At 40.9% G+C, this 144,179-nt stretch overlaps 1 protein-coding gene across 9 annotated transcripts; it reads right to left on the reverse strand.

Moving 5' to 3' along the window:
- Window positions 1-1,796: 1,796 nt before the first annotated feature.
- On the reverse strand, window positions 1,797-110,213 carry BCAS1 (brain enriched myelin associated protein 1). Of its 9 annotated transcripts, XM_037811243.1 has the most exons (12): window positions 110,105-110,213; window positions 107,547-107,625; window positions 78,975-79,537; window positions 49,389-49,544; window positions 48,385-48,429; window positions 45,872-46,006; window positions 39,238-39,450; window positions 30,887-30,928; window positions 23,650-23,823; window positions 16,367-16,432; window positions 12,569-12,832; window positions 1,797-2,782 (listed from the first exon to the last, which is right to left on the reverse strand). In XM_037811243.1, exons 1-12 carry the CDS (start codon window positions 110,174-110,176, stop codon window positions 2,708-2,710), a joined length of 1,884 nt encoding a protein of 627 aa, XP_037667171.1. In that variant the 5' UTR covers window positions 110,177-110,213; the 3' UTR covers window positions 1,797-2,707. The 9 variants fall into 9 exon arrangements, with proteins under 9 accessions (XP_037667171.1, XP_037667174.1, XP_037667172.1 ...); XM_037811246.1 differs by lacking the exon at window positions 45,872-46,006 and having other exon boundaries at window positions 110,105-110,181; XM_037811244.1 differs by lacking the exon at window positions 30,887-30,928 and having other exon boundaries at window positions 110,105-110,181.
- Window positions 110,214-144,179: the final 33,966 nt, after the last annotated feature.

Below are 144,179 nucleotides of genomic sequence, written 5' to 3' on the forward strand. Positions count from 1 at the left end.
GAATCGAGTAATTTTTTGAGTTCCCTCTGGCATAAATGTTCTTGCCTTAAAAAAAAAAAATAAGCAAGCAATTTCACTAAAGGATTGTTCTCTTCTTTTTGGCACAGAAGGTTGGGAAACTGTTACAGAAACTGTTGGCATTCTTTGAGGAAAGGATCTCAGCAAAGAACCTCTCCCCCCCGACCCCCACCCCTGCAGGGTTGTGGGGGAGGGGCTCTATCTGCCTTAGTGGCTGGGACAGAACTACTCATTCATTCGGTCTATTTCTCTCCCTTCCTGCTGTGAGGGCATTTCTTATCAGGGCAAAAAGCCCCAGTGATCAGCAAGATGAAACTTGCCAGTGATGCTGTCACTTTTCTCCATTTACCAGGAGCTCACCAGAGGTGGCATCAGGCAACAGCCCTGGTGTTTGGAGGCAAAAGAAAGTCAGCTGCTCGGGTTTTCTTGAATTGTCCCATGGTCTTATGATGGCGATGGTGGAGGAGAAGTCACCCCCACTGAGGGCTTCTCCAAAGGGTTTTGTCCCAATTTGTGTCAAGTTAAGCACTCTGACATGAAGTGGCATGAGACAGTTCTCTGCTGGGCTGGGTCAGGGGGTCTGAAGACGCCCACCCAGCAGCGAGGAAAAGCTCTCTGGTCTTTCTTTGAACCCTGGAATTCTGCCAGTCCAAGGTGGGAGCTAGCAGGCCTCAGCAGCAGATGAACCCCAAATCTAGGTTTCTGAGATTTTTTTTTTTCCTGAACATATTTTCCAAATGCTTTTTTACAAAACCACAGTTTTATTTGCCTAAGGTGCAGCCTTGTCCCTATATTCTATGTCCAGGGGAATATATATTCAATGTTTATTTCAGATCAATGTGGATGGATTGCATAGGTGACAGGTTTTTATGAGCCTGTGAATATGCGGGGATCTGTGTTTAGTGACATATATATATATTTGTATACACATATGAATATGAGTATGTATTCTGGTTTGTACGTAATGTCTATTTATAAGTATCTAGTGTGCATATGTGAGTATAAATTTATACACCTGAATGTACGTGTGTAGTGGACATGGCCGTTGTACTCACTTCCTGGCTGCTGTGAGTGTGGGCTGCTCAGGGATCCCAGCTGTTCTGTGCTTCTCAGCTCAAAGAAGCAGCTGGCCCAGGAGGCTGTGCCCCACCCATCACCCAGGGTTGATGGGACTGACCAACAAGGGGTACCAAAGGCTGGCCCTCTGGCCTTAAGGTGAGCCAACTCAGTGGTGCAATTCACACTCCAGAGCCTCTGTGGGGTCAGCTCGAGGCTGACTGCAGCTCAGGGCCTCCTCCTGCCTTGTCCCTCTTCCCCCACTCTGCTCCTGGGAGCCACCCTCAGTATTTACATCACATCCACCTGAATCTCTAACTCAGGGTCTGCTTTAGGGACCCCCGCTTAAGACATAGGTGTAGGTGTGAGCATCTACTGTGCTCTGGTGTGTATGCAAATATTCATGTAGACACGTTTGTACATGTGTGTGCCTATATACAAGGAGATCTAGGAGGATTTGGGAGAGAAGATAACATGGAGGAAGGGCACTCATTTTAGACTGTGGCAGATAACGGTATCTCAGACATAAGAGTAGAAGAGACCTGCTTTAAAAGTGGAAAATTAAAGATACCTTAGAACTAAAGTTATATATTTTTTATTAAGTTGAAAAAGATACAGTATACATGACTACCAGTCAATCATATGCTACTTTGAATTACATTATAAGAGACTCATTGTCCTATTTACTCCTTTGTACAAGTATTAAAAAGCAAACTCAGGTATTTGAATACTCTGTAAATTTTTATTAACAGGGGTTATGGGGAGGGTTTTATAAGAGCACAGCCTGAACAATTAAGAAATTACAGACAGACTTGAGATAAGTGTCAGACAGAACAGATGAAGCGAGCCCCTCTGCCATCTGAGCAACATCAGCAAGGTAAGATGGCGGAGACCTAATCTTTGTTAGTGATACAGGATGCAGGATACAAACGGAGACCTTGGCGCCCCCTGGTGTTGCTACGTGAACGCACAACTCCGTTTATTTATTGTTTGGAAGTTGTAATCCTCGCCCTTGTCACTAAGCCTCGAAAAAGCAATTGTTTTCCTAAATCATTTCAAGCCCTCTCCAGTCCATCTTTTCCCTCTCATCAATAACTTTCAAGGACCCTAGCTGAAGAACAACTCGTATTCGTTCCTTTTTCACACCCCACACATTCCATTCCAGGAAATTGGCAACTTCCCCACCCTGTGCTCCCTCTTTGAACGGCGGACTAAACAAATGGATTTTAGTCTCCCTTCCTCAGGCTTAGAGGAGGAGCTCATATTTACTACCAAGTTTAATTCCTTCTACAGGCATCTTCATGCTGCAATTTACTTGTCACTGCCAGTTTTTATAACTTAGTGAGAACACTTTCATCTATCCCCCTTCCTTCCCTGCTTGGCAATCATCAACTCTTCTGAGCTAACTAGTTAACCTGCTAAACCATCTTTACTGTTAATCTACCAGGAAAGACTGAACCAGAGACTTAATACACCTCAATATACAACAGCACAGGCTTAATGTGTAAGCAGAATTTCATTTGATGGCCACAGGAAGAAAAAGATATATACACGGAGTGGGTTTGGGGGGAGGAGATGGAGCAGAGAGAAGACATCTTGATGGCAGGAGAACTTGGTGGGAACTGTGATTTGTTTACTTGGATTTGCCAACTGGTCCGATGGATATGGGGTCTGTTTGCACTTGAGCGTCCAACATCCGCTTTGGTCCCTGGAGAAAAATACAAAGAAGTTGCATTCTATTGAAGAGCTGTAATATCATCAGCAACAATTGCCATTTATTAAGCACTTATTCTGTGCCAGGTGCTGTGCAATCAATCTACCTTACTCATAGGCTGGGGACAAGAGAACAGTCTCTGAGCAGATGCCTGCGTTCAGTTTCTATTACTTTCCAGCTTTGTGAAATCTTGGAATTAACCCTTTGTGCTCCAGTGTCTTCATTTTTAAAATACAGGTGATAACACTTATCTCAGAGGGTCATTTCCAAGGTTGAGTTCATACTCATTTAGATCAGCACCTGGGGTATAGTAACCACTTCCACCTCCCCCAGTTATAGCTCACTTTAGCCCCAGCCTCCCCAATCACTTTCTAATAACCACATCAACTGGTTTTATTTTCTTACATGATATATCACTATCTGAAATGGTCTTCTGATCTATTTTATTTAACATCTGTCTCTTCTACTAGAATTTAAGCTCTATGGTTTCTGTCTGCTGTGGATTCTGTCTCCTGCATTCTAGATGCCTAGTAAGTGCCTGGCACATAGTAGGTTCTCCTCATATATTTACTGAATGTGCTTGAATGAACTCTATGAGTTAGGTACTATTATTATTACTGCTGCTGTTGTTATTATTTTACCTTTTTGTGAAATGTAGTTACACATGCTAGAATTCACCCATTTCGTGTGCAGTTGATGAGTTTTGACTAAAACAAATTGTTATGTAATCACCACAACAATCAAGATAGAGCAATTCAATTGCCCCTAAAATCCCCTTGTGGCCCTTTGTAGCCTCCCAACCCCAGACCCTGGCAAGCACTGATCTGATCTCTATCCCTACAGTCGTGTCTGTTCCAGGATGTCACATCACTGGAACCAAAGAGGATATCGCCTTGGATTCTAGCTCCTTTCACGTGGCATAATGGCTTTGAGATTCATCCCGGTCGGTGCATGTATCAGAGGTACTATTACTATTAGCCCCTTTTACGGTTGGGGTAATTGTGGCCCATTTAGCAGGCACAATTTGCAGGAGCTCATGCGGCTAACATGTGGCTGAGCATGGGTTCCAGGCATGGTCAGTCTGATTCCTGAGTCAGGGCTTACGACCACTGGCTTTATTTTGATCTCACAACCAAGACCATAGATCTTCTAGGGACCATCTCCTTCTCTTGGTTCATTTTTTCCCCTCTTCCCTTTGTTAGTCTACATTTCTACCTTCCTCTTCCCCTTTCTCCTCGGAAGGTTTGGTTTTGCAACAGGTGCTGGGACAGTACCATCTACCTCACTGTAGCCTCCAAGGTGTCAGTACCCATGGCACCTGCACCTCAACCCCATGGATGAGACCCCACAAACCCAAGGAGTGTGCTGGGGGACCCAGGGCTGCTAGCAGCTCTCCTGGTGGCATCTTTCTCTAGGGCTTCCCTGCAGGCCTCCACTGGGGTGGCTGTGCAGGGTAAAGCCACTGGACTGCCCGCAGCAGGGGTTTCACAACCTGGGGTCCAAGCACAAACCCCCAGAAATTGTTTGCAAAAGTTTGTGTGTTTGCTTCTGTGCTAGGATTTTCATCTGATTCTCAAAGGGTTGAGAACTGCTGGATTCTAGAGTGGGAGGTTTCAAACTTTTTGGTTTCTGGGGCAAGTTTCATGGGCCCCTCATTTCACTCATCTGACAAGGAGTTAAGAGTGAAGCAGAGGGGCAGTATAGCATAGTATACAGTAGTATAGTATGTACATTTAGTGTAGTATAGTAGAATACATGTAATACGGTGTGCCGGTTTGAATGTATTATGTCCCCCAGAGAAAGCCATATTCTTTGATGCAATCGTATGGGGCAGACATATTAGTAGGGATTAAGTTGGAACGTTTGGATTAGGTTGTTTGCATGGAAATGCGCCCCACCCAACTGTAGGTGATAACTCTGATGAGATAATTTCCATGGAGGCGTGGCCCCACCCATTCAGGGTGGGCCTTGATCAGTGGAGCCATATAAATGAGCTGACAGACAGAAGGAACTCAGTGCAGCTGAGAGTGACATTTTGAAGAGGAGCTACAGCCAAGAGGGACACTTTGAAGAAAGCACAGGAGCTGCAGATGAGAGACAGTTTGAAGATGGCCATTGAAAGCAGACTCTTGTTCTGGAGAAGCTCAGAAAGGACAAACAACCCAAGTGCAACTAAGAGTGACATTTTTGAGGAACTGCATCCTAGAGAGGAACATCCTGGGAGAAAGCCATTTTGAAACCAGAACTTGGAGCAGACGCCAGCCATGTGCCTTCCCAGCTAACAGAGGTTTTCCGGACACCATTGGCCATCCTCCAGTGAAGGTACCCGATTGCTGATGTGTTACCTTGGACGCTTTATGGCCTTAAGACTGTAACTGTGTAACCAAGTAAACCCCCTTTTATAAAAGCCAATCCATCTCTGGTGTTTTGCATTCCAGCAGCATTAGCAAACTAGAACATATGGTATACTACAGAACAGCATAGTATAGGGTAGTATAGTATATAGTATTGTGAAGGATGTATAGTATAGTATAGTATACAGTCATATCATATAGTGTAGTGTAAGTATTATAATGTAGCACAAAGCATAGATAGTTAGTATAATATAATTAGTGTTATATAGGGCATGGTAATATCGTATAGGATAGCATTATATAGTATAGTATTATTGAATGGTATATATAATGTAGTATAGTATAGTAAATATAGTGTAGTGGTGTGTAATATACTATAGTTTGTGTACTATATAGTAAAGTGTAGTATAATAAAGTATATATAGTATACCATGGAGTAGCATAGTATATAGTATAATGTAATTTAATCTAGTAAAGTACATATAGTATAGTATATATAGATAGTATAATATAGGATATATAGTATAGTATAGCATAGTCTAATATAGTGTAATCTTATTGTACAGTATATATAGTATACAGTATACATATATATAATGTAGTATAGTATGGTAAATAAAGCATAGTATAGGACAGTATAGAATAGTATAGTATAGCATAGTACTGTATAATTTATATTGTACAGTATATATAGTATACAGTATATATATAGATCATGTAGGTAAGTAAAGTGTAGTATAGGATAGTATTCAATAGTATAGTATCCTACACCATAGTATATAGTATATGGTATACATCTATATATCATGTAGTATAGTATGGTAAGCAAAGTGTAGGATAGGATAGTATAGAATAGCATAGTATAGGACAGCATAGTATTGTGTAATTTATATTGTACAGTATATATAGTATGCAGTATATATATCATGTAGTTAAGTAGGGTATAGTATAGGATAATATAGAATAGTACAGTATAGTATATACTACAATATAGTTTATACTATTTAGTGTAGTTTCCCACTGGAGCCAGGCAGCTGGGGTTTGAATCCAGGTTTGCCACTTCTTCTCCATGTGACTTTGGGCAAGTTGCTTAACCCTTTATGCCTTAATTTTACCACTGATAAAATGGGGATCACAGGGTGCTTGTAAAGATTTAAGTATATTTTAAGAGCTTAGAACAATATTTGGCACATAGTAAGTGCTTTATAAGAGTTATTATTTTCAGTGATGGTGGTTGGATTCATGAATTCATTCATTTGTTCATTCAACAACATATATCGAGTACCTACGATATGTAATCCACTGTGTTAGTCTTTGGGAATATGATGATGACCAAAACCCAAAGATTACTGAAAGCCTGGGATCGGGGATCAGCCATAGGTGGGTTTGAGGACCAGCTCTGCCCCATCCACGTTTCATGATATGTGATCACTTGGTCACCCCCATGAGGTTGTTGCCTCATCTGTGTGCTCCCATAGCTGAGGTTGCACCCAGTCCCCACAAAGCCCTACGCGGTTGATCCCCTGCTCATTCTCATGCTGCCCAGGAGGAAACTGAAGCCCACGAGCTTAGAGCTTATGTCACTTCAGTCACGTTTTCCGCTGGTAGGTGGTGGAGCCAGGATTCCATCCCAGCTTTGCCTGAACCCTGAGCTAGTCTCCTAAGTGCTCAGTAATTACAACCATTCTGTTTGCATCACATCATGATTACCTGAAGCTGTGATTAGACCTCAAACTCTTCAAGTCCTGGGTAGTGTCTTATGAACCTCTGCACCTTTACAACCTAGGGTAGGGGCTGATTAAATAATCACTGCGATAATAGCTCTTCTTCCCTGACAAATTAAAATGTGCTAGGCTTTGTCCTAAGGACATTGTACATTATCTCATTTCATCTTCATGCTAACCCTGTGATGTCAGGACTATTTGCCCCATTGACCTGAAAATCAGAAAAGTGAGTTGTCCAAGTTACACAGCCACTAAGTGTTGGAGTTGGGTTTGAATCCCTGAACAACTTCTTCTAGGCTTCTAGGGCTGGACTTGGGCTGGCCACAGGTAAAATGTATCCTTCCTGCCCCTACTCGGCCCTGCATGCCTTCATGCTCTCTTCCGTTCACACAGGCCCTCCTGTCCCTGCCAGCTCTCCTGTAACAAAGCCGATTCTCCCAAGATCCCTTTCCTTTAGGTTCCATGGCCTTGACTCCTGGTTGGCCAAGCACATCAAATACGGGTTGCTAAATGGCCACCACTGAGCTCAATATGGCTTTTAGGTGGACTTTATACAACAAGCAGACTTTTAACTTTAATTTTTAAATTAAATGCTGACAAAATTATTTCACATAAAAATCTGCACTTCTGTTCTTTTCACTTAAAAAGTGGGAAGATCTTGCCAGGTTGGGTCCACAATCCTGCAAGGCAACAAACGGCTGGTGCTAGGAGGCGGCACCCCCTTTAGATGGGGTGCTTGTTTTGCATGTTGCCACAGTCTGCACCCAGCCCACTTCACTCCTTGCTATTCTTCTCTGGCCCCGGAGGCTTGAACTTTGGAGATTACTCTCATAAATGCAACCCTTGTCATGCCTTGTATAGCAGGACTGCATTTCACAGTTTACAACATCAAACGAAATTTACTCTCTCACCAGTGAAGATGATGGAGATTATTAACCCAATTTTACAGCTGCAGAAATGGAGGCCCCAAGATGCTCTAACCCAGGATTAACTCGTGTAGGGACGCCCTCCTGTGGCCACCCTGACTTGGGGCCGGGACCTCAGCAAACCTGCTCCCCCAGACACCATTGTGTTCCTCGTTCACTCCTCCTGGACATGGTCCCAACTCCTTACAGTGGTGGAGCTGATGGTCCCAAGCCTGGGTTCAGCCCAGGCCCGGGGGAGAGAGTGTAAAGATGAGAGGAAGGGAACTCTGGGGGTTCAGGCCAGGTAAAGAACTGGTCTGTCTTCTCCTTTCAAAATCTCTATTTGTTCATCTGTAAAACTGCATATTGCACTTGCCCAGAAACCCACAACAGAATCCTGGAGCTTCCAAAGGGCGTTTCAGGGACCAGGAATGTGGAAAGGTGAGGGGCTATCAAGTAGGTGGTGCTTGGTGGGTGGGGGCCCCCGACTTCCCCTTCAGTCAGAGTAGCTTCACTTTGATCAGATGGTATATAGAACATCCCGGCAGCAGTGGGGGGGGGGGCAGGGTTTGGAAGAGAGAAAGCACTGAGTGGAGAGGATGCCACACAGAGGGCAAAGGTCATGCAAGGCTTGACTGGCCAGGGGCTGAGGTGGCGAGGGTGGAGACCGCCTGCCAGCATCCGCCTCCCGGAAAGGGGGGTCTGGCAACCTGGGGGCATATGTCCAGCTTGAAAGTCTTCACGGCTTGATCTTTAGAAAGTTCTAGAAATGATCCCTCTCTCCTTCCTCCCCCAGTTTTGTCAGCCTCCTGACAATGGGAAGGAGGCAGGATTTGGGGTCAAGGCAACCCAGACCAAGTCCTGCTTCTGTTTCTCATAAGAGGTGTGACATTCAGCAGGGGGCACCGCTTCTCAAGGCCGGGTTTCGAGGCTCCTTCCCACTGCAGGCCTTTGCACCTGCCGCCCCTCCACCTGTAACACACAGCCTTGCTCCTTCCTGCCTTGACTCAAACACCTTCTCCTCTGAGATACTTTATGGATCCACCAAATCTAAGGAGCACACATTCTCTCCCTTTTCCCATGATGTTACCTGCTTTATTTCCTTCAGGGACTTCACACACCTCTTTTTAAAAAAGTATCTACTTTTTAATTTCATGCTTCCCACTAGTACACGATCCCCTGAAGTGAGGGGCCTGGTCTCATGTGTTCATTGGATAGATCCTCAGCATGTAGCTCAGGGGCCAGCAGGCATCTTCTATAAAGGGCTGAATAGTAAATATTTTAGGTTTTGTGGGCCACAGGGTCCCTGTCTCTACTACAGTGAAATTAGCCTTAGGTAATATGTAAATGAATGGACATGGCTATGTCCCAACAAAACTTCATTTACAAAAACAGGCATGGGCTGCATTTGACCCTCAGGTTGTAGTTTGTTGACCCCTGGTCTAACTCAGTGCCAGGCATCTACAAGGCATTCTGCAAATATTCGTTCAATGAATGAATAAATGATCAAGAATCATCTGAACTTTTCCACACCATCATTCTTTTCTAGCCTTCTCACCTATTGCAGAGACTGGCTTCTATTAAAATAATTGAAAATCACAATGTAAATCATCTCCTGGGTATTATTCATTTTAAACAAATGATCATCTAAGAATAAATCATAGATTGGGGGAAAAACACACACACAAAAAAACAAAACTAAAAGAAATCTAAATATTTTCCCAAACCCTTTTTCTGGTCCTTTAGCAACTTGCCACTCAAAGTATGGCCCATATATTGATAGCTTCAGGCTCACCTGGGAGCTCTTTAGAAATGCAGAATCCAGGCCTCAGACCTGCTGTGTCAGAACAAGGTTCCCAGGTGATTCGTGTGCACAGAAAATTTTGAGAAAGACTGTTCCACCAAATGCTCAGCTGGGAGGGTGAAGGTATTTCCCTTAATGCTGAAGGAAACACTTTGATAAGTGACAGCCGTGGCAGGAACAAACTGCCCTGGGCTTATAAAGGCATCTGGACACCTCCACATTGATGAAACGGTTACAAGAGCTGCATGATTAGTTTGAGATTTATGCCACCCAGAAAGAGGAAAGATACCAAGGAGTAAAAACATCTTGTGAGATAGAAGAGAAAATCATGTTTAGCTGGGCACATCATAGTATTTGTGGAAGAACGATGGAAGATGGGAGGAGGGAGGTATGGAGGATGGGTTTTGCCTCTATCCTGTTGGGGGATCTGTGGTGAATTCAGATCTGAAGTAGCCTAGCTGCCATTTACCTTCCAGAATGGTTAGTTAGCATTTGAAAGATTCTAATCAGAAGTCTGTACTCCAATAGTAATTACCATACTCTTTATTTTTATCTCTGCTCAACCCCAGAGGGTTTCTTAACTAGCTCAATGGATTAGAAATTATTTTTCATTGGTGAAATTAGTGATAAGATATGTGGGTTTCCTAGAATTACTGAACAGGCTCTTTTGCCTTTACAAGAAGGGTCCAGGAATTGGGCAATAGTAGCCTGAATTCTCCAGAATGACTCAGGACAGGCCTGCCTGCACTCAGTCTTTGAGTCTGAGTAAAAGTTTAGCTGATTCCTGTCTCTAGCACATGGTCACTGTCTTGAGTACATCTGCAAGGCAGGTGCCTTCTGGAGAACCTAAAGAGACCATGAGCTGGGACCTGCTTTGGTGTCACTAGACTACAAGCTCCATGAGAGCATGAAGTTCTGTGTATTTTATTTTGTGACGTATCCTGTGGTGGTTTTAAAATATGTCTACAAATTCTTTGATCCTCCTCCCTTTGAAGAGTAGAGCCTAACTTCACTCTCCTTGAGTGTGGGCACTTTGAGTGACTCTATTGAATAAACGGTGGTGGAAGTAGTAGTGTCAGGCCTCTGAGACGAAGTCTTGTGATTTCCTCCTGGCTCTCTTGGATCACTCACTCGGGGGGAAGCTGGCAGCCATGTTGTAAGGACAATCAAGCAGACCTACAGAGAAACTCAGGGAGCAAGAACTGTGGCCTCCTGCCAATGGCCATGGCGGTGCACCATTTTTAGAAGTGGACCCTTTGGCCACAGTTCAGCCTTCAGATGATGGCAGCCCCTGCTGACATCCTGGCTGTAACCTCACTAAAGACCCTGAGACAGAGCCACCCAGCTTCCTGACCCACAGAGACTGTGAGACAAGAAATGTTCCTTTAAGGCACTAAGTTTGGGGGGTAACTTATTATGTGGCAATAGGTTAACTAATACACGTCCCAAATGCCTGTAACAGTGCCTGGTTCACAGCAAGTGCCCAGTAAATATTTATTGAATGAATGTTTGCTTGTTTGCTAATTAAATTTTTAATGTGTGGCAAATTTTGGTCTGGGATTTATTTTCATCATGCCATCCCACTGGAGCAAGGTCGTGGGGTAGACCAGTGCTTCTCAAACTTTAAGGTGCACAAAGATCACCTGGGATATTATAAGGCAGATTTTTACTTAGTAGGTATGCTGTGGGCTTGACAGCCTGCATTTCTAATAAGCAACCCAGAGATGTGTTCTGGGGACCACACTTGGGGTTGGGGAAGTGTAGCACTCACCTATTTCTATCTGTTGGAGATTACCAATATCTACTCAAAAGGACAGAATCATTATGAATGTTCAAATAGGTTTATATAAGTTTATTTTGCTTAACCACCCCACTTCTACTGCATCATGTAAGTTAACCCCAACTCACTGGCCCCACTGCTGGTGTCAATGTTATTTCCTGGCCTTGCCATCTTAGCTCAACCCACATTCCCATGGGTCCTGGTATAAATTTCACTAATTTCTCCTCTTATTTTATGCTCGATCACCTGGCTTATAAGTTGAGTAATGACCCTTCAGACTCTGTGTCTCATTTGCCAAGATTTACATTGTTCAAAATGTAATTAAATATTGACTAGTGTCATAATGAACACCATCCATCCATCCCTCCCTCCCTCCATCCATCCATTCAACAAATATTTACAGAGTACCTACTACTAAGTTTCAACCACCATGACAGACATTGTCACTACCCTCCCAAAGCTAATGGTCCAGGGGGATAGACATAGAAGAAACAAATAAGATGCAAATAAAGAGTGCAAAAGGTTAATGAATTGTTTAATGCTTGGCCTCCATTTACTCACTCGGCCGTGAACTCCTGGAGGGCAGGAGTTATGTTTTAGTCATCTCTATATGAGATACCTTGGAAAAATCTCTCTTGTTTAAAACTTTTCAAGGCTCCCTTTGGCTTCAAGGGAGTATCCATGTTCCTTACCACCAACTGTTCCCTGCCAATCTCTCCCCAATCCTTGTAATCTATATTCCAACTAGACTGAACTCTCCACCACACCTTAGCACCTGCTCTTCCCACTTCCTGGAACATGCTCTGCCTTTGGCCCTCCTGTTGCTTCTTCCACAGACTAATCTGAGGTCTCACCTTAGATGTAGCCTCCTCTGAGAAGCCTTCTCTGATGCTCCTTTCACATCGAAGGCCAGGCCAGGCCAGGCCCTCACCTCCGTGTCCCTTTGCAAACCTTCCTTCCTCCCTGCTAGCTCTTACTACACTCAGCACCCTCGGCCCCCATCAGTTTTGCACCTGACTGTGGGCTCCAGAAGTGCAACAACCATGTCTACTCTGTTCTCTGTGCCTAGCCTAGCACAGCACGGGCACACAGTAGTTGCTCGATAAAATTTAACAAATGCCCAGCCAGCCCCCATCCAATCTGTCCCTGGTACGGTGAGAACCACACCCCTTACCTAAGAGTCCAGGAAAAAAGAAGTAAAAAATCCACCTACCAGGCCTTTTAAGAAGCCCCCGAGGGACTGCCGCCGCTTCTCGGGTTTCTTTTGGGACTTGTCCCCATTCTGCAGTGAGTTCATCTCCACCACGGACTGCTCTGAGCTCTGGGCCTGTTCTTTAGCTTCTTGCTTACTGCTTTTCTGCTTGCTCGTCTCAGCTGCCGACTTCTTGTCCTTTGAGGAGCCATCTTTGCCCTTCGGGCCTGCCCCTGCTGGTTCGGGCTCTGGTGGTGTGACAGCTTTCTCTGTTGAATCCGATGTCTATGGCAATTTCAAACAAAGAACATTTTTATTGGCTGTAAGAGAGTTCTCAATAGAAGGTGGATAAATATGTTAACACCGAGATGTTCAAATGTTAGGTGAGTTCTTGGTGAAATGAAAAAAATAAGAAAAATTAATTAAGTTCATGGTTTCCCAGCAAGAATTCTTTTCACCTTCTTCTGGCACTGGAACCTGGATTTCCCTTGGGAGACCACTCTTCTCCCTTCACTACTTCACGTGGTTCAGGTAACTAATTCCACTCCTGGACAAGGGCATGTGACTAGCCCTGGCCAATCGGAGCATGGCACTCCTGGCTGCTGTGATTGGCTTAGGGTGGGCAAACATAGATAAAAACTGAGCTCGTCTCAGAACTCTGCGAAAACAATCAAGAGCAAAACCTGCTCCATTTGGTGAATTTGAAGCTGTGAAAAGATGTAAGCCTGGAGCTTCCAGAACCACTGCCACTTCCAGGGAAAATCTGCCCCAAAGGGAAGCCACTGCAGAGGAAAGCGGAGCTGAGAGATGGAGAGAGGGGGAGAACAAGATCATTGTGTGTGCCCCTGGATCAAACTGTTCCTGAAGCCCTTTTGTGCTTAAGACTTACAAAACCTTAATGAGGGTCTCTCCCACTTGCTACCAGAGGTGACCCCTTTCCCAGAGATGCCTATTCTTTGCTTCGTGAGTATATCTACTTTAGTTTTTGGTAGATGTGAAACTGTCCTCTCACATCATAAAATGATGGAAAAAGAAGATAATTGTTTTATTTTTAGTTTTGAACATGCCTAGTTACATTCCAGAATGAAATGTTTGTGACCCTACTTGGTTCCTACAATTTGGAAGGATGAGGCTGTAAAAATCCCACATTCTGGAAAATGTTGGGTAAAAAATTACAGATAAAAAAAAAGTCAGAAAATTTTTTTTTCTCATCATTTACCTAAACTTGAGGCTTATGGAGGCTAGGGAGATGACGTAAAAATGTAAAGGAGGATAAGGGCAAGAAAAATCACAAGGAGTTCTTTATTTCCCCAGTTATCAAAGCAACATAAGGCCAAAGGAACATTGCTCAGGTTATCAGAAATGGTACACAGAAATGTAAACAATGTTGCCTTTGAGGTGGGGGAGATGTGCTTGGATGGTGCCTTTGCAGCAGGGGACTGAGGCGAGCTGAATGCCACGTGCCCTGTCCAAAGGGGCACCAGCTACTCAGACCCGGGCAGGAATGTAGATCTTTGGCATTTTCAACAGAAACTTGAGATTGAATTTTATTTTAAAGGCAAAATATCTCAAGTTTAAAATGCTGACTGCAAAAGCTTTAGAGCCCTGTTCAGGCCAAATAACCGCAATGAAAGTGCACGTGTGGGCCACATCTGACCCGCCCGGCCTCTTTATGAAGCTTCGGATTCATAACGTTTGTATGTCCCCAGCTCAAAGAGTTCTAAGCCAAAGCTGCAGTTTTGATTGAGGAGGCAGCAAGCAGAGAACTGTCATTTTGCACCAGTGAATCCCACATGTCCCTTAGAAAGAAGAAGACAAATGGACTAGACTCCCAAGTCCCAGAGGCCTCTGCAGGCTGCAACCCTAGAGAGGGCAGAAGTCCTTGGGAAAATGAGCGTCAGATGCCCAGCATGCCCTGAGAAGCTTTTGACAATGGTACGTCCTGTTTTCCTGTCAAAGCCCAGCTGCCAAAGTTGTAGCAAAAGCTAAGATACAGACACCCAAGCACAGCCGGCGGCCCAGGGCAGAGCCTCATCTTCGAAGGACACAGAAATTCCCCCTCAGTGCTCTCTGGAAAAGTCAGAACCCAGCGATCCCTGCCCACGCGAACCGTTTACTGCTTTTGCTGTGTGGGAGATTTTAAGATGGAGTGAGAGCGGCTAAGAGCTCAGGGTCAGGAGTCAGAGGGACATGGTTTGAGTCTTGCTCTGGGACCTGGAAGTTGGAGGATGAGGCCACCTGAGCACACCATTTGATTCAGACCCTGGAAGCCAACCTAGGCCTTGGGCTTCTTTCCATGGAAACGTCAATGGAGACCTTTATAACTCTAAGAGCAAGTCTGAAAGGAGCATAAAATGTCCACTCCCATGCCCCCAAATCAAGCTAACCAATTGTCATCTCCCAATGGATCTTCTCAAGACTGGATTCAAGGCCCTGGAAAATAGAATTTTCAAATAGATTCTCAAATTACACCTGGATGAGTGTAAAAAGAATGAGGTTTTCAGCTCATTCAGATTTAAACGAATTTCATTCAGATTTTAGAATCACCAAAATTATTGGCAAAATGTGTAATTGTACTTACTTTTTGTGTTTGAATAAAGTAGGATTATCATAGTTCCAAAGTAGTAATCTTTAGGATTTGGGGTTCCAAAGTGGTCTGGAGAATGGGTTTGGGGCCAGGTATAAAGAGTTTTTTTCAAAGTAAAAAAAAGGAAAGAAAATTTTTTTGAGTATAGTAGAAAGCAATATATTCCCTGTTGAAATATGTAGGACAAACCAATTATTGAAGAAATGAAAGTGCTATAATTTATTTACAGTTTTTGATGGCCACTTTTGAGTGTGTAATACGAGTAACATTACAGGATGTTCACTTCCCATCAGAAGCATAATCATAGTAATAATAACAAAGTAATAGCAACTAGCATCTATTGAGTCCTCTACCAGGCATGTTCGAAGTGCTTTACATGTATGGATTCATTTAATTGTGACAAACCTTTGAGGCAGTACTTTTACAGTCTCCATTATATCGATGATTTGGTAATTTGCTTAAAGTCACACAGCCAAACAATGGTTGCGCTAGGATTCAAACCCAAGCAGTCTGAGCCCAAAAGTCATGCTCTTGACCACTTCACTATATTGCCACAAGGAGAAGAAGAATATTTGATGGACATTTTCATGGAGGTATATTTTTAAATTAAAAAAAAAAGATGTGTGTTATAAACTAGGGTGTTGAGCATGAATCCATTTTAAAAAGTGAACACATATAGTTATGTAAATGTAAGAGCTATGTTTCTTTGGAATAGAGAAAATAATGGAAATGAACCACACGGGGTGCCTTTCCCTCATCTATTCAAGAAATAGCTCCTACTATGTACCAGGCACCATGAAATGTGAGAGAAAAATACAAACCTCTTTGCTCCACAGACCCTCCAGTAAAAGGTGGGAAGGTGTAGGGGAGACAATCAAATGAAGCATTACAAACTGTGCTAAGTGCGACGAGTTAAAAACAGGATACAGTGATGACATGGAAAGTCTCTTTGAGGGTGCCATTTACACCAAGACTTGGAAGTTGGGAAGGAATTTTCCATGTGGAGAAGAGAGATGTATGAAAGCCTGGTGATAGGACCCAGCTGAGGTACTCTAGCTTGTTCATGGTTGTATCGACAGAGCCCAACACAGTGCTGGTACACAGTAGGTGCTTAATCTAAATTAACTAAACAAGTTGATTGTGGCTGAGAAGTGCATTGAAATCCAGGCTGGAAAGAAGAGAGAATTACATCGGCTTAACCCACCACCAAACCGAATTCACAGGTCACTTACTTGGTAGCTTGAGTCTTTCCCATTTATTTCTTCTGGGTGGGTGATCCCTCCATCCCCTTTCACTGACTAAAATAACAAACAGACAATGGCCTTTCAGCCAGCACAGCACAGCAACATGGAGAACACAAGGGATGTTCTGAAAGGATGACTTCATCATTCTTTATTGAGATTCGGGATCAAGATGAGTGAAGACCAACCAGGAAACATTCTATCATGAGAAGTATGAATTCCCATGCAACCTGTAACCAGAATCTGATTAAATCCAGGTCTTGACCTCCAAGAAAGTCTTAAACTCTGGGATTAGGTAATTCCAGGATGAATAAGTGATGATGAGAATATTATTATTGGAATCAGGAGGTGGTTGAGCATATACAGAATGAATGAATAATTGAATAAAAAAATAAACTATTAGTGGCCTTCTATGGATAATATTAGGTGAGTGTTCATTGTTCTGTTTTGTGCTTGTTGTAGTTTAAGCTGAGACTTCCTTCTGTTTTCCATTCTTTAGCTACCCCTACGCCAGTCACAGAAGTGACAAGTCTGGATGGGTTGAATTCGCAGCTGTGGTTCCATAAACCCCATGCTCTATGACAGTGGTTCTCAAAGTATGGGCTCCTGACTAGCAACATCAGCATCACCTGGGAACTTGTCAGAAATGCAACACTTCAGCATCCATCCAAGATCTACCGAATCAGATCTGGGGGTGAGGTCCAGCCATCCGTGTATCAACAAATCCTCCCGGAGATTTTAAAGCATGGTAGAGTTTGAGAACCATTGCTCTAAGCTAACTGACCATGGAAAAATTCAGACTAATACTGGGGTCTGTAGTTTGTGTGTTTTAGTAATGCCCTATTCTTGATGGTTGATAAAATACCCAAGACATCTGGTAATGCATTGCTCAGTTGTCAACAATGTTGACTCATGTCTAATCCTTACAGACATGCACACACACTTGGTCATTGCTTAATGTCTTCTCCCTGCTATGGAGGGAGTGTAGGGAGTTGGGGGTTAAGCAACATGGGGCTCAGAGAAAGATTCCAAACTCCACTGTTCTTATCTTGGCTGTTCTCTTAGAGGATGATGAGAATCCACCACACATGCACTAAGAACACTTAAAAGCATTAAAGCCAATCAAAAACTTTTGACTGATTAGTATTATGTGCCTCTGTAATCTGAGATACAGTATTCATTTTAGTAGAGATAAAAAAGATTCTTTGCAAAGGCTAACTTTAGTCGGATTTCCTGTGTCCTTTCCTACCCTCAAAGTAACTTTTATGGTGCTTGGCCTAGGGTAGAGCCTTAACATGGACCTCTTGATTGGATACGAATGGAAGGAGGCTTTCTTCAGCCTGAAGCCCTGGTTTTCCACATTCTTTTCTTAAGGAACATCATTGCGGGATCTGCCAAAGTTTCTAACCCAGAGGCAAGTAAGGATTAGTCTGTCCCCCACATAAAATTTAGATCCATTTACATGAAAAGTGTTTTGTTTTGCTTTGTTTTCCTTCCTCTGGGTCTTCGGCATTGTCCTACAAGGACCAGAATTGTTTGAGAAGGTTTTGAAAAAATAAATTTACCTTCTCGCTTGTTACTTGCCGCCGCACAGGCAGACTTACCTTGTGATTTCATTCAGGCTGTGTTGAAAGAGCCCTTCATTCTCAAACACACTGCAAGGTGCCCTTCAGAACACGGCTTCATTAGCTAGTCTTTGAGGAATGTTGATAGGGAGGAAAGAAGGAAGGAATGGAGGGAGGCAAGAGGAGAGGAGGGTGGAAGGAAAGAAGGAAGGAAGAAAATGGCTTTGTATACAAAACTCAAACGGACATCAGGGGTCACACATGACCCTGTTGCCACCTTCTGGAAAGTAAAGAACTCTTTACGCCCTTCGAGAGAGGGATTTTAACTTTGCTTTAGTTGTTTCTATTCAGTATCCGTTAGGCACACGGCCAGTTTAAGGTTTAAATTGCATTCTTCCCGCTCCCTTTCTTTGATAACCCTTGGAGGAGAATTTGGACTGAATCAGAAAGCCTCTTGGCTGGCATTATGGAAGACTCCCAGGCTGTCAGGGAGACCACTGAAAAGCAGATCAACTTCTTAAAAACGAAAAACAGAAAAAAAAAAAAAAAAAAAAAAGGAAACAGTATCTCAAGCTTTTCTATGATTTTTCTCTGTTCTTCATTTTGAGGCATTTAAAGCTGTATTTATGCAAAGATGACCATCTGCTTAGCTTAGACTAAGGATCTTATTAGTCCATCTGAGGTTGCTTCAATAATAGCAATTATTAATAAGTAATGGATGAGTGTGTGGGCATGTCTGCGGAGATTAGACATGAGTCAGCATTATAGATGAAAAACATTACCAGATTCCCTCCTCCTTCCCTCCCTCCCTCCCTTCCTTCTGTTTAATTGCCTTCCCTCTTTCCCTCTTTGCAGAGTCCTCTTTCAGAGACAAATCAGGATGATTCACATTGGGCTTTGTCTTCAAAGGATCATAACCACAGAAGTTTATTTTTTCCAGCTGTTAATAATAGCAGTTACAGTTTAAAGAGACTAAATTTTTTTCAGAGACCATTTAATACTATTTTTTTTTTTGGAGACTATTAAGTAATTTCAGAGATTTTCCAGGGTGATACTGAGCAACTTTCTTTATGGAGTTTATTTTTATTCATGAGAGTCAGAGGTGAAACATCTTGGTGCAGCCAGCGTGCAGTTTTGAGATGGAATCCAGTTGTTTTATCCAAGACTTGCATATTAATGAAGCCATTTTAAATTTATTTCATTGTGTCATGCATTCCTACAGCCTGATACTCTGAGGAAAGTTTGAACCACCTCTAAGATATATCACTTAGATATTTAAAATTCTAGAAGAAATGTTTGGTGGTTGGTTCACATTTCTTTGAAAGGAAAGTAAATGCAGTTCGATGCGCATCTTTTTATTCAACCAAATTTGAGATGTTAAAGAATTAGGATGAAATTTTAGTATGGTCGAGTGTATCCGCAACATTATTTACTGGATCAGTTTCATTACAACAAATCCAAGGAACCAGATCTACTGTAAATTTCCAGGATAAACAAAGGCTATGAGTAGAAGTTTTGTTTTACCAAGATGCCCTCTTGAAACGGAATTGGACTATTGAGACAAAATTAATGCAGTTAAGGTAAATCTTATTTTAGTGACAACTATATTCAGAAAGCATTCTCTACATTACGAAAGCCATGCATTAATTTCCCTCTCTTTTGCCTTGTGATTTTAGAGAAGTGCAACAGCTCAACACATAAAAATGATGTTTCCACTGAAAACATGGCAGAAGGAAGCACAAAAATGGAGCATATGGTTGTTCCACCTTCATTACTTGTATTCTCCGAGAAATCCAGCTGCCAGAAGCACAAAAAGCAGCAATAATGCATGAGTAAAAGGGTGGAATTTAGTATCAACAAAAGGACAACAAAACAAAAACCTGTGTTTGAATTCTGCCACGGCCATTTACCAGCCCTGGGCTTGGGCACATCACATAAACACTGAGTCTTCGTTTCCTGTCTACGGAGTGGGGCCATAAGGGTTTTTATGGTAATTAGTGAGAGCATGCCTACAACGTGCCTGCGACGCCATCAGCATGCGTTTACTAAATGTTTTGGGAGCTATCATTGTTATTTTTCTTAATAACTGCAGAATGCCAGATGACTGCAGAATCCCCTAGAAGAACAGAAGGCAGGCAAGTCATCAATGAGACAGGACTTGCCCTAATAAATACTTCTTCTAGAAGCCCTTTTTTAAAAAGAGCAAATCAGTATCAATATTATAAGACTGAGGGAAGCTTTTGAGATCAAGAACTTTGACTAGAAGACGACTGTTACTTTGTTTCATAATTACCATTACAAACCACCCTCTTTTTTCCTCTACACAGTACATTACCACAGTTGACTGAGTGTAAATCTATTGCTATGTATTTCTCTCTAGATTGAATGCAATCAACAAAATACTCTGAAGTCGTGCTATCTCCTCAACTGGGATTTTGGTTTGCCCAATATTAAAGCTCACAGTCTTTCTTTAAGCTGGAGAGAGTTATTCCAACAAAGAGTTTCTTACTTAAGTTTCTTCCTAATGGGCCAAAGAAGAAGTAAGACACGTGAGGACAATTAAATGAGTACTGTGTGCGAAAACAGTTTGGAGGAGGAAAGCACTTTTCAAGTGCAAGGTGCTATTAATATTGATGAATTCTATATCTACATCTATGTATTTCTCTCTCCCACCTTTCTGGTTTGATCTGCCTACCTGCCTATGGGTACATGCATACTGTCATCTACCCACTCACTTTTTAAAAATATACTAGGACTTCAAAAATCCAATTTCCTGGCATGGAGTCGAATTAATACATATAAGAATCTTTTTCTATTTAGGGCACGACAGATGTCTTAGACATTCCTTGCAATTATCTTGACACCCTGTAGGAGCACATGGGTTTTCTGTGAAGTGGTACATCTATATGTGTCAAATGCAACACTAGGACTAGCATGACTCTGCCTTTTTCCCCCTGAAAATATAGATATTTTTAAAAATGATATTCTTTTGATTTTTATTTTTGTGAGACGTTAATTTTTGGAAAGAAAAGGAATCTCTTTAGAAATGAACTGAGTGATGCATTTAAGTAGAAAACCACTGTACTTTGCCATTGGATAGTAAAACAAACAAAATCTACGGAGGGCAAATGCTGGAGGGTAGAAAAATCAATGATCTGGTGAATGGACAAATTGACTACCAAATGGAAGTGATGCATTTGCAATCTAGTTTTCCCTTCTATTAAACCAATTATTTAAAAAAAATATTTTGCTAAAGGTATTGAAAATCAGTTTGAAACATTCACTTATTTGGCTCACAAAGGGCAGTAGGGATGGGCCAGATGCTGTCTCCGTCTTTGAGCCCTTAGATGGTAGTGGAGAATGTGCATAAATCCCGAGTTTAAATAAGTTTGGAAGCCTTTTAAATGCTACCAAAAAAGTGTTTCCTGAAAATAATTGCTGGAGTTGACTTCTAGGAGGCTCTCCTATGGGGAATCTATCCTATGTACATTGTGTGTACAAAGATGTTCACGGCAGATTAGTGAAGCGATTGAGATAACACGTGTAAGACAGTGAGACCTCACTGAAAATTAGCCATAGGGTTGAAAGTAAACATCTGCTTTCCTCATTAGGCTTTATTCTCCATGAGGACAGAGACCACACCTGTGCGTGCTAACCATTATATTCCTATATTGAAGATCGTGGGTGCTTGATAATAAATATCTATTGAATAAGTGAATAAATGAATTGTAATAGGTTGGAAACAAACCAATGTTCATCAATAGAGCAATGCTAATCAAAGTATGATATATCCAGATGACGTGATCCAAAGAAGCTGTTATATAAAGAATGAGGTGGCTTTGTATCAAGGGTTGCAAACTCAAGTATCCATGGGGCCAGTTACATAAATAAGTGAGCTGGGCTGGGTGTGACAATAGGAATTTGCTGGAATGAAAGACAAGGATAATTAGGATATCTGGAATCCTTAGGGGGAAACTCTAAATATCATGGATGCTTTGGAGCAGTGTTTAAACATTAAAAGGCAAGAATACTGTTCAAGCTCCCAGGCATAACCCAAACTTTTCATGGGCAACAGGTAATAAGAATCAAGGAAATCATAAGACTTGACAATATGAATCCACCGAAGATTGTGTGGGAAAAACATGTCCACTTTGCCCTCTTACGCCTATCCTAAGGAGCATCAGTTCCAACTTCCACAGCTATAGTTTCCCCAACCAATGTGTAACAAAACTGGGGGAGGGGTGTGTGATGAATTTAAGTAAATAGGATCTTATTTGAATTTAAGGATTTGTTATGGATGGACTCAGTGGGTGGTGTAGAGCTTTTTCATGCTTTATTTGAAGTCCTTCTATTTTCTTTTTAAATGAAGAAAGCTTGTTTGGTTTACTTGAAAGAGAACAGCATTGTGTTTGCTGAGTTTTTCTGTATCTGTCAACTCCAACCAGAAACAGAGAAGCTGGATCACCCTAATATTATGACAAGCTATTTGGGGATCCTGTTTGTAAATTAGATGAGTTTCCAGAAACAGGTCAAATGTTCTTTTCTTCCCTGACATCATGGGGGAAAAATTAGTTTTAAAATACCAAACCTTTGATTCCCGTTTTCGGCCCCAAATTACAGAACAAATGATTAGCCATCTAGACAGAGGTCCAGCCGGACAAACTGCCCACTGTTTCCTAGACACTTCTTATGCCGTGACAATCTAACAATAAAAGAAAATTATCCCTGCCAACATAATTAACAGAGTTATTTCCAATACGCCTCAGCTTCCACGGGCAAGGGGTGGGTTGGGTTGGTTTGAATTTTGTGGACAAGAATAAATTCCTTAACAGGGTGAGCCTGTGAAATTAGAGTTGCTTTCTCAAAGGATTAAACCCCAAAATACCCTCGGAAAAAAAGGCTCACTATAATGAAATTCTTGTTTTTCATTAAAAGAGAATTAAACCAATGACCTTTTACATGAGTTTTTGTTTTTTGTTTTCCCTCTGATTTGTATTTTGTCGTATTACATTATTTAAGTTCCTGGCTGTTTGGTTATTAAATGTACTTGACTCTTCATAGGTTCTGGAAGACGTCTGCCCACATTCTTTCCCTTCTATTCAAATGAAAAGCAAGGCGATTTTACCAACTAAGTTATACATATGCACTAGAAGAAAATTCTTTTGTCATTTTCCTATTTGAATTATCTATAATTCAGCTTTGCCCGAATCTGTGTCACTTACATCTCACCTTCAAACTTCTGCCACATCAACATATAAATTGGACTATTTATTACCTAATCCTTTAAAGTTACCTTATTTTTATGCAAATAAATGTATTTTCGAAGGAAACTTCTTATCATTACCACAACATGAAAAGCAATATCATTTGCCATAAACAGAGGAAACTTTAAAATTAAATATAATTAAAAGTAAACACTATTAACTTCTAGGTGGTTGCTGCTGTTTGCCAAAACTCAGGACCCAAGGCTGGCTCTTTTTTTGTTAAAAAGGGAAATTAGCAAGGGTTAAAGAATATTAGCTCAAACTGAGACTTACTCTGTGATCAATCAAATTAGAAGGAGGAAAGGGAAGTTTCTCATTACACTATTCGTATTCCATATACACCACCTACAATTATGTCTCATACTACTTGTGACTCGGGTCCTTTATTCTGGGAAGCCCTGATCCAGGTGTTTCAGTTTTGCTGTTCTGGAAGCAAGTGGCTTACCATTTGTCTGAAAAAAGCCATCAGGGAGGGTCTCGATGGTTTGCTTCCTTCTCTTTTGAGTTTTTCTTCTTTGGGTTCAGGTATAGCATCTCCTTCTTCGTTGAGATCCACTGTTTGTAAGGCCGGTTCTATGTCCTCGGACTTTGTATTTTCTACTGGTGATTCACACACCACCTGGATTTATTTTGCCAGGTAATAAGAGAGTGAAGAGGAAAAAAAAAAAAACAAAACAAAACCTCCCAATCACATGTTTTATAAAGTGGGGTCCTGGATGCCCCTTGGTCTACTTAGAAACTATGGGTTTGAATCTATGACCATCTCCACACAGGCACATTCACAGGAAGTAATTGCTTACTTCAGGTATGGTCTCCGACAGCCAACTTCGGAACAACTGCTAATTTGGAAGAGACCAAACTCCTTCCTCATGAAGGTATCAGGCTTAGATAGGGGGACACAGAATTTTGGGGGAACTGCCCTTCAGAACCTGCCCAATACTTTTTACATTCTAGTAGGGCCACCTCTTTGGGCTGCCACAAAGGTGAATTGCATCTGACCTGGTAGAAATCAGACAGTAACCTGGATGCCTCCCATTCCAGATTCTAGCTCCCCTGCAACTGGATGAATTATCCCCTTTGCAAAATGGATGGCATAAAAGCCACTCAATTTAATAGTTTCCCACCCCAACCCAGACCAGTCATTTGCCATTGTTCCTTGACTGAAATTCATGTTTTAAGAAGAAAAATGAGCTTGCCAAGAAAACCATGGCTAAATTGTTTATCACCTCCATCTGCTACCTAGTGAGCTCAATGCCCCAGAAGTGTCTGTGGGGAAAGGGTAGCCAGCAATGGGGGTTTAGACGGAAGGTCTGAATTAGCCTCAGTCTGATTCCAAGTTTGGTGTCTTTGCAATGCCTCCTTCCATTTGTCCTGTGCCCCAGTCACACCTGGGACAGTTTCCGCATTTGCATTGGCCCCTGAGGCAGACAGAGTTAATTGGCCTGATGAGAGATTTACATTTTTTGTTGTTGTTGTTTTCTCAGATAGAGTTTGGCAAAGTACTGCGGTGGGCCAAATCCAGTCCCCAGGCTAAGCATGGTTTTTACATTTTTAAAGGGTTGTAAGAAAGAAGGAGGGAGAAGGGGGAGCCGGAGGAGGAGAATATGTGAATGCGTAGCCTGCAGAGCCTAAAATATTTACTATCTGGCCTTTTCCAGAAAAAGTTTGCTGACCCTTGCCTCAGAGGAAAGCGCTATGCAGACAAAAGGACCTTCACATTTCTTTGCCGGCGCCAGACCTCAGCTTCCTCAAAGCCTTGCTCTTCCTGTCCGGGAGAGGGAAAGGGACTTAGTGATTTCCAAAATCTTACATGCTTATGGAAAAGTCACCTTCTTTGATACAGAATATACCATTAGTTTGCAAATGACACAAATGATCTGATTTGGAGAGAACCCTTTGTCCCTGCATTGTCAGCTGAAGCAGGGAGTTGCCCATCAACCCAACTGCATGTAGGAACCCCCAAAATAGGGCAAATAAGTCACAGCAATCGCTCCCCACCTTACTGTTCTTTAAGATACTCACGTGGTTTTTAGTATTTTCCCTTTGTAGACTAAGACCTAATTTGGGGAGTCATAAACTCAAAGGTCATTAGGAGGCAAGGCAGATAATAAGAGCTTGGGTTGGCCAGATAATATGACGAAAAGGAGTGGTGGGGACTATGAGGGACAGAAGTTCAATTGCCCCATCTAACGACATTAAAAGAATCACATCACTGGGCTGGCCAAACAAAACATGTTTGTGAGTAGGCTTCTGCTGCTGGGCTGCCAGGTTTTGACCCTGACCTATCTCTAGGAAACTAGGCTGGAATAAAATAAGAGACTGGGATTGGGCATCAAATGTGGAGACAGATTTCCAAATCTATATCTGATTCAATTCAATCACATTTCTGCAAAATAAGCTTCAGCCATAAAAACCCCAGCGTTAAGTCTGGGGTAAGTTATGAACATGAGTTCCAGAGCCAGCCTGCCTGGTGTAAATCTTGACTCCATCCCTTACAGGTACTCTAATCCAAGATTAGTTCTCAACATCTCCGTGCCTTTGTTTTCTCAATGGGGATAGTACACACCTCAGAAGGTTGTTCTGAGGATTAGATGAGGCAATACACGCGAAGTTCTTAGAATAGTGCCTGGCACATAATAGGCACTCGGTTAATATTAATGGTTGTTATTCATGTTATTATTAGAGCAACTTACTCCATGAGAGCATGAATTATATGGAATCACCCACCATGCAAAGGTCCACTATTTAGACATGATTTTATTAATCACTACTTCTTACTATGCCTGGTACTGTGCAAGGTACTTTTTATAAATTACCTCAATAAGTAGTTATAAATACAGCTCAGTAGAAAACATTATTCTCATTCTACAGAAGAATCTGAGTTGTTGGACAACTTGGCCAAAGTCACACCACAGGTAAGTAGCCATTTCATTGAGGATGGAGTTGTCTGTCAGTAATTGAATATCTGACAGTGACATAACAAATAAAAACATGGAACAAAAAGTTTGAAAGTAGATAGTTCTGGGATTGTTTTGGTGGTCCACAATGCCTTCGAAAACCTTGTCCTTTCCTAACCTTCGGCTCTGCCATCCTTGGTATGCTGGATTTTCATTCTTTACTTTGTTACTTCATAGTCATAAAATAGCTGCCACAGTTCCAGGCAACATATCTTCAACCCAATCATCCAAGAGAAAGGTGGTAGCAAAAGATTTGCTTCAAATGAACTGTATTTTGACCCCCAAACTCAGGGGGCTTCTGTTTACATTTCATTGGCCAGAACTAGGTCACATTCTCATCTTAATCACTGACTAATTGTTGAAGAGAATGGTATTACTGGTTTAGACCAATCATAAGCACATATTTTTGGGCTGTGGTAGTGAACAACCTTGCTTGAGATCTGGGGAAGACGGATGGAGGCACAGCAATGGCTGTTACGTAGGTGATCAACACAGATCTCACTGACCCTGGATTCAGAGCTCTCCTGTCTTTAAAGCAGCAGGTTCTTTTTGTGTGTGCAAGGGTCTGGAGAGAAACTTACACAATAAAATGATCAAGATGTATGACAATAACTTTGTAAATGACATCATTTGAAGCTGATGACTTCCTTCCTGGGCCTTTCCACATGTCAAGAGGTGTCAAGTCATAAAGGGCCTTTAGTCCCTTTTCCAAAGTACAATTAGTAGGCCAAAAAATGGGACTTGGAGAGACTCACATTAGCTTTGAAGTCAGGCCAAGAAGTTGGCTTTCAGCAACCAAGGAAAATCTATTGGCATCCAGTGTGGAAACCAGACTGATTTGGATTATGCAGTGATCTGATGTGCACACACAGACATAAGAATTTGATTTGCATTTCAATCACTTTCTGATTTCCTTCCAGGCCAGAGCTCTGGAAAAAATCATTACTTGCTAAGAATATATTTTTGCATTCACACATTTTAATTTTGAGTGTGATGGACATGATAAAAATCAGATTTGTGCCGTATTTTAGAATTAAATCCCCATTGCTTGTTTTCAACAGGGTATATGTATACATTGCATGATGACGGCTGGTACATTTAACAAAGACAATACAAACTTCAGTAAAGGATTTCAATTCTTGCCTCAAATTTTATATTATACTTACTTTTGGAATTTGGTTTATATAGTTTATACTAAAGTTGTGAGTTTTGGAAACTTATTCATAGTAACATAGATGACTTCCTTTTAAACTGCACCCACAACATAATGATATTGATATTAAAAGTTTTTATTTTAGCATCTCTTTTAGATTCTTTGATTGGATTTATAGCATGTTATTTGGTTACAAATAATTTGTAGAGTTTTTTTTTTTCTTCCCCATAGCTATTCTTACAGCACCCCAGTTTTGCTTTGGGGCTCAATCCTCCCAAAAGTGCAATTTGGATAGAGCCCATTGAACAGGTCTAAGCCAATCAATATAATTTAACTCCTTGGCCACATTGGTTCAGGGATGGGAGTACATGGCAGAATGTATCATTTCCCCAATTACTCACTCCATCTTCCTGCAAAAGAATTCTTCTTCCCTGCTCATTGCTGAGTGACTTTCTTTGGCAACTAGAGTGTGAGCAGATGGGGCACAAACCATGACTGAACAAAGCCTTAGGAGCCACTGCATGGTCCCATGGCTCTATTTTCTCTCTGACACAGGAACCTTGTGTCCTTGTGGAAGGGGCTGCTTCTTCAGCCTAGATCTTAGCAGGAAGAGGCCATTGGAGCAGCATCACCTACAGCTGCCATGCAGAATGAGTGAGAGAAAAAAAAGAAATCACTGCTGCCGAAAGCCACTGAGATTTGGGGCTTAGGTGTTACTGCAACATAAGCTGGCGAAAGCTGATTTCTGGAGTATGTGAACCCATTAATTCCATGAAAGAGAGCAAATTCCAGGACATGAAGGGTTGCTACTGGAAGTTCTCCTTTACCCTGAACTACTGTGTGATGTTGGAAAGCTGAAAATGGAGCCAGGCCAGGGAGGCAGAGCCAAGGAAGAGCCCTGAACCAAGATTTCTTTGAAACCAATTCTACTTTTTCATGAGGGGAGCAGATATGTTCCTTTTTTTTTTAGTCCAGGTTGAGCTGGGCTTCTTTCACTTGGAAGTGAGAGGTTATGACTAAGAAACACAAACAACAGAAGTACCTGTCTTCTTGATCTTAGAGGTCCTTGGGAAGAGAAGACTACTTTCTATTAGTTAGAACATTAACACAATTAACCAGGGACCCAAATATTTTCAGATTACAACAGAGGGATTCAATGATTTCTGGGTCATGGCTTTTATTTCTGATAGGAGAGGAGCCTGTCTTAGGAGTGGGGCTTGCACTGGTTGATAGGTGTGTTTTTAAAAGTTTCAGCTAGAGAAATTTTTAAAAATAATCATATTTTAGCCAGAAGAACTCTTTAGTTAAAGGATTCTTATAATATGGCTATTTGACCTAATCATCTTATTTTGAAGGTGTAGAGTACTACACATTGTTTTGACTAATGTTATATCTCTTATTTGGGAGGAGGAAATTAAACCCATTTTACATACGTCTCATTCCTTATAGGCGTGAGTCAGCTATGCAATGTATAATTTCACAAGGAAATATAATCACTGATTAAAAGGAAGTACTCACTCATAATATTAACTCTCCTACTCACTAACAATTACTGCAGGGGTCAGCAAACATTTTCTGCAAAGGGTTCTGCTTGCTGTTTGGTCTCTATAGCAGTTACTCAAGTCCACTGATCGTGAAAGCAGTCATAGCCAACACATAAAGGAATGAGTGTGGCTGTGTTCCAGCAAAACTTTATTATGGGCACTGAAATTTGAATTTTATATGATTTTCATGTGTCATGAAATAGTCTCTATTTTCTTTTTAACCATTCAAAATGTGAAAAACCAATCTTAGTTAACAAGCCATTCAAGAACAGGCAGTGAGCCAGATTGGCCCATGAGTTCACCGATCCCTGAGTTACTCTCCATGTCCCACGCATGGAATTAAGCACATTGCATGCATGACCTCATTTAATTCTCATGGCTACCCTAAAGGGTAGGTAATATTAACACCATTTAACAGATAATTAAACTGAGGCTCAAAGTTGGCACAGCCTGAAGATGATGGGGTCAAGACGACAACACCTTAGCCTCATTCCATCCAACTGCAAAGCTGTTAGAAGATGAAATGTTACAGCTTAAAAATAGAAACATCATTTGTAGGAATTGAAAGCAGTTATTATAATGCTTCCTTAAAAATACTTTGCTTTCTCCCATATCTCTGTCAACTTTTGTGTTATCTTTGGTGTCAGTAATTTAACTTTTAATTCATGTTTATATTTATGCTTTAAATTTCACACTGGAAAATGAATATTTTTTTTTGCCTGGTCGAGTTTGGTGCTGTATTTAGCATTTGAGTCGCAGGAGACATGGGGTTCCTTAGATGGGAAGGAAGCTCCTCTTTAAAAAACTCAGAACCTTAAGTCTAACTGATGCTCTGGATTTAACTGGCAGCTTTTTAAGTAAAAGTTCATGGGCAGAAGACTCATGGAGTTCATTCTTGCAGGTTGCTGAAATAACTAGAGACTCTGACTCTCTAGAAACTAGCCAGTAAATTCATGAGAACTTTCTGGAATAATGAGAAACCTGTGCTTTGCAGAGTTACTAAGTTTGGCTAAAAAAAAAAAAAAAAAGTAAGAAAAGAAGGGAGGGAGGAAGGAAGGAAGGAAAGAAGGAAGAAGGAAAAAGAAAGGGAAAAACAGCAACAATAACAACAACAACAAAAGATTTCAAAGGTCTTTCTCTTTACAAGAATCATAACAAGATGCAGCCATTCTAATTTTCATTCCACATCACTGATAACATTTCTGCAACATGTTTGGAATTCCAACATCTGTTCAGTTCCAGTAACTAAATAAAACTGAAAACACCAGCCCAATGCCTGGCAAGTAAATAAGAGACAAATAAAAAGAGCCAAAACATGTTTTGCTTTAGCAAAATGATAATGAACAGTTTCTATCTTTAAGGAGCTGTGAATTCACTCGGCTCCATTTATAAATTTTTCCAAAGACTGCACTTCTTTCAGGGCAGAGAGCTGCTGTTTTGGGTTTGAAACTCATGAGGCCAATTTACTAATTTCCCTGGAACGGTTTTTGGAAGGCTGTATTTTTGTGGGATTTCATGTGGAGCCAGCTCCCTTAGACACTAACCCATTTTTGAAAATTTTGACAACTGCTCTGGATTAAAGGCCCAAAAGATAGTGAGGCTCAACTTCAAACTTGAGTCAACTACCCATGCTGGGTACCACCCAAAGTTAGTAGAGAATCTGGGTTGCCATGGAAATAAAGGTGAAAGAAGACTTCAGGTATAATGAAGCAGAGAGTGCAGCCCCCTTGCCCTTCAGGATGTGCAAAGCTGTTCTTATGTTTGGCAGACTCTTTCAACCCCTAACTGATAATAAATCAGAAAAATCAGTGCTCTGATTTTGCATTTATTTTGCAAATAACCCCATGGGATTTGCAAATATTCATCCAATGTTATTCCCCAGTGATCCCTTATCGTGTGAAAGGATGAAAGAGTCCACAACAGATGAATAACACTTGGATCATGCAGAACACAGGATCCCACAGCAGAAAACACCAGTGGCCAGAAACTCTGAAAATGAGAGTGGAATGATTCTATCGTTTAACTTACATTCTCCTCTGCACCTGTGGGGACTGAATCCTCTTTAATTGACTAAAAGGAAGATAAAAACAAAAAAGTCAGGATATTAACCAAAAAAAAAAAAGTGAAAGGTTAGTTGGTCTAGCATGCCCCCTGTTGCAATTCATTGACTTTTTTTTATATATACCTTTTTCCAAAAAAGGCTTGAGGAAGGCATTAAAACTAGACAGTATAAATTAAATTATGTATTTCAAATGCAAGAAGGGGAAAATAAACACACAAATGCAATGAAGCCAGGAGAAGGGTTCCAAGGCAAAACATAAGCCACAAAATCTTGGCTGTGGGTCGGCCACATGCTTGCCTTTAAATTTTCTAGCAGCCACTGAAATGAGCCAAATACGACTGATCACTCAGTACACAGTAACTGTTAGGTAAAATGAGCTGTTCAGGAAAAATCCGGTAATAAGGCCAGAGAAATTCATTCCATGGTCCTCATGGAGCAAGCAGGACTCTGTAATGTAATAAACAGAGCCCTTGGCCTTATTCTGACCACAGAGCACAGTGGCCAGCACAGGGCTGCTCCTTACATCATCCCTGACGATGGGCCAAAGTTAAATTTGGTTAAAACACCTCTATGGAAGGCCAGAGAGTGGGGAACCAGCACATTCGACTTAAAATCCAGTTACTCTCAGGTCTATTTCTGGCATTTCCAGGCCTGCCCCAAAGAGGAGGTGAATTAACCCAGTTCTATTGAAGGTCAATGCCATGATCAGTACATCAGTTAGCCAAGCCAATTTTGGAGGTCATCTTTGCATCTTTTCTTCAGTGGTTCTTGAACTTTTTTTGGGGGGTAGGTGGGTGAGTGGGAATCTTACAGTTCACTTTGAGACTATCTGACAGATCTAGACTCTCCTCCCTCCAGAATGAACATAAAGTATTTTGCCAATAATTTTAGGGTGTTCTCAGACCCACTAAATCAATTCTTTCGTATTCCAGGTTAAGAATCTTTCTCATGTCCATTTTATTATCAAGTCCTGCCTTTTTTTTTTTCTTTTTCCTTTACAATATCCAGTGGGAACCGAGGAAGAACTGACATTTATAAGTATATCTTCTGTACTAGGCACTTTGTATACATTATCCCATTTAAAGTACCCCAAATGGTAAATATCATGATCATCTATTTACACAAAAAGAAATAGAAAAACAGATAGGTTAAGTTGGTTGTTCCAGGTGATACAGCTAGAAAGCAGTGAAAATGGTTCCAAGAACCAAGTTTTCCCCTCTGCCATGACTGCCAGCATCAGAAACACGCTTTGGGTGGTTGTCCACTAGGCGAGGCCTTCATCTATTGTCCTCCTTCCCCTATTGAAGCTTCCCTGGGTACACAAATATTGCTGAAGAGGATTGTGGATATCCAGGAAGCTTCTGATTGCCAGGAAATTCTAGTGTATGCAGAAGGAATCTGCAAGTAATATATTTTTCTTGGAGCCACATGCCTTCTCCCTGAGACGAGTTGGATGTTATTTAATACTAGGAACAGGTAGAGAATCCAACGATATTTTAAAAGCCAGACCTCCTCAAACCCGAAACTCAAAAGTTTTAGGAGTCAATACACCGTCTTTATTAGACTGAAAAGACCCTCCCACTATGTATAAATATAATTTTTAGGTTTTCAGATCCTCTTTCTTGTCCCATCTGGAGGTAATAAGACCAGGTGTGTCTTTGGTTTCCTGTGTCTGGAAAATTCTTGGCGACTGATAGCTCATTATATTTCAGAGGAAACTAGAAGTTTGGTATAGGAGATAGTAAGGAACAGAAAGAGCTGCTTCTTGACCCTGAATTCCTTGGTCTTCACTATAGTTTTAGCCTTCCAGATCTTTCTGATGTTTTCAGAAATTGGCATTATGAATATATTCTGTTCCAAATGAATTGCTGTTTCATATTTTCCAAAATCTCACTACCCAGCAAAACATTTATTTTCAGAATTAGTCCACTTGCATTTCTCAGATCCCAGTAATTCACATACCATCTTCATGATTCTTGCCCTCTCATGAACTTACTTGATATTTTTATTTAAATTGACTATCTTTTTACTTAAATAAATATATTTTCAAAGAAAAAAATTTATCATTACAGTGAATGTAAAACCAACAACCCTTGCAGCAAATAATATTTATGCATTAAACAAACTGCAATAAATAAAACAAAACACTGTTGTTAAATTCTAATTATTTTTAAGTCTTTGTTAAAAAGGGAGATCAGCACATGTTAGAACAGTGATAAATACCTATTAATACCAAGGCGAGACTTTTTAATATAACTTGAAGGTGGAGTTGAATGGAAAAGGAGAGAACTCTGCATTATGGGGCTCATTAAATGCTGTCTAGTGCTGCATTCAAGAACACCCAAAATCATTTTGTCCTTTTTTGTAGAATTAAACTCTGGCCTGTGGGTATAGCCTTCATGTCAGCAGTAGCTAGAATATCCAGTTAGTACAAGGATCCACAAAACGGTGGGAGGCTAGGATCTTGTTCCCCTTTAGTGTTTGGCACATGTAAGAGAAAACCTGTTCAGAATACAAGTCTCGAATATCATCGGCTTTAGAACTAGGTTCAAATTGACCAGCGTAGCTATGAACCCGGGCAAGTTAATCACACCTATCTGAGCCTCAGTTCATTTGGCATTTTAGTTTCCCAGCGCTAAACAAATACTATATTATGGGTTGGCTTAAACAACGGGAATTTATTGGCTCACAGTTTTTGAGACTAGAAGTACAAAATCGAGGTGTTAGCAAGGCGATGCTTTCTCCCCAAAGACTGTGTGTTCTGGGGCTGGCAGCTGGAAATCCTGGTCCTTGGCTTTTTTGTCACGTGGCAATGCACACGGCGGCGTCCTCCCCTTTCTCTTCTGGGTCCTGTTAACTTCCAGCTTCTGACCGTTTCCTGTGGCGTCTATTCTGGGTCCAATTTCCTTTTCTTACAAGACTGCAGCCATATAGGATTAAGGTCCCCTTCATTCAGAGGGGGACACCTTAACTAATAACATTTTTAGAGGTCCTATTTACAAATGAATTCATACCCACAGGATCAGGGGTTAGGACCCAAATATGTGTTTTGTGGAGGACACAATTCAATTCCCAATACTTACACAAAGACTGACTATAAGACCATCTACTAACCCTAGGGTTGCTTTAGGGAATAACTAAAATAAAGCATGTGTAGGGAAAGTCTTGGCTAACAGAGCTGAGGTTCACTCAGGTCTGGTGGCTGGTGTTCCTCATGATATAGACGGGGGGGGGGGGGGACTCTTACCTGGGAGTTGAAGATAAGGTGAAAGAGGAACAATTTGAACCATGTCTATAATTAGAGTCTGGGCATCTGTAGGTTTTTCTAGAAGTCAGAGTGTATGGGGTGGAGCAGAAATAAATATTTCAAGAAATGCACACCAGAGAGAGATTTCACCAATGGAAATAAGGACCCCAGGGGAACCAGTTACCCCCATGGTTAGTGTGGAATAGTGATTCCAGGTGGGGTGTGGTGGCGGGCAGAGTAACTCAGCCAGCTCAGCCACCCTCGAATGGGTGTGCTCATTAGGGAAAAAGAGCTGTGTGGGTGCCAGAGGATGAATGTCCTTAAATGATGTCACTCTGGGGTCCAAGAGGCTCTGCAGTGGAATTCTCCTCCCTGATCTGACCATAACAAAAAAAAGGGAAATTTCTCCCTCTGCTTTCTTTACTTTGCAAGTAGGCTTGTGAGGACTGAAAGAGGTGATGGGCAGCATGGATTGGCATGGGTCTTCTCCCTGATGGCCATGGTGGTTGTGGTGTGGCTCAGGGGCAATCGTGCAGGAAAGACATATGGCAGCCTGGACTTATTCATGATTACCTTTCTCGGATTCTTAAAACTATTTGGGTGGAGTGATTTGGGGCATGGATTTATTTATGTCCATCAGTCTATGAAAATTGCTGGCATTAATTATATATAAAACACTTAGCACTGTGCCAATATATAGTATGTGTTAATTAATAGTAACAATTTTAATGAGTGCTGGGAAGAATTAATGAATGCTGGGAATATGCTAAGCCTATTACACCTATTTAAGACTTTTTGACTAATTCCATGTTGCTTTTGAAATTTCTTTAAATCTATTCAGTCAAATAAATGTTTGCTCCTGAACCCCTTACAAACAGACATTTTTAACACCACTTTCATGTTACATTAGGTTCAAGGGTGGAATGGGGACAGTTAAAATCCTGATGACATGCTCCCTGGAGTACTGTGGCATGTTGACCTTTCTAAAACAAAGATTCTGGAACATACTAATTTTAGTCCATTGTGCCAGTATTTTGAGATCTTCATCATTTATCTTTTTGATTGCATTAATGAACCCACCCAGCTTATAAACTTGATAAGTGTGCTTCTTATGTTATTGTCCAAGTTACTGGTAAAAACTTTCAGTAATTCCAGATTCCAGAGGACACCTTCTTGCAATGTGGCTTCATAGCTTTAATAAATGTTTTGTTGGCTTGCATCTCTCCATCTTGCCAACATGCATTAGATACAATTCTACAGAACTACAAACAGTAATAACAAAAAATAAAATGATCATTACAATAGTAATAATAATGATAACAACCCACATTATTGGGCTATGTGTCAAGCAGTGGGTTAAATGCTTTACATTAGTATTCCAAGTCAGAAAATTCAAAATGGAAGCAGATCTCCCCTAATTTCTAAGCCTCTGCTCCAACATCTACTAACTTTTTGCTCTTACTCTAAATTCATATCTTCCTTTGAGGTTTGAGGTGTGTCTCTACTCTCTTTGAAAGCTTACTGATCACAGCATCCCCACTGAGCCTGTTTTTAGAATCAAGCCCGGATCACATGTTTAGTCTACATTTGTACCCAGCATGGGTTTCATGCTCAATACAGAACGACAAATGAAGGCCTCAGGCAACTTCTTCCTCTTCTCTTTGCATTTTCTACATACAGAAAGCCTATAAGCTGAGCAACCAAGGGCACCAGAATCCAGTTCATTAATTTCCGCTGCCAACAAAGTGTGTGTGGTGGAAAAGCCTTGACGACAAGGAAAGATTACTTGGTTCTTCTACACTGAGGATGAGGTAGAGAAGGAGTTTGCAGAGAAAAGAACTAAAGCAGATAAACTTCTCAGTATGAACTTGAATAAAAAGAAGTCCTTTCCTTTTACAGCACATTCAGTTTCTGAAAGATTTCTTTAAAAACTTCACATGGTAGCACTCAAGCCAACAGAAATCCTATTGCAAGGGGGCCTTCCATCAGGATCATTTTGATCATGTGACAGCTATTCTGGATCAACCACGGTGGCTCTGAGATCTTCCCTAACAAGTCAAGATCTTCCAGTCTATCTTTCAAGTCACAGCCAATCTTTGTGATTCTAATTGTTATGCAAGACCTGCCCTGCACAAGATTTTCAAGATAATCTATTCCAACCCTTTCATTCAACAGTTGAGGAAAGAGAAACCCAAACAAGGTAACTTTGTAAGGTCACAGAGCAAGTAGCAGCCCAATTAACTCAGAACAACAAAGGGCATTTTAGTACAGGAATTTGGATTTTAAACTTTTTGGCAAGTGGAACATAATTGGAAATTAATTTCCTCAAAGGTTATTGTTATTTTTGTTTTTATTTTATTATAATAACTATTTTAACAAATAAGAGTACAAATCAAAATAACTTATACTTTCATATCCACAGCCTGTCATGTGAAAAATCCATTTCTGATGTTCCTAATGACAGACTTTTAAATTCCAAAATCAGTTTGTTTAAAAGCTTCTCAGTTAAAACAAACAGAAGAAAGAGAGCTTAGGGTCAGTTATCAGTGAAAATGCCAGAATTACTGATATTTTTATTCCCTCTTTTATTCCTAAAATTTAGTGTGTTTTTTTTTAATTTAGTGATTTTATAACCAAAGCTTATTTCATTTTAAAGAAAACAAGGTCCTTGTTTTGTTTTCTACTAGAATACAAGCTCCCCTATGAGAATGTAAGCTACGTGAGGGCAGGGATTTGTTAACTTTATTATAATTTTTACAATCTACTTAAGAAATAAAGCTGTATAATGACAGGAAAACAGTTAATACTGAAAATAAATGAAAAAAATGGAATTCTGACATTAAAGAGATGAATATCAAGTGGTCATGAGTTATATTTCCAACTGTAATAGACTGAACTTCAAAGAGGAGTCAATGTCTCACTTACATATATCCCAAAGGAAAGAGGAAACACTTAAGGCAATAGCTTAGCAATTTTCCGAAACTTGAAAGGAAAGATAAACATGATTTAGTTTAAAGATGACATGGTTAGTACCTCAACCTTCTGAGCAAAGAGGAAATAAATGACATAGGTAGCAGCTATCATTCACAGGCCATTTTTGTGCCAGAACCTGTGTTAGGGGTTTAACCAACATTATCTACTTTAATCCTCACTTCATTTCTACGATGTAAGTCTATTATTCTTCCCATTTTACTGATGAGGAAAGTGAGGCTCAAGGAGGTAGAGATGGGACTCAATGTCAGGCCTTCTAACATTACATCAGTATTCCTCAAGCTTCAGTCATTTACCCACTGCCTAAATGACTTTTGCATAGTCTATGTGCAATCTGTCATAAGTAGCTTTCACAGAATCATGCTGCTTAGATCTAACTGTGAGGGAAGGGGTTGGCCGACAGCCCCCAGCCATCACGTCTTCGGTATCCACTGGGACATTAATGCCAAGGCTGTGCTCACCTGGGCTGCTTACAGCTAATAGCTGAGCACAGTGGGAGTACTGGACCATTTCTGCCCAATGTGGGGCAGCCTGAATGGGGACTCTTTACTCCAGGATGCCTCATTGGCTTGGCCAAAGCCTTTTCAATGCCACCCTCAAACTGAGGCTTTTCCCACTCCCTCCTCCCTTCCTTCTCTCCCTTCACAGGTGTCAGACCAGCACTGTGGTCTGAAGGCTGTCCCTCCATACTCCCACCTCACCCCCACCCCAGCCCTATATCCTTCACAGCCATTTCCCCTCAATCAATCTCTTGTACTTCATTCTGTCTTGGTGGCTGCTTCTTAGAGGACCCAAATTGATCATTATTTATGTAATATCAGGACCACCATTTACTTAATACTTTCCTTTCAACCAGATTGCCTTTTAAGGTAAATTAAAACAGTCTCACCTTGAGTAAAAGACATGCAAAACTCGAGTTTAATGTGTTAGCTATATTTTTCGAATATACTTTGAATATATATAATTATTTAAATAAAAATGTTCAAATGTAGGTCACCTCAGGCATACAATTCACTTGGAAATTGTTCCTGACATTATATTGCTGATAAAAGATTTTAAGAAATAAATAATTGCTGATTGATGAGGAAGGAAGATTAGAACAGAATGCTAATTGACATCATTCAAAGCTTTCATTAAATGTTAGAGTTTGTGTTCTGGGCAGAACCTAGAAGGAAGATTTCTGTACAATAGGAAACAAATAGGAAAGAGGCACTAAAATCCAGCTGGATTCTGGACTAGAAAATAAAATTAAAACCACGGTGGAATCTTTATTTATCTCCTGCTGTGAACTGCATGCCAAATGGCAAGGATTTTTTTTTGACATTACTATTAGATCTTCCTGGGCTAAGAATGCACCCCTCCACCCTGACTTCTTGTTCCTCTTTTGGCCAAATTTAAAACAGGCCAGAGTTCTGAACATGTGTGGCAGCTGTGGGTGACATCAATGATGATTAAGCAAGAGCTCTCAGAATTACTCACCCCCCACCCCATTGCCTTTCATGGCACATATCTCAGGCACTTTGAATCTAGAAGAAAAAAATATCCAGTGGTTTGAATTTTTCGGTCCCAGAGCACACTGCGTACTTGCCCTAGTGATGCACTGGAGAACACCCTTGTTTTCCAAAAGGAATGTAAGAACTAGGGGCTTATAATGATGAATTACATCTGCCTGGGGAAAAGAGAAGATAAAGAGCCTAGAAGTGGTTTATCTCACCAGGGTGAGGACACAGAAGAAAGCAGGAGGCAGCCAGAGTAAGAAACCATTTTAGAAAGAAAATGAAATCATGAAATACTACAACTCTGAGTCATGAGCTAGAGTAATTTTAAGAATGAAAAATTCTACTTGTTCATTTCTTTTCCTTTCTCATGAAACACATGTTTTTTGTTTTTTTAAACATGATAGGCACTTCATTCTTCCCAGGGGTAAATTAGAAGTCTTTTACATAATGGCAAGTTGAGTCATTTTCGGGGGAAAAAAAGAAACTCCTTACATTGTTGACTGCATCGATGGAGCAAACAGAAATAATTTAAGCATTCCCAGCCCAAGAGTACTCTCCAAATCTCAAAAATAAGGCTTACCTTTTTCCAAAACAGTTTGCCCAGAGGCAGAGAGGTGGGTCCTGTTTTCTCCTTGGCACCCTCCTTTGGTGTTTCTGTGGGTGCTCCAGACTGCGTTTGACCTGGAGGGTGGCAGCCTTTTGGATTCTTGGCTGCCCCTTGGGTCTCTTGGGGGATAAAGTTGGCTTTGTCTGACTTGGGGTCAGCTGAAGTGGCAGGTGACTTTTCAGCACCCTATAGAGTTAAAAAAATTTTTTTTTAAATGAAAGGAAAACATTTAAACTGATCTTAAGAATTATAAGCACGGGCTGGGGTTATGTGTGATGTTAATTTTCTTTTTGTAATTTTCTGCATTTTCCAAACATTCTACTGTCAGCATGGATTTGTGTTAAGACCTTGGGAAAAGTCAACATAATTTCATTTTGGAAAAAATAAATATATTTTGTTCACATAAGTAATTCATTAGGAATCAGGGAGATGGCCAGAGGCACCCTGCTAAGTGAATGTGGAGCTCTTATCTAGCTGTTGGTCTCTAAATGGTTTTGATCATGTTCTCATCAGTAAAACACATTTTTAACATGCACCCCAATACATGCATGTTTATGTATATATATAATAAACATGTACCACCGTACTACTCCAAATCAGAAGTTAAAGGAGGCTTAAAATAAATTTAATTTAAAATATAAATCCTGAGATTTTCTTCCCATATTCCTCTACGGAGATCGCCGACCTAAGCTATAAAGTAAATATAAGGCAGCTAGATGGGTACTCAGTGGAGAGGTCTTGAGTTGGAAAAGCATCCACAAATCCCATTTGTTCATCTTTTAGACCCAGACACCACACCCTACAATTAATAATTCCTCAAATGTTATTCATTTGGTCCTGGTTCCCTCTGTCTCTCTCTCTTCATGTCCAGGCTGAGATCCAATTCTAGGACATCTGACTTCTTCAGTGACTGGGCTGTTAATTCCTATACTCTGCCACCTCCTGGGTCAGGGTGCGAAGAAAGAGTTGGGAAAATAATAGTTAAAATTTATCTCAACATGAATGAATATTGCATTCAAAATGGTAACACTACTTTCATCTGACTTGATCTCATTATCTTAAGTGTCTGTCATTTTACAATTTTTGCTCCAGGGACCTGTGACTCAATCCCTTTTAATTTCCAGGGATATCAGACCTTTGACTACATTTTCTTAATAAAAGAAAAAAAAATCTGGCAGTAAAAATGGGGAGTGGACCAATTTGAGACATTTCATTGTATTTTTGATGCTGGAAAGTCTGAGAGACAATCTGGTCCAAAGCCCACATTCTCACTGAGGGGGAACCCAACACCCCTGATCTGTCCGAATAAGGGGACTGGCCTGGTCTCCAATATGGACTTCTGGCTCCTCTCCAGCATTCTTTCCACCCCAGCACATTGCCTCTCGAAAGAGGTTTTGCAAATACATGAATTTTCATATTTGAGGCAAAAAACAATATCTTCCAAACTGCATTTTTTGATAGTAAGAGGGAGTCATTTATTGAGCAGAGTTTGTATGAAGAAGGGCCAAAGTATAGAAATGACTTTTGTGATAGTTTGATATAGTTGACACTGAAGGAAAAATACAAGTTCATTTAAAAGTGGACAAAACTGCATGATGCCAGAATTTAAAATAACCTCTTCATCAAAGTGGCCTAGATTATAAGGTTCTGCATTAGGTATATTCCAAATACTCTTGGCATTTGGTGCTGTTTTAGCTCCAAATAGTAATTAACTTAAAGGGAACTGGTTAAAGGAGAAGTGCCTCCCATCTAGTTGCTGGCTTTCTTTTTCAGAGAACATTTATTTATATATTTATTTACCAAAAGAAATGCATTGAGTTCCTTCTATGAGCTGCCACATGTACTAAGTGCTGGGGCTACATGTCCTCATGGAGACTACTATCCACTAAGAAAGAAAAACACTAAAAAAAGTAAGTCTGCAAATAGATGCAAAATTTCTCTCTCTCCTACTGAGGAAAGAGAGGAGACTTGATGCTAAAAAAAGAAAAGAAAGGAAAAGAAAAGAAGAGAAGGGAAAAGAAAAGAAGAGAAGAGAAAAGAAAAGAAAAGAAAACAGAAAAGTAAAGAAAAGAAAAAGCTAAAACAGGAATTAGATCCAGTCATAACAATCAAGGAATCAGGGAAGACTTTACAAGAAAGAGATGACTGTGCTATGATCCAAAAGATGTCTGGGAATGAACTCGGTGGGGAATAGTGTTCCAGGCATAGGGAACAGTGTGCTTGTGCTCCATGGCCTTTAGGCACGAGGAAGAATGGCAGATGTTGAGGACCTGCGACAGAGCAGAAAGAACAAGGAGTGTTCAGGCTCAGTTGTCTCCCCAACTTCAACCACCCTCTTCTGCTTTTCTGAGAGAGTCCCCATTTGTTCAGGTGTCTATGTTAGACCATGGAGCTGGAGGACTGGGACTGACCCCATTTTCGTCTCTAAGAAACAGCTCTGATTGGCTAGAGCTACTTATCAGTCCTGCTACTGTCAGTAGAGCAGAGGCTCAGTAATTTAATGGCCCATACAGTTTTGATTTAAATTCTGGTGCATTTTACACTTCAGCTGTATCTGTCCAGCTCATGACTGCCGCTTCCAAATGCTCTCAGGCCACTCACCGATAACACCATGGGGGTTACAAAAAAAGGCTCCCAGGTTCTGAAATTCTAAAATTTCTTCTGGATGGATCCAGTTTACCCAATCCATTACAGACCTTCTGGCTTGGCACATTTCAATACTCCCTCCATTTTACTCCCCCTCAGCCCTCTCTCTCTGCCTAGTCCCCTTGAACCACGATTGCTTCTTCAAGACATAATTTCCAATCTTTAACTTGGATTTAATATTAACAATAAAAGAAACAGTACCAGACACTGTTCTAAGCACTTGGCTGTTCTAACCACAGCCCTACAGGAAAGGTATTAATTATGATGTCCATTTTACAGATAGGGGAATTTAGGCCCTTTAGGGTTAAATAACTCGCTCATGGTCACATTAATGTGGGGACGGAGTTGGCGTTTGAATCTAGGGAGTCTGGCCTCAAAACCCAAGCTCTTCATAGTCACTCCATATTCACTGCCTCCATCGAGTCTCGGTGTCCTCCTGTGTTGTTCTACCTGTCAAGGGATGGAACTGGCTACACCATGTATTTTCAGCAAGGGCAATGTCAATCCCAAGCAGGGGCTGATTGGTTCTTCGGGAGTGTAGACATAGTACATAAACAGACATGCAGTCTTCCTGTGGTATTAAAAGATCATGGGATGGGGAGGGCAACTCAGAAAAAATGTTGAAAATGGCTTCATGGTAGGGGGTGATAAGAAAAAAAGGTTGAGGAAGGAGTCTACACTGATAAGTTTCACTGAGTAATGGCCAACTCTCTTTTCTTTACACTTGGAAGATCCCAAGACCCTTGAGAAACATTACAAGAGTATATGTTATTTATAATAACATCATATAACTCTATTATATTTATGTAATTATTCACTGAATATGCATCTCCCTTGCTAGACCATGAGTCCATGAGGGTAAGAGTTGTTACATCTTAGCCATCATTCCATGCACAGCTCCCAGTGAGCCCAGTGTCTGGCACAAAATGAGCATTAAATAAATAATTACCTGAAAGCAACCAGAGAAGGGGGAGAGAGAAAGAGAGACCCACACAGGATCCTGTCACGTCAGGTTTCCAGGGACCTCCTTTTTAGAAGGCTACAGAATCACATTCAGACCAACTTCTCTCCTCTCCTTGCCCAACCTCTCCTCACTTCTCAAAGAGGTCTCCCAAATGGTGTTCTGCCACTGTCAACTGACTTAACACTATTTGCAGTATGGGGAAGACTACAAAAATTCTACCCACATTTTTCAGAGGCGATCCCATAAATAGGGTTGCCAGATTTAGCAAATAAAAATGAAAATACAGGTCCTTCAGCTAAATTTGAATTGCAGATAAACAACAACTAATTTTTTAGTCTAAGTATGTCCCAAATATTGCACAGGACATATTTATCCTAAAAACAATTTGTTGTTTATCTGCAATTTGAATTTGACTGGGTTTTCTTTATTTTATCTGGCAATCCTAGCCACCGAATCCTAATGAATTAGATTTGGAGATTGCATACCAAATAGCCTTACCTTCTTCCATAATAAGTTTTCATCTTGTTTTCACATTGGGGTTGTGGGAGAGGGGAGGTGTTAGTGGGATATAAACTTGGTACCAAGAACTGAAAAACAATGAATGTATGGCAGAGCTTATGCGTCGTGTGAGCCAGCTGCTAATGTTTTAGCTGCCTTGCAGAGAGGGTGAGCACCGGGAAAACTTGAGTGGGGAGAAGAGCATTTCCAGGCATGGCAAAAACATTCTAAAACAATGCCTGGCCTTGTGTGCATGTTGTTGTCAAACACTGGAGGACGCGTGGAAAAGTCTGATTCTGTGGCATCAATTTGATTAAGCCAAGAAAAAAAAAGACTTACATGCAGCAAAGGAAAGCTGTCACTCTTGTTTAAACAAGGAACTCATTTCATTTATTAATTCCAGCCCTCCCCAACTTTTTTAAACTAATAAAATACCCTTTAAAGGAAGGAAAATTGAGACGTAGGGAAATGAACCTAGGATTCAGCTAGAATTCGTATTCATCAGATTTTTTTTTCAGCAAAACTAGAAGAGAGTGTGATTAACTTTGAATTTACTTGGATTTCCCCTTTTCTCTCCTAAGTTACAACCTCATGATGAAAAAAACTGAGGGTAAATATCACATGTCCTATGATTATAGGACAAGGTTCATTGATAGAATCCAGTAGGTCAGGTTTAATGGCTCTATTTTCCTAAATTTATGGATGCTAGAATAATCAAAAGAAAAGAAATAAACTATACTAGGCACAGAGGCAAAAGCCAAGCAGCTCTATCAAACTAAGGCATAAGTGTTCTGCAGAAATTCAGAACATTTAGGAATTGTCCCCTTTAATTCATGCATATGTGAAAAACTGAATGTAACTCAAGGCACAACCTTGAAGTCCTTGCGTCTGGATTACAGAATCCCCAAACGTGATGCTTTCTTTCCATCTTCCTAGTATTTCCAGAATCCAGTCTTTCCCCCAAATGCACCCCAGTGGCAGGAGATGAGGTGAGGCCAATGATTTTGGGAAGCCCTAGGAAAAATAACGTTGAACTAGGGTGGTCTACTTATGTGTAGGGAGAACGTCTACAGCTGTGAAATTTTGTAGTGCAATGACATGAATGCCTTAATGAAATGCAGATCTGGGGGGAAAATCACAAACTGAAACTTTCAAGGCCCCCTACTCACTCAAGCTCCAAGTGGAAGTTAAGCTCAATTCCTTTGTATGAGCTCTGTGACATGTTTTGCCAGCAGTCATCAAATTGTCTCCCACATGCAGTAGAATCACTTTTTGATTTTCCCTCCCCCATTGCAATATCTATCACTCCATCCCCACTCCTCTCTTTACAAAACAAAATCAGTTTGTATGGAAGCTGAAGGGTGGCTTCATAACATAGTTGTTTATGCAAATTTAGGGTCTCCTATATTTCTACTGTGCTTTTATTTACATACACAATCCTTGTACTAACATATCCAGCTGGGGAAGTTTTTAAATAAGTTCATTCAACTTAGTGGAGAATGGTGACTATTTTAAACAAATTTTGAAGCATGCTGGCCCAATTCAAGGATCTGTTTAATTGCTTTCAGACAAACCCTGGATTCTTCTTAGGGATATTTCCAGAACTGCCTTCTGTATTGTCATCACTTCCCAAGGATATGGAGATATGACTTGCTCTGCCTCCAATCATTGATTTTTTCTGCTTGGGCTTCTATTTGGATTCAGTATAAGCTTAGTTAATACTGGGAAACAGAAGGAACAGACCACAAAGAGGTAAAATTGTTATCTTGAGGTTAGAAGAGTATTTCCCAAAGTGTGGGAAGCATACCACAGTTGGCTTTGGGATGATTTTAGGTGATGCAGAGATCTGGCATTAAGTAACTCTCAGAGAGTGAAAACCCTTTTCCTTTTTCAATTCTCATTTAATTCTTGTAATACATTCAGGGAAAAGTCTCAGTCTGGTGCTGGTATGCCTTTGACATTTCTCCACCACTGGCTAATCACCTTTTAATAAAGAGAGAGAGGGCATCGACTCAGAGATTGAGACAACCGATGCAGCAGGAATGTAATATATAGTTTTTAATTGGTTGTAATAATTGTTATCTTACTTTTATGAAAAATGATTCTGGTTTTGTATGAATGATGTAATAAAAAATTTCTTTTTTAATAGGAAAATTTAAATAGGAAATATCAGTAAATAATTGTACATCTGGCAAAAATGTGGAAGGTGGTATGCAAACAACTGACTTTGGGAAAACACTGGGTTAGAAGAATAATTCCAGAACCCTGGTCCACACTAGGAAGAAACCAGTCTAAGATGTTTATAACTATGGGAACTTAAAAAAAGATACCCTGAAATTTGATTCATGTCATCTATAATTTCTCTCTAATTTAAGATCTCAGCAACCCAAGGCTCTTTCTTCACTGAAGTGGAGCTGGGTGGATGCAGGAAGGGCAGCTGTGTCATGTGCTGAAGACCAGGGTTCTTTGGCTGTCCCCCTTGCTTAATAAGATACCGACCTTATGCCTAAAGAATTTTCTAAAGGCGAGTCCTAGCCTGGGGCTATCCAGGTGCTTTTTCTTGGTGCTTTTTGCCTGGATCTCTGATGTCTTCTGACCAGCTTGTCCATCACAGACACTTTCTGCTTTGGATGCCTTTTGGGCAACAGCAGTCACAGCTCAGAACTTTATTTTTGAACAAAATCCACTTTTTTCTGTTGTTTTAAAGTGCATTAGTACACATTGACAAATAACTGCTGCTATAGCTTCCCCATCCCCCAACCACAAGACATTATGTGAATGCTGATCTTTTTTAAACTCTCAGAGACAATTTGCTAGAGAGAATATTCACAGTCAATTTCAGTACACATTGATTTTCAACAGGGTGACCTATTTAAATGACCCAGATCAACTCAACTTCTTTTGCTAAAGACAATAATGGGACATTTAAACTCTGTCTATGTACATAAAAATATCCAGATGAAAAATAAGTGAAAAAGATAATGCAGTCCCTAGTTGATAGTTTTACATATCTAAATGAGACTGTCATGTGGGAAAGAAAAAGTACTTGAAGATAAATGATTTATTCTTACATTCTGGAGCCAAGGCAATTACTGCTGCTGAATGGCATTCATTCTCAAGCTGATTTCCTTTTACTAAGTATTAGAAACTTCATGGAGCTGGTATCACTTGCAGAATTTGACTGATTTCTAGGTGAGTAGACCTCCCAGGCAAAGAAAGTTTCTAGTGTGAACCAGTTCACTACTGAAGTAGCCCGGTTACCACTACTCAAAATTGTTGACTCAAATTACAAATGGTGGGAGATTTTGGGTGGGGTGTGTAGTGTGCTAAAAACTGCCTGGACCAGATGGAAAGATAGGCAAATGGTACAGACTTTTCAAAAGTATGAATCCAAGAACTTCAGTAGAAAGGATGTTAAAATGGTAAATTATGAGAATGAGGTTTGTACAAAAGAGGTATCTGTTTATGGGTGTGCCAGACAACCTACATTCACAGAACCTTCTTTTGAGACCCATCTCCACCAGCAGGGCCCTCTCAGCTGTCTCGGCAACACAGATTTTATCAGTTAGGTACATCTAGTTGGGACCACATTCTGGGTCAGGGAAGAGTCTGGGTGCATGGCCAGCTGAAAGGAGAGCGCGTGTATCAGGCCACTCAGGAAGCCACACAACCACCCCACATACAACACTGTCAATTGCCTAACAGTCTCATGGTGTGGCTTCAAACCATGCAGGACACAGAACCAAAAGAGAAGCATTTTGACCCAATCATGCATTGAACTTGATCTTAGCTGCCTTGTAGCAAACGAATCTGTGTACAGGAAAATGCATTTAGATGCCTCAGATACATACATGTTTAACGGAAGAAGAAAATCTTATTGAACCAATCAATAACATATAAACATAATAACGATGCTCAATCTATCTTGCATATAATTGTGAAACTAAAGACCACCCTACATATGAAGAGAACTCTATGGTTTACAAGGCATTGTTACACCTTCCTTCAACCCTGCAGTTGGAGAGAGGTAATTTTTATTGACCCAATTTTACAGATGTGGAGACGTGTTTCAGACAGGTTAGGATCACACACTTATCAAGTAGCAGAACTGGAGCTCAAACACAGGTCTTCTGAGATAATCTAGTGTTCTTTCCTAGCAACTTAGTCCAGTGAACATGAAGAGCCGATGTATCAGGCCTGCCAAGCCATTTATTTTGTCCCAGTGTCTTTCATAGCACTTTCAGCTATCAAGTCAAGGAGACAAGACACTTAGCTATCACCAATTTAAACTTGCTCCACAGTTCCCATGAAATTTAAACCACGTGTTCTCCTCAAGTTCCTGTCAAGCGTAAGGAAAAAACATCTCTAGAAAGTAGGTGTTCCAAAATAAATTTATTTTGAGGGGAACTGGTTGAATTTCTAGAATAATGGTGAAAAACTTAAGCTCTTTAGGGCATCGCAGCTCTCTTACATATTCCTTCATTTGGCAAGTGTCCAATGGAGACTATTTTATTTCATGAAATGATTACATCTGTAGTGGAGGCTTATTTTTTTTCAAATTACAGGAAAAACAAAAACATATTTTAAAGATACCTAAAATACAGCAGCTTTTAAAGATATCAAAAATATAGCAGCATTTTTTGACTTTAAATCAAGTCTCACCTCTTTCTCATTTTCAATGGCTAATTTTTACTACAGTTCCTGAATGTCTCTATACACAACTAAAATGAATAAGTTGATGATGTAATGATTAATATTCTGGTTATTGTGATACTATTTAGCCAGAATTGGAATATCTTTCAAGTTTCTCACTAAAATTTTCATTAAGATGCCACTAGCATAAATGAAACATTTTAAAAACAATCTAACAGCAATATTAAACTGATATATATATATATATATATATATATATATATATATATATATAAAATCGAGAAATAAATATGCAGACACAAATTCAAACCCAATTCTAAGCATCAACCAAAAACACATACACATTTCAAACTGCCTACCGTGTCTTCTGGATCTCTTTTTGTTTCAGCTTTGTTAGGTGAGACCTTAAAAGTTTGAGAAAACCAAAGGTTAAAAATCATAGCTCTATGGGATGAATTTTAGTTCACAGACACAGTTTTTTAGGGTGGTCCATTTCACTATACCAGTGAAGAATGAAACAAGAATTTCTTATAATCAGTAGACACCCAAGGACCTCTGGGTAATACCTCGGTATACAAAAAGTAACATTTATATTAACAGAATTCATATTTAATAATGAAATGCATTAGAACTTACACATTCACTGTTTGACCACATTGAAAAGGTCTCCTTGGCAGGCCACAGGTTTTCCAAGGATTCTACGATTAAATACCCCAAACAAATGGATAGCCTTGGTGTTTGTGGCACATTCTGTTGACATTTTTTGTTTTATCTTTTGAGATTAGTCTTGATATTTGGAAATAGCCCAAAATTCGGAGCTGTCTGCTTAATTATGCAGTCATACATCAACCCTTTTTTGAATGTCTGGCATATGGTAGGCTGTGGGCTCTGGGGATTCAGAGATGAGCAAGCAAGGAAGACATGGTCACTGCCTCCATCTCATTAAAGTGGTAGACTTAGATGTAACAAGATAGAAAGTGATTTCTACAGTGTTTTATTTGCCATTGGAGTGGCAAAACTGCTTATATACGTCAATAACACATGAAGGTATTTTCCTATTCTTTTTATGATCAGTGACCATAAAACTCCATCCAGTTGCAGAATTCCATAATTTACATAGTTTGGGCATCCACTGTTTACACCATGGTTCCCAATGCTAGCAGCTTCCTCATCAGAAGCCTGGTGCAAAACAAATCCCTTACGAAACACATCTTGTCCACGTTCTCTAACACTCCAGCTGCATCGTGATGATAATCCATGCAGTACAATAACATTCAAATAAGCATAATGCATAAAGCATATTCTTAGGATTAACAAAACTGCTGAACATGGAGTTGAAGGAAAAAAGAAGGAAACAACTTACCAGAGTTTTAAAGAAACTCATGATGGAATTATTATTCTCTGCTATATTTGTTGTCTGGGAATTCTCCTTTGTAATTGTCAGTTCTTCTGGGTCCTCAGGGACAGAGGGACTTGATGGTGTGACTTCCTGTCCTTTTTCCTTGCTGTCACCTATGTCCTAGGAGCAAAGCCGAGTTTTCACAATTGCAACTTGTTGAATATGGACTCTCGAAGTAATTTTTCTTTTTGCTTTGCACCCCTTTCCCCCTTATACCCTCATTCCAGCCATACTTCTTCTGCCCACGGATGTGCAGAACAATCAGGAGCTTATGAGAATCACTCTTCTTTCTCCCTCCCCCCTCTTTCTAACATATTCAGCATTTGCAGTTGGTTAGAGGGACACTGTTTGGAGCCAGAGGGTAACAAACACAGCAGTGCACGCTGCATTCCAGACAAAAACCCTTTTCTCCTAATTCTGCAAAGAGGTTGTGTGAGAAGCCAATATTTTCCCTCATTGTCTAATGATTTGTACATTATCCCCAGAGATGCCTCTGTTTGATTTCCACAGTCCCCACAGTGGTAAATTATATTAACTAATAAAAAAAGTACAAGTATTTTAAAATAATAACTCGGAGTTTGGGAGCTGGGAGTTAATCCATGGAGGACTGTGATATGGAACAGATTCTCTCCTCTAACTCCCCCAGGAGGGTAGGATGCCTTCTGAATCTGTCCTCCCTTCCCCATCTCCAACCCATGACCCTGGGCCAAGCCACTGTCATCTCTCCATTGCATGACGGTGACGGCCTCCCGCCTGTCTGCTTGAGCTCTTGCTCCCCTTCAGTCCAGCCTTTACTCCTCAGTCCCTCCATCGGCTTCCAACTCCAGGGTCTCCAAGGTCTTCTGTGGTCTGGCCCATGCCCATGTCTCCAACCTCTCTGTGCCACTCTTTCCTTCACTCCATTCTCTCTGGCTACTGTTTTCTTTGAGTTTCTCAAACATACCACAAGCTATTTATAATCTCAGGGCTTTCTATCTGGAACATTCTTCCCCTCCCAATACCTACAGGTAATTTTCATTCATCCTTCAAGTCTGAAGTGTCACAACTTGAGGGAGGCCATCCCTAAGTATCCAGCTCAAGTCTCCTTCCCCTCATTACCATCTCTACCAGAGCACCATGCCCTTTTCTCTCTTGGCTCTTACAACATTTCAACTCATTTGCTTAATATGTGCCCCTTTTCTTGTACCGCTGTTTGACTGGAAGCTCAATGACTCTACCTACTTTGTTCACTGCTGTTTCTCTAAAATCTAGGACCATGGAAGGCATTCAGTAAATTTGCGTCATTTAACTACCTAACGGATGAACGCATATAACAAATGAAAATTTCATATAAATGGGGACAGTGCTATCTGTATCAACTTGCTTTTTACATGTAACAAAACAGTATAGACACTTTCTGTTGTGATACAGCTAGATCTATTTCATTCCTTATGCCTTACATGGTGTTCCACCATCTGATTGTAACATTATTTATTATCTAATAGTCTTATTGATGGGCCTTCATAGCACTTGGTTTTACATTAAGCAGGGTTAAAATGGACTTCACACGTTTATATTTTTAATTATTCATGTGTATCCACATTTCCTTTGGATAAGTCCTAGAAATGAAATCACTAGGTCAAGAAACACACACATTTTACAACTTGATAAGTAGCCTTGCAAAAAATGGAAGATTTTATGAGAAGGTCCTTCGGGTACTTCTTTGGATCTGAAAAGTCATTTGGGTTATTGGCAGAGGGAGCTGATTATACATAAAACAAATGCAGAGTGGGCAGCTCAGGGCCTGGGGGCCACAGATTTACAGTGAGGAGCTGACTCTCTAACTCTTGCCTAAACTCTCCCCATCTTTCTTCCATTCCCTGGTGGTCCTATGGGGGTTCTGCCTTCTCCAAGTCATCTCCCCACACCACCCGCACTGCAAAATCTTGTTTCCTCTCTTAGAGGAGAATGAAAGAGAACCCTTTGTTTACTCAAGGATTTCTAAAAATGCCAGGTGTGTGGGTGGGTGGATACCCATATAAGAATTTGCATTATGGTAGCCTTGCACCTTGACTCCCTGAGTTTATATTTCCTTTTCTGGGATAGATCGTTTCTAGGAACTAAGTATAAACTGATATGGTTTGACTACCACAAATACTGAAATATAATTCAGTTTAACTTAATGACTATGTATCGTGTACCAGCAGTCTCTCTTTTATAGGCTCGTATAATTTTGAACAAGATCATCTAATCTCAATATATCTTTATTTATAATGTCAAATATGATGCATTTACATACAATGTGCCAACCTCTATACAAATCAGTGTTATTATATGCATTGTGCCTTTTAATCTTTACAATGACTCTTTGAGATAAATATTGTAATTGACACTTTACAAATGATGGGATCAGGCTCAGAAAGGTCAGGTTATTTGCCCATGATCACACAACTAGAAAAGGGCAGATCTAGGGATTCTAACCCAGGTTTGCTAGAACTGAATATCTTAATAGCTGTAGACCATTTGACCATGAGCGTCCACTTAGTCAAACTTAGTATGAGCAGTAAAAGTCAACACCACATAAATTAATTCAAGCACTGAGAACCTCATGAGGAGTGTATATAAATATATACTAAATCCAAAATTCCATGCCTGATGATCCTGACCTCACATAATTTAAGTCTCCCAAGAAGAAGCACTACCCTTATAAGCTGTCTAAATCACTTTACCTTTATTTCTTGACAAATACCTTTATGCACTATTCTTGGCCCTGTGTAAATGCCAGATACTGCTATTTCTCATCCTTTCAGGTGTTTTTCCCCCCAGTTTTCACTAATTTCTTCATATGCTGGTTGGTACACTGCTGCACACTCTACGAGGACTCTCTAGCAACCTCTGGAGCTTTCTCTCTGTGTTCTCTCTCTCTTCTCTGATATTTTGTCCTGTGCTCTGGTCACCCTGGACTCTCAGCTCCATCTTCTCAACTCAGGTTGCCTCTGGGCTCTGCCTTGTTCCTCCCACCTGCCCTTGGCCTGAAAACTGTCTCAAGGCAATAAGCTGGGGCAATTGCAGGGTTCACTTCTTCCATTTTCCACCTCGCAGGGATCACCTCTCCTTTGTTGTCTGATATCCAATGTCTTGAAAACTCTTACTGCAATATTTTGTTCAGGTTTTTGTCCATTTCAGGAAGGAGGGTAAATTCAGCTCTGCTATTCCATCTTGGCCTAAAGTTTCTACTCTACACTGTTTATAGCAGGCCAGTGTTGGTATGTTGATAACTGGTGACAGGTGTGCATGAAACTTTCAGTTACATTACCATGTAAAAAGCAATGAAGATTAAACCAGATCTGCAAAGAAGTTAGCTCCCAAATTTGAAATTTATAGAAATCTATTTGAAATACAGACTTTACTTCTAAAATTTTGATGCTATGTCAAATCTTGTGATATTAATTAGTGGTAGAAGTCATAATATTTACAAATGAATGAATGAACAAATGAAGGCTGATGATCAATATCTAATTTTTTTAACCTATGGGCATACAATTAGGTAATTTTGGAAATCAGAGTTAATTTCCATTGTGTTTCACTGCTATGTGTTTCTCATGAGCCCCCTCTCATCCATATCCTTCATGCTGAACTTCTGAAGTTGTCTGTTTAACTGTTGGCACTACCGACTGGATAAATTCAGCACCATGCCTGTCTCATTCACGGCAGTATCATGCAGTTGTTAAAACTCTGTGTTTACCTGCCAACTCCACTTCTTACCAGCTGAGGGACCCCAAGCAGGGTCTTAAGCTCTCTGAAACACAGTCTCCTTTTCCAACATTGGATTAATAATAGACTCTGTCTTGTATAATTTATTGTGACTTTTATTGAGAAATAATGCAGGTGAATTGCTTAGCATAATGCCTGGTATCAAGATGTTCAAGAAATGTTGGTCAAACAGCAACAAAAAACCCCCAGAAAACACCATACAATTCCCAAAGTGCCTGACACTAAGTAGATGTTCAAGAAACATTTGTTGCATGGTGAATGAATAAGGAGTGAGTTCTTTCTTCTATATCTCTGTGTGTACTGTGCTCTCTCCCCAAGCTTCCGTCTCTGCTCTCCAGCTGCCGGGGCACTTCAAACCTATCCATTGCTATGACTTTGGCTCAAATCTACTTTCTCTCCCTAAATATTTTCTGGGTCAGGCCACCCCTAGTAATCTATTCCTGTCTCCAAATTTCTGCACCCTTGTTCTCCTCAGAACTCTCTCACCCCTTAGCTTATAGACATGGACTGGCCTAAGACCAAAGCCCAGGTTGGAACAGTCTGCACTAGAAAGGAAGCCTTTGGGCAGTGGCTACAAAAGCAGTGCGTAAAGCAGTAAGAATACACGTACCCACAGTGGCTTGATTCCGCTCCAAGACTGTTTCTAAACGGCAGGTTTTTCTCACAAAATGTCTCATAAAGAGATAGAGCTTCATGAAGCTAAAAGTGGATAAAAACCATGGCCTTAAAAATTTTGTTAGGTTTTTGAGTTAATTCCAGGCAAAACGTGTTTTGCTCTGGAAAAGAAGCGCTTTAGAAAAATGAATTCTAATGTGAGTTGAGCCTTTTTTTCAATGCTAAGTATAATTCAGATCCAGGTTAAGTTGATAAGGAGGATGGCTGCAAATTTCTGTTTCTAGGTTGGTGCTGGTGACAGGTGAGGTGATGTCAGGTGGTACACACTCACACACACACACATGTGCACATATATGTAATAGGTTATTATTCTAATGGGCATCAGGAAAGTATTTCTACCATCAAACCTTTAATATGATGGATATGTTTGCTTAGGTGAAGCGGAGGAAAAAGTAAAGTGAATCATTTTAAATAACAATATTACATACATAATTGAACAGGGGTTTTGAAGATGAGTCATTATGAAAGCGATATGAAGAATAAACGTAGATTGAGAAATGCCTCACTAGGCCTAAGTAAGGTATTGCCTGGGAACCAGTCATTTATTTCCATCCATTCATTTCTTCAGCTTCATTCAGTAAATATATGAGGGCATCGTAGCTATATACAAACTGTATAGAGGCTGGGGGTTGGCACAGGCTCTGGAGATATCCGGCCAAGGCTCAACTTTCTGCTCCGCAGTTCACCACTTGTGATCCTGGGCATGTTCCCTGACATCTCTGCCTCAGTTTGCTCATTTGGAAAAGGCAGAGAATAAATGTTTGTTGGGAGAATAAATGGGATAAACCACATCAAGGATTTAGAGCAATACGTAGCACAAAGTAAGCATTCAGTTAACTATATATAAATGATAAATATTATTTATTTTTTAATGACTGAGCACTGTGGTGGACCCTGTGAGATATACAGAGATGAATCAGACATTGTCCTCTCTTCCAGGCACTTACAGTCTAACAGTGGATAAAAGCAGCTGAGGGGCATAACTGAGAACCACTAGACCAATGGTTCTCAACCTTGGCTGCATGTTAGAATCAACTGGGCAGTTTTTAAAGCAATGCCAATGTCCAGGTCCTACCAGACCAAATAAATCAGAATCTCCGGAGGTGCGACCCAAGCATCAATATTTTTAAAGCTCCCCAGGGGATTCCAAGGTGTGCCAAGGTTGAGAATGATTGAACTAGAGGGAGGAGGGAAGGCTTGATGACGACACACCATTTGCCCTATGCCTTGGAGATCAAGTTATTTAGACATTCAGAGATAGGGATGGGAGTGGGTGGGTAGAGAAATTCCGATCAGGAAAAAGAGCATGGAAAATTATAGGAAAGGATGGGGTAGGGGTGTGGGGGGGACAGGTTTAGAGGACAGGCTGTTCAGGTAAACTGAGGTACAGAGGTACAGGGAGCATGGAAGGTAAGATGGTGAGGAAAATAATTTGTGGTCAGACTGAGGAAGTATTGAGTGCCAGCTTAAGTAGAAGGCACTGGATCTCCTGCAGACAAGATGCCAGAGTAAGAAGAAAAATGAAAGAGCTGGAAAAGGAGGCTGGAGTTAATGAGGAGTAACCCTGGAACCAGAGTGGATGTTTGAGCAGCCTCAGGGGTGCCAGAGGAAGTGAGAGGCTGCGGACAGCTCAGCTTCTGTGAGTGAAAGCAGGAACCAGAGAGCAGCTCCCAGGGCTTGGCCCTGCAGCAGAGGCAGTGGAAGCAGCTGCAGCCACAGCACCGCAGCCTGGATCCTGAGAGCAGCCGGCTGGGGCCAGGGCTGGCCGGGGAAACCTCCTCCTCGAAAAGCTGGGGCTGAAGGTTGAGGTTGGCCTGGGGGACGCGTGAGGGGCCACAGTGGAAGTTGGCCTCCCTTTTGCCCCCCAGGCAGCCGCACGCCCAGCCTCCCAGCAGCATCCACCTGCACATAAAGAGCTAGGTTTGTTGTTTCCCCCCCTTTTCCTTCTCTGTGTGGGCGTTTCCTGGTCTGGCAGATCCCTGGGGCACAGCACAGACTCTGGTCTGGGTTTCTGCCCTCTCTGCAGCAGGGTCTCCTGCCTTTACAGCGCTATCTACCAGGACTTAAGACCCAGCACCCTTTTCATTGGCTGGGTTTCTTCTTTCTATTTCTTGTGTTGTCTGGTCTGGCAGATCCCTGAGGGCCCAGCACAGATGCGAGCATTGGTTTCTGTCAGGAGTAGTGTCTTCTGACCTCACACCAGCTTCTACAAGGACACAAAGAACCAGTGCACCCCTCCCTCCCTCTCTCTCTCTCTTTCTTCCTTTTCCTCCCTCCCTTCCTTCCTCCTTCCCTCCCTCTCTCTCTCTTCCCTTCTTTCTTTCTGTTTTTTCTGTTTTTTTTTTCTTCTGTCTCTGGGTCATATTTTTGCATCTGGTGGATCCCTGAGGGACTAGAAGGTGTTGGCCTAGATTTTAACCTTGAAAGCAGCAGCTTCTAGCTCCCCAATGGGATGTAACACAAGATACGGAGAGGAAGTACACTTCATTTTTTTTTTTACCTTTTTTTTTTAATGGGTATTTTATCCTTGTTAGTTTGTTTTGTTTTGTTTAGTTTTCTCTCCCCCACCCCTTCTTTCCTTCCTTTTCTTCTTCTTCTTTCTCTTAGTCTGGTGGACTGAAGTGTAGGAAAACTAGATTTCCAGAGCCACTACAACTTAACACTCAGAATGTCCAGTTGACAAAAAAAAAATTCAAAATACACAAGAAGACAGGAAAATATGGCCCAGTCACAGAAAAAAGGAATTCAATGGAAAATATTCCAGAGGAAGTGTAGCCTCTAGAATTATCAATCAAAGATCTTAGAACAACTCTCATAAATAGGATCAATAAACTCAAAGAAAACATGGACAAAGAACTAAAGGAGACCAGAAAACTACATATGAACAAATGAGAATTTCAATAATTAGATAAAAATTATAAGATGAACCAAATGGAAATTTTGGAACCCCAAGTAACAATAACTGAAGTGAAAAATTCAATAGAGGGGTCTAAGAGCTGACTGGAGGAGAAAGAAGAAAGAATCAGCAAATTCAAAGACAAAACAATGGAAATAGTCCAAGTTGAAGGGCAGAAAGTAAAAAGAATGAAAAAGAATGAACAGAGCCTGAGGAACCTGTGGGACACCACCAAGTGTACCGATATATACAACATGAGAGTCCTAGAAGAAGAGACAGATAAGGACCAAAAAATATATTTGAAGAAATAATGGCTGAAAACTTCTCAAATCTGATGAAAGATATGAATGTACAAATCCAAGATGCTCAACTAATGCCAAGCAATACAAAACCCAAACAGATCTGCACTGAGAAACATTATGATCAATCTCCAATGCCAAGTACCAACACAGAATCTGAAAAACACCAAGAAAGAAGTGATATGCCATGTACAAGCAATCCTTAACAAAAATTAACATCCAATTTCTACAGTGGAAACTACAAAGGCCAGAAGGCAGTGGGAGGACTATTTAAAATGCTGAAAGAAAAGAACTGCTACCTGAGAATAATATACCTGGCAAAGCTGTCCTTCAAAAATGAGGACAAGATTAAGATATTTCTAGGCAAACAAAAAACTGAGGGATTTAATTACCACTAGACTTGCCATACAGGGAATATTAAAGGGAGTCCTCCATGTCAAAAGAAAAGGACACTAGGCAGTACCTCAATGTTGGATGAAGAAACAAAGATCTCTGATGTAATTAAAAATATGAGTCAATATGTATGGCAGTATTATTTCATTTTTCATATGTCATGCTGTCTTTTACTCCTTATAAGGCCAGAAATCCAAAGGCATAAAAAACAAATGTAAATCTTTGTTACTGGGCACATAAAGATGTAATCTGTGATGCAAACAACATTAAAGAGAGGGATGGGGGGGATATAGGTAATGTGCATGTGTAGTTTATTGAAGTTAAATTGGAATCAACACAAAGTAAATTGCAATAGATTTAGTATGCTAAATGTAATCTCCATGGCAACCACAAGGAAAATATCTAAAAAATATACACAAAAGGAAAAGATAAGTGAATCAAAATGACTTATTATAAAAGATCATCTAAACAAAAAGGAAAGCAGTAGTGAAGGAATAGAGGGAAAAAAGGTATAAAATTTACAAAAAACAATTAACAAAATGACAGAAGTAAATCTTGCTTTATTAGTCATTTCCCTAAATGGAAATACAGTAATTTCCCCAAACTCTCTCCATCAACAGGAAGAGATTGCCAAAATGGAAAAAGACACACAACTCAATTACATGCTGCTTTCAAGAGACCCATCTTAAATCCATAGATACAAGTAGCTTGAAAGTAGAAGGATGGAAAAAATATTTCATTCAAAAACTAATCAAAAAAAAGTAGGGGTAGCTATATTAATATCAGACAAAATAGACTTTAAGTAAAAAAAAGTTTACAAGTGACAAAGAAAGACATTATATATCGATAAAAGGGTAAATTCAACAAAGAGATCAAATAACTATAAACATCTATGCACCTAAGAGCAAAGCGCCAAAATATATGAAACAAACATTGACCAAGTTGAAGGGAGAAATAGACTATTCTACAGAACCAGTTGGAGATTTCAATACACAACTTTCAATACTGGCTAGGACATCTAAACAGAGGATCAATAAGGAAACAGAGGACCTGAACGACACTATAAACCAACTACATCCAACCAACATATAAAACACTTCACCCAATAATGGCAGAATATACATTTTTTTCAAGAGCACCTGGATCATTCTCTAGGATAGATTATATGTTAGGACACAAGAGGAGTCTCAATAAATTTAAATTATTGAAATATAAAAAGCAATCTCTTTGACCACAATGGAATGAAGCTAGAAATCAGCAACAGAAGGAAAACAGGAAAATTTACAACATATGTGGAAATTAAGCAGCACACTCTTAACAACCAATAGGTTAAAGAAGAAATGACAAGGGTAATTAGAAAATACTTAGAAAGAAATGAAAACCATGAAACTACAGACCAAAACTTATGGGATGAGTGAAGGCAATGTGCAGAGGGAAATTTATAGCTATGAATGCCTGTATTTAAAAAGATCTCAAATTAATAACCTAGCCTTATATTTTGAGGAACTAGAAAAACAAGAGCAAAGTAAAGTCATTGTTAGCAGAAGGTAGGAAATAATTTAGATTAGAACAGAGATAATAAAGAAAAGCAATTGAGAGAATGAACAGAACAGTTGGTTCTTTGGAAAAAATAAAATTGACAAATCTTTAGCTAGATTGACAAAGAAAAAAAGAGAAAAGATGCAAATAACTAAAATTGGAAAGGAAAATGGTGATATCACTACTGACGTTATAGAAATAAAATGATTATAAGAGAATATTAGGAATAATTGTATACTAACAAACTAGAAAATCTAGAAGAAATGGAAAAATTCTTAGAAATACATCAATTACCCAAATTGACTCAAGAAGAAATAGAAAACATCAACCAATTTACAAAAATTACAGATATTGAATCAATAATCAAAAACCTTCTGCCAAGATGTGAGAATAACTAACAGTGCTGAATGGTGCATGAATGAGGTGGAAAGGGGGAAGCTCAGAGTCAAATATGTCACCAGAAGGAAAGTTGGAGGTCAAAAGATGGGAATGTATAAAACTGAATCCTATGGTGGGCAATGTCCATGATTAACTGTACAAATATTAGAAATCTCTTCCATGAACCAAAACAAATGTATGACAATACAACTAGAAGTTAATAATAGAGAGGCATATAGGGAAAAAATATATACCTATTGCAAACTATACACTACAGTTAGTAGAATTATCTTTCATAAACAGCAACAAATGTACTATACCAATATTATGAGTCAACAATGGAGGGGAGTTGGTTAGGGATATGGGAGGATTTGAGTTTCCTTTTCTTTTTTCTTTTTTTTCTTTTCTTCTTTTGTTCTATTTCTTGTCTGAAGTAATGAAAACGTTCTAAAAATTGAACAAAAATTAAGTGTGGTGATGGATGCACAGCTGTATGAGGGTACCAGGAGCAACTGATTGTACACTTTGGATCTTTGGATAATTGTATGCTATGTGAACAATCTCAATAAAAATTAAAAAAAAAAAAAAAAAAAAAAAACCTTCTGCCAAAGAAGAGTCCAGTACCAGATGGCTTCACTAGTGAACTCTACCAAATGTTTAAAGAAGAATTAATACCAATCCATCTCAAAATCTTCCAACAAATTCAAGAGGAGGGAACACTTCTTAACTCATTCTCTAAGGCCAGCATTATTCTGCTGCCAATACCTGGTAAAGACATCACAAGAAAAGAAAATTACAGACCAATTTCCCTTATGAATATAGATGCAAAAATACTTTTAAAATACTAGCAAACCAAATCCAATGGCATATTAAAAAATTATACAACGTGACCAAGTGGGATTCATCCCAAGAATGCAAGGCTGGTTCAACATATGAAAATCAATTAGTGCAATACACTACATAAAAAGAGTGAAGGAGAAAATATGACATGATTATCTCAATAGATGCAGAAAAGGCATATAGCAAAATCCAACATCTTTTCTTGATTTAAAAACACCCAGAAAAGCAGGAATAGAAGGGAACTTTTTCAACATGATAAAGGCCGCTTATGAAAAACCCAGAAAACCTCCCTCTCAGTGGTACATGAGACACACTCAGGAGTGAGACAAGGGTGCCCACTGTCACCGCTGCCATTCAACACTGTACTAGAAGTTCTTAGGCAATAAAAATAAAAGGCATCCAGACTGAAAAGGGAAAAGTAAAACTATGTCTACTTACAGACAATGTGATCTTATATGTAGAAAATCCAAAGGAATACACAAGAAAACTATTGGAGCTAATAAATGGATTCATCAAAGTGGCCAGGTACAAGATCAACACACAAAAACAATGGTACTTTTATACACTAGCAATGAACTATCTGAAGAGGAAATCTAGAAAATTTCATTTACAATAGCATCTAAAAGAATGAAATATCTAGGAATAAATTTAACTGAAGATAAAAAAGACATACGGAAAACTACAAAACACTGCTGAAAGAAATTAAAGAAGACCTAAATAAATGACAAGATATCCATGTGTGTGGATTTGCAGAGTTAATATTGTTAATATGTCACTATTATTCAAGGCAATATACAAATTCAGTGCAATCCCTGTTAAAATTCCAGCAGTCTTTTCTACAGAAATGGAAAAATGGATCCTCAAATTAATATAGAACTGCAAGGGGCCCTGAATAGCCAAAACAACCCTGATAAAGGATAGAGCTGGAGAACTCACTCTTCCTGATTTCAAATTGTATTACAGAGCAACAGTAATCAAGACAGTATGGCTTTGACACAAAGTTAGACAAATAGGTCAGTGGAACAGAACTGTAAGTCCAGAAACAGACCCACAACATATATGGGCAATTGATTTTTGACAAAGGTGCTAACTACATGCAGTGGAGAAAGAATAGTCTCTTCAACAAATGGTGTTGAGAAAACTGGATATCCACATGCAAAGAATGAAGTTAGACCCTTGTATCACACCATATACAGAAATCAACTCAAAATGTATCAAGGACCTAAATATAAAAGCTAAAACTATAAAACTCTTGGAAGATAACACGGGCAAATCTTTATGACCTGGGATTTGGCAATGCATTCTTAGACATGACACCACAAGCATGAGCAACAAAATAAACAATAGATAAATTAGATTTCATCAAATTTAAAAAGTTTTGTACATCGAAGGGCATTATAAAGATAGTGAAAAAACCAAAAGAATGAGAGAAAATAGTTTTAAACCATAGATCAGTTAAGGGTTTAATATTCAGAATATTTAAAGAACTCCTACAACTCAACTACAAAAAGACAAAAAAATTCAATTAAAAATTGGGCAAAGGACTTAAACAGACATTTCTCCAAAGAAGATATACAATACAAATGGCCAATAAACACATGAAAAGATGCTCAACATCATTAGCCATTAGGAAATTGTACTTGAAAACCACAATGAGGTACCCCTTCACAAACACAAGGATGACTATTATTTTAAAAATGGAAAATAGCAAGCTTTGGAGAGGATGCAGAGAAATTAGAACTCTAATGCAGTGTTAGTGAGGATGTAAAATGGTGCAGCCACTGTGGAAAGCAATATGGTAGTTCTTCAAAAAGTTAAATATAGAATTATCATTTGACCTGGCAATCTTACTCTTTCCCCCCAAAAATGAAAATAGTGTAAAAAACAGATACTTGTACACCAATGTATACAGCAGCATTGTTTGGAATGGTCAAAAGCTGGACACAACCAAAATGTCCATCAACAAATGAATGGATAAACAAAATATGGTACATACATACAATGGAATATTATTTGTCCATAAGAAAAAACGAAGTTATGAGACATGCTGCAACATGGAAGAACCTTGAAAACACTATGCTCAGTGAAACAAGCAAGACACATAAGGACAAACTGTATGATATCACCTATGAGATGTCTAGAAATAGCAAATTCACAGAGATAGAAAGCAGATTAGAGGTTACCAGGAGAGGGGGAAGAGAGAGGGAGGAGGGAAAGGAAGGTATTTGTTTTTAAAAATAAAATACACACACACACACACACACACACACACACACAATTGATAGGGAGAATGGGTGTGGGACAAAAATACATTTTTAAGCGGTATCAGATTCCTTATTACATAGCTCTCATAAGGTGTTAAAAGTCCAAATAAGAAGGATTTTAACTTGATGTCTGAACTCAACTCTACATCAGGATAAAACCCAAATGGATAAAAAAATACTAGAAGAAAACAAGGAAGAAGTCTTTTATAATTTTGGATTGAGTAGGTTTTTCTATCTCTGACTCAAAATCCCAAAGTCATGAAAGAAAAGACTAATAAATCCAAAAAATCCCAAAGTATTTATTTAGTCAGAAGGCTGGGGTAAAGCAGCCACAATCCTACATTTCTGATAGAAGTGTAAATTAATTCCATCCTGCTGGAAGGCAATTTGGCATTTCTACCCAAATTCTAAAAAAAATAAATAAATAAATAAATAAATAAATAAATAAATTCTTTGACCTAGCTATTTCACTTCTAGGAGTTGATTCTAAATCTAAATTCACACATGTATGAAAAGATAAATGTACAAAGTTATTAACTGCAGCAAGGCTTATAATAGCAAAACATTGGAAACTACCTGTTAATAGGGCCCTGGTTAAATAAATTATGGTACATCTATTCAGTGGAAAACTATGTCGGTGTTATAAATGAGCAGGCTCTGTATGTGCAGGTATAGAAAGTAGGGTAAACTGAAAAAAGACAGAGTACAACAGAGTGAACGTTATATTACCTTTTGTGTCAAAAAGAAGAGAATAATATTTATTGCTAAATTTGCATATATATATGCTCAAAGAAACCCTTAGAGGACACATTAAAAAAATACGAACAGCTGTTTTCTATTGGGGGTAGTGTTGATGGACAAACATACCATTTTATATTTTCTTGTTTCAAGCTAGGTGAATGTATTACCACTAAAAACTAAAATTAAAATGAAATGTGGGTGACTATTTCAAAAATTTTAAAACCTTCAGTGAGCCAAACCAAACACTGCTGGGAGTAAGATCCAGCCTACAGGGCGCCAGTTTGTGGTTTCTGCCTCAAATGTTGTAATACTCATAGGATGATCTTTCTCCTTAACTACAAATATGCCTTGGTTATTCTCATCAGGCTTCCGGATCATTCTCAGCAAAGAGAAATTTTGGACGGAAACAGAAATGTTCTCCGGGAAATACCTAGAAACTTCTTTTAAGCAAACAGGTGTTCACAGTGTCAACTTGTTTTTTATCAATATGAGAAAAGCTTATATTTTTTCTTTTCTCTTGGCTACAAAGAGAAGTTGGGTAGGAACACCAGTTAAGTGATCATAATTTGTCAGGTTGAAAAATAGTGTGCCTGATCATAATTTGATTGCCTATAATAAAACCCATATGGAGCTTTTGGCACCTTCCTTCAACTGTAAATTGTAAACTGGATTTCAGCCTCCTTGAAGCAGGTCTACATTGTCAAAGTGAAAATGTAAGGAAAGGCAGGTGATCAAAGCCAAAAAAGCAATTGTCTGCCACTATTTGTGATGACTGTCTACTTCATCTGTACTTCCACACTGGTTGTTCTTCACTGGTTTCATTCTGAATCTTCATTCCAAGAATTGGTGCCTAACATACGGTTTAACACAGGAAACATATCTGAACCCCACGACTTTCCATCTGTTAGAAATTTGAGCCACATGCTCATATAGAGAGAGCTCTATTTTCCTTTCCCACTTGGATGTCACAGCAGCACAAAAGCTATCATTTGCCAGGTAACAATTACCTCCAGATGATTAAGGCTTTACTTCTGAAAACAATGTCACCTGTGTATCACCATTGTCAGATTTAGCAAGAAAAATGGGGTATGGTTGTAAGACAGAATTTATCCTACAATTTGTCTAGAAGGAAAAGCAAATTAAACAAGTAGAAATGAACTCTAAGACCAAAGGCTAACAAAAATATTTTGTGGAACTACAAAATTTCCTAAACAGACTTGAATCTTTTGTTTTTTATTTTTGTTCCACTATGATGCTCAAAGCCACCTAAGAAGGGTCAATAAATGTATATCAGTGTAGCTTATTTTGTACTTCTATTTTTTCTACTTGTCCCTGCCCAATTTACATCAACTCATAAATAAGCACTAGCATCTTTCAAGCCCATGACAATGTCAGGGAGAAAAACACAGGTAACACAATCATAGGAAATGCAGTTGTAAAAGGGCTTCAAAAAACAGCCCATTCACAACAAAACCTCTCTTTCTGATTGCCTAGTGGAAATAACTAGACATTCACAATGAGTATATTTTAAAAGTCAATGTTATTTCTGATCAAGGAATTGCCACGTCAGCTCTGGATTGCATACCTAGGGAAGTACTGTGAGAAAAAAATGAGGTTTCAACAAGAGGAAACCACTGTTTATAGGAGCCCATTGCGATTTCCAACTAATACAACCCAGGTTGCCTCTTGCCTCATAGCACAGTCTAGTGGAGAAATCAGGAAATTGCCTAGATTGTGGTGTTTTCTTCCTTTTAATTAGATAAGCAGTATTTGTATTTTTCCTTTTTAAAAAACAGAAAATATAAATGAGCAAAGAGTACGAAAATAAAATGCACCTACTATCCCATTATTGAAAGGCAACTATTATTAACTATTTACAATTTTTCATTCCACACATTTGTTTCAGTAGATGGATAGATCTGTGGGGAGACAGGTAGACATAATTTTTACCCAAAAACGATCATTCTGTATGTACTATTTTGAAATCTGTTCCTCTTATTTAACATTACATTATGACCGTCCTCACATGTCAATAGTTCCCTATGTTATCCTTGTTTATGATATACAACAGAAGGGTGTAGTGTAATCAATATAATACCCTCCTGTCAGATCTTTTGGATCACCCTGATTTTTCTTTTACAAACAATGCTTGAATTAAAAAAATAATCCTTGCAGATAAAATTTTGCTCATATCCTGAATAAATCCCTAAATGCAGCACTGCTCATTCAAAAACCATGTGTGTTTAGACTTTAAGACTTTAGACTTTAAAACTGTATACTGCTAAGGTGTGGTATGTTAGTACAGGGAAACTTGTATCAGCTTGGTTGAAACCAGTTTCCTGGTGTTCTAGGTAGTTTATTGAGAAATTATCAGAGATTTCAGAAGGAAGAAAATAGCAAAAATATTAAAACAGGAAATCTAGATTTTCCTTGTCCACTGGCATGTTTTCTAAGAGGAAAATGTAAGCTGGATAACATAGATCACAAACTGCTCCTTTTCCTTCCTCTTTTTGGGGAGAGGGAGGTAATATTATTTGTTTTGGCTACTGATATTAATTGAATCAAGGTAGGCTGGACCAATTATCCAGCAGGATGCTCTTTATTGTAAAGCATAAGATCACTACTATTTTAATACTGTATAGACATAAACTCAGGATATTAAAAACAAATTTCATATCTTGGCCACAGAAGTCTAACACAGGGCTTTAACATGGTAGATCTTTATCAATCCATATTATTGACTGATGCAGAGATGTTATATTTGTATGATTAAATAAGCCAGTTGTACACTGTAGTAATAGGTGGAGAGTGGAAAGAAATCTATCAAACATTCATACTTGCTTCCATTTTCTCTCTCAACAATTCCTCCACTTGAGGAGAAGTGAATTTATCAACCTGATTCCCAATAGTAAGTAAAATGTGGTGTGATAGTTAGGTTCATGTGTCAACTTGGCCAGGTGATAGTACCCAGGTGTCTGGTCAAGCAAGCACTGGCCTGTTACTGCAAGGACATTTGTGGCTGGTTAATAAATCAGAAGGCTGGTTTATTAAATCATCAGTCAAATTGACCGCAGCTGTGACTAATTACATCAATGAAGGTTGTATCTTTCACAATGAGAGAATTCAATCAGCTGGATTTAATCCAAATGGCCAAAGACTTTTAAGTGAGGCAGACAGAGGACGTTTACTTCTTCGCCAACCAGCGAAGCGTTTCCTGAGGAGTTCATCAAAGTTGCCAGTTTGTTTCCTGAGGAGTTTATTGAACACATTCATTGAAGTTGCCAGTTTGCTGCCTGCCCAACAGAATTTGGACTCATGCATACCCACAGTTATGTGAGACACCTATTATAAAAGCTTATATTTATAGATATTTCTTGTTGATTCTGTCTCCCTAGAGAACCTTAACTAATACAGCTTGGTACCAGGGGTGGTTCTTGAGAAATAGAATCTTAAAATGGGCTTTTACAATTGGTTTTCTACTCTGATTAGATTCAAGGGCACTAATGACTCCATTTCCAATAATCAAGATGGCACTGACAGTCCATGGCGTGAGTTGGCCATGGAGATACTCTTGTATGAAGCAAGGCTCTGGGTGACAGTGTTTTTGACACCTTAACAGAATTTTGCGAAGTTAAGAGGTATGATGATGATGGCTGGATGCTCTTAGATACACTGGATAAAGTCATAAGAGAAAGGGATGAGCTAAAGGTTTCAAATTCGAAATTTAAGTGCCGTATGACAGATGTAAAGGTTTCTATGTGTGCCCTGAAAGAAAATCTTATTTCCTGTGGCCTCAGACTTGAGATTTCTGAAAATCAGACCCAGAGTCTCATTGTGCAAGTAGCAGATTTACAATGTAAACTAAAATCTCAACCTTTCAGGGTGTCTGCTATTAAAGTAAAGGCATTGATTGGAAAAAAATTGGGATCCTGAAACTTGGGATGGGGACATATGGATTGATAATAACGGTGGTGAGGACATTGGAATCCTGGATTCTGCTGAGTCTTTGTTAGATATAACTGTAGTGGTTTGTCCTGAGGAAACAGCACCACCACCCCCACAACCCCCATGCCTCCAGTCTGCCCTGAGGAGCCTACCATCCAACCTCCACCTAAAGAGATTAACCCTTCAGTACCTGCTAAACCTGTAATCATCTTCCTTGGGAAAGCAGCCCTCACTCCTCCCTGTCTTGAGAGATTAATCCTGTTTCAGGAGATGAAACTGCAACAGAATGTCCTGAGGTAAATGGGCTGAGGGATACTTCTAATTCTTTTCATGACCCATCCCCACCACCATCTTTGCTTTAAGACCTATACCTAGACTAAAGTCCCAACAGGCCCCAAATGGTGAGGTACAAAGTGTGACCCATGAGGAAGTACGCTATACTCCAAAAGAACTGTATGAGTTTTCCAACTTATACAGACAGAAATAAGGGGAATATGTTTGGGAATGGATATTAAGGGTATGGGCTAATGGTGGAAGGAATATAAAGTTGCACCAGGCTGAATATACTGATATGGGCCCACTAAGCAGAGATTCTGCATTCAGTGTTGTAGTTTGAGGGGTTAGAAAGGGCATTTGTTTGGGTGGTTGGCTGAAACTTAGATCAAAAGGTGGCTGACATTACCTGAGGTCAAAATGCCAGAACTGCCCTGGTATAATGTACAAGAGAGGATTCAAAGGCTTAGAGAGATTGGAATGTTAGAGTGGATTTATCATGGAAGACCTGCTCACACACCCCTGGAATGTCCAGAGAACACACGTTTTACCAGGACTGTGAGGAAAAAATTTGTGAGACTAGCTCCATCATCCCTGAAGAGCTCTATAGTCGCCCTACTCTGTAGGTCAGATTTTACTGTGGGAACTGCTGACACCGAGCTAGAATCCTTAAACACAATGGGGATAATCTGATCCCAAGTCGGCAGAAGCCACGTGGCAGCAGTTAATCGTCAAAGACAGGGTGGTCATGGCTACCATAATGGAAAACAGGCTCAAGGCAGCAGTCAAAATAATCTGACTCACAGAGGCTGATGGTATTGGCTAGCAGATCATGGAGTACCTAGCAGTAAAATAGATGGGCAGTCTACTAAATTCTTGTTTGAGCTGTATAAGCAGAAGAATTCTAGGTTAAGCGAACAAAAGTTTACCTTGAATTACAAAAACAGAGAGTCATAGACCCTTAATCAATTCCACGACTTGAGACAGTTTACAGGTCCAGAGCCCCTTGAATGAGGGGAAGGCTGGGTACCCTTGGGAAAGGACCCTGTTACACTGCCAAAAATTTATACTGTTACTCTTCCTCCCAGCCTTCCCCAGTGGGACCTATGGCTTTTTACCAGGGTAACTGTTTAGTGGAGAAAAGGAAATGATCAGATATTTCATGGATTATTAGACACTGGTTCAGAAGTGACATGAATTCCAGGAGCGCCAAAACATCACTCTGGTCCACCAGGCAGAGTTGGGGCTTATGGAGGTCAGGTGATCGATGGAGTCCTAGTTCAGGTCTGTCTTACAGTGGGTCAAGTGGGTCCCTGGACTCACTCTGTGGTTATTTCCCCAGTTCTGGAGTGCATAATTGGAATTGACATACTCAGCAACTGGAAGAATCCTCACATTGGTTCCCTGACTCATGGAGTGAGGGCTATTATGGTGGGAAAGGCCAAGTGGAAGCCACTAGAATTGCCCCTGCCTAATGAAACAGTAAACCAGAAGCAATACCAGATTCCTGGAGGAATTGCAGAGACTAATGCCACTCTTAAGGACTTGAAGGATGCAGGGGTGGTGATTCCCACCACATCCCCATTCAACTCTCCTATTTGGCCTGTGCAGAAAACAGATGGGTGTTGGAGGATGACAGTGGATTATCATAAGCTTAACCAGGTGGTGACTCCAATTGCAGCTGCTGTTCCAGATGTAGTGTCATTGCTTGAGCAAATCAACACATCCCCTGGTACCTAGTATGCAGCTATTGAGCTGGCAAATGCTTTTTTCTCAATAGCTATTAGTAAGGACCACCAGAAACAGTTTGCATTCAGCTGGAAGGCTAGCAGTATATATTCACTGTGCTACCTCAGGGTTATATCAACTCTCCAGCCCTATGTCATAACATTGTCTGCAGGGATCTTGATCATTTCTCCTTCCCACAAGACATCACACTGGTCCATTATATTGATGATATCATGTTGATTGGACCTAGTGAGCAAGAAATAGCAACCCTAACTAATCCATGTTGGTGGATGTTAAGTGAGAACGTGGTCTTTTTGCTTCTGATTTTGGCAGCTGTCAGTGCTATGGGGGATACTCCTAGGGACACATATGTTTTTACACTATTAAATAAAGTCCACTGATGTATGATTTAAGATGGAAAAATACATTTGCTGAGGGTTAAAGAATGGGTGGAGAGTGATTCCCAGCCTAACTCAGGCTGGGCAAACAAGGGATTTGTGTCAAGTGTCTTCTGTTTCATGATTTTTTCCAACTTGTATAACCTCCAGCTTGATATTGGCATTTCAAATTTATTAAAGGAAAAATGCTCAACATTTAAAAAAAAACTGCCTCAAAATAAAAAGTGAATAACAAATAGCCTAGAACATGTTTGCCATCTGTTTAGCAAACACTTCCCAATAGCAAGAAAGCTGCTGAAGTTAGAATGCAGACTTCCCAAGAATTGTTTGGCCTTGTGTTAAAAAAAAAAAAGTCACAACCTTTCTCCTGAATTTTCAGATTAGACCAAACTCTTTCCTAACTCTGACCATCCTTCCCTTGCCACAATTTTAAGGAGCAGTCTCCTCTCTAGTCTATTTTCTATCTCAGAGCCCTATTTATTACACTCATAGCCCTTTTCATTTCCTAGAACTATTACTGTTTGTTTTTTTATTTTCTTATTTATTGTTGGTCCTTCCACTAGACTGGAAGCTCCCAGGAGATACAGGGCTCAGTTTTACTCACCATTCTAACAGCTGAGAATGTCAAATCACACCTGGCACAAAGAAAGCACTCAAATGCTTGCTGAATTGAATAAATGAAAGTATCCATGCCTCCTGCTTATTGCTTAACAAAAACTGATCTGTAGAGTGATCGACTCTCAGGCTCTGTTTACTTTATAGTAAGCGGGTGACCACCTAAATGGCTTCAAATTGTGACATGTGGAGGAATTAAAACGGTCTGTGATAGAAATATTTTACTTTACTCTCAATGAGAAAAATAACACTTTGAGTACTGTAATGAAGGCCAACTCACCTGGCTGCACTGTTGGGAAACAACAGGGAGAGATGGGGAGTGTGGTGAAAACCCTCCCATCCCATCTGGGAATATAGGACAGACGTTCCCATTTGTCAGAAAAGTCAGAATTATGGAATCTTAAAATAATGTCATTTTAAAAATATTATCAATTAAAATTTATTTTTTTTAAATTGTGATGCTTCAACAAAACATATCTGTGGCTGAATCCATTCTATAAGTGGCCAGTTTTCAGTTCTGGTCTTAATGCTTAAGTCAGCATTTCCAAAAGAACTGTTCCTTGGAAGATATATTCTCCCTGTTAGACAGCTAATGATTATGTGGATAATTCACTCTGAGAAACCCTTGGTTAAACAAAGTTAAACAGGTATGCTTTACTGCAGGACTTCTCAGAGCCTTTAGTAGGCTGATGTCCATTGTGAATCTTCAAGAAAGAGTCCAGAGCAAGTAGCAGTTTACAACATTATTTGATGAAAGAGCCCTATGTCTAGGTCTATCCCCCTGGAATGATGTTCCCCTAAACACCAGTTTGAGAGGTGCTGGCTTCAGAAATTTAAACAGATATGATGTTCTAAAGGGCATAAGCTGTTTCCTCTTTTTGAACTTATAAGCACCGTGGCTCAGCGTGGAATCAAATTCTGACTGCCTTTTTCTAGCCATATGAACTTGTGCAAGTTATTTCATCTTTTTTGTGTCTCAGAAAAAATGGGGATAATAATAATACAGCCTTCACAGGGTGAAAATAAGGAATAAATATTATATACATGTAAAGCAGTTAGAACAGTGCTTGGCACATAGTAAACAATCAATAAATTCTAGCAGTTATTATAATTTCTGAAGGAGTGACTCAAGCTGAATGTCCCCAGAGGGAAATATAAGAACTCAAACTTTATCTTATAAATCCACTGCAAAACAAGATTCACTGAATAGTTCAACTGTGATTAACACCATAATGTGTTGTTAAAGACTGGAATAAAAACTCCTAAATAAGTGTTACAAATGTATAATCCTACGCAGTTTACCTGAAAGTATTTGTATCATCTATATATTTTGAAATCATTTTCTATTTAAAGTTGTGTAAGGCACAGCCAGTAAGACATTGCAATTATTTATTCTAAAACCAGTCTCTGACAAGCCTCACTATGCACCATATTTATTCTTGCCAGGTTCATCTTACAAACGTTACTGCATGCCAACACAAGCCAGGCATTGGGAATAAATGACTGCATCAGTCATATCCCTCATAGGAAAAGGTGATTATGAGTTTTTCATACTGCAGACTGTGACCATTAGTGGTCTTAAAAAATAATTTGGTGGGTTTAAAACCCAGCAATGAAAAAATCAAACCGAATAGAATGGAAAAGGATAGAGAACACCAACATGGGTTGCATGCTTGTAAGAACAGTATTGTATTATAATTCCTTTGTTTCATGTATGTGCATGTATATCAGCTCATGATGTAAAACCCATTTCTTAGTGCAGGTTATAATAAAAAAAGTTAGAAAGCCAGTGCAATGAGTATATGCAAGTAAATCACTATAAGGGGGAAACTTTAGCAGCCCCTACTAGCTCCAGATATAAAGTTAAATAGAAAAAATGGTTTCCAGATATAAAGTTAAGTAGAAAAGATGTATCTGGCTTTTAATACACTAGCAAACACTATAGCACTGTAGTATCCTCCCCAAGCCACTTATTTCTATACCACTTTTCTGGTAGAGCCGGCTTTCTACTAAAGAAACTGAAAATGCTAGTTATTTCCTTTCCCAGCCTCCCTTACACCTGGGCCTGGACATGTGAATCAATTTGGCCTATGGGATATAAGGCCTATGGGTATATTTCTTAGGAAATCCCTCTTTTACTTGATGGGACGTTATGACTATACATATGTGGAGCGATGGCAGCCATGTTAAAACCATGAGGGGCCACGGCTAAGAACCAACCCAATGCGAGGAGGGTGTTGGAGAAGAAAGATGGAAGCAGCTTGGAGCTGTGAAGATGCTGAACCAACCTAAACACCTACCTCCAGAGTTCTTATGAACAAGAAATGACACACTGTTCTCATTAATTAAGCCTTTATTAAGAACTCAAACTTTATCTTATAAATCCACTGCAAAACAAGATTCACTGAATAGTTTAACTGTGATTAACACCATAATGTGTTGTTAAAGAATGGAATAAAAATCCTAAATAAGTGTTATAATGTATAACTGTTTTTATTTTTTACTTGCAGTCAAAGGCACCCTAAATGATATACCACTCAAACTCCATCCCTCTGGAAGACTGCCAGACCTATTTTCTAATTAAAATAGTTGCTCATTTCTAACTCTTTGATAATTTAGAAAATGTACTCTTTTATTTAATATTACTACTACTAATGGCCTATGTCCTCTTTTATCCTTACAATAACTCCTAAGGCAGGGAGCATTTTTTGTGAATGAAACACAAGGAACTGAAATGACTGAGTGTAACCGGCTTTGGAGACAAATGGGTTTTGATTCTGGTCAGCTAATTAGCTGTGTGGCCTTGGGAAAGTAACTGAGCTTCTCTGTTTCCTCATCTGTTAAATGGCAATACAAATATCAGCCTAGTTATGTTGCTATAAGCATCAAAGCAGATAACGCATACAAAATGCTGACACACAGCCTAGAAATAATTTCCGTATGTGGGGGCATCATTGTGAATTGGTTCTCCCACATCATGGTGGAATCGGATTCATACCCAGGACACTCAGGCTCCTAACACTCCACATCACCTCTACTGCTGTCAACATCTGTAAAATGCCCATCTGTAAAATGGGTATAATGACAAGGACTATCTCATAAAGTTGTTGTGATGGTTCAATAAGATAACGCAGGGAACATGCTTAGCAACGTGCCTGAGCTTCACGTGGGTTGCTCTTTCTTACTGTTACCACTATCACCAGCATGGCAACTACTATAACTACCAACAACATTACCACCACTACCTCTACCAACACTACCTTCACCACCACTACTACAACTGTCACCCACTATATGTAGAACTGGAAGCTGATTTCTGGGAATACAAAAAGGACACAAATTGACTGCCACCCCTCTTCAGTTTTAGCAGTGTAGAGGACAGTTAATCAAAAGCTAAAGGACACCATTCTCAAGGTAGCACATATGAGGCACTACTTTGTCTGAAAGGGATGCCTTCCTGAAGACCTTGCTTAATACAAAAACTTGCATATTTTGAGATGGGTTTCCCTTCCATACTGAACGTGTCTTTTGGGTACACAGTTCTCTTTGCCAGTTTGCACTGTGGCCAGAGAGGAAAAAACAGAAAGCAAAACAAAACTAAAGTAAAAGCACCACAGTTTATAACTCAATGGGCCTTCTAATGTCAGAATTAGGCAATTTTTAAAAATTTTAAATTTGGGATTAAGTTGATACTTCCCATTTTGCACATGACAACATTTTTGAATCACACTTCCTCAAATTAACATTATTCAAATTTGTGTAAATGCTGCCTCATTGGACCAAATTTCCAATAATTGGTAAAAACAGCACTGTGGCGCATTTAAGACGGACTTTGGAGATGGGCAGTTCTGGCTCTGTTCCTTTTTAACTGTGTGAGTTGGAGGAACTGACCGGTTTCTTCGATTTCCCCGTCTTTACTGTAAAGTGGTGAAATGATAGGAATTCCTTTGTAAATTTTGATGTTTCCATGAGACGATTCCTTCAAAGTGATTTTATCACTGAATTTAAATTAACAAATAGAGTACAAAAATCACTGGAGGGATTCATGAAATCATAAATCATCCAGGTTTTGGGATATCAGGTCAGCTTTATGGAGAACCTGGGACTTAAAGGTGAAGCAAATTTTTGGTAAACAGAGGGAGAGGAGACATGGGCAGCGAAAATACTGGGGAAACAGATGGCAGCTGCACAGGATGATATGTTAGTCACATTGACTGGAGATATTTAAGGGAATAGTGGAAAATACAGATGGAAAAATAGGCAGAGGACAGTTGTGGAGACCCTTGAATGTCAGGCTAAGAAAGTGGGGCTTCTGGGCTGGGACCTTAATGTGCAATTGTTTCCAAAATAATGTTACAACTCCTACACTCTTTACCCAAATTAAGATTCGTGCCTTTGGTTATAAAGCTTTCAAATTGGATTCAATTGTATTATCTCTGTGAGTTTTGGTTGAAGACTATGGAAAGGAGAGACGAAAAGACTAAAATTTAGAGTAGCAGACAAAGATATAAGCTATCTTTTCTTTTTTTTTGAAAAGCAAATTCTCTGTGCTAAGTACATTAGATGGCTTAGCTCCCTTAATTTTCACAAGTGTGAATAATATGAACAATGTGCTAGTTATTATCTCTATTTTACAGATGAGGGAACAGAAGTTCAGAGAGGTTACTAAACTTTCCCAAGGTCACATAGACAGTAGGTGGCAGAGCCAGAACTGAACCCTAGGCCATGCGACTGCAATGCCTATACTTTAATCCACTACTTTATACCAGGTAGAACAGGGCCCTAGGGATCTTGGTTTTTTAATTCCAATTGTGCCACACAAGACTGTGGCAGGATGGAGTTCCCTTAATACTGATGAGTAAGCCTGTGGATTAAACAAGTAGGTGTTTTGTGGCTGTTAGGTGGTGAATTAAAACTTCAGATTTGGACATACTGAAGTCGAGATGTTCACTGAACATTCAAACGGAGATGTAGAAATTCAGGGAGAGATCTAGAAGAGGCAGTTAGATACTTAAGTCTGGAGTTTAGGGGATAGGCTAGAGATATAAATTTGGAAGTTGTCTGCAATAGAGATATTTAAACTCTTGAGACTGGAAGAGGTCTCTAAGGAAGTAAGCGTGGTTCGAGAAGAGGTCCAAGGACTGGGCTCCGGAGACCTCCAACGCTTAGAGGATGGGCTCCAGCAATGGAGATCAGGGACTAGGAGCCAGAGTGGAGGAGAGAAGAACCTAGAAACCAGGGAACATGATGTTTCAAGAGGGAAGGGGTGGCCTGCTCTGCCAGCCGGGTGGGGTGAGGGAAGGTGCAACATCATGGTGACCTTGACATGTCTGTTTTGTGTGTGTTCAGAGAGAAAAGGGAGGAGGAAACCAAAACACTGAGTATTGATCTTAATATTTATAGCCTGAGCAAATTTGAGAACCAATACACTTATCACAACCTCCCGTCAACAAATATGTCTCCCACTAGATTATATGCCTCCTTGAAGGACACAGACCATGATTTATCTTTTAAATGCCTTGAACAGAGTTGGTGTTTATATAACAATTGTGGAATTCAGTCAAATTTTGAAAAGAAGAGGCACATTCTTGTTAAATCGCATGAAACTATGCTTGGCAAAACTTTATGCATCCTCTCCCACAACACAAAGATTTCCTTGAAAGTACCATGTTGATAACAGAACTTATTATTATTATACTTTAATGAGAAAGGTCAAATTTCCATGATTCACTACTTTTCTTGTAATGAATCTTTTAAATGCATATCTTATAGCTCTGATTCAGTTGTTGCGAGGAGAGTTTAAAAAAAAAAAAAAAAAAAGACTACATTTCTGCCAGCACATTGGGTTTGTGTGAATCACAGCTCAGTGAAATCTTTCAGGCATATAATTTATCTTTTCTTTGGCCTATGTAGTAAATGCTTCATTTGTTCATGAATTCTTGCCTTGTTTTAATTATGCTATGCTCTGAATGTAGTTTTATAGGGCACAAAAATAAGATTGTCATTCTGAAAACACAGGAGATTTGTGTGTCTCCTGCAGAATGAAATGGTGGCATCTCTCTCCCAATTCACAGCTCTGCTGGTTTGTGGTTGGAATCCCAATCCAGAGAGGAGCATGCAGGGAAACTGGGGGAAAAGGCTGGGTGGGTGGGAGAGGAGGGACAGCTGACAGGCTGAGTCCCAGGCATAATTTACGTGAAGAATTCTGAATCAATACATTGACGTCGATCTGGGCATTATGTGGTACTCCCACCAAGAAAGCCATTGATTGTGAAATTTTATTCTTGTTACTTTCTGAGGGCTGGATTCTCTCATTGCACTTATAGAACAATCGATTTCCTTCTCCAAATACAGAACTGTGCAGCCAGGGATCAGATAAAAAAAAAAAAACCTTAACAATCAGAAGGCTGTTTTTTCATGAAAAATCCTTGCAGACCTATGCATTTGAATATCCGAAGTACACAGGCCGAGGGGAAATGTCCATTTCATAACTTTTCTGGGTTTTATATGCACACAGTGCAGAGTGGGCTCTCAGTACTTCAAATTCCAATGATACTACCAACAAAAAATGGAAATTTGTAGTGTAACAAAAACAGATGCAGATTTCATTGGTGAACCTGAGGGAGCTAACTCATTTATTCAGAGAGGAAGACAAGTTACAGTTTTTGGTCTTCTGAGAGGTGACCGTAACTTCAAAATATCTCCCTCAAGCCTGACATGTATTGGTTACCTGCCCTGTTCCCAATACAAGCCCCCATCTTCTGACTCGAATCTCATTTTGGAACTCATTCCTCTCAAACTGAGACCCTGTCCCTCAGAGTCGTCAGTAAAGGGAGCTGAGTTGATAAAACCCAATTCTAAAACTTGTCGTTACTTTTCATAGACTAGAGTGGATTGAGTGCATTGGGATTTATGGTGGGATACGTTTGAAGGTCAGTTAATTAAGATGGGGGTTTGGATGAGTCATTAGAGAGCTGTCCAAAGCCATGTAAAGCACAGAGGTGTTTTCTTGTTCTTCATTCTCTTCCCATAAATAATTCAATCTTTTCCTAACTCAGGCAATGGATTGGCTTTGAATGTCCGTGAGAAAGAAACATATGACTATTAAAAAAAATTACAACCTCAGAATGGCTTAGGAGCCCATGGCCAAAATGAGAACTCAACAAGAGATTCCCCACTCAGGGTGAAGTAGTAAACAGTTTCTCAAATATTCATGAAATTAGTGACTGGTTTACAGCCCTAAGACGTGTAACTTTCCAGCCCCTAGTTTATATGGTTGACAGAGTTTCCCTGAGCCAGCTTGTGTCTGGGCATTCTTTCTAACACTCTCCATCCCCTGATCAGAGCACTTGGCACCCTGCACTGCAATTTCTGGTCCCTTTGTCCATTTTCTCTCAATAGACTGCACCCTCCACAAGGACAAGGGCTTCATCCTGTTTATCGTGGTGGCCCCTGTGCCTTACCTGCACCTGGCACAGGGTCTCACTCAGAAATCATTTGATACCTGGATGCCTTTGAAGACATAACTGTTAAATTACACAGAAACCCATTCAATCAGCTCATTGAGCTGGTACATTTGGGAAAGTGGGAATTTGAGGGGGCATTTTTGATCTTTTGAAAGAAATTTTGAAAATAAGTGGTTTGAATTGAAATTTATAGAAACCGCAAGAATGCTGATAGTAAGTGCCTAAGCCACGACCCTTATTACTTTTTCACAATTTTAACTGCCCAGAGTTTTCAGTTGGCATCTAATGTTCACAACTTAATTGCTGATGCCACCTGGATGCATTAAAACCACAGATTAATGTGGTTCTCATTTTAATTAGAGAAAGAATATATGTAAGGTGCTTAGAATAGACCCCGGCACATTGCAAATGCTCAATTAATGAGAGCCAGTGTTACCACTACCATCTCAGCAGGGCACAGTTACCCTGTTATTAAGAAAAATCCATTGATGGCTGTGATGGTCAATCATGCAATAAAAAACAATCCATCCAGTTTTCAACTTGCTCCAAACTCAGCTAGAAGCACCTAATTTTACCTCCATTTTTTTGAAAAATGTTATTTAAAAATCTATTAACCAAAGAAACGGTGCCTTACAAAACAGACTGTATCAACTTTAACTTCCTTCTTCGTTCAAGGAGTTCTTGCCCTGAATACAAACAAGCTCTCAAGGTCAAACGCAAATACTCTTCTTTAACATCAAAAAGAACTTGCCTTTCTTTGCTGAGGAAAGACAGCAATTCATTTGGGATACTTCCTTAGAAAAAAGAGCCTGCCCAGTGCTGTAAACTCTTTAGTCAAACCTACACCTTAATGCAAAAGATAAAGATCAATCCAGGCTATTAAAAGTAAGGAATCAAATGTGTTCCAACTGAACCCAATAAACCATACTGTAAGTCAAACAAGCTACTGAGACCGGGCAGGGTGTTGGAGTATTTTAGGATCCATTTTTATTCTTCTAATGCCTTTCCTTCCATACTTCATTGATCATAAATGCAGTCTGTCTACCTCTACCTTTGATAAATGGAAGGATGGATTCATCTGCATGTAACTCACCTCCTCTTTTCTTTTACATAAAACAGATGCCACAGCTGTTATTGTTCTTCAAACAGATGTTCTACCCACAGAAACATCAGGGAGACACTGCGCTACAATGTGCTATTTGTTCTAGAAGGGTCAACGGCTTGACACCTTGTCAAATGCTCCTGGTGACTTGTAGCCCAACATAGGTGTAGTTGTCTTACCCCATTAGTGCCCCTCCCGTGAGCTTTCATTATGAACAAAATGGATAGTCCCAGTTAGGCACTTGCCTTCTCTGCTGGGCCGTCATCGGGCTGCCTCGATAATCCAGGAACTGCATCGGCCTCGTCTGGACGCTCTCCACCCTTGCTTTCCTGTTGGCTGTCAATGGGTGCCTTTTCCCGTGCCTTGTCCAGTTTGAAGAGTCTGTCAAAAAAGCTGGGGTCCTTGGGCTTGGCGGGGGCTGACTCAGGTGGGAGAGGTGCTGGTCCCCAAGTAGCAGAGAAGGCTGCTTCTTCGGAGGGGTTCTGCCCTGGGGTTTTATCCGGGCTGTGCTCGGGTGCAGCTGCTACCGGAAGTGCCACGCTCTCACTTGGGGCTTTGTTCATTGGAGCTTTATTGGAGCTGACATCAAGCCTCACTGATCCAGGGGATGAATCCGTGGCTTGGTCTCTGGTACGTCCTGGTACAGGCCCAGAGAGCATCAAGAAAAAACGAGATTTAGCAGCTGCTGCCTCGGGTTTGGCCCCTTTCCCAAGATTCTTTCCATTGGCATCCACGACAGCGCTTATCTCCATTGTCTTGGGGGAAGAAGTGGCCACATTGTCCTGCTTGACACTTATTCCCAAATCAACTGTAAACACAAACATAAACAGCAGTTATTCAGCAAGTGAGGAAATTCAAAGATTAATAATGGACTCCAAACGTTTTATAAACAAAGGCCATAATGCAAACTGGGACCATGTTGTTCTCTGGTCACTCTGCAAAGCAGGAGTTTGCTATCTAGATGTTTTCTGACCCTGGTCTTGGAAGAGGGAAACAGAAGATTGGCAAGGAAGGCAACCCAATTATTGGACACCCACTAGCTGCCAGGCGTTGTGCTAGTTCCATTGCATTAATTAGAAGATTTTTTTTATCTTCACAGGAACCCTATGAGAGACACATTGTCACCATCTCAACCAGGAGGCATTAGCTCAGTGGCTAAGAATCAGGCCTCGGGAGCTACAAGGCTTCTCAATCTCAGCAGTACTGGCATTTGGGGCCAGATCATTCTTTGTTTTTTGGGGGGTGGGGGCACCGTCCTGTGTATTGTAGGATGTTTAGCAGTATCCCTGGCCTCTACCCACTAGATGCTGGTAGGATCCCCCCAGTTGTGACAATACAAAATGTCTCCACACACTGGCAAAATCCCTTGGAAGACAAAATCACTCCCAACTGAGAACTCCTGAGCTTTTCTGTGACTTCATTTTCTGTAAAATGATGCAAATAATAGAACTGACCTTATTATTTGTTATCAGGATTACACAAGTTAATATCTGTAAAGCATATAGAACAGTGCCTGGAATATAGTAAATGCTCAATAGATGTCATAACGTTAGCTATTAAAACTATTCATGAGTGTGGAAACTGAGATGCAAAGAGTTTGACCCAACTTCCCAAAGCCACCCAGAAAAGCAGTAAGTAAAATGTCAGGTCATAGGCAGAAAACTGACTCCTAAGTTGGTGCTGCCTCTGTCTTAACAGAAGAACTCTTTTAGCACAGACTGCAGATCATACTGGATGATTTTTAAAATTAATACTCAGGAAGTTTCCATTTTAAAGGCTGGAAGAGCAGGTGTCCACCCCAGAAGGCATATTAGACCTCAGATCCACGTGGAATAAAACTCAGAGGATCAGCTTTCCCAGACTGTGCACAGGGACACAGGCTCTGCTTTCTCCAGGGAAGGGTGTTATCTCCAACTCCCACTGGATCCTGTTTTGACCTGTGCATGGACCACACTGAATGGCCTTTTCCAAGGTCCCTTTTATAAAGCAGTGCAATGTTGAGGAAAAAAAATATACCATGAGTTTTGGAATTACTGTTTAAGATTTCTATCAATAAGCTATTTGATCTTGGGCAAGTCACTAAAAAGCCTTTGAATTTCCTCATTTAAAAGTAGGACTGATACTAGCTCCCTTGCGGGGCTGTTGTGATGCTTAATGGAGAAAACCCATGCAAAGGATCTGGCTTAAAGACTGACAGACGCCATGACTGTTTTAAAGGTTTCTCTCGCATCTTTGCCGGCCTTGCATTTGGTTTCATACATCTGTAACCAGACATTTCTTCATTTCTGTTTGCAGGAAGACAGAGGGAAAGAGAAAGGAGGGAGCTGAGATTTCTTTTGGTCTGCCCCTACTACTTATTAACACATAGGGGGAAATACACACGCACAAGTATCCATCAGCAATTATTCTGCCACACTCTCGTATCACAGTGGTGAGTCAAAAACAAAGGAGAAAGCGCAGTCACTAGGTTCTTGTGCAGACTGCAATCTCCTCATTAAGCATCCACCAGCAGAGAAGAAACCAGCAGCAAGCATTAGGGGCTCTCACAGACCCGGCCCTCAAGGAAATCACTCTGTCACACTGACTATGTGTGTCTTCTTAGCCTTTAATCTGTGGTCTAGGAATTCAAAATAGCAGTCAATACTGTACTCTGGGAGGAAAGGAGAGAGGGAAGAAATGTAGACATGGGAGAGAGAGGGAAGGAGAGAGGAGAGTAAGGAAGTTATTGATGGACGTGTCAGGGCGCCAAGTCAGCCAGTGAGGCAGTGGAAGTGCCAGGGTGAATATAAATGAATGGTGGGGATGGCTCATGCCAAGAGAAGAGGAATCAGTGACAAAAAAGGAGATGCTAAGATTCAACACAAGGAAGGGCTTTTCAAAATGCCAAGAGCATCAGTTCATTTCTTTCAATCTTTTTCCTCTCTTTCTTACCCTCTGGCTAGGAACCAAAGGAGCAAGTGGTAAGTAAGAGTGTCACAGTCAGAGCAAAAGTTTTTGGAAAACAAAATCTTCCCAGGGATGGACTTTTAAGATGTGTCAGTAGATTGCTCTGATAAAGGATAAAGTCCTTACATCCAGGTATTTGAACTAGACTTCAAAGCATATAGAGATTTCGGCAGATGCCAAAAATAACTCTTAATACCAGAGAACTGGTTAAAGTGTTTGTGATAATGTGTTAGAATTAGGACTTCTTAGATGGTAAATTCTTTGATGACTGAGGTTCTGTTCCTCAAACTCAAGTGGGTGCAAGTGTTTGTTTCACCGGCTAAGATGCTCATCTCCCAGGTGGGCACACGGCCCAAGCTAGACCAATAAAAATATGTCCTGTGGCTTTTGCTGGACCTATTAGAAAACAGTTACACTCTGTGCTTGTGTTGCCAAACCAGTAGGGAGTACATCCGAAGTCGGTGGTGGCCTTGGCCTCAACACTGGGGAGTGCTTGCCGGAGAATGAAACCAGCCCAGATGAAAGCAGAACCAGGAGATCAGGGAACAAATGCCCTGAACAGATGCCCATTTGGATACCTGGATCCATCTGTGCCTGGAGCCACTTTTGTTGCTAGACTTTACAGTTCCACAAGTCAATAAACCTTTCTTTCCACTTATGCTGGTGTAAATTGAGTATATACTCAGGGACCTGGAGAGAATTCCAGGGAATTGGTCAGTACCTGTTTCACTTGTCGATTAGGAACAATCAGCCTTCTCCTAGGGGAGCTGTCTGTTGACTCTTCAAGTCTGCTTCGTAGGCATTTACAATGAAAAAAAAGCAGGCAAAGAGAATGAAATGGGAGGAAGTGAGTTCTCAGGAGCTGGAGAGAAATGAAAAACACTCACCAACACTTTGTCCTCTTGCTAAAAGTGAAGGAAAAATAGCCACTTGGCGAAAAGAGATGGCAGTCATTTATGACCTTAGATACACATTAAAAAAGAGAAAATGTTCTAAAGCATTAACTTAAACACACACAAAGCCAATGTGTGTGAGTCAGTAGAAGAAAACCTGTTGGAATTACAAGTTTTACACTCTTGCAAAGACAGGGCAGCATTATGTGTGTGTTTAGGGTGGTTTCCTAGCTGCTAAAACAAATTCCATACAATAGGATGGCTTTAAAAACGGGTATTTATTGGCTAATGGTAGTTCTGAGGCTTGGAGAAGTTCAAAATTTGAGGTATCAGCAAGGTGATGTTTTCTCTGGGAAGTCTGCAGCGTTCTGGAGCTGGCTGCTGGTGATCCTTGGTCCTTGGTTTTTCTGTCACACAGTAGTGAACATGACAGCATCTTCTCCTTTCTCTTTTGGGTTGTATTGACTTCCAGCTTATGTCTGCTCCCTGTGGCTTCTCTCCTTCTGGCCTGCTCTGTAAGGCCTTCAGGGATAGTATTAAAATCCATCCTGATTCAGGTGGCCACTCCTTAACTAAAATCAGCATCTTCAAAAGGTCCTATTTACTATGGGTTCACACCTTTAGGAACAGATTCAGATTAAGAACGTGTTTCTCTGGCCTATATCCATGCCTTCCTTTTATAGAAGGGATGAGAAGTTCCTTCTAGAAGACTGGAACTAAGCTTGAAGTTCATATGAAAAATCTTGGCAGAAGCCCATCTTGAATCTGGTTTCAATAAAAGGTTTTCTCATAAAGCAGGTGAAATATTGAGGAGATTCTACTTCTCATGGAAAAAAAAATGTGCAAGAATTTAAGAGGAAGATAAAAAGAAACCAAGTAAGAGTGTAAATGGCAGCTCCCAAATATTTAGGAAATAGAGTTGAAAAACATGATCGCCTAGTGCAGAAAAGATATTTTGTATTGCTTGTGTTTTAAGAAAGTCATTTTATTTAGGCATGAGGACTTATTTCTAGTAGCAACTTAGCATAATTAATGGGAATTTAAATTGTGGATTACAGGGGTCTGGGATTGACTCTTAACCCCTCACTTATTAAATACATGATCTGGGCCAAGTTACTTCCTACATCTGCACCTCCGTTTTCTAATAAAATGGGTATAAAACAATAGTAATATTATTTTTATTTTATTTTTAAAACTAATACCTTCAAAGGGTAATTATGAGAAATCACATGAAATAATTTCTATAAACTGCTTAATGCAGGCTGGTATATGGTATATGTTCAGCAAGCACTAACCGTCTTTGTTATATTTATTTATTATTACTATGATTACCATTTTATATTCCTAAATATAAGCAATAAAGAAAGAAATTATTCTAAAGATTTAACCTACCAACTTGAGTGCTCTGGAAAGAATTTTAAAAACAGGAACCATATGAATCAATTTGTCGTCAGGCATCCAAGAATATGGACCAAAGAAGTCTCAAGAATGTTTATCACTTTCCAAGCACTGACTGTTCTTAGTTAAAAAAAAAAAATGCTACTTCATTATATTTCAATTATATATTAAAAAAAAAACAAACCACAAGAGTTTGTACTGCCACACCCTTGGTAGAACTGTGGAAACAATAGCTAACATTCACTGAACATTCCCACATGCCAGACATCATGGTAAATGTAACACCAGGCATTTTATTTAGGTATTACAGCAAATCTGCAAATTAGTCGCGGTCATCATTCCTATTTCAGTCTGGGAAATTGAGGCTCTGATAAGTATAACTGCTTTTCTAACGTTATCCACCTTATGAGTGATGGAGTCAGGATTTGAACCCATTTATGCCTGATTCCAAAGCTCAAGCTCCTACCGACCATATTGCATCCGAAGGAAGAACAGAAGAGGGGGAAGGAGGAAGAGGAGGGCGGGAGGATGAATGAAGCAGACAGAGTCTGGCTCACAGAATGAGTGGATTTTCAAGAAAAAACTATGCACAAGAAAAAGAAAACCTTAGGTCTTCTCACATCTAGGAAACACTGATATATGGTTTTTTGTTGTTTGAAACAAAAATTAGGTCATGCCATTCATCTGCATAAAACCATCTAATGACAGCCCCACCACAAATAAAATCAAGTCCAAACTCTTGACCACGGACCACACCCACCACAACTTCAGCTCATGCTGTGTTCTTCCTCAGGCCTCTTAATCCACTGCTTTCTGTGAGCTGCTCTTTCTGCCCGGGAATGCTCTCTCCCAAGATCTTCCCATAGCTACCACCTTATCACTCAGGTCTCAGGTCAGCTCAGGCCTTCCCTGACCAGCCCATCTGAAGCAACCTCCACCCCTCACCTCCATTCACTCGCAAATCCTCAACCCTCAAAGCATTCCTCAGTCTCTGAAATTATCTCATTAATTCATTGCTTACTTGTTTCTTGTCCATTCCCCTCTAGAATGTCAGCCCCAAGTGGACAAGGGCTTGGTCTGATTGGATCACAGCTGCACCCCCAGCACCTACAGCAGGGCTTGGCATTTAGTAGGAGTAAAACATGTCAAATGGTTAAGGCAGGGAGCACCCAGCCCGGGGGCACAGCAAGCACTCAGCAAACAGCCGTGATTGCGCGATGGCCACTGGGCCTTTTTTTTCCTGAGAAATCATTATCCACCTCCTCCTAGTTAAAGGTTAAAGAGGGAGGCAGAAAGTGTCATAATAATTTCATTCACAAATGAAGCGACCACTTATGAAAATTATTCCCCACTCAAATCCCTTCCTACACAACAGTGTCCTATGTATCAATGACTTTATCTGTCAAAAAGGATGCATGAAGTAGAAATACAGTGCGAACTAATCGCAAAGGGAAATGGCAAGTTTTGCAAAAGATGCAGGATTTTGTAGAGTCAAGTAAAATAACATAGGCTGCTGCTTGAATCAACACAAGCAACCTCCCCATTGTCGGGACAGGATGGGGCAGAGTTAAAAGGGTTCCCCGAAGAAGAAGGGTAAGTACACAAGGATGATGACATAGTAAGTTCTTCAAAAGAGAATTAAATTTGAACATCAAAGGATTACAAAAGGCCCCTGGGAGAACCAATGAAGGCCTCTAAAAGTTCTGCGAAATAACCCTTTTATGCTCACGGGGCAGGAGTCAAATGACACTTCAAACAGTTGCAGACTTCAGGGGTGTGAAAATGCATTTGTTGTTTTAAAAGTCTTGAAATAAGTATTCATGTGGCAGATACTTAAGGCTATGAAAATTTCACTGAATGATTAGATCTCATGCTTTTCATCCTAATATTAAAAAAAACCAGGATGTCTTCTCCAAGAAATTCTGACATACATAAAAGAAAGGAATAGGTTTTTGCAGCATGTGGTTAAATTTCTCAACCGCCAGCTTGACACAACATGTCTGAACATTTAGTAATGAAATACCAGGTTCAAATGAAATGTGGGCAAAATGTAGCCCCCTAAAGCCCATGGTCTTGCTGAAGCCTCCTATGAATTCAGAAGTGATTAATAATCCCTGGGGGGGCAAAACTGTGATAATGACAGCATGATTTCCACCCTCCTTTTTTCTCACAAACTTCCTATCACTCATAGGCCCATAAAAGTCTGGAACATACAAAATTAATTCAAATACACAGTCTTCGTTCCAATATGAATAAATATTGTCACTCTAAGACACATTAGGTATTTGATTTGGTCTTTTCTTTTTTTAACTAAATTTGATAATTATTTAACTATTTAAAAATGGTAAATCTCGCTTAACTCTTTCCTTCCCTGTCTCCACCCTCCACCCCTCATTCCAAGGTAATTTAATATCTGCGACCTGATGTGACATCATACTTTGTCCATGTTCAAATACATATAAACATTCCAGATAAACAGACAGTGGTAGTATTTGTCATTGCTGGTTTTTATAAAATTGAGCCACATTAGATATATTTTTTATTGTTTTTATACATCATAGCTATCCTTCCTGGTCAATATATCCAAATCTATTGTATCTTTTAAAATAGTCACATAAAATTCCTTAGTATGGCCATCTCAAAAGATATTTAACCATTGCTTAATTGAGGTATGTTCTGATTGTATCCTACTCTTCCCCCCCCCCATTTCCATTACAAATAATGCTGGAATAAACTTCCATGTTCAAAAATCTAAATCGGTGCTTAATTTCTATAGAGTAGAAGCACAGCTGTAGAATTGTTGCAATCAAATCCATGTGCATTTAATTTTTAAAATAGATGCTGCCAGATGACTTTCCAAAAAAGGCTTTAGAGATTCACATTTCCAATAGCAATGTATTCCCCTCACTCCCATCCTAATGAGCTTTAGATGCTAATTTAAAAGATTAAAAATGTATTGAAATTCACATTCCTTAACTGCGAATGGGGTTACACATTTTTCCAGGTGTTTTTGTCATTTGAGTTGCTTCTTCTGTAAGTTGTCTGTTCATATCCTTTATCCATTATTCTACTGGCTTGATTGGATTTTCTTCCTTTTTAAAAAATCAATTTGCTACTCCTTTTATTATAGATATATTAATACTTTATTAGTCTTAGGTGTTGCAAATATTTTTCCTCATCTAGCATTTTTCTTATTTATTTTTCTACATTTTGCTCCTAAGCCTGAGTTAAGGTATGGGACAGTTCTTTCCTGGGGCTCCCTTGAGAGGTCACACATTCCTCAATTCTCTCCTCTCTGGATCTACCATCAGGCTAAGGCTGGGTTCTTTTGCTTAACCTTCTAATGGGCAACTAATGACTTTCTGGAGTCACAAGGACCTGTGTCAGTTCCCGATGCTCTCACTCATTAGCTGTGTCCTTGGGCAAGTTTCTTAATGTCTGGGAGTCCCTGATCTCACATTTACAAAATGTCAGTAATAAGAGCACTTCTTTCACGTGTTCATTGTGAACACTAAATGTGCTAGTGTGAGTAAAGTGATTAACTCACCGAGGGGAAGATGGAACATGATTTCTAAATACCAGGTCACATAATGACTGGTATTTCCTCACCTGGGTCCACTGATCCCTTTCATCTGGTTTCAATTGGAAGACTGCCCCAGCAGCAATCCAACCCACACTTGGAAACCTCAGCCTCCCCTTTTACTCATCTCTCATTCTTCCTCCTTCCTCTTGCTCCAGACTGTTTTCTGAGTCAATCCTGTTTGCACATTCCCTTCCTCTCTGTGACTCTGACTTAAAAGGGCTGGTGCCTCTCCTGCTCCTTTACTTCCTATCTCCCAATGTTCACAAGAGTACTGATCCTCAGGGGGTTCTGTGAGCTCCACTCCCTCCCAAGAAATTTTCATTTCTTTCCTCAAAAATTCTTTAACAAATGACGATATTCAACTTAGAAAACTGACCAGCTGATTCTAAAATCTGTATGGAAGCGCAAACCCTAACTCTAACCCTAAACAAGGATAGCAAAGATGTTTCTTTACAACCACCAAGTCATACCCAGTAAGACTTATACAGAGGCATATTGAATAAGTTGATTTGATATTTGTACAGTAAAACAGAAGATAGAGAAACACACTTATATCCATAAATTGGTATAATAAACTGGCTTGCAGATCATTGGGGAAAGGAGGGGCTGTTCAACAAACGATGCTGGGTACATTTTATGTTCCATGAAGAATTGAATCCTACCTAGCAGCATACCCACCTATCAATTCCAGGTGAATTAAGGACTTAAATATGAAAGACAAAACTTTAAATATAGGTGCTTATCATTAAGCTCTCAGGGTAGGGAATGAATTCTTAACAAGCCAAAAAATGCAAACATAAAGGAAAAGATTAAAAAGTTCAATAGTATTTAAATTAAGAACCACTGTACATCGAAAGAAACAGAAAAGACAAAGTATAATGGAGACAAGATAGTTGTAGCAAATAAAACCAACAAAGGATTAGTCTGCAAAATACACAAAGACCTTTTAGATATCAATAAGAAAAAACAACATAATTATTTTTTTAAAACGGACACATTTTGTTAACGAGTAATTTAGAAAAGAAGAAACATAAATGGCAACTAAACACTGGAGGAGTTGACAACTTCATTGGCAATCAAGGAAATGCACATTAAAACTATAAGAGACACATTTTATCCCAACAGTTTGGCAAACCTTTCAGCAATCAGATAGTAACAACATCTTTGTTGGCAAAGATGTGAACTAGAAGGAACACTGATCAGATATACAATATTAAGCATTTTTAAAATGGTAAAAAGGTTAGGAGAGAAGATGATACATCATTACATTAGTTCCTTCAGCTGTTAGCAAGCTTCAGGACACCAAAGGCGAGCTTTGGGAGTGGGTCGAGTTCATGCCACACAGAACACTGGCAAGGAACAACTGTTCTGAGTTTGAGGTTTTGGGGCACTGAGGCTAGCTATCCAGAAAACAATCTGAGACAAGGAACTCAGGGAGGAGGATGTGGAAAAGCAGCCAAACTGGAAACGACATTATATTCTCCAAAGTAGATACACAAATGGCTAGTAAGCACGTGAAAAGATGCTCAACATAATTAGTCATTAGGGAAATGCAAATCAAAACCACAATGAGCTACCACTTCATACCCACTGGGATGGCTAGAGTATAAGAAAAGGAAAATAACAACTGTTGGCAAGGATATAGAGAAGTTGGAACCCTCATGTATTGCTGGTGAGAATGTAAAATGGTACAGCTGCTGTGGAAAACAGTTTTGCAGTTCCTCACAGAGTGTATGTTTAACTATATGTTAAACATATAGTTATATAGTTACATGTCCCAGCAATTCCACTCCTACATATATACCAAAGAGAAATGAAAACATGCCCACACAAAAACTTGTACACAAATTTTCAAAGCAGCATCATCCATAATAGCCCAAAATTGAAGCAACCCAAGTGTCCATCAACTGATGACTGAATAAACAAAATGTGGTCTATCCATACAATGTGTTCTAGTTTGCTAATGCTGCCAGAATGCAAAATACCAGAAACGGATTGGCTTTTATAAAAGGGGGTTTATTTGGTTATACAGTGTGCCAGTTCGAATGTATTATGTCCCCCAAATGCCATTATCTTTGATGTAATCTTGTATGGGCAGATGTTATCAGTGTTGATTAGATTGTAATTCTTTGAGCATTTGCATGGAAATGCGCCCCACCCAACTGTAGGTGATAACTCTGATTAGATATTTCCATGGAGGCATGGCCCCACCCCATTCAGGGTGCGCCTTGATCAGTGGAGCCATATAAATGAGCTGACAGGCAGAGGGAATGCAGTGCAGCTGAGAGTGAACTTTTGAAGAGGAGCTACAGCCAAGAGGGACACTTTGAAGAAAGCACAGGAGTTGCAGATGAGAGACAGTTTGAAGATGCCCATTGAAACCAGACTCTTGCTCCAGAGAAGCTGAGAGAGGACAAATATCCCAAGTGCAACTAAGGGTGACATTTTTGAGGAACTGCAGCCTAGAGAGGAACGTCCTGGGAGAAAGCCATTTTGAAACTGGAACTTTGGAGCAAACGCCAGGCATTTGCCCTCCCAGCTAACAGAGGTTTTCCGGACACCATTGGTCATCCTCCAGCGATGGTACCCGATTGCTGATGTGTTACCTTGGACGCTTTATGGCTTTAAGACTGTAACTGTGTGACCAAATAAACCTCCTTTTATAAAAGCCAATCCATCTCTGGTGTTTCACATTCTGGCAGCATTAGCAAACTAAAACAGATTTGGTACCGAGAGTGGGGTGCTGGTGCTGCTGAGTTTGCAAATACCAAACATGTTGGAATGCCTTTTTAAATGGATAAGGGGAAGATTCTGGAAGATTTGTGAGAAGCTTGATAGAAAAGGCCTAAACTGCTTTGAAGTTTGTGGAAATATGGACTCTAAAGATACTTCTGACGAGGCTTTGAACAGAAATGATGAATGTGTTGTTGAGAACTGGAAGAAAGGCGATCCTTGTTTCAAAGTTACAGTTGCAGTCTTATGGCCATAAAGTGTCCAAGTAACACATCAACAATCGTGTACCTTCACTGGAGGATGGCCAATGGTGTCTGGAAAATCTCTGTTAGCTGGGAAGGCACGTGGCTGGCATCCGTTCCAAAGTTCTGGTATCAAAATGGCTTTCTCCCAAGACATTCCTCTCCAGGCTGCAGTTCCTCAAAAATGTCACTCTTAGTTGCTCTTGGGGCATTTGTCCTCTATTAGCTTCTCCGGAACAAAAGTCTGCTTTCAATGGCCACCTTCAAACTGTCTCTAACCTGCAGCTCCTCTCTCAGTTCCTGTGCATTCTTCAAAGTGTCCCTCTTGGCTATAGCAAGTTTGCTCCTTCTGTCTGAGCTTATATACTGCTCCAGTAATCAAGGCCCACGCTGAATGGGGTGGGGCCACACCTCATGGAAATTGTATCATCAGAGTTATTACCTAGAGTTGGGTGGGTCACATCTCCATGGAAACACTCAAAGGATTCCAATCTAATCAGCACTAAAATGTCTGCCCCACAAGATTGCATCAAAGAATAGGGCTTTTTGTGGGGGACATAATAGATTCAAACTGGCACACAATGGAATATTATTTAGCCATTAAAAGGAATGAAGTACTGGATCATGCTATAACATGGATGAACATGAAAATAAGCTAAATGACAGAAACCAAAATGTCACATGCTATATGATTCCATTTATATGAAATATCCAGAATAGGTAAATCCACAGAAACAGAAAGCAGATTGGTGGTTGCTGGGGGCTGGGGCGGGGTGGGGAATGGGGAGTGACTGCTAATGGGTATAGGGTTTCTTTATGGGGTTATCAAAATGTTCATGTTCTGGAATGAGATGGTGGTGATGGTTGCACAACCTTGTGAATAGGCTAAAATACACTGAATTATACATTTTTAAAGGGAAAACTCTAAATGTGATAATAGGTGAATTATAGCTCAATAAAAAAAGGAACTAGAAAGAAAACATCAACACAGTGGGAAAAAATGAACAATAAATACGAGCAAACAATTCACAGGAAAAGAAATACAGCTGACCTGTAAGCATATGAAAAGATGCTCAACCTCACTAGTACTAAAACAAAACAACAGGAAATTATGAGACTTAGTTTTCCACCTTTCACATTGGTAAAAAGAGAGATATTTGATAACCAGTAATGGGGGGAGAGTATGGAAAAAATCAGCTGCATACAGTGTTCTTGGAAGTGTCACTTGGCACAGTCTCTTTGGAGGATAATTTAGTAATAGTCATCAATATTTAAAAATTCACAAACTCTTTGACCTCTCATGTCCACTTCTAGAATGTAATCCTATAAATATAACTGCATAGGTGCCCAGAAGCATATGTATTGCACAATTTCTAGATTACTGTTATATTGACAAAAGACTGAAAATGAACTAAACTCTTTTCAGTAGGAGCTTGGTGAAAGAAATTATCATACATCCATACGATAAAATACTCTGCAGCATAAAAATTTTCCAAGACATGCAGTTAAGTGAAAAGAGCTCTAATAGTATACACAGTACCTTCCCATTTATTTGTTTGATTTTTAAATGGTGGTGGGAGGTAAAGGGGAGGATTTATACATAAACACAGTTGGAATGTCTCTGGACTCAAGAAACTGTAAAGTGTTGTTTCTGAGGAAGAAAATTTGGGAACTGGAGGAGTCAGAGTTAAGGGGATTTTTCCCTGTCTTATCTTATTAGATATACTGTTTAGAATGTTTACTATGTATGTACTAAGCCCCACCCTTTCCTAAGCCATTTTAAAAAGTACAAATAGTGAAAATTTTTAAAAAAGTAAATGAAGGCTCTAGAAAGGAGAGGTGGGATCAGGCAGACTGAAGAACATTGGACCTGTTTCTGGTTTTGCCTGGGACTGGCCCAGCAGCGGTGGCAGGCTCGGTGACTAAGGAGTGGGCTTCCAAGGCCAGGTGAGCCACAGCAGAGAGTGAGTGGTTTGACCTTGGTGGTGCACAGGTCTCTAGAGTCTGGTTCTCTTGTCTGTAAACTCAAAAACTGATGCGTGACTCCTTAAGTCACCTGAAGTCCACGTAACTCTCAGAGGTCATCTTACAAAAGACTAATCTATCAATCACAGAGCCAGCTCATTGGTATAAAACAAGACAGAGCTGCAAAGGGGACCAGCTACTGCCATCCTCCATCCATGTAGTTCTTCCCTGTGGGAAACCATTCTTGGGGACACGTTATGATCTGCAGGAGGCCTGGTGAGCACAGAAGCCAAGTAAGTGCACTTGGAGTTGGTTATAGGATTAAAATGTCCAATTGCTTCAAGCTGCAATAACCTGATGATGATGGTGATGATTAAAAATAAAGCTATCTTTGTTGAGAAACATGAAGTAGGGGGAGAAACTTAACAATATCAGAGGTTGCAAACGATGAGATTTGCTGATGTTGGACAGCACAGTGTTCAGATTTGTTTGAATTGGGTAATTTCATAGGCAAATCCTAAAATCAGACTCTCATAGAACTGGGGTAAGAGTGTTTAGTCCATGTTTTAGTTTGCTAATGCTGCTGGAATGCAAAACACCAGAGAAGGATTGGCTTTTATAAAAGGGGGTTTATTCGGTCACACAGTTACAGACTTTTTTTTTTTTTTTTTTAATAATTATGTAATGACATACTTTATAGTAATGAAAATCAACAAAGCTACATAAAACTACATGGAAGGAATCCCACAGATAAGATGTTAAACAAAAGAAGCTATACACAAAATAATATATACCATGTAATTCTACTTACATCAAGTTCAAAATCAAGATAGAGTTTACCTTAGGAAGGAGATCATTGGGAGAGGGCATGAAGAGGGGTTTCTGGTGCGTTGTTAATGTTCTGTTGCTTAACCTGGATAAGTTACTCAGTGTTTACTTTCTGATAATTCATTGAGCTTGTATACTAGGATTTATACATTTTTGTGCTGTACTTCAATTAAAAGGATTGTTTTAAAATGATTGCAATTGAGCACTTGAGGTATAAACAAATCCCCTTGCTTCTAAAATTAGTAAGACCCTGTTATAATGTACCCAGGAAACCATGGACTGAGTGTAATGATGGGTGAAACTCCCACATACTTATTCATTGGATTTTTCTGACCATGCCATAGCTACAGGGAAAATGTTTCACAGGTAATAAAATTGAAACCTTGTTTTCAAGTGAATTTCACATTTCTGAACAGTTTAGACCCAACTAGAATCAGGAAGATTTCATTAATGTGTTTTACTTTTGTTTTTGCAACTATAAGCCTGACGTGCTGAGCTATTTGAAGACCTACCCAGTGCTCTAGCATCCTTAGAGACTCTATACTACAAAAGCTTAACAAAACTTTTGTCATTAAGATTTATAAATGTATACACACTAGGATAGTCTGATGAACCCCTGTGCACCCAATACCCAAGTGCAACTAATGAACAATCTTGTTTCATCTTTTTTCTACCTCCTTCCCCAAATTATTTTGAAATATATCCCAGCCATCATATTATTTCATCTATAAACATTTCAGATACATATAAAAAAAGAACTAAAAATAATTTCTTAATATCATCACTGTTTTTGGTTCAAGTTTCCCTGTCTCAATATTTTTGTTTTATTCCAAACAAGTAAAAATAAGTCCATACATTACAATTGTAGATATGTCTTTTTTTATTTTTAATTTTGAAATAAATTCAAAGTTATATGAACAGATGCAAAAACAATACTATCCCCATACACAGAATTCCATCATACCCTGACCCCCCTCCCCCAATAGCTCAATCCACCAACTGTCACATCGCTATTTCTTTCCGTCCCTCCCTCCCTCCCTATCATCCATCATCTATTGCTCTGTCTTCTGAACATATGAGAGTTAGCTGCACACATCCTTGAACATACCCTATAATTCACGTATACACTTCCCATGAAAAAGAACATTCTTTTATGCAATCCCATTAGGCGCAGCTAAGAAGTACAATAGATTCAACAACGATACGAAGCTTACATTCTATATTTCCTTTTCCTTATGTCTCAACTGTGTCCCTTTGAGCCACCTGTCCTCTATCCTCTAGTCCCATCCAAGTTCATCCTTAGCATTCAATTGTCATCTAGTTAGTCTTTTTTTACAGTTGTGGAAACATATATACAGCCTAAATCTTCCCATTCCACTCCCTCCCTAGCCTTTCATTAGTGGGATTAATCACCTTTAGAATGTTGTAATGCTCTTTCCCACCATCCATTACTAGAAATTTCCCTTCACCTCAAGCAGCAACCCTACACTCATTTCTTAACTCCCCATTGCCCCTTCCCCCACTTCTCTTAACCCAAACTTTACTTTTCATCTCTATGGTTATAGTCTCTGATAATTTCTTTGTGTTTACTGCAGGGCTTAAAATTAACCTCTTAAATCCATATCAATCTTGTTTTTCTTTGATACCACCTTCACTTCAATAGGACACATAAACTATGTTCCTATACTCCTCCATTCCCCCACCTTTATATAGTTGTCTAAAATTACATATTTTACATTGAGTAAAACGTAAAACTCTGATTTGTCCTTAGAGTTTGTGTATTTTATATCATGTAGGAAGTAAACATTGGAATTACAGTTCAAAAATTACTGACTTCTATTTGTATTCCATTGCGGTTGGAGAATGTGCTTTGAGTATATTCAATTTTTTTTTTTTTTTTTTTTTTTTTTAATTTCTTGAGGCTTGTTTTATGTCCCAGCTTATGGTCCCTTCTGGAGAAAGATCTGTGATCACCAGAGAAAAGTGAGTGTCCTGGTGATTTGGGATGTAAGGTACTATATATGTCTGTTAAAATTCTCTATATCTCTTTCTCCTTTCCCTGTCTCTCCACCGGCAGGGCTCCCCTCAGAATCTGAAGTAGGGCAGGTCTTTCATCGGTAAAGTCTCTCAGCATTTGTTTGTCTGTGAAAAATTTAAGCTCTCCCTCAAATTTGAAGGAGAGTTTTGCTGGATAAAGTATTCTTGGTTGGAAATTTTTCCCTCTCAGAATTTTAAATATGTCATGCCACTGCCTTCTCGCCTCCATGGTGGCCGCTGGGTAGTCACTACTTAGTCTTATGTTGTTTCCTTTGTATGTGGTGAATTGCTTTTCTCTTGCTGCTTTCAGAACTTGCTCCTTCTCTTCAGTATTTGACAGTCTGATCAGAATATGTCTTGGAGTGGGTTTATTTGGATTTATTCTATCTGGAGTTCACTGGGCATTTATGCTTTGTGTATTTATATTGTGTAGAAGGTTGGGGAAGTTTTCCCCAACAATTTCTTTGAATACCCTTTCTAGACTTTACCCTTCTCTTCCCCTTCTGGGACACCAATGAGTCTTAAGTTTGGACATTTTATTTTATCTATCGTATCCCTGAGATCCATTTTGATTTTTTCGATTTTTTTCTCCTTTCTTTCTTTTGTTCTTTCATTTTCTGTTCTGTGGGCTTCTAGGACACTGAGATGTTGTTCAGCTTCCTCTAGTCTTGTATTGTGAATATTCAGAGTCTTTTTAATTTGGCCAACAGTTTCTTTTATTTTCATAAGATCTTCTATTTTTTTATTTACTCTTGCAATGTCTTCTTTATGCTCTTCGAGGGTCTTCTTTATGTCACTTATATCCTGGGCCATGGTCTTCTTGATGTCCTTTAAATCCTTTGCCATGTTTTCATTCCTCAATTGTAGCTCTTTGATTAATTTTGCGAGGTATAGTGTATCTTCCGATATTTTGATTTGTGTGTTTGGAGTTGGATTCTCCATATCTTCTGGTTTTATCATATGCATTAAGTTTTTCTGTTGTTTTTGGCCTCTTGGCATTTGTTTTGCTTGATAGGGTTCTTTCAAGTTGTAAAGAAAAAGGGATATTGATCTAATTTTTCAGGAACACAGTTTGGTGACGTACACTTTCTCTAACTAATCAGCAGATGGCGTCTGTGAGTCACCTATATCCCTCAAGTCAGTTCTCAACCTTGTTCCCATGGTGTGTGGGGAAATGATTCTTGTGGGTTCAGTTGGAGAACTCAGTTTGGGTGTGTTGCTGGAGCCGTCTGCCCTGAATGTGGGGAGTGTGTATGGGTGGCCAGGGAGGAAGGGCAGTTTTAATGTTCAAATCCCCCAGGATCCTAGAGATTCAAGGCTGCCACAAGAATCTAAGCCTTCATTTCAGTTCAGCCCCAGACCCTCTCTCTCACTGATCCACAAACCACCAGACTTCGCATAGTGTCCCTGGGTTCTCCGAGCAGATCCCCCCTCCCAGCTGCGCTCCTCCAGGAGCTCAGCTGAGGGAATGCCGTGCTATATCACCAATGCGCGCCATCCCTCAAGGGAAGCCCCGGGCCTCCGGGCCATGCGGCAGCGCGCTCTCAGCCTGAGGCAAAAATGGCTGAATGGGGCGTCTCAGCCCCCTCCTCCTAGCACAGTTCTTCCTTCCCAGCTCCAGGACAACTGGCGGGGCTCTGGGCTGTGGGCATGGCCCCAAGCAGGGGTTTATCCAGCCCTCCGGGGGGCCAGCTGCTAGCTGCGGGGTTTCTTTCTGCTTCCGGCTCTCCCCTCCATTCCCCCGGACCCAAGGGTATCTGCAGCGCGCTATCTTCCTGGCCAGACACCAAGAGGCTGGCCCAGCCCCCTTTTGCTGTGTTTTACTGCGTGGTTCCCACAATCGCAGCTGGAGCTGCTCCTAGGTTTTTCCTTTTTTTTTTTTTTTTTTTTTTTAAACAGCCAGCTGGTCTCCAAACTCTGAACCCTGGCTTCCCCAGCCCGCCGCGTGGCTGCGGGTCTTCCAGCCAGCTTACTCACTCATTTCAGAATGCAGACTCCCGGTTTCACCAAGTATACGGCCCCTCTGGAGCTAGGAGCCCTCATCCAGCTGGCGCATCGCTGTAACCGGTATTCTAGGTCACTTTCTGGTTTTTAGCTAGTGTTTTTCATGGAGGCATTTTTTTTGCCCTGTCTCAGCTAGCTGCCATCTTAGTTTCTCACAGTTACAGTCTTAAGGCCATAAAGTGTCCAAGGTAACATATCAGCAATCGGGTACCTTCACTGGAGGATGGCCAATGGTGTCTGGAAAACCTCTGTTAGCTGGGAAGGCACGTGGCTGGTGTCTACTCCAAAGTTCTGGTTTCAAAATGGCTTTCTCCCAGGTTGTTTCTCTCTAGGCTGCAGTTCCTCAAAAATGTCACTCTTAGTTGCTCTTGGGGCATTTGTCCTCTTTTAGCTTCTCCGGAGCAAAAGTCTGCTTTCAAAGGCCATCTCCAAAATGTCTCTGTAAGCTGAAGCTCCTCTCTCAGTTCCAGTGTGTTCTTCAAAGTGTCCCTCTTGGCTATAGCAAACTCACTCCTTCTGTCTGAGCTTATATACTGCTCCAGTAATCAAGGCCCATGCTGAATGCATGGGGCCACACCTCCATGAAAATTATCTCATCAGAGTTATCACGTACAGTTGGGTGGGTCACATCTCCATGGAAACACTCAAAGGATTTCAATCTAATCAGCACTAAATCTGCCCCACAAGATTGCATCAAAGAACATGGCTTTTTCTGGGGGACATAGTACATTCAAACCGGCACAGTCCACTTCAAGTAGAAATTGGTTAAAATGGACCCCAGCGGAAGAGAAATGAGAGAATGTGGTTGTCACCTGACAATCACTGTTTCTCATGGCTTCATTGGTGAGTTCCTTGCTTTCTTGGTCTACCCCCCAAGAGAAAGACATTTGATAGCACTCAAGATGGGGGAACCATGTCCACATTTCTACCTTTAGAGCCAGAGTGTGCTGTCTGGTTTTCTTCTCAGGTTGTTCATTACCCATCAGCAACTGCAAGGAAGTTAACACAATCAGGCTGTACAAACCAGGGAACAAAAAGTAGTGTGCAGAGCTTCAGTCACGGTAGGGACAAAAAGGCCCTCAAAGCATTTGAAACAAGTGTCAATCTTTTTTTATTTTTTTATTTTTTGTTTTCTTTTATGTGAACAAGGGATTTTCTATCTGAGTGTACTCCAAAGCTGTGGTTTTCAATGTTGGCTGCACCTTAGGAGCTTTAAAAAAAAAGCATGCCCAGGCCCTACTCTCCTGAGATTCTGATTCAGTCATTTCTGGGTGGAGCCTGGGCATCAGGATTTTGGATTTTTAGAATGCCCTGGGTGATTCTAACGTGCATTCAGGGCTGGGAATTGATAGTCTCCAAAATCTACATAATCCTAATGGCCATCACTTACTCTTTCAGGCACTGAGTAAAGGGATTTACAATCATAACCTCTCTTCATACAAATATTTGTTTTTTTTTTTTTTCTTCTTCTTCAAATACATTGTGGAATACTATATACACTGTTCTGCACCTTCCTTTGTTTCCCACTTAATAACGCCCAGCACATATACAGCGTTTACTGTACATCAGGCACTGGTCTAAGCATTTTACATAAAGTAACTAGTTTAATCCTCACAATAACTCTTTGAGGTAGATCGACCCATTTTATATTTGAGGAAACTAAGGCTGGGATCTGAACCCAGCCACCCTGTCTCCAGATGCCACTCTTAGTCATAACCCTATCCACATACAATATTATGTTTGGATGCACCATAACTCAGCTAAAAAATAGGTTCTTTAACACCCCTCTGAGACCAGGTCACAAGTGGGTAATACTTCTATTTGCATTTTTTTCTTATTCCCAACTCTGTATATTTATACATAAGAATGAAGCAGTAACCTTCAGATCTAATTATATATGCTCATTAGTGAACCTCTTACAGAAGAGAGTGTTTTATTCAATGGAAGGTTAATGTAAGCTGGACATTGACTAATAGGATCAGAGCCATGGCAGAAGAGAAGCTTGTAGCTGCAAGTGTGGAGTTTGAAAAGTCACTATATCAGTTTCCTGGCTGCTAAAACAAATACCATGCAATGGATTGGCTTAAACAATGGGGATTTATTGGCTCATGTTTTTGAGACTAGGAAAAGCCCAAAATTGAGGTGTCAGCAAGGTAAGGCTTTCTCCCTTAAGTCTGGGGTGTTCTGGGACTGGCTGCTGGCGATCCTTGGTCCTTGGCTTTCCTGTCACATGGTACTGCACATGGCAGCGACTTCTCCTTTCTCTCCTGGGTTCCAATGACTTCCAGTTTCTTTCTTCTCCCATGGTTTCTCTTTCCTTGCCCAATTTCCTTTGCTTATACGGATATATCGGATTAAGGCCCACCCTCATTCAGTTTGGGCACCTTAACTAATAATATCTTCAAAGGACCTATTTACAAATGGGTTCACAACCACAGGGTCAGGGGTTGGGGCTTGAACGTACCTTTTGTAGGGAGCATGATTCAATCCCCAACAGCCACTTTGAAGTAAAAGCTGCAGAGAGCTCACCAGGAGAGAACTGTAGCTAACTGAGAGCAGAAAATGGGGAAGAGTGCTGGGACCTGACTTTGTTTGGACAACAGATTCAATGCTTAGGATCCAGGAAGCAAAAAGTAATCTAGTCTAGTCAAGTTATAAAGCAAAGATTTTGGAAGAGAAATATAGGTTGAACAGAAAGCTGAAAAGTCAGGATGTGAAAGAGAGTGAATTTAAAAAGACAAAATAGACAAATGCTAAGCTGGATTTTGTGACCGAGGTGTGTACCCGGAATTTGCTGACATGAAGAGTCATCGCACTATAAATACTGTAATCAAACTCTCTGTAATCTATAAGGTATACCCTCTATAATCTAGAACCTCAACATACTCTATACATCTATAAGCTAAAAACAACCTCAAATGCTGAGTTTATGATGATAATAGTAATATAAATGTTTTGAGTGCTTGCCCTATGGCAGGCAATTGCATTATTCCAGCCAATGTCCACATTAGGCCTTTTCTGTTAGGTAGATGCTGTTCTTATCCCCATATCATGGAAGAATTTAGGCAGAGAAAGGAGAAATACTGGCCAAGGTCACACAGCTGGCAAATATCAGAGCCTCCATTGTTGTTGCACTTTACAGTTTTCCATCAAACCCCATGCAAAGCATCAATCGGTTCATTAAAACAACAGCAACTTTTATTGAACACCAGCCTCAACAGAACCCTAGAGAAAGCCACTGCTTTTTGTCACACAGAGATGATCCCAAGAGCTACTTCAACATGCTGAAGCAAAAAGACAGGAAGAAACTGGTTCCTGGATGGCCCTGTGGTGCGGCAGCACCAAACCTGGAACCATTTACTCCCAGACTTCTTGATGTAATTAAAAGTGATTTTTACTAAATCTATTACTTGCAGTTGACTGCATCAGGATACAGGACACTTCCCTTCAGCCTCCTTTTCTGGCTCCCTGCTGCCACTGACCTGAAGTGCCACCATCCACTCATTTGTCAATTGTTTCCAAGCTCCTGGTGTATCTCAGAACCTATAACTAAGCTCTGAGACTGTTGCAACAAGGAAAGGCAAGCACCCTGCTCTTGGGGACTTTTATTTGAGAGAGGGAAACATAAAAAGGCAAGCCACTCAGGGGAAAATAGTAGATGCTGAAAGGACACATATTTGCTCCCTTCTAGACCAGTGTGATGCTGCCCCCAACTTTTTCACTGCATAAAGCAGCCAGGATTTTTTTGCAGTGGTTCTCCCATTACACTTTGTCTAAGCATCAAGATTTGCAAATGCTTCTTTTCTCATGTTATAGCATTAGCAGGAACATTTTGCTCCAGTAAGAAATTTCAATCCAATAAAATGATTCCACTTACTTCTTTAAAAAAAAAAAAAAAAAAAAAAAAAAAGGGAAAATCACACAATTCCTTTTTTGGAACATGACTGTGAACAAAAAAAGAAGACATTAATTTTAGAAACTTCTTATCCAGGTGAAACAGAGACATTCTTCTGTTTCTGAAAAAATGATGTGTTCTGGCAGATAAATCATGCATTAGTCTCTGCTGTTATTAGCAGGGAGGACAAAACAGTTTTTTTTTTTAAAAGAGGGGACTAACATGATAAATTCGACAGAAAGGGATCAAAGAAGGAGAAAAGCAAGAGATTTTTATTTTCCCAATGATGTGTGGAGTTTTCAGCACAAATATTGGGCAGGGAAAATCTGGCCAGGTGACATAGTTGTAAAGCCCAGGATGAAGACAAGCATGACCTGCATGCGGTTCCGCCCCGTTTCCTTCATTTCATCACATTCACCCTGCACTGGCCATTGGTCTTCGAGCTCTCCTATAAAGTAGATATTACTATCATTCTCTTTTACAGATGAGGAAACCGAGTCTCTGAGAGAGCCGGAAACTAAGCCCAGGTCTATTCAACGCCAACCTGGGCAAGGCTTTTAACTGTTCCCTCTGGGTACTACTAAATAAATAACCAGCTGGCTCTCCTAGAGCCTGCATTCGCAGCAGGGGCCCACATCTCCCGCGAGTGGATGAAAATTGGCTGGTGGCGGGGGGGGGGGGATGACTATCTTTTTTATGTACAAAGCACAGATATATAGAGAGAGATAGCTATCTCTATTACACAAACAGATATGCAGTATATCTGAGATATTAACATTTCCTGGGTACAATTAAGAAAGACAGTTCTAAAAAGGCTTCTTTGGGGAGGAGGAGGTGAAAATAAAAACAAAACAAACAACAACAACAAAAAAAGCAGGTTGAGAAACACTACCTTAGGGCATTTAAAAGTCTTTTTAGACTTTTATTTTCCAGAATCTGTAGAGTCAGCTTTTACCCTCAGCATCTAATTTTGGATTAAGTGGGGGAGAGCTATTGTTACCCTGCTTTACTGACAGGAAGCATTCAGAAAGTAGTGAGATTTCCACTGAAGAGAGAAAACCAAGGGGGTAGGAGGGAAATGCTGGACTTTTTGGCTCCCTGAGAGAGTGAATTCAGGATGTAGAGGTAGCTCCACCTCTTTATTTCATTTTTTAAAAGAAACTTCTACACCACCTTGCATAGCACCAAGCATGGAGTCGTTCTTCGGGGAATATTTTTCCTTTTCTAGAAATATAGTAGATGTATTTCCTGGGTGCTTGCCGTGCCTCGAATTGGGCTTAGCTCTTCAGGTATCATCTCCATTAGGTCTCGAAGCCACCCCTCCTCTTTGTTCTAGCTGTCCACATGCTGCCTTCCTTTCTGCAGCTTCCCCAATGCCTCCGCCCTCTGTTAGCAAGAAGGTGACTCTGGAATCTTCCTTAACTGCACACGTGCCTTTTAAACCATGTTTTTGTTATTGAAGAACAAAATGTTAATGAAATCTAGCAGCATTATCTATGCTCTCACCGAGTCTGGTTTTATGCTAGTAATTGCCATATATCTCCTTAGGAGAGATGCGCAGGAGTCTTCAATAAAAAAATAAACTAGAAAACAATTACATTGCAAAGGGGTTTAAAGCCTTTTCAGGTTACTTCCTTCCCAGAATCTCGAGGCTTAGCCTTTACCCTCTCCTTCCAGCTTCTGGGTGAACAAGGTAAGTGGCAGCTATCATTATCTGACTTTATAGGGAGGAAAAGTGATTGTCGATTAGTAATGGGTTGTGGCTCTCCATTGCCAAAGTCTTACTAAGTGGAACAGCATGTTCTCTTTCTAGCATGATTAATTTGGTCTAGGCTGGAGATGGGTGTTTAGGTCTAAATGTTGTATCCCTTCTAAAAAGCATGGTCTCTGAGCCTTCTGAAGATTTAGTTTCTCTTTTACAATGAGCCAGAGTCTGTGCATGAACAACACACGCAGGGGCCCCTGCACTAGGCAGGAAGGGTGACATGGCATCCAGTGAGGTGCTGTCCACCCTAAGATCGTCTGCGTCAATGAGACACAGCAAACTCACGCATCACACCTGTCAGTGGAAGGTCGAGGCATCAAGGGACTGTCTCCAAAGGTCGCCTTCTTCCTGGCTGGGCACATGAGCCAAGGAATAGTCTGATATATACCCCATCACCCTATTTTCCTCCATGCAGATCCCCCAGAATTTAGGCAAAGAAACAGAATGGTATACACAGAATATACCCCTCTAAAATAGCAAGTGATCTGTTTTTTTTAATGGAAAAGATCCTCTATTGAGTTAAAGTTTTCTCTCTCTCTGGTTAATGTGAGTTGCTTTTGACAGTGTTAACTTTTTAAAACTTCATTGTACCCGGATAATGTAATTTAAATCAGATATATCGAGGTATGATTAATACACAATAAAATTCACCAACTTTAATAGTATAATTTGATTTTTTTTAAAGACTAATTAGAAAGTTTATTAAAGGACACCATTAGAATAGCAACACAAACTAAAATAAACTCAGAAATAAATCTTAAAATTATGTCAAGGATAAATAATTATGAAACCTTCCAGAAGAACTGAAATGTGCTGAATAAAGGTCGATATATACTAGGCTAATGCATGCATGATCACTCACTATCCTAAAAATAATTTGATGGATTTTGACAAATGTATACAGTTGTGTCATCACCACCATAATCAAGAGGTAGTAATTTTCCATCATCTCCCCAATTTCTTTGTACCCCTTAGCAGTGAATCCCCTCCATCCAAACACAGCCCCTGGCAACCACTGATGTGCTTTCTGTCACTATGTTTTTGGCCTTCCTAGAATTTCATATAAATATATAAATTGAATCATATTGAATGTAGTCTTTTGGTCTGGCGTCTTTTTCTTAGCATAATAATTCTGAGACCCATCCTGTCGTTGGATTTATCAGTACTTCCTTCCTCTTTATTGCCAACATCCATACCATTGCATGGCTCTGTCCTAATGGGTTTAACCATTCTCCTACAGGTGGATGTTTTGTCCTATTAGAAACATCTCCCCAACTATTTTGGAATTCAAACCAAACATCTATTAGAAAAATAGAGGAAGAAATTGAAGATACTATTTAAACCATCATATTTTGGCAGAGCAAATACATTATCCTCTAACCCGAAATTGCAAGAAAATGTGCTGGGCTTGGAGGCATGGCAATATTTATTTCCACGAGGAAACTGAATGTAATTTCATGTGTCAGTTTAAAAGAGGTATTTTTGCCTTGTTAATATCTCCTACATGGTGTCAGGAAGACAAATAAATAATAGACTTAAAAATTATAAAGGCTTTAGGAAAGAAAAGTTTTAACATAATTTTAAAGTTGCAAGAGCTACGCTATGCAGAAATAATACAGTTAATTTCAAACTGTAATGGTAGCCTTTAGGACAAACAACATTAAATTTAAGACAGAAAAATTAATAAAATTAAACTTGAGGCAGAAAAATTAACATTAAATTTAAGACAGAAAAACTAACTGTGTGTTTTCCACATGCCAGGCACTAAGGAAAGTATTTTAGGTGTATCAACTCATTTAAACTTCACAACAATCTTAAGTTTGGACCCCCCATTGTTATTATTCCTATTTGACAGATGAGGTGACAGAGAGGCTCAGAAACTTGCCCAAGCTCACTCAGCAGAGGCAGGATCTGAATTCAGTGTCCTGGCTTCCTGGGGTGTACACTTAGCCACTGTACCTGTCCCTGCTTCTAAATAAGCATTCACAGGAAAGTTCCCACATGGAAACCATGAACTGCTTTAATCACAATTGCGAAAAGAAAAAAAAAAAAAAAAGGAAAAAAACACAGATAAAAAGGACTGTTTCATCACCCAGAATATTTGTCCAGTAGTTTTTCTATGAGTGTATATATGTGTGTGTGTGTATATATATATACATATGTATGTTTGTATATGACAACTGAGATGAATACACTTGTGCATTAAAAGAAATTCTGAGACTCTGTCCAAAGGACAAAAAAAATTAAAGTCACCCAGAATCCTATATGTGCTTTTTATTGTATCTTAATACTTTGTAGGTATTGTTATTCCCACCTTATAGACAAGGAGCCGGGGGTTCATGGAGGGTCCTCACAAATTGCATTGAAAGTTATAATATAGGAGAATGGGTAATAACCCGGGGAAAACAGCTTTGAAAACCATGAGGATAACAATGGCGCTGCCTTCCTTATTGTGAGGATTAAATGAGATAATGACTAAGTGTGTTGCTCAGTGCTGAAGTTGTCAATGAATAACAGGCAGAATTCTGATCTCAGAGAACTAAACTAAACTCTTTATAGATTCTCCAGTGGGTCCTCCATAAATTGAAAGCTAGGCTTCCAGGTATTACGGCAAGATACAGTGAACCCACAACTTACCAAAATGCATTTCTCTATTTCCTGGTATTCACACAGCAGCAAAATACTACTCCAGATTGCCTTATATTTCTCTACCTGTTTTCCTTCTTCCAAGAAGAACCTTCACGATAGATAGAAAGATAGATAATAGATTATAGGTAGATTATAGATATAGATAGATAGACGATAGAAGATAGATAGATAGATAGATAGATAGATAGATAGATAGGGAGAGAAGAGGAGAGGAAGGGTGGGAGGGAGGGAAGGAGTCTTTCTCAATTCCCAACAGTTTGTTTCTACACATGTTGCAACACACTTTTTGCCCATGTATATTGTATTACAAATAAGGGAATAATAATAACAACAACAGAATAATGATGACAAAAGTATAGCCATTTCTTCAGGGCATATTATATTCTCAATGCCTACATGAAGATCTGCTACATTAAACAGAAATTCAATTAAAATTGATGTCCACCTTACCAAATGGGTGGGAGTCATGTGAAACTTTTTGAGAACAAACATCCACAGTTTCCAAATTATAAAAATGGCATGATTCTCATTTTAAAGCCTTTGTGCCCCAAGGGTCAGCTGTTACACTACTCTCCAAAGCTGCTACTATAAATACAATCCATTATGTGCACCTCAAAGCATCAGTTTGACTCGCAGCATTTAAGGGCAGGATGGGACTCGAGAAACCATCGGATTCGGTGGTTGTCAGTCCTGGCTGGGCCTCAGGATCCCCTAGAGAGTTTTACCAGTTCAGGTCCCCTGGCCCCAGCCTTAGAGTATTCTGGATAATGGAAATGGGATGGGACCCAGGCATTCAATTTTTAATAAGTTCCCCCAGGAAATTCTAAAACTTCTGGAACCAATGATAGGATTCATTCCCTTATTGTTCAGGAGAGGAAACTGAGGCCCAGAAAATGACATGTACCTGACAATTACAATAACCATAATATAAAACAATAACTAATATATACAGAACACTTACTATGTGCCAAGCACTGTTACATGTAACTTTTATTATATCTTATACTTATGTCATAGATACTGTTACTCTTCCTACCTCTACGAAGAGCCTGAGGTTCAGGGAGTTTAAATTAACTTGCTCAAGTCATACAGCTAGCAGGTGGCAAGGCCAACAGCCTGGTTTCAGAGTTCTTACTCTCAACCTCTGTGCCACACTGCCTCTTCTTATATCATATCTGTCTATTCTTCCTAAAATAGAACCTGGGCACATTTTTTTTTTTTTTTTTTTTTTTTGAGGTTAAACCATGTGAATTTATTTGCTCATGATTTTGAGGCCCAGAAAGTGTCCAAATCAAGGCCTCATCAAGGTGATGCTGTCTTCCTGAAGACAGGTTTCCTGGTCACTTTTGAGGCATTCCATTTATAGTCTTGTATTTCCAGGATAAAGTCAAATAGATGTCCAGTATGTTGTTCAGTTCTAAGAACTGCCTCCGTGCGCACTTTACCAGTTTCTGAGGAAACCCTAATGCTGGGTACTATGCAAAATGCTTTCTGCATGACCTCCTCTAATCCTCTGGGCAATTCCCGGAGGTAGGTATTCCTATCCCCTCTCTACCAATAAGGAAACTGACACTTAGAAAGCCAAAGGACTTGCTCTGCATCATGCAGCTAGTAAGTGGCAGAGCAGGGATTTGAACCCGAGATCTGTCTATCCCCAAATCCCAAGTTCTTTGTGATTTTACTCTATAGCTTTTATCTTATTTGCTTAAAATCCCTGGTCTTTCCCAGCTGTCAGACACAATCAAAAGAGCCCAGCATTTTCAAAGTGAGCCTATGTCTTTGACACTTCCATTTTGTTTCTCCATAAACAGTATCAGCAGACACTTCTCCGCCTGAGAGCCCCATTTCCCAGGCCCGGAACTTCACAGTGTGCACTGACCTTCGTCATAGTGTTGAACGCTGTGCGTGGATATGACAACTGGCATCCCATTTTGACCGTGCTCATGCTCAGATGCCACCTGAAACACAGTATGTGGCATTATCAGTTGAGTCTTGTGGGAAAATTGGGAGAACTGATCACCTGAAGTCCACAGGGTGCCTCACAAAATTTAAACTTTGTTTAAATGCTGCATTTCTAGAAACTACCCAGCTTTTGGTCACACCTCAGGAAAACAAAATAACCCCTTCTGAGCACTGTATTCCTCTGATAGTAAAAGCCCTCCATTGCTATGTTTTAGCTCATTTAGCCCTCGGGGCTAAAGGCAGGTGCTGACCACATTTGACTGATGGGATACCACGGATCAAAGGGGACACTTGTCTTATAAGTGATGGAGAAGAATTTACACACGGACTCTGAAACCTGGGAGGTCAACCTTATGCCACTGACATGCACACACAAATACAATCATCAGCCAGGCCTTTTGTCAACAAGCTTGTCAAACACAGGAAGCTCACTGGTTTCTTTTTCCTGTTTCACATCTTCTCACCCCATCTTCAATGTTGAAACCACTTTCCAATTTTAGGCCAGCCACCCTGGGGTTTTTTTCTTCTCTGCTATTTATTGCAGATATTTAAAAAGAATGAGGGTATGTACACCTACCTGCAATAAATAAATCTGTCTGCATTATATATAAAATATATAATACCTGCAATAAATGTATAATATATAAATAATAAATCCACTCACATGGAAAAAAAGTTGCAAACGAGATGTATGTCATTTTAATAATAATCTAAATTACACCAATAGCTGACATTAATTGAACATTTATTATATACTAAATGCTTTGCATATAGAATCTTAGTTATACTTAGTGTGTATTAATACAAATATATATCAATATATGCAATATCTTCACATATATTAATATATACGTTAAGTGCACAGACTATTTCTTTTTGAAACTAGAGGATTAAATATCAACTAATAAAGGTAGGGACTTCCTGTGGGGATAGAGAAGAATTTTCCTTTCTTTATAGTTTTGAATATTTTTAATTCTCTAATGTAAGTTTGAATTTTTGAATTTATCATTAGCCCACAATGAAATCATAAAATCAAATGCACGGGGCCATTTGGCCCACAAATCACAACTGGCATCCCAAGGCAATATTTGGTGGGAAAATTTGATTCATCTGGCCCACAGAATATTGAAAAATAGGGAGATATCATTGACACTGTTTTCCAACTGCTAATGAAAAATAAGACTCTGGAAACACTAGTTTTCCCAAAGCATCCTTCGGCCAGAGCCCACAGCCAATGCCTTTGTATGGACCTCACTCCCAGTTCTCCTGGGCTCATCCTGCTGCTGCCCTCTTTTTGTTCCTGCCTGGGCCCTGGAGGCCCATGGGCCTCAGCCTTAGCTGGACTTAAATCTTCTGGGGAGTTTGGGAACCCTCTGACACAGAGGTCCCCGCCTCCATCCTTCCCCCTCTCCCACAGCAATTGTAATTTAACTGGTATCAGGTGGAGCAAAGCAGCAGGAGTTTTAAAAGCTTCCCATGTGATTCTAATATGCTTTAAGTTTTGGGATACACTTTGCAGGCATTTGAATTTCCAGCCTGTTTCTTCAATCCCAAGCTTCTACCCTGAACAGGAATTTCCTCTACAATATGATTGATATTCATTCATAGGAATTATCTTCCTCTTATGGGGATTTCCGTGTTTTAACAGGGCTCCAAGTCATAAACTGAATTGTTTAAAGAGCACTGATGGTGGAAATTTTGGCTTTCTGCTGCCTGGATGTAGAACATCCAAGGAGAAGCATTTGGATCTCGCTGGCTTCAGCTCTTGGGAGCACCTTCTAAAAGGGATTCCATCTTGGCTGCACAAGCAACAGCTGAGGAGCTTTGAAAATACAGATGCCTGCTCTCACTCCCACAGTTTCTGATTTAACAGTCTGGGATGCAGCTGGGCATTAAAATTTAAAAAGCTTTCCTGGTGATTCTAAGGTACAGCTAAAATTGTGAACTTCTAACCCAGGGATTCTCATCCACAGCACTGTTGACACTGGGGCTGGGTAATTCTCTGTTGAAGGGGGCTGTCCTGTGCATTGTAAGATGTTTAGCAGCATCCCTGGTCTCTACCCACTAGATGTTAGTAGCATCACTCCATCCCCTAGTTGTGACAGCCACAAATGTCTCCAGACAGCCAACTGTCCCCGGGGGAAGGGGGAGGGTGGGAATCACCCCCTATTGAGAACCACTGGTCTCAACCCAGTGAGAGCAGGTACCAAATTGTCTTCATCCACTCCTCTGTGGAGGTCTTTAAAAACCTGTTACAAAGTTTCCCAGTCTCACAATTTCTGATTCAGTAAGTGTGAGGTGTGGTCTCAGAACCTGCAGTTTTAACAAGCTCCTTGGCGGATTTGGGGGTTTGAGCAGAGCTGAACAACCCAGAGAAAGAGCAGCCCATCATCAGTCATCTCTGTGGGACCCACAGGAGCCAGCAGCATATTCTCCTAAGTGTAGCTAATGTGCCTGTGACCGTAACTACCTTACCTCTGAAGAGTCTGTTTCCAATTCATTCTCTTGGTCTTCGACTCTCTGTGGAATACTCATCTGGTTGCCCATCCTGGCTGCAGTAGAGAAAAAGAGGAATCAAAACCACGTAAAAACGGAAGTCTTATGCCTGCATCTGAAGCTCAGGTGCAGAGACCAGACAGGTTCCTCTTGGGTGTATTATCCACGAGCCCAGGTTAGAACAAATGGTTTCCATCTGTTTGGGGGAATAAAAGGAGGTTCTGGTCTCACACATTCAACAGAATTAAAGTCAAATGCATCCCCAACCTTCAACTGCATTTCATTGCTGGGGAATATATTTGTCATTATGAAAAGTGCATTCAGTACAGATACCATTTCTTCCTTCTTAGCTTTAGTCATTATTATATCAAGGAGACTTTTGAATAAGGCTAATTAAAATGAAACTGATAAATTTTAGCTTTCTCTGATCCTTAAGCTAAATTAGGTCTCCCTGTCAAAACCTCTATAGCACTGATATTTTTTTTTCCACAGCACTTAGCCTGCTTGTAAATATATATTTATTTGGGTATTTTTTCATTCATTCAATGAATATATATTGAGCACCAATCTGCACTTAAGGCTGTGCAGAACACTGGAATTGCAGCTATGAATTAAATAGATAAGGCCTCATGATTTCACAGAATGGAAATCTGGTAGGTAGATAGACAATAAACAAGTAGACAATAAATCCTGAAATGAAGCAATTTCAGAGAATTTAAAGCAGTGTGGTGCGGTGGTTAAAAGCATAGCGCCTGGAGCAACACTTCCTAGGCTTGAATCCGCTTTCTACTCCTCACAGCTGTGTGTTCTTGGGAGAATTAATTAGCCTCCCGGTGCCTCAAAAGACTGCTACAAGGATTCAATGAGTGAATGCTTGCAAAGGGGTTGGAAAAATAACTGGCTCATAATAAGTAATGTGTATGTATCTGTTAAACAAAAAACATAGTGAATAAAAGTAAACTGGTAACATAACATGAGGCAGCGGCAGGGGGTGAGGACGGCATGGTAGAGAGCAGGGACTGGCAGCTCTACTCCCCCAATAAATTGTAAGCACCATGAGGTCAGAGGCTGGGTGTGCTTTTACCCCCACTGGATCTCCTATTCTTGGCACTCTGTTTGCACTGATTAGGAGCTCAAATGTTAATTACTGGTTGAATGGAGGGAACACACACTGACAACTCCCTCTCCCATGTCAGGCACTGAGCTAGGCTCATGGCCCACAGCATTGCTAACCCCCCAGGAGGTTTCATAACAATGATAACAGTAAACAGTTATTTTGCATGTTCTCAGCTCGCTGTTATCCACCTGCTTCCCTGCATCCTCTCACTCCGTCCTCACAGCCCCCTTGTGAAATGGTATCATCATGATCTCATTCTGGATTTTAGGACACTGAGGCACAAGGAGGTTAAACTACTTTCCAGAGGCACCCAGTTAATGAGGATAGAAGCAGGATGCAGACACAGGCTGCCTGTGCTCCTAACCACCAGAAAGTTATTATTAGTTCTACTTGGAAAGAAGGGAATTAAGCCTCCAGCACTCAGGCAAATACACACATCCAGAAAGAGGCCAAGTGAGGGTTTGACCTTGAGACTGTCTGATGCCAGAACTAGGACTCTCTCAGCCACTCTGGATACCTGCTGCCTTCTTCCTAACATTTCTTTTTCACACACCCACATATTCCAGTATAGCCCATCTCCAAACACCAGACTGCCGACTTATCTGTTCCGGTGGCTTTCAGGGCAAAACCAGGACTTTTGATTTCCAGCTGGAAGCAGCCACTGCATCCCCAGGGATTGTTGTGGGCCTCTTGCCCTGGCTTTGAATTTTTATTCCCTGTTAACAGACGTGTGGACTAAACGAAAATTAGGGAGGCCAAAGAAAGGGGCACAGATCCCACCTCCTGCTCGCTTGGGTGGAGTTTGGTAGATACTCAAATCTAGAGATTTTATGTTTTCTAATCACACAATGTAATAAAGCTGACCACAACTAAAGCACACTGGTTCTTAGTTATTTTGGAATACGCTCTATTTATAAAATTCATGATATTCATACTTACAACAGACCATTGATTCCATCCAGGACATTATGCATAAAATATTAAATCCCCAAGTCCAAGAATCTGCAAACTAAGGCACCAGGGTCAAATCTAGGCCACCACCTGTTTTTCTATAGCCTGTGAGCTAAGAATGGTTTTTACATTTATAAATGGTTGGAAAAAAAAAAATCAAAAGCAGAGAAATAGTTTTTGACCCATGAAAATTATATGAAATTCACATTTCAGTGTGTATTGATAACATTTTTTTGAAACACAGTCATGCCCATTTGTTTACGTAATATCTAAGTCTGCTTTGGGGCAGAAACATATGACCTGCAGAGCCAAAAATATTACCATCTGACTTTTTGCAGAAAAAGTTTACCAATCTCTGCTCAAGATCACCTGAGCAATATATAGCTCTTTTGCAAATAAGGGGATTGAGGTGGCTAGAGAGTGTTACCAGTAGTAAAATTGATCAGGATTTGAATTTACTGTGTATAAAAACAATATCAATAACTCTAACTACTATCAACCTAATAATATCAACCACAATATCAACTCTATCAACAATGATAAAATGGTATTAATAAAAATAATAGCATTTGGTGAATCCTTGGCATGTGTCGAGGAACTATCCTAAGAGCTTTACTCACAGTAAAACTAAATTATTCCCTGCAGCAAACCAGCAAGTCAATGCTATTATTATCCCGGTTTTACAGATGAGGAAACTGAGGCACGGAGGTGAAGTCTTGGTCAAGGTCACACAAACACATGAGTACATATATGCACACACAGAGATTATGTCTCCATCTAAATTCAGTTTTTAACAAGTCTAAAAATTAACACTGGATTTACAAACTCTTTAAGTTTCTATTATTCAATGTAAAAATCAAATTCAGAGGCCACTTTCAACAACAATGTTTGAGGTTATGAAATTTCTTGGGGCTGGAAGATGTGTAACTGAGCAGGCAGGAGAGACATTTTTGACTCCATTTGAGGGTTGGGGTTACAATATCCCTCGGAACTTACAGGTCTGATTGTAGCCTCTCAGCAACTTCAGGGCCACGCAAACTGAAAGAAGGTACATCCAGCCACACATCTTTTATATGATATTTCTTTCCTATCAGCAGTTATAATGTATTTATTGTGAAATTGTGCCTGCCCACCCACCAAATTTCTTTAAGCGCAGCCTTTACAAGGAACAAAAGGAAAGGGTCACTGCCACCTATTGGCCGATGTCGGTATCAGCAGAAATGAATTTATTCTGCCCACGAGGGCTAGGACAAAATGACGGGGCAGGTCACAGGGAGAGCCTGAACTTTCAGCAATTAAACCCTCTGACAAAAGTTGGCAAGTTGATGCAAATCTGCCAATGCTCGTGAGATATTACAACTAAGAAAACAATAGTGATAATCACATTGGAGAAATACACAGAGCTGAACACTATAGGTAAAGGATAAAAATGTGGATTCCAGAGAAAAATTGCTGAGTTTGGAATCCCTGATTGGCCACTTAGTGAGTGAGTGATGCCGGGTGAGTTACCGAGCCTCACTGGGCCTCCGTGTCCTCATTTGTAAAATGGGATGATAATAGCACCCACCTCCAGGTGTGGTTGTGAGGATGAAACAAGTTGATAAAGGTAAGCTTCCCCGAGCAGTCCTGGCCCACAGAGGGCACCATGCATATGTAGCACAATTGGCATTATCATCCTTATGATGTCAACAATTTCAGTCAGTCTCCCCCACAGTGCACAGAATCAACTGAGAAAATCAGCAGCATTTCTGATTTCCATGGTCCCCTCAGTAAATGTTGGGTCAGGGCCCTAGAATCTGTACTTTTGGTAAATACCTACGCAATTGTCATAATCAGGTAGGCGTGTTTGGAAAACATCGTTTGCCCAGGTTTCCTTGGGAACAAGGAGGTTAGGAGATGTGGGATTTGCAACACCAAAACCTGGAAAATTCTGAGCAAACTGGGATGAGCTGGTCATCCTGTCAGCCTCCCAAGGACTCTGTGAGGCAGCGACTCTTGTCATCCCCATTTTAAAGACGGCAACACTGAGGCTCAAGGAGGTTCAGACAATAATTCCTGTCTGTCCCAAACTTTCCTCCAGTCTTTAGCAAATGAGAAAAATAAAGACAAAGCTTTTCATCAAGATAAACACATTCACTGGAAAGAGCCAGCTTTTATTTAGAAAAAAAAAAATTGTTATCCATGATTGTTCTGTAAACCCACAACTTCTCTAATAAAGAAAAATTTAAAGATTGTGCATTAAAATGCTTTTTCCTTCATGAACCAGTGGTGCTGTTTTTCTTTTTCGACCTTATCTGGCATTAAACACAGGCCACCATATGGTAGGGGGGTTGTTTCTAGATTGGACTCCTGGTCGCGGCCCCAGCGCGTAGGAACCGTGGGTGAAGCCCGTTGTGGAGGTGGTTCCGACAGGGAAGCGCCTTTACCTCTCCCCCTCGCGCCCGGGTTCTTGAGCGTCCGTCCTGGAACCTGGCTGCGCCTTAGAATCCCTGTGGAGGGTGTGAAATCCCCAGGCCCAGGCGGCTGTCAGCTACATCCCCTCTCCGGCGTGGGCCCGGCACCGGGGTGGGGCCAGGCTCCCCGGGTGACCCGGATGTGCGGCCCAGCCCACGCTCTTCCTGGTATCTCCCGAGGGCGAGAGCGTCGTCCCGAGTCACGGATTTCTCCTGAGGCTGCCCGGCCTGATGCAGAGAGCCAGCCCCAGCGCCTACCCATCCAGCATCCTCCGTGGGAAGGGAGGGCCTCCCGCCCCCAGGGCCCACAGATCACCGTCAGCTCAAGGCAGCTGGAAATCCTCACGATCACTCAGGACACTCCTTGGCGGGCAAACGTTTTGTCAACCTGCAGATCAAGAGAAAATCTTCCCAAAAATGGGTGTGTAGGGCACGCTTGTTCCTGGACAGTCCAACCTTCCCGGTGGCTGGTGAGAAGTGCTGGGCGCGTTCCCCTCGGGGAGGAGGGCGGGAGGGCTGCTTGTTCAGGGGCAGTCGCGCTCTTTCCACCTGGAGGAAGAGAGCCCTGGAGTGAGGCAGGCCCTGGGCAAACCCCGCCAGTTGTGCGGCTTTGGGCAAGGCTGTTCACCACTCAGGCGTGTGTTTTTCTTGTGTAAAATGTGGAAACTGACAGGATTCGTTATAAGAAACCTGTTTGAAGAGTTTTCCATGTGACAGCGCTGCTCTGGTTTACTAGCCCTTCTAGTGATCTGGGTTAGTACTATTATTTCCCCAACTTTTTCTGGTGAGAAACCCAAGCCCAGAAAAATGGCGGCGCTTACCCAGCCGTGCGCATGCGCCACGGGACTGCGGGGAGGGTCAAATGAGGGGGGTGAGAGATGCTCGCTGGTAGCAGGAGCCAACAGGTGACCGCAGGAGAAACAGAATCTCTGGGATTGGCCTCAATTATCCAGGACTGTATATTTATATGTCACATTTTAGATCCTGGATGAGAAATTTAAAAATATGCTGCTGTTTGCTTCTTCCTTACTATAACTCTAGTTCTGTTTCTAGAACTAGGGGCGATTCTGCCCCGAGGGACATTTGGCAATGTCTGGAAACATCGTTGATTGACACCACTCAGGGGAGGGGGTGGGGGTCCTACTGGCATCTGGTGGGCAGAGCCAGGACCCTGCTAAACCTTCCAGGATGCACAGCAGGCCTCCCACAACAGAGAATGACCCCGCCCCACGTGGCCAGGGCAGAGTTGAAGAGACCCTCCCTGTTCTAGGGACTGGACTTTATGATTTTGTCCTCTGCTTAAGGCTCAGTGTCCCCTGGTAAGCTACACCTTGGAAGAGCTGGTTGGAGAACCAGTCCATGGCAGTGAAATGGCGCAAACACCTGGGCCTGGGATCCTATCCAGGTTCATAAACTGTGTGCATAAATCTCCATTTCCTGGTTTGTAAAGGAGGGAAGGGGGAGGGATCATAGTAGATCTGTCCTCTTTGGGCTCTTGTGAGGATTAAGAGGGAGAAATCTACCTGATGTTTGGCCCTGTGGCTGGTGCCCAGCTGTTGAGGAATAGAGATTTGCTATTATGGTGGTAAAAAAAAAAAATGTATCATGCTTCAGTAAAAATAATACCTAATATTTATAGAGTGCCTACTCTATGCCAGAAATCGCTCTAAATGCTTTCCTGGATTAATGCATCTCTGCCTCACAAATTCCTATGATGTAGGTATTTTCATTGTCCCCATTTTACAGATTCAGAGCCTGAGCCCAGAGAGGTTATGTTCCTTGCCTAAGATCACCAGCTAATAAGTGGGTGAATCAAGACTTAAACTTCGGCAACCTGGTTCTGGAGTCTGGACTCTTAACCATTCATTGCTTTCTGCTGCTTCCTTGGCTGTATAAATGATGTTATATTTTTGATTAATATTTTATTATATGTTTATATGTAATATAATAGAAGGTAGAAAGTAAAATATTTATTGCATATCATTCTTTGCAATAAGAAATTAAAATCATAAGTAGCCAAAGAATATGATATGATCTGAAGTGAAGAATGCAAAATTGAATAATCAGAGAATCACTAAGGGTTTAGCACACGGGTATGGCCATAATTAGGACAATAAATGTCAGATATTTTATAATACTTTCTGTTGTTATTTTATGAGCCCATTAGTCTGAGTTCCAATCCATGGAGTGGATCGGCCACTCCAGAGGTAGCTGTTGACTGGAGTCCCTGTCACCTCATTTTAGCTACAGCTTAAAAATAAGTCCCCTCCTAGGAATGCAGGCCCAACACCAAACAATACAAGCTGCAACTTCCTCACCAACAGGCAGCGAAATGACTGTCACACGGAAGGGGGAGGTCCCTGAGGGGTAGAATGCTGACAGAATTAGTCACCGAATAAATAAGAAACACCTTGGATCAATGTGATGGAATGTAGGCAAACTGTGGGCCTCCTACCTGCAGCTGAGGGCAGTGCCAGCTCGGCCAGGCGGGCACACCAAGCACAACCATGCCCTCCACCCTCCCAAAGGCAAGGTTGACACTTGGATGAGTAAGGAGAATGGACACACTCAGCCAAGTCCCTCAGTCCTTCTGCTTCTCCCTGTATACCCAGCAGAGTTAGGTACCTTGTAGGTGACTGGCGGCACCAGGGACAGTGGTATAGGCTGCTTTCCTGCCCAAGGAGGGACTCCAGGGGCCTGAAATCCAGCCCCCACTGTGCTCTCCAAGCCCCACACCCTGGCATGGGACTGGGTAGGCTCAGGGGAAGGGGCACCCTTCTCAAAATTGGGCTGGGTGTTTTAGGAATGCTTGGTAATCGATGTGTTGATGTGTCACTGTTGTAACCCACCAATTCTGTTTACATAGATGGTTGATGTTCCTACAAGCTTAGTACCCAGTGTCTTCTTAGCATGGCACCAAACATTATTAAAGATAGCAACAATAGCAGGTAACATTACTGGAGGCTCTTTTCCCAGGCGAGGTCTGGACTAGGGTGAAGAGAGTCACCCCAGGTGCGAAACATCAGGAGGCACACATGCAGGGTCAAAGAGGTGCAGGAGCAATGCCTGAGGGAGAGTGAGGGTCTCCCTAAATTTTGTCAGCTCTAGCCCTGGTGCCAGGCACTTTAGGTACATTGTCTCCTTTTTATTGTACAAAAGCACACGATCCCCCCTCCACCCCCCGTTACACAGATAAAGAAACTGAGGCTTTGCGAGGCAATCCTCTCACCCCTAAAATGTAAACTCCACAAGGGCAGGTGCTTTGCTTGTCTTGCTTGCACAGTAGTGAGTTCTCAATTCACATTTGTTGATAAATGGATAAACAAAAATAACCACCCCCAATTCAGAGAGCTAAGGAGAGGCACAGCTAGGGTTGGAACCTGGGACGTTGTGACTCCAGCACCCAAATCTTCAACTGCTTCACTGCACAGCTCTTGGCTGAGGCTGAGACACTGAGACAAGCAATAAATAATTTAACATTCAAGCAGGACAGACCAGCCTGTGGGGCAGAGTAGTCAACCCTCTCTAAAGCCTGTTCAGTCCCTCTTCCCATGCAGCTCTTGTTATCGGAAACCAGCCAGCACTGGCTTTTACAGGCCCGTTGCTCTTCCAAAGCCCACGCTTTTTCCTTCAAAAGCCAATCCTTCCAGGTTTCAGAACTCTTTGAAAGAAAGAATCCTCTTTGATTTGGGACATTGGCTTGCTTATCTTAGAACACCTCCTTTCTTGTCTATTATTTAGGAAGAAGACATGATATATACCCCAGGCTTCGAAGCCATCAAGAACATAGCCCGGTTAGGAGTCAGGTGAGGGAAGTGAGGCAATGGCCTGAGGTACAAAATTTAAGAGGGTACCCAAAAAAATCAATCAAGGTAAATAATTTTTAATGCAATATTTAAAAAAATAAAATAATGCTGCTACTGTTCCTTTCTTTTCTTTTAAAATGGTGTTTTGTCCATTGTGGATGTTTTGGCATTAATTTTTAATTTTTAAGATATTGCCTTAAAATACAGTCTATCCTAATTGCTGAGTGTTTGGGCATCCCTTAAAATTTTGCTTCCAAGGTAAGTGCCTCTCTGGCCTCATCTTTGTCCTGGTTCTGATTGAATCCCAGTTCCACAGCTTATTTTCCTTGAGACCTTGGAGGGAGTTCCCCCACCCCCCCAGATCCCTACAGCCTGGCTGAGGGTCTCAGTTTCCCCAGATGATGACGATGACAATAAATATTTATGAAGTGCATGGGCATTCACGTGCATTACTCCTCTCAGTCCTCAGATTTGAAACCAGTACCAAAGGGTAGTCTGAATGTTAAGTTGCATAAATTGGGTAAAGAGCCACATTCACTGAAGGCACTCAATAAATCCTCGCCTTTTCTCCTCCACTTGCTTGGACGATGCCCCTATGCCATAGACTGTCCTGTTGTCATGACACAGTCCTTAAATGACACAGTGTACCACTACCACCACCCCCAATCAGCTGACTTCTCCCCAAATCCTACACTTGAAATGACCCTCCACGATTCCCTGCAAATAGGAACTATTTATGTTGCTATGCCTGACATTGCATATGTTGTCACTTAATCCTTGCAAAGCCCTTTTAGCAAAATGCTACCTTTGTCTCCATTTTACAGATGGTGAAGCTGAGGGTCACATGTCCCCGAGGTCACACAGTGAATAAATGGCAGAGCTGGGTCAAACTTAACCATCTCTGACCCCCTAGCCTCTGTATTTCAAGGCCTACCCCAAACAACAACTCTCAAGCCATGCTCAAAGAATCTGGGAGTGGTTACCTGCTGGGCCCCCCAGTTGGAGTGTCTTCAGTTCCCCGGGTCTCCTGGAGCTGCTCTTTCCCGGGGCTCCGTGTCTTCACCTGGTGCTGCCCAGTACCACACTGTCAGCTGAGCCAGCTCCCTGCCCTTTGCTTCCTCGTCTGGGGCCCACTGGCTGAGTATACAGAGCAGGGCAAACACAAGCCTGGGTGGAGCTCTCTCCCTCTCACTGACCGTCCTATAGAAACAAGTTCTCTTCCTGAGTTCAGGAGCTGCCCTTACCTCTCCAATAAAAACCTTGCTCCTATTTATTTATCTCGTGCTAATGCTTCCCTGGAACTTCAAGCATCCTGTTGAATGTCCCTCACCCACAGCTGCCAGTGTCAACCTGATGGCTAACTCCCTTCCCCAGTAATGGTCTGAGCTGGGAAAACAAGTTCTGTAAGATTTTGCGGTTCTGTCTGCCTTTTCACCTTCGTTTATCCCAGAACACTTCCTACACCACCACCTAACCACCTGATTGGAAGGAAATACCATCTCACCCACGGTGGGGCACGTGGCAGGATGGCTTATTGCTCTGGAGACAGAGCATGACTTGGAAAGGACATTCTTTTTCTTTGCAGGCCATTTAACTGATTTAATTCCAGCAAAGATATTTATTAAAATGGCTTTTAAGGCCATATTCAATACAGCATAAGAATATAAATTAAAGCATAGCAAAAGGAGATGGAAAAACAAAAGTAGACACATGAAACAGGACCAAGGTCAAAAATAAATGCTCATGTTGATTTATGTACTTGCTATGTAAATGGAAGGGGTCACAGATTTGGCGTGAAGCTTCCTGACAGCCAATGCAAAAAGGGAAACATCATAAATATGGTATTCAGTGCTCTTGAGAAAACATTCAGTAGACACACAAATTTCAAACTAGTCATTACCGTGGCTTTGTTCATTCATAGGCTCAGCCTAACATCCATCATGAATACTCACTGAGTACCAGGCTCTAAATAGCTTTGGGTTTAGAGAGGTGAGTTATAGAAGCCAGGTCTCCACCATCCCTGCCATCATTGTCACTGAACTCAGAGCCTTACAAATAAACATGGAATTACAGAGCATGTTCCTTGTTATAAAAGAAGCCAACCAGCTAAGAGAAACTGGAAGAATCAGAGAAGGCCCCTTTCAAAAAGTAACACTTAAAGGACAAAAATGATATTTCAATAAATGCTGAATCCACAGTCAGATACACTATAATTAGGTCTGTAAATTAGTTTCCACTCAGCATTGTACATTTATTTAGATCTGGAACACAATAATCACACAGTATTAAGCAGTTACTATGCACACAACTCTATGCCAACACAAACTTCTGTCCGGCCTCCATGTTCAAGAGCTTGGGCTCTAGCCCATGGTTCAAAGCTTGACTCAAACTTACCAACTGGGTGACTGTGAGCTCTTTTGTTTTAATTTTTGTATTCATGACTCCTAGCACACTGTGAAATGAGAATGGCTACCTTGCTATCATATAGCAGGTACTCAGCAAGTACTTGATTGGGCTTGTTCACTCTTAAATTATTTGTGACGTAACTGCCGTCTGTATGACACTTAACCCTTTGCAAAACCTTTTGCATCCATCTGTCTCATTCATGTCCCCTTCATAGTTACGATGCTCACACCCATTTTACCGAAGAAGAATCTGAGGTTCAGGGATATAAGTGACTAAACAGATTAAGGAAATTCATTCAGGTATGGCACTTAGCAGCCTGCCTGGCAAATTGTAGACAATCTTCAAGCGCTAGCTGGCATGGTCAGGAGTATCAGTGGAGCCAGGGTTGGCTATACAATTTGCGGGGCCCGGTGCACAATGTAAATGTGAGGCTCTTCATTCAAAAAGTAGGGGAAAAAGTACCATTTAAGGTACCAAAATTCAAAGCTTTCTCCTTTCTTTCACAGCCTCTGTCTGCACTTGCATATATTTTATTTGCTATTCAAAGTCATTCCAAGTAAAGAAAAATTAAAATTTTAAATTTTTAGTATGAATTTTACCATTCATCTTTATATTATGCAATGCTGATTTTAAATGCAAATATAAGAGATTGAAGTCATGTATGGGATAACTGAAATTACACAATGTTAATTTCGTAGCTCATACATAGGTGCATCTCATTCTTACCAGAAGAGTGGAAACGTCAAACAGAACTAACTCAGCTGTTTTTATTTCACTTCGTGGTACTCAAGTATGCTATCAACACTCTCCTTTGGCTCACTGATGAACATGGAAGGACTGAAAGAAGAAGGTAGAAGAAAGAGGAAGACAGAAGGAAGTCCTGTCTTTCCCTTCCCTTCTATGGAATCATTTTCAGCATGAGTGGTTGACTAATACAGGAAAGTGACATGAGTAAGAAAGGATGTGATAGTGTTCCTTGGCCATTTGTTTCTTAGAACACTATGCTGTCTTTCTGCATTTGAAGCAATTTTCCTTTGAACAGAAAGTGTGGCCTCTCTCAGTCCTAGGTGTTATATGCTTACCTTGTACCCACTTTGATTCTCACCAAATTCCCACAGATAGAGGGTCCTCTGGAATTCCGTGCTCATGGGGCATCACGAACTCTATATGTGAATGGGATGGCAAAGAACAATGGGTACACATGTTGTGTGTCTCTGTTCACACGCAAGGTCCATTGTCCCATCACATTTTACTTTCAAAATACAAGGTCAAAGACCAAGTTATTAAGCATTTAAGATGGTGACCACAGAGCGACTGAACCAAGCACCGAACCTGTCTGAGTGTGGGACCCTAAAAATGTTCTGCAGTGACAACTCAGAAGTCCACACTTGCTGGTGGAAGAATGTACTTCCCAGTGTTGACACAGCCGGGAATTGACTCCTAGTGGATTTTCTCTTTGCCATACAAACTTTAGGTGGTGCTCGTCATCACATCTCCTGACTTGGTTTGTCCTTTAACCTTCTCGCAAATAATGACAGAATCGTGAAGTTGTCTGCTCCTGTTACCAGTTTGCTTTCCTGGGAATGAAGACAGGAGCTGGAGGCTGAGCTGAACCAGCCTGGGTACACTCCTCCTTCCTAGATGCAGACCCTTCTGCTGCTCGGAGCCCACCCCAGCTAGTGAGTCTGGACACCACAGGTGGTCACACACACGTGACCCTTCAGTGATAGTCTCCTGCCTGCTCAGGATGTCCACCCTGCTGTGGCTGAGACAGTGAATCTTCCCACTGAGCAACACTGCTCTCTTTTTGGGGCCACCCGTCTGCTGGCATTTTTTGGTGCACTTACTGGTTTATTAGTTTGCATGCTCCTTATTATAATCCTGTAACATAAGAAGTGTCCATTCTGGAAAAGAGGAAATGGAGGTTCAGAGAAGTCAAATGTCTTGCCCCAAATCAAAAAACTTTTTTTTTATTTTAAATGTTAGATCCAAAGGTAAACCCAGGGCTCAACCTTGGTAAGGAACCTGGGCTCTGGAGTCACATAGCCTGAAAAAGTTTTATGGAAGTAGGGGAAAAGTAATTTGGTAAGGGAGAATTCAAATGTGTTGATTAGGATAGAGCAAGCTTTCTCAGCCTAGGCACTATTGATGTTTTGGGCTGGACAATTCCTTGTTGTTGGGGGGCTGTCCTGTGCATTGTAGGAGGTTTAGCTGTTAGTAATACCTCCCTATTTGCAGCAATGGAGATTGCCAAATTCACCCCCCCCGGAGGGGGGCAAATATGCCCCCTGTTGAGAAACACTGGGGAAGAAGGATGGATGATAGTTTAGTGACCTCTTTGCAACTGAAAATTGGCCTGTGAAAGGATAAGAGGCTGGGAGAATGCAGCATAGAAATTCCAGAAAGGGGAAAGAGGTAGGGAAGTAAATGATGGGCTTTGGTATTATAATTATTATCCTGATTTTTACCAGAGGATATGACTGTGAATGTGGCCAGGGCCAGATTGGAAAAGAGTGAATGTCGGGCTAGGAGTCTGGGCTTTAAAGGAGCCACCCAAAGGATTATACTGGGGAGGAATTAGGGTAGAGTTGCTAGGTAAAATATAGACGTTATCTCATGCGGCATACTTATGTGCTATTTGGGACATATTTGTACTAAATGATTATTTGTTGTTTATCTGAAATTCAAATTTAACTGGGTGTCCTATACTTTTATTTGCTAAATCTGACAACCCTAGGTTGGGGTCATTCCTGAGGTTGGACTGGAGGGGAGGAGAAGGGGGGCTGGCAGACCAGAGAGGATGCATTTAACAGCTAGAAGCAGATCACTTGATTGACAGCGGCGTGGATGTAGAGACACGCATTGTTTACGTAACGGAATCCACAGGAAGGCTTGGCACAGCAGCTCAATGGTGTCTTCCAGCTCATGCATTTTCTGTTTTTCTTCTCTGCTTGGTTGAGGCTTTCATCCCATCAAACCAAGAAAACTACCACACTCCCAGACACCATAGCCTCCCACCCAGGGAAGAGACAGGAAGCCTGAGCAGGCACAGAAGAATTTTACCTCCCAGGAGCTGCCAGCTTTTCTGGGAAGAAAACCTTCAGAGAAGGCCTTGTGGACAGAGTAATAGAATTCAGTTGTCTCCTATCTGGTGAGACCCGGATCTCATCGAGCCCATCCACGGCCCAGTCACTGGCAGAGTAGTGGGAATGCTGGGACTGGTTTAGGCCAGGAGTTGGCAAACTTTTCCCGTAAAGGTCCAGATAGCAATTATGGGACAGCCATTCTCTGTTGCAACTACTCAGCTCTGCCATTGTAGTGTGAAAGCAGCCATAGACAACATGTAAACAAATGCACATAGCTGTGTTCCAATAAAACTTTATTTGCCAAAACAGGTGGCACCATGTGTAGCCCATGGCTGATGCTTGGCTTAGACCAATGGTTCTCAACATTGGATGTATGTTAGGATTGCCCAGGGAGCTTTCTGAAAATTTAACTCTGCATCTCTGAGGGTGAGGCTGGGGATACTAAAGTAGGTGGTACTAAAGTGCACTCCAGGGTTATGAGTCACTAATTTAAGCATGTCATGATTTCTTGCTGGCGGTGGACACATTGTCAAAGAAGCAATCAGGCTTCCCTTAGCAGGGACAAAGAGAATGGGAAAGGGCACCAGTGGTGTCTGCTCCATGAGCAAAGGAGTTAGGAGGCTCTCGATTCCTTGCAGATAGATGTGAACAGAGCATCTGCCTGTGGCTGGGGACCCAACAGTTAAATAGGCACAGTCCCTGTCTTCAAAGAGCTGGGTGTAGTCAAGTCAACGGGCAACTGAAATCCAATGTGACCCAGGTCAGAGAGGAGGGGAAACTAAACTAAATGGAGAAGAGATTAGAGAAGAGAGGAAATAGAGTCAAGAGATCATTTGGAAATAGGACTGATAAGGTTTGCTTAATGGGGAGAGGAGAGCTGAATCTGAGATTCCTAGCGTGAGTGAAAATGGGACCAAATTTAAGTTCTCTGTAAAGCGGGGAGCACCAACTGACTGTGATGATGGTTAAATTCGTTAATATACATAAAGCACTTAGAACAATGTCTTGATAAATTTAGATATTTTTATTAGGTGGTACTCACTATTTTAGTTTCCTAGGGCTGCTGGAACATGGTATCACCAGTTGGATGGCTTAAAACAACAGAGATTTTTTTGTCTCACTGTTCTGGAGGCCAGAAGTCCAAAATCTGTAAGGAAGGGTCCTTCCTTGCCTCTTGCTAGCTGCTGGTGGTCTGCCAACAATTCCTGAGTTTCTGTCTCTACCTTGGTCACCTCTGGTCCTTCTGCCCGGGTCTCTTCCCTGGTGTGATAAGGACACCACTCAGACCGGATTCTGGCCACCCTCCTCCAGGAGAAACTCACTTTAACTGGTCTGTTTCCATCTGCAATGACCTATTTCCAAATACAGTCACCTGGTGAGGTGCTGGGAGTAGGACTTCAACATATCTTTTGGCAGGTCACAGTTCAACCCATAATGCCTACATTGATGGGGTCCCACACATTTTGGAGATTGAATTCCTGGCACATTTTATACCAGGTTTGGAAGGCCAAGGCTCCCATTAGCTTTCAAGTGACTGTGCCAGTGAAAAAGGAGGTCTTGATCTCCTCCTGTTCAAAATTTGGGGACACACCAACTATTCAGACTGCAGACCAGGTGAGAGAGCTCATTGCATCCAACCCACCCGATTTTGTAAGACCCAGCTCCAACGCCAGCTTTAGGATGAAGCTCCCCACCCCCACGCTGGGAGAGCTGTGTGGTAGGAGGGGCAGCAGGGCAGGGGACGAGGCCACTGGGGAGGTGGTAAACCCAAAGGAGAATGAATCTACCCAGCCTGGAGTGGAAATCCAACACCAGTATCAGACCTCACAATTTTAGTCCTTTGGTCCTTTCTTCTAATCACTGGAATTGAATGGCTCCCATGCCAAACTCTGTTCTTGGGGGTGGGATGAGAAACTGTTTTCTACCATTTTTCCAGTTTGTTCCATGACTTGATTATGGAGAACATAGGGTAAAATAAAACTGTAAATATGGCAATGTTGTCAGTCTGCACTGCTGCATGGGGATGTTACTTGGAAAGCCGTTTTAAATTAGAGGCATCTGTAATGCTTCTTCAAATAGGTTGGAAAAATGGCATTAGGAGGTGCTAATAATTTCCCCTGCATAATGTGAATTCTCATGGGGTTTTTCTTCTGTTGCTGAATGGAACAAGAGGCAGAAAATATGAACTTCAGGGCAGGCAGGGGTTTGTTTTGTTCTGTTTCCCAGCTTTCAGGAAGATGCATAGGGTTTCCTCTGCAGAGGTGTCAGAAACAACTTCAGCTCTTCCTTCCTTTATTAGAGCAAACAGGAGCTGTAAGATAGAAGCCAAGGAGAGATTTCTTTATGTGGCGCTTCCAGAATAGAGAAGAGGATAATGTTTCAGGTAGAGACAGGGAGTTACTGTTTCTGCTACGGCTCCTGTGGGGGTAAGAGGCATTTGCAGCTCCAGTAGCTGGGTCCCTGTCCCCACCCCCATCTTATAAAACAGACATGGATATTTCTGTGCTGAACAGTTTGCTTTATTAATTTATCACTGTAGATTCAAGATGATTTTTGCTAGGCATAATTGCTGCAGTTCCCCTTCCTTGTTAAATTGCTTATTCTCATCACCACTGGGGAAAGTGTGTGAATCTGCAGGAAGAGTCCTTTGCTGGTCCCAGAACAATTCCTGTGAGAGTCCAGAAGAATTATGCATGTGCCTGATTATCAAATCTACAAATGGCAAGTGGGACAGTGAGAGGACTGGCCAACAGAGGAGCGCTGAACTGAGGGCCAGCTTTATTTTACAGAACTGCAGGGTGTGCAGACACCACTCTTGCTTCTCATTGTCATTAATTTAGGATCAATCCAGAGTATTTGTTGTCTACACCATGCAATGAATACAGCCTGCATTGGATGAAAAAATTGTTCAAACAGAGGACAGGGTTCCAGTCTCAGGTCAGCTGGTGGCTGGTGGGTGCCGTGTGCCACCCACACCAGAGGCAAATGGCCCCTGCAGGGCTGAGGGGCTCGTTCCCAGCTGCTGGGAGTGTAGGCTGAAGACAGCTCTCCCTGGGGGTTGCCCTTAGCCCAAGAGAGCTGCCTTGCCCCTCACCAGCTCCCGCCCCCCACCCTCACAGTCACCCAACGACTGTTTGACAAAGGCAGAAAGGCCTGGGCCCCTTGCTTCAGTGGGGACAGATCTGAAGGATATGGGGAAGACTGGTGAGGCTGTAGGATGGTTCAGCTTCTCTCTCTGCCCCATCAGTTTCCTTCCCGGACTCTCTCTCAGAGACCGTTCACAACAGCTCAGCCCTATAAACTCCCTACAGGCTCAGAATCTGCTTCCCATGGAACCAATCTACGACAAAGAATTTAGGGGAGGGATTTGTGCTTTTATTTATTTATTTATTTATTTATTTATTTATTTATTTATTTTATTTATTATTACCAAAATGCACATGGCAGAAGAAATGAAATACACAATTCTAAAGTTTATCCAAACAAACATAAGTTTCTCTACCGCTCCAGCTGTCCTAGCTTGACTCCCCAGAGCTATACAGTTTCTTGTGTATTTAAGACAGTGATTCTTAAAATGTGGTTCAGGGAGACCCTAAGGTCACTGAGGCCTTTTTGGGGAGTTCATGAGGTCAAACAATTTTCATAACAATACTAAGATGTTATTTGCCTATTTCACTCTCATTCTCTAACAGGTATAGAGAGAATGAAAAGTTCACTGGTTCCTGGGGCTGACCCTGGACCTGGCATGGTGGGATTGAGAAAAACTTCTTGACCAAAGGTGGAAGAGGAATTAAACAAAATAAAGTTTCAGTGTCTGAGGGATTTCAAATGGAATGAAGAGTTCATCCTGGAGGCTATTCTTATGCATTGTATAGATATCCCTTTTCAGATATAAGTGTCTTGGAATAGCTAGAAGGAAATACTTGAAACTGTTGAACTGCAAACCAGTAGCCTTGTTTCTTGAAGACAAATGTATACCTATATAGCTTACACTGTGGACTGTGTGGTTGTGAAAACCTTGTGGTTCACACTCCCTTTAGCCAGTGTATGGACAGACAAGTAGAAAAATGGGGACAAAAAAGTAAATGAATAATGGGGGGCAGGGGAGGATGAGTTGTTTTTGTTGTTCTTTTTTACTTTTATTTTTATTCTTATATTTATTATTATTTTTTCTTGGATTAATGAAAATGTTCAAAAATTGTGGTGATGAATGCACAACTATGATGATACTGTGAGCAATTGATTGCACACTTTGGAATATTGTATGGTATGTGACTATATCTCAATAAAATTGCAAGGAAAAAAAGTTCATTGCTATAGTTTCAGATTCCACATTGCAGCTAACTTAAGAAACTATCACCTGTCAAGTTTTAGTGTACTGTCAAGAGAAAACTACCCACAATGATTGGAAAAGGCTATTAAAATATCTCCCTTTTCCAAGTACATATCTGTGAGAGGCTGGATTTTCTTCATATACTTTCATCAAAACAACATATTGCAACAGACTGAAGGCAGAAGCAGACATAAGAATCCAGCTCTCTTCTATTAAGGCTGAGATGAAAGAGATTTGCTAACGTGTAAAACAGTGGCATTCTTTTTGAAATCATGGGTGAGATACGCGGGAGTCCCAGATTATTGTCACAACTAAAAATCAGGATTCAGGCCCAAACCTGTTTATCAGGATCTCTTCCCCTCCCATAACTAAAATCTTTCCTGAGCTTGTTTTGCAGGCAGGCAGCCTGGGCTGCTGGTTATAAGCTGGAGCATAAGCAGAAACACAAATTCTTGTCCCTTGGATGAACATCGACACACTAAGAACAAAATTTGCCTTCATTGGAACCAAGATTACTAGGATGAGGAGACATTGGAAGTGAATAAAATGCTAGGGGTCCCTCAACAAGGAAGATCTGGTCCCCGGACATATCACCACTAGAAATGGACAATATGATACCATATATCAACAACCAATCAGAATATGCCAAACCCCAATCCCTGTCACTCTCGCCACCTCCCTACCTTCCCATCCCATGAAACTCCCTTAATTCTCAGATCAGAGAGACAAGATCTGAGCCTGCCTCCTGCCTTCTTGCTGGTCGACCTCGCAATAAAACCCTCTTTTCTCAAAATCCTGGTGTCACAGTATTAGCTTCTGTGTGCGTAGGGCGGTGAGCCCCTTGCTCGGTAACACTTTTATCAATTTTTTTTTGGTTTGGAAAATAGTTATTTTTTCACAAAAATGCTGTTTTTGTTAACATTCACTGGGTGTATTATTCCTCTTCTAAAATGAATTTATAAATAAACATTTTTAAAATTCTGTTTTAATTTCTAATATAGTAATATTGATAATTCTAACCTACATAAACAAAAGCTCCTGGGATCCTCAGAAATATTTAACAGTATAAAAGGATCTAGAGAAAAAAACGTTTGAAAACTGCTGTTCTTTTTCTCATGACAGAAGGAATAGATGTTTATTATCTAACATACAGAGAGGAAAAGAAAAAGAAGAAAAAGAATCTATAATCCTGTTGCCACGGGATATCCACTTTTGGTATTTCCTTCTATCTCAATATCATACATATACTATTCATTCTGAATCACTGTTTTGAAGCCAGGGACATCCTTGTTTGCCATTACGAATAATGCCAAAAATGTCATTTTTGAATACAGTGGGCAATTCCTTTGAGCAGCTGTACCTCAGATGAATTAACTACCTGGCCGTGTAGTTGACACTTCCTGCTATTATAAACATGACAGAGATGAACATCCTTGCAGGAATATTAATTGCAGGCATTTCCTTGACTTTTCTCTTAAAAGAATTCCCAGATGTTAATATGTTGCTTCAAAGAGTAGTCATGCTTTAAAGGCATTTCATACGCATGGCCAAATACCTCTCCAACTAAACAGCCTTCTGTGAGGTCAGAAGCCATGTCCCTAGCACTCCTAATTATGTTATGTATGTCCTCAAATGGATGGTTGGATGGATGGATGGATGGATGGGTGGATGGATGGGTAGATGGATAAGGGAATGCATGGCGGGATGTATGAGAGAGATTGTTTCCTTGCACCCAGCTCAAAACTGGGTATGAACAGTTAAAAAATTGTTTTATATTTGCTTAGTGAAAAAAATTCTCATTATTCTTGCATTGTAATTTTAATTTCCTCAATTACCATTGAAAGTGTTTTCATGTGTTTGTTGGACGTTTGTCTTTAGCCCTTATGAACTGTCAAGACAATTGACTCTTGACACCAGTTCCTTTCACCTTCCGCACTCAGCCTGCACACTGAGCAGGTTCCAGGACTCCATGAAGTCAGAGGTGAATACAAGTGGCAGGACAGGTGACAGTTGTGCAATTCATCTTTCATAATGTAGCTAGAGGGCAGAGGGTTTTTTAAAAGAAGGGATTAATTACCAACATTTTAATAATCAGGGAAACATTAAAAAATATGGAGTTTTTACTTCTCATAAAAAGATTAAATGGGTCCACAATATTCTTACATTACAATTGGCTGGAACTTGGTAGCGACTGCTTCCTTGAAAGGACCCAGTGTCCCCAGCTCACCTCGGTCCCCATTAATCTCCATTTCTCTCTGGTCTCAAGTCCCAGAATCAGTTGCCATTTATCATCACCCTGTGCTGCCATTTTTTTTTTTCTTTTAGGGTAGATTTAATAGAAACATAAACTATTTTTTCTACTCAAGTTTCTACCAAAAATATGAAAAATGTAAGTAGAGTAGGAGAGCCCATGCTTCCATAAAAACATGAAAGCATCTGTGAAAGTGAAGTTACATATATTTAATATGTTGCATAATTAATATAAAGCAACAATTACAATAGTTAGTAGAAATAAAGTTACTTATATTTAATATGCAAAGTATCTTTGTTTAAAACAGCAAAGTATGATTTTTTACCCAATATATAACTATGAAATATTTTTTAAAATGTAAACTCTGAAAAAATACTCATATAGATGGAGCATGTATACAAAGGTGGTTCTCACATGCCCTGGATCTTTCTGACCCCTGTAGACACTGTGAGCCTGGATGAAAATCTGATGTGGTGTCCATTCACCTTCCAGCTGCACTTAGATAGATGTTTTAAACTAAGGTTTTTAAGTGTTTTTCCTTCCCTCTGGAGAAGATTTCCCAGCTCAGTCTATGATAGTGTTTAGACATCTGAATTATCTTAGCCTCTCTAGTGAGCTGCAGCTGAGAAAATGAGAAACTATCTCTGAGGAGCAAAAACATACATTGCTCTGATGGATTAAAACAGAAACTTAGGAAAAAAAAGATGACAGTTTTTTCATAGGTGGATTTAAACACTATCAGCATTACCGTAATCTGTTATTTTCTCCCTCTAAGTGCAGGGTTTTCTAAATTTTAGCTATTCACTTTGTTTTTGTCCACATCCCCCATGCCATCTAAACTATTACTTATATATCTTTTTAAATTGACTTACGATTTTACTTAAACTCATTTTAAAAGGAAATTTGATATGACTTCCAAAGATGGAAAACCAGTATCTTTTCCCACATGTAAAAGGTAACATAGAAAATGAACCTGCAACAAATGTAAAGAAAGGTCTTCCATTCTATGTAGAGTCTGTCACCTGCCTAAGATGCAAGCCTGGGGCCTGCTCACTCTGTTGAAGATGTTTAAGAAGTTCTAGCATCAGACTGGATCCTTGCCACAGTCAGAAGCTTCAGATCATAATTGAAAGCAAATTGCAATGAGAATAACTCTCTCAGTTGGTGCTTCAATGTTATTTAAAGCTGACTTCATGTACAACATAACTATTTTCTGTGTCAGCACTGTACATATACTTTGTGAAACACTATCCTAGTTTGCTAGAATAATTAATAATTCAATTAATTGAATTGAAAACAGCTACATTACTACTTAAGATACTTCCACCTACCAGCTCCCATGCCAATGTATCACTGATTAAACAATTATTATACTTGTGCTATTTCCCTGCATCCTGACACAACTTCAAACAATTCTTTCATACTATTTTTCAATCATTCTTACTCCATATTTTGCAGATGAGGAAAGTGAGGCTTATAGAACTCAAGAAACTTAGCCAAGTTCACACAACTACTAAGTGGTAGAGTTGAAACTCAAACCCAGATCTGATATTACTGTAATAGATTGAGGTTGCTTACCCTGCAGACCAACTACCAACTTCACTAGGGTTTTTCCCCCTTCAAACTCTCCCACCCCCTTGACTTAGGGAAAAATTGGTGCTCCAACAGTTTTCCTGCATTAGAGAGGCATGAGAGAAAACTCCCTAGATGTGTCATTTTTCCTTAGGAACAAGGAGAGGGATGGTTTCAGACTCATAAGATCAATTACAGATGTGATCAGCACTGAATTATATTTTTATCCAGGTGAAATCTGGTTAAAATCAGCAACCAGACCACCTTGAAGGAGAATACAAGTCCAAAAATAAGACAATTTACATTCTGAGAAAGGGGGATAGATGGCTGGGACCTTCTTGCCTTGTGATGGATTTATTGAATTTTATGGGCCAATCATAACTTGGAGACTATTTTTGAATTCTAGAGGATGGAAACTCCTGTTACTACGTCTTCTGCTTCCTAAAAGCATCCATCCATTCTGTCTGTCCTTCCATCCATTCAACCATTCACTCAACCATCATTTCACCCATCTACCCAGTCATCCATCCAAATATCTACCCATCCAAGAACCCAACCATCCAGTCTCCTGTTGATCCAACCATCCGTCCATCCATCCATCCATCCATCCATCCTTCCATCCATCCTTTCATCCTTCCATCCATTCCTCCAACATTTAGTAAGCACTTACCATGTGTTAGGCCTTCACTAAGTGTTAACACTACAAAAGAATGCAAAGATAAAAAAGAAGATACTTCCTTCCTGAGCCACTCACATGTGTATAAACTTAAAAAAAGTGCTCAAATAGCAGTAAACAAAGAGGCCCTCTGAGACTAAGGAGGAACTACCCTATCTCTTGGTCCAGGGTGGGAAGAAAAGCCTCGTGGAGGAAGCATCTTCAAAACTGAGAGTTGGGAATAAAAGTGGAGTCAGTCACATGAGAATTAGGGACCTGGTCAGGTGGAGAAAGTTTTTTCCAGCCCAGAGATCACACATGCAAAGGCCTGCCATGTATGTTTCTAGTAGGATTGTGCTGGAGCGTGTGCCCCCAAAGCTGAGGTCTTGAGAGGACTGCCTTTTCCTAGATTATTCCTCCTCCATATCCAGATCCTCCCTTGAGCTCTCCCTGCCGAAGGACTTGGTTTATTCGTGTTTGCATTCTGATGTTGGCCGAATCTCGGTCAATATTGTCCCAGTTCATTTGGCACCAGGACGAAATGCCACAGTATTACTCAGAGCAATTAACCTTTAGGATTCAGCCCAGCATATCCACTGTATCCCTGTCGAATAAGAGACTGGGCATTTCTCCAGCTCGGTTCTCCTGGCCTAAGGCTGCCCATTGGTAGACTTTGTGGAATTCTTTTGCCTGCAGACAAATGGCATGGAGACGCTCTTGAAGGTCTGAGGCTGAATGAGGCCTCTGTTCACTCCCAGCCATTTCACCGTGAGGCTGAGGGTTGAAAAACAATATTTGTTTCCTTCCCCCTTTTGCAAAGAACACAACTTTATGGCATGGTGGTATGCCTCATTTGCAGCATCAACTTTGTGGGCAACTCAAACCTGTCACTCAACATACCACAGTGCCAGACATTGATTTTGCTGTAACATAAAGAAAGGTGAGACTGGAAAGGCTGTGTGACTTTGGGCAAGTTGCTTAACATCTCTGGGCCTCAGTTTTCTCATCTGTAAGAAGGGGGATGATAATAGTGCCTACCTCATGGACATTTTATGAGGATTAAATGAGCTAATATTGGAAATGCTTAGAACAGGTTGTTGGGCACAAAATAATATAGGAGGGCCTGTTAAATTCAAAACTAGGCAGGGAACTAAATAACTAAATAGGGGTGTGGTTAATAACAAGGGTGCTGGACAAGCAGATCTGGGTTCTTATGTGAGCTCTGCCACCCACCAGCTGTGTGGTGTGGGGCAAGTTACCTAACGGCTCTAATAATCCATTTTCTCACTGCTAAACAGGGCTAGGAATACTTCCTTCCTTTTAGGATTGTGTGTGGTTGAAAATGAGATAATGCAGGCAGTGCTCTCAGCACCGTGTTGGCATAAAACAGGGAGTGGTGTTTGTGTTCAGCAATATTGTTATTCCTCAATTTAAGGCTTTACCTGGTTGACTGAAATAAAGAATTACAAACTCAGGTGGGCAAAAGCCAAGTAAACCTCTGCAACCTTGCAATTTCAACCCCCTTTCCTACTGCACAATCTGACAGACAGCTCTGCATGGGGCAGGGGACCTCATTTAAACATGACAATAGTCCTGGGACAAAGGTAATATTAGCCTTGTCTTATAGATGTGGAAACCTGGGCTGTGAACGTTTGGTGACCTGCTCAAGGTCATCCAAGCCTTAAGTGGCAAAAACAGCATTTGAGCCCGTATCTGCCTCCTGATGAGCCCTTGCCATGCCCTTGGGCAGTACTGGAGTCAGACAGATCTGGGTTTGAATCCTGGCTTTGCCACTTGCCAGCTGTATGACTGAGGACAAGTCACTGTACCTCCTCCAGCCTCAAATTCCTCACATGTGAAATACGAACAACAAACAGTACCTTTTAGGGCACAGGTAAGAGTAAATAAGGCAAAGTGTGCAGCGTGGCAGTGCCTGCCACACACTGTGCTTCATCAGCGTTTGCAGTTATCATTAATTTACTGTGATTTTTACTAGTCTTAACTGATTCAGCACATCCTTGGTGCTACTCTGAGGTTCTGAAAGGAGAGAGAAAAGAGGATTTCTGAAAGCCAGGGCCCACCACTTCCTTGCCCTATCATGCCATCAGGTATGACATTTATGACTGCTGACTTCCTGGCAATCATGCTTTCTCCTGTAAGTTGCAGTGTGTAAACTTTCATAAGGGGACACTGCCCTGTTGAAAAGTCCAGAACAGCTGTTGGGAGAGCATGTGCTGATAGGAACTTCTCAAACAACTGCACACCCTGCCACCAAGCTGGTTTTCTGAAGGGCAGCTTTAGATTTTTGACAATATCTACTACTAAAAGCAAAGTATTTCAGGAACTGGATCCTCTCCCCTTCCTGTTTTCTCCTACAATTACAAAATCATTAGTCAGTGGATAGAATCCATGAGAGCCAGCCAGTGGTATATCGGTAAGACTCAAAAGGGAACAGGTGGCAGGCTCAACGGAGGATGATTCAGGGAGGATTCATTTCAAAGGAATTAATTACAAAGGAGTGGGTGGGGCATCGCAGGAGGACGGGGAGAGCAGGGATGTCCAGGGGTAGCAGCAGTGGACCCGTATCTTCCTTTGAGAGTGAGGAGGAGAGAGAGAGAAAGATAAAACTGGTTTCTTTAAGGAATAAAGGCTGTTGAGGGACACAGCCTCCCTTCCTCTGATTTCCTGCCAGGGATCCCCATTGGCCAAACCCAAGCAGAAGCACTGCACCACCTGTGTGTTGACATGGCTGGGGCAGGTGGGCCTTGGGAGGCACAGATCAGGTGGAGAGGGGTGGAGAGCCGATGTGAGACGCACAAGGATGAAATGCAGCAGGAGAGGTGAGGCTAACAAGGGGCCCAGATCTGGAGACGCTGGTCCTAGATGACCAATTGCATTATTGATCTCTTTTTGACACGGCAACTCCAGGTACCAATTAAAATTGCGCAAGTCTTTTAAAACAGCAAGAATATCATGCTGCGTTCCAATCTGAGAACTACCATGTCTTCTTGAGGAAGGTATTTCAAAGCCCAGATAATAGAATGATTTACAGAAGTAAAATAGAACTTATTCGGCTTCACTTCCAGACTCCCTGGGTTAACTGTTTCAGCCACGTCCTGTGTAAACATGTAATTATTTGCACACATGTGTAGGTAAGGCAGGCTGGGGTTGTCCCCAGCAGCTGACGTGCATGGGGGTCAGTTAATTCACAGTCTGTGCACTCCCTTTGCTCCCGCTGGGTTGTACACTCACCGCGATTCAACTGTGTTTGTTCTCACACCCAATTATGCCAGTGGTACCTGTTCATTGTTGTTTAAATAAATCATCTATGATTCATAAACTATAAGGATCAAAATAAAAAGAGTTGTTGCTTTGGTGAAAATTCAGTTCAATCATTGGAGTGGGAGGCTGGGTGGGGGGTCTCCAGCAAAGGCCAACCATTAAAAAACAATTGCTGTCAAATTAGTTGTGAGCAAAGCAACTCTAAATGATCAGTGGGAGTGGAGGGAGAGAGAAAATGATAAAAATCTAAAAGTATTCTATTTATAACCTTTGGTTGTTAGTCCTGCACTTCCTTCTTGCCCCCGATTCAAACCAATACCCAGGCTTTTAACGTCCTTTCTTTGAAGGGTTATGCAAGAAGGGCAGAAGCTTCTGCTCTGTGGTCTCTTGCTGGAAAAGACAAGAGGCCCCAGTGGTTTGCTCATCACCCGGAATCTCCCTCTCTTTCCTTTCATCCAAAGACTTTTCTCATTTTCCTGCCCCTCTTGTAACTCGGGGACACCTGGAAAAATTTCTTTATTGGTTTTTTAATATGACTAAAGATGGGACGTGCCCTTCACTTTTTACTGTCTGCTTCATACCAAGGTTCCCCAAACCAACGGAACTCCTCTCTGGTCACTTGGAAACTTCTTCACGGAGCCCATTATATTATGTTCACGGAGCGCATTATATTTGAAGCTGCTCCTTTGCAGAGCTGCTTCTCCTCTCCACCGCAAGCCCTTGAGGACTGAGAATATGCCTCAGGCAACTTGCTCCTGTCAATGCCAAGCCTCATCTAGCACATTCTAAGCAGTCAGTCAACACTTGTGGAATTATCTGAAAAGTGTTCTGAGAGCATTGTCAGAGACACAAAGTGACCCACACAGTTTTGCATTTATAGGTAATAATACATTAGGCAATATCTTTACACTTGAATGAGCTTTGAGGGTTGAGCTTGTGAGGATCAGTCGGAATAAGCAAATAAGCAAAGGCAGAAAAGACTAAGATGCTGGCAGGTCAAGGAAGATGGTCCCCTAGGGTTTGTTCAGGTTTTTCTTTATAATGACTCATTTTTTCCCCTTTGCTTGAAAGATTTATGTATCCATGAGGAATGCTCTAGACTGCAAACAGGATGCACAGCAAACAGTGGTTTAAACTAAAAGTACTTGAGAAGTCCACAGATTAGAAGCCCCAGAGTTGACTCAGTGGCTTAATAACGTTGTTGAAGGAAGTACATCCTTCCATCTTTCCATTGAACTGTCCTCAGGGCATTAACTTTTGTCTTGAGCTTATTGTCTGGTGGTCACCATTAATTTTCTCATTCTGCATTGCAGCACTTAAAGTAGGAAGTGAGACAAAGGGGTCTCCTCCTTACGTGGGTCCCTCTGTTGCAGGGAGGAAAATATTTCCAAGACCCCCCTGACAGACTGTCCTCTGCACCTCACTGGTTGGGCCTGAGTCGATTGTGTTAAATATACATCCCTGGGCAAACCTCTAGCAAATGTAACACGTGGCTATGGGTGGCTTGAAGCAAGCCTGAGCCATCCCCTAGCGCCAGGTGCATCACTGTCTGGAAAAATGTGGGGGACCAACTGCATTGGCTACAATTTATTTGTTTTCATCACAAGAACATGTATGGAGAAATTTGCTTTCAATGTAGGGGTTTGGAAATAATGAGCAGTACCTCAAGAAATTAGCCAAACTATCTGTGTTCAGAGTTTGAGCTTCCCTGAGACATGTCTCAGGATCAAAGAAAGAGGTTTCCAAGCATTCAAATGACAACATGTGGGTTTGTCTTGAGAAATGTCTTGAGAAATAAAGTATGCATGGAGGTTTAGGAGTGAGAAGCTGGGGCTGGTGGCTGAGGTTGAAGAAGAGGATGTGATTTTACCCTCGGAGAGAGACAAGGATGTCCACTGCCAAGAAGGAGTCAACACATTTTTATCTGAGAGTGAGAGACCAGCTCCAACCTTGCCCACAGGGCTCCAGGTGGGGGGGGGGGGCATGGATGCCAGTGCAGGCCAGCTTTGAGGTGGGGAGATTCTGGGAACAGCAGGGAGGGGCTCTGAGGCTGAGCCTGGGGGGAGGGGAAGGGCCAGCCACGATGATGATGATGATGAAGCATCCAGACTCCACAGAGAGTTAGCAGAAAGAGCAATTGTAAACTTACAGTGAATTCTTGGAGGCTCTAAGCCTCTGTTTCCTCACCTGTAAAATGGGGGTGATAGACTACTTCATAGGCTGAAACAACATACCATGTTTAAAGTGCTTAGCACAGTCCTTGGCACATAATAAAGTTAGTAAGGAATAGCTCTTTTTATTTTCTAGTATTATATGATCCTAGAAAGAGCAGTAACTGTTACTGAGATTGAATCTCTTAGCACCCAGGCAGGTGAAGGATCGAAGCTGGCTTTACTTGATAAAGAAAGAAGAAGAGATGTGACGTTAGGAAATTAACTGAGGTTTTGGGGCCCTTTGGAAGTGCTGCTCTCTTAGGACTGCAGACCTAATTTTACCACCAACTACACCACAGCTGAAGTAGTCACATTTTAATCTGGCCATTTCTGTTGTCTGCACACTGAATTACATTTTACATTAGGACTTTGATAATATAAATGTACACAAATGCTTACACTTAGCTCATGGGATACATTTTATTTCAATTCAATTCTACACTATTTTGGTCCACTAAAAAAAATGTTTATTGTGAGCCACCATATTGATTTCATGAATGAATCATTATGAACCATGTTCTTGTTATCCCCATTTTACAGAAGAGCAAAAGGTTCAAGGAGGTTGCAGAACAGCCCTGAAGAAACTCAGCCAGTCAGTCAGAACTGGGATTCGAACCCACGACTTCTCTGAAGACTGAGAATTACCCATGATGCACCTGTCTGAGGACAGGTGGCACCAACATGAGGGCACAGCTGGAGCCCAGCTTGCTTTATGATGGACAGCTGTGAAGTCCCACCCACCTGGCCTTGGTGTTTGTCAGGCCTGGCTGCATATTGGCGTCACCTGAAGCCACACTTCAAGGGCTAATGATACCATATGTCTACTGTGGGGCAGGGATAGTTGGTATTATTTTAAGGGTTCTCAGGTGATTTCAGTGTGCAGCCAGGGTTGAGAATTCCTGCAGAGGGGAGCCCTGTCAGCCTTCCATTTCTTCCTCTTTTGTTGGAGGCTGAGATTACAAAGGTGTCTCGTTAATTTGCTGGGGCATTTATAACCAGCGAAGATTAAACAATACGTACAAGCAGAAACACTAAGCATGTTATTAAAACAAGCATGTGTGCAAAACACAGTGTTTTTTCAATTGTGGTATTGTTTTCCTCTTCCCCCAGCTGGCTTGCAAGTCTGCAATTCCATTACAAAACTGGCCATGGGGAGAAAAACAATGAAGTGTGTTTTCCTGATTTTGTCTGGAACCATCCACTTTTACTTGAGTGTGCCTCAAGGAGAGAACCCCTCATTGAGGGGGCTTTGCAGCTTGAATCTGAATCTGCCTTAATAATGCCTGCCGTTCTGTTTGTGTCTAATTATTTAAACTCTCTAGGTCACAAGGCCCTCCTCTAAATTGGAAGGCTGCTTTATTTTCATATATATGGTATTAAAAGTGCAAAGAATACAGTAGAATCGAATTTTCTCCTCCAGAATAGATTGAAGAATTTATGAATTTTAAGTGGTTTCTCCACAGAAACAATTTATTCTTGGAGCAAGAGACCTGTCGTTTGTGAATCGTGAAGGAGTCCAGCCTCAATTAGGGTCCAGTCCATTTTCCTTCTTGGGAAGAAGCATTAATAATTCATGGGTTGTTTGTTTCCTGACATGGGAAAAGTATTTACCTCTTTAACAGTATACGCTTCCACCCCACATCAGTAGTAAATCAGAACAAAAATATATGCTACTGATTTCCAGACTTGAGCTGTGCAAAGACTTCAGGGAATTAATTATGATGACTTCTTCAATCTCTGTGTGTCCACTGGCTAAATGGGCAATGCAGTTCCTTTCTCCAAGGAAAGGTTTATACTCTCCAAGAAAATAATGAATTGCTGCATTTCAGACTAACTTTGTGATATGTGGTTCTCAAAAAAAAAAAAAAAAAAAGAGAAAGAAAAAGAAGACAAAAAAGATGTGATGCCTTATGATAGCTGTCACCATAGCTCATAACAATAGCAGGCATTTATCGGATACTTGCAGTGTGTTGGGTGGTGGGGGGCAGTGCACCTTGCCAAGTTCCGATGTGGATTATCTCACTTAATCCCAACAGTAACCTTATAGATAGGAAATGATATTAACCTGACTTTTCAATGATAAACCTAGAATTCAGAGAAGATAGTAACTTGCCCCGGGTCACATGAACTACAGATGTTATTGCCAAGAGAGGAAGGCAGGTCCCAGGGCTCCAAACCACTGAGTTATTTTCCCAAACGGTGGAGGGGGGGAATGTTGGGGGGGGATGTTGCTGATGGAGAGCAAGATGCTCTTAGGGGGGACACAGTGAAACCCTTGTGTCTTTAAACAAGCAAATCAAAACACGAACATACCGAGCAATGTCATGCTCATGATTTTAAAGAAACTATTGTTTAGGACAAAGAAAAATGCAAATAAAATGAATGGATTACATAAAAAATATTGAGTAAATAAAAATTCAGGTAGTATATGTAAAAAATCTTAACAGTTTATTTCAATGACTGCAACATAATTTTTCATTGGTGAAACTAGAGAAGGTGGTAGGCCCTTGATCAGTATTTTTTTGCATGAACGAACTCATCATTCCCAAAATCATAGTCTCCAGATATAACCAGAGACCCTAATGGACCAGGGGCAGGGCACACCCACAATCCTGTGGCACAGCCTGGTGCTGAGGGCCTGGTGGAACCTTGGTAAATGCCTCTGAATGTGTCGCGAAGTTGAAGGAGTCCGGGTGACCCAGCTCCTCACACTGGCCTGTCCTGGACTTGCTGTGTGACCTTGGATATGTCACTTCACCCCTCTGAGGCTAGATTTTCCTTTATAAAATGAATGGTATGGACAAGTTTGGTTCTAAAGAATACTCTGGTTCTATGTTTCTGGGGAGGGTAATTAATTCAAGAACTATGTCTTGGGAACCTGCTGCAGCTATTTTTTTCTGAGATAGCATAGCACCAGGTTAAGAGCAAGGATTCTGGAGTCAATCTACATGGATTTGAATCTTGTTTCTACCACTTTTTACTGTGTTAATTAAATTCCCTGCATCTCAGCTTTTTCATCTGTAAAACAGGAGTAGTCGATTGGCAATGGCAGTTGTTTGTGCCAGGCACCATTCTAGGTGAGAAATGGGAGACTAATTTTTCAAATCATATCTATTTTCTAAGGACTAAAAGTAAAGATGATGGTTTGTGTCTAACATCGCATTAACCAAGATTAATTGATAGCGAGCCAGGCAGGACGTTCATAATCTACTTGTGCTTCCTCAATTGACCAGCAGGTGGTGCAGTGGGACTACATTTTAGATGGTCAGGCCGGAGTACATGAAGGGAAAAATTCTGCCAGCTTGCACACAGGTTCTCAAAACGTAGGCATCATTTTCATCTCTTGGGGACTTGTTGGAAATGCGTCTCCGGCCCAACCCCAGATAGCTGAAGTAGAAACTCTGAGAGTGAATCACAGAGTTCTGCAATTTTGACACGTTCTCCAGGTGATTCCATTCTGATGACCCTCGAGTTGGAGAACGCTGGAGCCAGGCCCAATGAAGGCCGGGTTTTGGTTTTGATTGTGATGTCAGTGGGTAAACAGGGGGCGTTTGGTGCATCTTCCTACTTAATTGTGGTCTAGCAGTTTCCACATACTTGTGGGGAGATGTTAGAAACGCAGAATCTGAGGACCTACCCCAGGCCCCTGGATCAGAATTTGCATTTTAGCAATATCCTGGGAGATTCTTACGCAATCCTTCCCTTTCCCTACATCTCCGTGCCTTCACTCTTCCTTTTCCTCCTTTCCCTCTTCTCTCTCTCCTCTCCTCCCGTCCTGCTTCTCATCTCTCCCCCTTCTGCTCACTTTTTCACTGACCCTCTCACTATGTCACACAGACACACCACTGCTAAGGAGGAAAAGCATCAAAGGGTGGAGAAGATTCTTCCACTTCCTGCCCTGAAAGAACTTACTTGAAACCTAGCCCAGGAGACAGATGGCTCACATATAACACAATACCCCTTGTGCCCCAAGCTGCTGGGGCAAGAGGAGGGAAGGACCCTTGGGGGCAGAAGTAACCATGGCAAGAGCCTCACGAGATGATGGTGGTTGAGTAACATCCAGAAATGGCAATTACAAGGTTTTCTCTCCTTCCTTCCCTCCCCTGCCATCTGTTGCTCTTTTCCCACTTCACTTGTCTTTTGATCCTTTTCACCTGTGGGCAGTTAATTCCCCCAACTCAACAATCCAAGATGTTTTAGAATTCAAAATATTTATCAGTGGTTCTCAAAGTGTGATCCCTGGACCAGTAGCAATAACTTCACCTGGGTGCTTGTTAGACATACAAATTGTCAGACCTACATGAGACATACTGAATCAGAGACTGTTTTCAACAAGCCCTATCTATATTCATACCTCCATAAACAGAGAAGTCTTATGCACGTTGAAGCTTGAGATGGTGGCTGAAATTGATGGTTGCCCTCTCAAGCAATTGGTCCCCACCCTCCTTGCTAATAGAACCAGAGAGTGTCCAAGTTTCAGGTGACTAACAATGTGCTCAGAAAGAGTAGGTCCTTCTCCTGGCACAGGAGAAATAATTATCTGTCTAAACCATGATGACTCCATTCTTCTTTGTCAGGGACTAGTTGTAGCAAGTCAGGGCCCCAAGTTTCAGATGGCACAGACAAAATAATATGATTTATGGAGGGTTTATTTAAAGTAGATCATGGAGGAATCCAAGGGAGGGTATGGGAAACCCAGACTGGTCACCACAGTGCTGTTTCATCCCCCAGGCCAAAGGCAGCATGATAGAATCCAGAACAGGGGATTCAAGTAGGGCTGATCCCTTGAGAGGAGCAGCGACCTTTGGTCAAAGTCTATAGGTGGCCTGAGGTCAAACTCCTTTTACCCCAAACCCAATCACTGTCTTCTCTCCTTCTGACCTCCTTTGGGGATCCCCCACTGGCTGTAACCAAACATCCAGAGTGTTTGGGAACCCGCAAAGTAGTCAATCCTGGTCTGCACATGCTATTGAGGAGCAGAGCATGGATCTGTGAGGCAAATGGCAACACTCAGCTCATTGATCTAGGGGTGGGCAGCTGCCCCAGGTCTGGCCAATAAGACATATGGGAAAGCCGACTGCATGCTTCTGGGAAAGGTTTTCTTACCCTGATAAAAGAGTGACTGTTATAGAAAGAAGGCCGCTCCCCTTCCTTCCTGTTGGGATGCTGTTTGGAAGATGTACTGCTTGGACTTCTGCAGCCACTTTGTGACCATGAGGGGACTATGAAGAAAACTGCAAAGAACCTTGATACTACTGAATCACTAAAAAGCCTTGGAACCACGTAGTTCCAGAATCTTTGTTAAGTAAATCATAAATGTCTCTATTGTTCAATTTTCTGAGGATTGAGTGTTCTTCTACATGCCACCAAATTCATACTATATGTGACAGAAAATCTGTGGAGTTGCCATTAGAAAAAGCAGTGGTGGAATTAATGGCCTCTAACGTCTAATTCAGTTGTATTTATTCCTCTGCATGTGATTAAAAGAAGCTCCCTTTCTTCCCCTTTGAATAGGACAAATGATTTCTGGAAGGCAATAGGGCATGGATATTGGAGGGGTTATCACTGGGTGCTTGGGAAATGGGGCTTCGGAGAAAGGGTGAGACAACGAGGCTAAGCAAGCAAGAGCCATATCCCTAGTCTGATCACAATACACTGTACCCTCACAGTCTGGGGAGAGGGGCCTTGAAAATTCAAAAGTTTGGCCAAGGGGCTGTCACCCCCAAACCACTCTACATTTTCCTTGTGGTCCATGGGCCCCGGGCATCAAACACTTTAGCTGGGCCTCGCTTGTGGTTCTTAGATTTGGGAGGCACACAGCCCTTGTATTAGGTTACTCCTGCTGTGTAACAGATTTCCACAAACCTACTGGCTTCAAACAGCACACATGTATTATCCACAGTCTCTGTGCTCAGGAATCTGGGTATGG

This window comes from Choloepus didactylus, chromosome 19 (genome assembly GCF_015220235.1).
Source record: "Choloepus didactylus isolate mChoDid1 chromosome 19, mChoDid1.pri, whole genome shotgun sequence".
Classification (NCBI taxonomy): Eukaryota; Metazoa; Chordata; class Mammalia; order Pilosa; family Megalonychidae; genus Choloepus; species Choloepus didactylus.

Excerpts from the sequence above, each read along its gene's own strand:
- BCAS1 (XM_037811243.1), bottom strand. The coding sequence starts at position 110,176 with ATGGGCAACCAGATGAGTATTCCACAGAGAGTCGAAGACCAAGAGAAT. Across the intron at positions 107,626-110,104 it reads TGGAAACAGACTCTTCAGAG|GTGGCATCTGAGCATGAGCA; the intron begins GTAAGGTAGTTA and ends ACTGTGTTTCAG. Across the intron at positions 49,545-78,974 it reads ATGACGGCCCAGCAGAGAAG|GACATAGGTGACAGCAAGGA; the intron begins GCAAGTGCCTAA and ends CTTTGCTCCTAG.